Raw genomic sequence first — 144179 nt, 5'->3', positions numbered from 1 at the left:
ACTGCTCACCTCCCCTGGTTCGAGAGACACTGCTCACCTCCCCTGGTTCGGGTGATACTGCTCACCTCCCCTGGTTCGGGTGATACTGCTCACCTCCCCTGCTTCGGGTGACACTGCTCACTTTCTCTGGTTCGGGTGACACTGCTCACCTCCCCTGGTTTGGGTGACACTGCTCACCTCCCCTGGTTCGGTTGATACAGCTCACCTCCCCTGGTTCGGGTGACACTGCTCACCTCCCCTGGTTCGGGAGACACTGCTCACCTCCCCTGGTTCAGGTGATACTGCTCACCTCCCCTGGTTCGGGTGACACTGCTCACCTCCCCTGGTTTGGGTGACACTGCTCACCTCCCCTGGTTCGGGTGATACTGCTCACCTTCCCTGGTTCGGGTGACACTGCTCACCTCCCCTGGTTCGGGTGACACTGCTCACCTCCCCTGGTTCGGGTGACACTGCTCACCTCCCCTGGTTCCGGTGACACTGCTCACTTTCCCTGGTTCGGGTGATACTGCTCACATCCCCTGGTTCGGGTGACACTGCTCACCTCCCCTGGTTCGGGTGACACTGCTCACTTTCCCTGGTTCGGGTGACACTGCTCACCTCCCCTGGTTCGGGTGATACTGCTCATCTCCCCTGGTTCGGATGACACTGCTCACTTTCCCTGGTTCGGGTGACACTGCTCACCTCCCCTGGTTTGGGTGACACTGCTCACCTCCCCTGGTTCGGGTGACACTGCTCACCTCCCCTGGTTCGGGTGATACTGCTCACTTTCCCTGTTTCGGGTGATACTGCTCACTTTCCCTGGTTCGGGTGACACTGCTCACCTCCCCTGGTTCGGGTGACACTGCTCACATCCCCTGGTTTGGGTGACACTGCTCACCTCCCCTGGTTCGGGTGACACTGCTCACCTCCCCTGGTTCGGGTGATACTGCTCACTTTCCCTGGTTCGGGTGATAATGCTCACTTTCCCTGGTTCGGGTGACACTGCTCACTTTCCCTGGTTCGGGTGACACTGCTCACCTCCCCTGGTTCAGGTGATACTGCTCACTTTCCCTAGTTCGGGTGACACTGCTCACCTCCCCTGCTTCGGGTGATACTGCTCACCTCCCCTGGTTCGGGTCACACTGCTCAACTCCCCTGGTTCGGGTGATACTGCTCACCTCCCCTGCTTCGGGTGACACTGCTCACCTCCCCTGGTTCGGGTGATACTGCTCACCTCCCCTGGTTCGGGTGATACTGCTCACCTCCCCTGGTTTGGGTGACACTGCTCACCTCCCCTGCTTCGGGTGATACTGCTCACCTCCCCTGGTTCGGGTGACACTGCTCACTTCCCCTGGATCGGGTGATACTGCTCACCTCCCCTGGTTCGGGTGATACTGCACACTTCCCCTGGTTCGGGTCACACTGCTCACCTCCCCTGGTTCGGGTGATACTGCTCACTTTCCCTGGTTCGGGTGATACTGCTCACCTCCCCTGGTTCGAGTGACACTGCTCACTTCCCCTGGTTCGGGTGATACTGCTCACCTCCCCTGGTTCGGGTGATACTGCTCACCTCCCTGGTTCGGGTCACACTGCTCACCTCCCCTGGTTCGGGTGATACTGCTATCTTCCCCTGGTTCGGGTGATACTGCTCACATCCCCTGGTTCGGGTGATACTGCTCACATCCCCTGGTTCGGGTGACACTGCTCACCTCCCCTGGTTCGGGTGATACTGCTCACCTCCCCTGGTTCGGGTGATACTGCTCACATCCCCTGGTTCGGGTGACACTGCACACCTCCCCTGGTTCGGGTGATACTGCTCACCTCCCCTGGTTCGGGTGATACTGCTCACATCCCCTGGTTCGGGTGACGGTGCTCACCTCCCCTGGTTCGGGTGATACTGCACACCTCCCCTGGTTCGGGTGACGGTGCTCACCTCCCCTGGTTCGGGTGACGGTGCTCACCTCCCCTGGTTCAGGTGATACTGCTCACATCCCCTGTTTCAGGTCACACTGCTCACCTCCCCTGGTTCGGGTGACACTGCTCACCTCCCCTGGTTCAGGTGATACTGCTCACCTCCCCTGGTTCGGGTGACACTGCTCACCTCCCCTGGTTCAGGTGATACTGCTCAGATCCCCTGGTTCAGGTGACACTGCTCACCTCCCCTGGTTCAGGTGATACTGCTCACCTCCCATGGTTCAGGTCACACTGCTCACCTCCCCTGGTTCGGGTGACACTGCTCACCTCCCCTGGTTCAGGTGATACTGCTCACCTCCCCTGGTTCAGGTCACACTGCTCACCACCCCTGGTTCGGGTGACACTGCTCACATCTCCTGGTTCGTGTGACACTGCTCACCTCCCCTGGTTCGGGTGACACTGCTCACCTCCCCTGGTTCAGGTGATACTGCTCACCTCCCCTGGTTCGGGTGACACTGCTCACCTCCCCTGGTTCAGGTCACACTGCTCACCTCCCCTGGTTCGGGTGATACTGCTCACCTCCCCTGGTTCGGGTGACGGTGCTCAACTCCCCTGGTTCGGGTGACACTGCTCACCTCCCCTGGTTCCGGTGACACTGCTCACTTTCCCTGGTTCGGGTGATACTGCTCACCTCCCCTGGTTTGGGTGACACTGCTCAACTCCCCTGGTTTGGGTGACACTGCTCACTTCCCCTGGTTTGGGTGACACTGCTCATCTCCCCTGGTTTGGGTGACACTGCTCACTTCCCCTGGTTTGGGTGACACTGCTCACCTCCCCTGGTTCGGGTGACACTGCTCACCTCCCCTGGTTCGGGTGACACTGCTCACCTCCCCTGGTTCGGGTGACGGAACTCACTTCCCCTGGTTTGGGTGACACTGCTCATCTCCCCTGGTTTGGGTGACACTGCTCACATCCCCTGGTCGGGTGACACTGCTCACTTTCCCTGGTTCGGGTGACACTGCTCACCTCCCCTGGTTTGGGTGACACTGCTCACCTCCCCTGGTTCAGGTGATACTGCTCACTTCCCCTGGTTCGGGTGATACTGCTCACCTCCCCTGGTTCGGGTGACACTGCTCACCTCCCCTGGTTTGGGTGACACTGCTCACCTCCCCTGGTTTGGGTGACACTGCTCACCTCCCCTGGTTCGGGTGATACTGCTCACCTCCCCTGGTTCAGGTGATACTGCTCACCTCCCCTGGTTTGGGTGACACTGCTCACTTCCCCTGGTTCGGGTGACACTGCTCACCTCCCCTGGTTTGGGTGACACTGCTCACCTCCCCTGGTTCGGGTGACACTGCTCACTTCCCCTGGTTCGGGTGACACTGCTCACCTCCCCTGGTTTGGGTGACACTGCTCACTTCCCCTGGTTTGGGTGACACTGCTCATCTCCCCTGGTTCGGGTGACACTGCTCACTTCCCCTGGTTCGGGTGATACTGCTCACTTCCCCTGGTTTGGGTGACACTGCTCATCTCCCCTGGTTCGGGTGACACTGCTCACTTACCCTGGTTCGGGTGACGGTGCTCACCTCCCCTGGTTTGGGTGACACTGCTCACTTCCACTGGTTTGGGTGACACTGCTCACCTCCCCTGGTTCGGGTGATACTGCTCACTTCCCCTGGTTCAGGTGACACTGCTCACCTCCACTGGTTTGGGTGACACTGCTCACCTCCCCTGGTTCGGGTGACACTGCTCACCTCCCCTGGTTTGGGTGACACTGCTCACTTCCCCTGGTTTGGGTGACACTGCTCACCTCCCCTGGTTCGGGTGACACTGCTCACCTCCCCTGGTTCGGGTGACACTGCTCACTTCCCCTGGTTTGGGTGACACTGCTCACCTCCCCTGCTTCGGGTGATACTGCTCACCTCCGCTGGTTCGGGTGACACTGCTCACCTCCCCTGGTTCGGGTGATACTGCTCACCTCCCCTGGTTCGGGTGACACTGCTCACCTCCCCTGCTTTGGGTGATACTGCTCACTTCCCCTGGTTCGGGTGACACTGCTCACCTCCCCTGGTTCGGGTGATACTGCTCACCTCCCCTGGTTCGGGTGACACTGCTCACCTCCCCTGGTTCGGGTGATACTGCTCACCTCCCCTGGTTCGGGTGATACTGCTCACTTCCCCTGGTTCGGGTGACGGTGCTCACCTCCCCTGGTTCAGGTGATACTGCTCACCTCCCCTGGTTCGGGTGACACTGCTCACCTCCCCTGGTTCGGGTGATACTGCTCACCTCCCCTGGTTCGGGTGACACTGCTCACCTCCCCTGGTTCGGGTGATACTGCTCACCTCCCCTGGTTCGGGTGACGGTGCTCACCTCCCCTGGTTCGGGTGATACTGCTCACCTCCCCTGGTTCGGGTGAACTGCTCACCTCCACTGGTTTGGGTGACACTGCTCACCTCCCCTGGTTCGGGTGATACTGCTCACTTTCCCTGGTTCGGGTGACGGTGCTCACCTCCCCTGGTTCGGGTGACACTGCTCATCTCCCCTGGTTCGGGTGACACTGCTCAACTCCCCTGGTTTGGGTGACGGTGCTCACCTCCCCTGGTTTGGGTGACGGTGCTGACCTCCCCAGGTTCGGGTGACACTGCTCATCTCCCCTGGTTCGGGTGACACTGCTCAACTCCCCTGGTTCGGGTGACGGTGCTCACCTCCCCTGGTTCGGGTGATACTGCTCACCTCCCCTGGTTCGGGTGACAATGCTCACCTCCCCTGGTTCAGGTGATACTGCTCACCTCCCCTGGTTCGGGTGACAATGCTCACCTCCCCTGGTTCGGGTGACACTGCTCACCTCCCCTGGTTCGGGTGATACTGCTCACCTCCCCTGGTTCGGGTGACACTGCTCAACTCCCCTGGTTTGGGTGACGGTGCTCACTTCCCCTGGTTTGGGTGACACTGCTCATCTCCCCTGGTTCGGGTGACACTGCTCACCTCCCCTGGTTTGGGTGACGGTGCTCACCTCCCCTGGTTCGGGTGACGGTGCTCACATCCCCTGGTTCGGGTGACAATGCTCACCTCCCCTGGTTCGGGTGACACTGCTCACCTCCCCTGGTTCGGGTGATACTGCTCACCTCCCCTGGTTCGGGTGACACTGCTCACCTCCCCTGGTTTGGGTGACACTGCTCACCTCCCCTGGTTTGGGTAACGGTTCTCACTTCCCCTGGTTTGGGTGACACTGCTCACCACCCCTGGTTTGGGTAACGGTTCTCACTTCCCCTGGTTTGGGTGACACTGCTCTCCTCCCCTGGTTTGGGTGACAGTGCTCAACTCCCCTGGTTTGGGTGACGGTGCTCAACTCCCCTGGTTTGGGTGACGGTGCTCACCTCCCCTGGTTTGGGTGACACTGCTCAACTCCCCAGGTTCGGGTGACAGTGCTCAACTCCCCTGGTTTGGGTGACGGTGCTCACCTCCCCTGGTTTGGGTGACGGTGCTCACCTCCCCTGGTTCGGGTGACACTGCTCACCTCCCCTGGTTCGGGTGACACTGCTCATCTCCCCTGGTTTGGGTGAAACTGCTCACCTCCCCTGGTTCGGGTGACACTGCTCACCTCCCCTGGTTCAGGTGATACTGCTCACTTTCCCTGGATCGGGTGACACTGCTCACCTCCCCTGGTTCGGGTGACACTGCTCACCACCACTGGTTCGGGTGATACTGCTCACCTCCCCTGGTTTGGGTGACGGTGCTCACCTCCCCTGGTTCGGGTGACACTGCTCACATCCCCTGGTTCGGGTGATACTGCTCACTTTCCCTGGTTCGGGTGACGGTGCTCACCTCCCCTGGTTCGGTTGACACTGCTCACTTCCCCTGGTTTGGGTGACACTGCTCACCTCCCCTGCTTCGGGTGATACTGCTCACCTCCGCTGGTTCGGGTGACACTGCTCACCTCCCCTGGTTCGGGTGATACTGCTCACCTCCCCTGGTTCGGGTGACACTGCTCACCTCCCCTGGTTTGGGTGATACTGCTCACTTCCCCTGGTTCGGGTGACACTGCTCACCTCCCCTGGTTCGGGTGATACTGCTCACCTCCCCTGGTTCGGGTGACACTGCTCACCTCCCCTGGTTCGGGTGATACTGCTCACCTCCCCTGGTTCGGGTGATACTGCTCACTTCCCCTGGTTCGGGTGACGGTGCTCACCTCCCCTGGTTCGGGTGATACTGCTCAACTCCCCTGGTTCGGGTGACACTGCTCACCTCCCCTGGTTCGGGTGATACTGCTCACCTCCCCTGGTTCGGGTGACACTGCTCACCTCCCCTGGTTCGGGTGATACTGCTCACCTCCCCTGGTTCGGGTGACGGTGCTCACCTCCCCTGGTTCGGGTGATACTGCTCACCTCCCCTGGTTCGGGTGAACTGCTCACCTCCCCTGGTTTGGGTGACACTGCTCACCTCCCCTGGTTCGGGTGATACTGCTCACTTTCCCTGGTTCGGGTGACGGTGCTCAACTCCCCTGGTTCGCGTGACACTGCTCATCTCCCCTGGTTCGGGTGACACTGCTCAACTCCCCTGGTTTGGGTGACGGTGCTCACCTCCCCTGGTTTGGGTGACGGTGCTCACCTCCCCAGATTCGGGTGACACTGCTCATCTCCCCTGGTTCGGGTGACACTGCTCAACTCCCCTGGTTCGGGTGACGGTGCTCACCTCCCCTGGTTCGGGTGATACTGCTCACCTCCCCTGGTTCGGGTGACAATGCTCACCTCCCCTGGTTCAGGTGATACTGCTCACCTCCCCTGGTTCGGGTGACAATGCTCACCTCCCCTGGTTCGGGTGACACTGCTCACCTCCCCTGGTTCGGGTGACAATGCTCACCTCCCCTGGTTCGGGTGACACTGCTCACCTCCCCTGGTTCGGGTGATACTGCTCACCTCCCCTGGTTCGGGTGACACTGCTCACCTCCCCTGGTTTGGGTGACACTGCTCACCTCCCCTGGTTTGGGTAACGGTTCTCACTTCCCCTGGTTTGGGTGACACTGCTCACCACCCCTGGTTTGGGTAACGGTTCTCACTTCCCCTGGTTTGGGTGACACTGCTCTCCTCCCCTGGTTTGGGTGACAGTGCTCAACTCCCCTGGTTTGGGTGACGGTGCTCAACTCCCCTGGTTTGGGTGACGGTGCTCACCTCCCCTGGTTTGGGTGACACTGCTCAACTCCCCAGGTTCGGGTGACAGTGCTCAACTCCCCTGGTTTGGGTGACGGTGCTCACCTCCCCTGGTTTGGGTGACGGTGCTCACCTCCCCTGGTTCGGGTGACACTGCTCACCTCCCCTGGTTCGGGTGACACTGCTCATCTCCCCTGGTTTGGGTGAAACTGCTCACCTCCCCTGGTTCGGGTGACACTGCTCACCTCCCCTGGTTCAGGTGATACTGCTCACTTTCCCTGGATCGGGTGACACTGCTCACCTCCCCTGGTTCGGGTGACACTGCTCACCACCACTGGTTCGGGTGATACTGCTCACCTCCCCTGGTTTGGGTGACGGTGCTCACCTCCCCTGGTTCGGGTGACACTGCTCACATCCCCTGGTTCGGGTGATACTGCTCACTTTCCCTGGTTCGGGTGACGGTGTTCACCTCCCCTGGTTCGGTTGACACTGCTCACTTCCCCTGGTTTGGGTGACACTGCTCACCTCCCCTGCTTCGGGTGATACTGCTCACCTCCGCTGGTTCGGGTGACACTGCTCACCTCCCCTGGTTCGGGTGATACTGCTCACCTCCCCTGGTTCGGGTGACACTGCTCACCTCCCCTGGTTCGGGTGATACTGCTCACTTCCCCTGGTTCGGGTGACACTGCTCACCTCCCCTGGTTCGGGTGATACTGCTCACCTCCCCTGGTTCGGGTGACACTGCTCACCTCCCCTGGTTCGGGTGATACTGCTCACCTCCCCTGGTTCGGGTGATACTGCTCACCTCCCCTGGTTCGGGTGATACTGCTCACTTCCCCTGGTTCGGGTGACGGTGCTCACCTCCCCTGGTTCGGGTGATACTGCTCACCTCCCCTGGTTCGGGTGACACTGCTCACCTCCCCTGGTTCGGGTGATACTGCTCACCTCCCCTGGTTCGGGTGACACTGCTCACCTCCCCTGGTTCGGGTGATACTGCTCACCTCCCCTGGTTCGGGTGACGGTGCTCACCTCCCCTGGTTCGGGTGATACTGCTCACCTCCCCTGGTTCGGGTGAACTGCTCACCTCCCCTGGTTTGGGTGACACTGCTCACCTCCCCTGGTTCGGGTGATACTGCTCACTTTCCCTGGTTCGGGTGACGGTGCTCACCTCCCCTGGTTCGGGTGACACTGCTCATCTCCCCTGGTTCGGGTGACACTGCTCAACTCCCCTGGTTTGGGTGACGGTGCTCACCTCCCCTGGTTTGGGTGACGGTGCTCACCTCCCCAGATTCGGGTGACACTGCTCAACTCCCCTGGTTCGGGTGACACTGCTCAACTCCCCTGGTTCGGGTGACGGTGCTCACCTCCCCTGGTTCGGGTGATACTGCTCACCTCCCCTGGTTCGGGTGACAATGCTCACCTCCCCTGGTTCAGGTGATACTGCTCACCTCCCCTGGTTCGGGTGACAATGCTCACCTCCCCTGGTTCGGGTGACACTGCTCACCTCCCCTGGTTCGGGTGATACTGCTCACCTCCCCTGGTTCGGGTGACACTGCTCAACTCCCCTGGTTTGGGTGACGGTGCTCACTTCCCCTGGTTTGGGTGACACTGCTCATCTCCCCTGGTTCGGGTGACACTGCTCACCTCCCCTGGTTTGGGTGACGGTGCTCACCTCCCCTGGTTCGGGTGACGGTGCTCACCTCCCCTGGTTCGGGTGATACTGCTCACCTCCCCTGGTTCGGGTGACACTGCTCACCTCCCCTGGTTCGGGTGATACTGCTCACCTCCCCTGGTTCGGGTGACACTGCTCACCTCCCCTGGTTCGGGTGATACTGCTCACCTCCCCTGGTTCGGGTGACGGTGCTCACCTCCCCTGGTTCGGGTGATACTGCTCACCTCCCCTGGTTCGGGTGAACTGCTCACCTCCCCTGGTTTGGGTGACACTGCTCACCTCCCCTGGTTCGGGTGATACTGCTCACTTTCCCTGGTTCGGGTGACGGTGCTCACCTCCCCTGGTTCGGGTGACACTGCTCATCTCCCCTGGTTCGGGTGACACTGCTCAACTCCCCTGGTTTGGGTGACGGTGCTCACCTCCCCTGGTTTGGGTGACGGTGCTCACCTCCCCAGGTTCGGGTGACACTGCTCATCTCCCCTGGTTCGGGTGACACTGCTCAACTCCCCTGGTTCGGGTGACGGTGCTCACCTCCCCTGGTTCGGGTGATACTGCTCACCTCCCCTGGTTCGGGTGACAATGCTCACCTCCCCTGGTTCAGGTGATACTGCTCACCTCCCCTGGTTCGGGTGACAATGCTCACCTCCCCTGGTTCGGGTGATACTGCTCACCTCCCCTGGTTCGGGTGACACTGCTCAACTCCCCTGGTTTGGGTGACGGTGCTCACTTGCCCTGGTTTGGGTGACACTGCTCATCTCCCCTGGTTCGGGTGACACTGCTCACCTCCCCTGGTTTGGGTGACGGTGCTCACCTCCCCTGGTTCGGGTGACGGTGCTCACATCCCCTGGTTCGGGTGACGGTGCTCACCTCCCCTGGTTCGGGTGATACTGCTCACCTCCCCTGGTTCGGGTGACACTGCTCACCTCCCCTGGTTCGGGTGACGGTGCTCACCTCCCCTGGTTCGGGTGATACTGCTCACCTCCCCTGGTTCGGGTGACACTGCTCACCTCCCCTGGTTCGGGTGATACTGCTCAGCTCCCCTGGTTCGGGTGACACTGCTCACCTCCCCTGGTTCGGGTGATACTGCTCACCTCCCCTGGTTCGGGTGACGGTGCTCACCTCCCCTGGTTCGGGTGATACTGCTCACCTCCCCTGGTTCGGGTGAACTGCTCACCTCCCCTGGTTTGGGTGACACTGCTCACCTCCCCTGGTTCGGGTGATACTGCTCACTTTCCCTGGTTCGGGTGACGGTGCTCACCTCCCCTGGTTCGGGTGACACTGCTCATCTCCCCTGGTTCGGGTGACACTGCTCAACTCCCCTGGTTTGGGTGACGGTGCTCACCTCCCCTGGTTTGGGTGACGGTGCTCACCTCCCCAGGTTCGGGTGACACTGCTCATCTCCCCTGGTTCGGGTGACACTGCTCAACTCCCCTGGTTCGGGTGACGGTGCTCACCTCCCCTGGTTCGGGTGATACTGCTCACCTCCCCTGGTTCGGGTGACAATGCTCACCTCCCCTGGTTCAGGTGATACTGCTCACCTCCCCTGGTTCGGGTGACAATGCTCACCTCCCCTGGTTTGGGTGACGGTGCTCACTTGCCCTGGTTTGGGTGACACTGCTCATCTCCCCTGGTTCGGGTGACACTGCTCACCTCCCCTGGTTTGGGTGACGGTGCTCACCTCCCCTGGTTCGGGTGACGGTGCTCACATCCCCTGGTTCGGGTGACAATGCTCACCTCCCCTGGTTCGGGTGACACTGCTCACCTCCCCTGGTTCGGGTGATACTGCTCACCTCCCCTGGTTCGGGTGACACTGCTCACCTCCCCTGGTTTGGGTGACACTGCTCACCTCCCCTGGTTTGGGTAACGGTTCTCACTTCCCCTGGTTTGGGTGACACTGCTCACCACCCCTGGTTTGGGTAACGGTTCTCACTTCCCCTGGTTTGGGTGACACTGCTCTCCTCCCCTGGTTTGGGTGACAGTGCTCAACTCCGCTGGTTTGGGTGACGGTGCTCAACTCCCCTGGTTTGGGTGACGGTGCTCACCTCCCCTGGTTTGGGTGACACTGCTCAACTCCCCAGGTTCGGGTGACAGTGCTCAACTCCCCTGGTTTGGGTGACGGTGCTCACCTCCCCTGGTTTGGGTGACGGTGCTCACCTCCCCTGGTTCGGGTGACACTGCTCACCTCCCCTGGTTCGGGTGACACTGCTCATCTCCCCTGGTTTGGGTGAAACTGCTCACCTCCCCTGGTTCGGGTGACACTGCTCACCTCCCCTGGTTCAGGTGATACTGCTCACTTTCCCTGGATCGGGTGACACTGCTCACCTCCCCTGGTTCGGGTGACACTGCTCACCACCACTGGTTCGGGTGATACTGCTCACCTCCCCTGGTTTGGGTGACGGTGCTCACCTCCCCTGGTTCGGGTGACACTGCTCACATCCCCTGGTTCGGGTGATACTGCTCACCACCCCTGGTTCGGGTGACACTGCTCACCTCCCCTGGTTCGGGTGATACTGCTCACCTCCCCTGGTTTGGGTAATGGTTCTCACTTCCCCTGGTTAGGGTGACACTGCTCACCTCCCCTGGTTTGGGTGACACTGCTCAACTCCCCTGGTTTGGGTGACGGTGCTCACTTCCCCTGGTTTGGGTAACGGTTCTCACTTCCCCTGGTTCGGGTGACACTGCTCACCTCCCCTGGTTTGGGTGACACTGCTCACCTCCCCTGGTTTGGGTGACGGTGCTCACCTCCCCTGGTTCAGGTGATACTGCTCACTTTCCCTGGATCGGGTGACACTGCTCACCTCCCCTGGTTCGGGTGACACTGCTCACCACCACTGGTTCGGGTGATACTGCTCACCTCCCCTGGTTTGGGTAACGGTTCTCACTTCCCCTGGTTAGGGTGACACTGCTCACCTCCCCTGGTTTGGGTGACACTGCTCAACTCCCCTGGTTTGGGTGACGGTGCTCACTTCCCCTGGTTTGGGTAACGGTTCTCACTTCCCCTGGTTCGGGTGACACTGCTCACCTCCCCTGGTTTGGGTGACACTGCTCACCTCCCCTGGTTTGGGTGACACTGCTCACCTCCCCTGGTTTGGGTGACGGTGCTCACCTCCCCTGGTTTGGGTGAAACTGCTCACCTCCCCTGGTTTGGGTGACACTGCTCACTTCCCCTGGTTCGGGTGATACTGCTCACCTCCCCTGGTTCGGGTGACACTGCTCAACTCCCCTGGTTTGGGTGACGGTGCTCACTTCCCCTGGTTTGGGTGACACTGCTCATCTCCCCTGGTTCGGGTGACACTGCTCACCTCCCCTGGTTCGGGTGACAATGCTCACCTCCCCTGGTTCGGGTGACACTGCTCACCTCCCCTGGTTCGGGTGATACTGCTCACCTCCCCTGGTTCGGGTGACACTGCTCACCTCCCCTGGTTTGGGTGACACTGCTCACCTCCCCTGGTTTGGGTAACGGTTCTCACTTCCCCTGGTTTGGGTGACACTGCTCACCACCCCTGGTTTGGGTAACGGTTCTCACTTCCCCTGGTTTGGGTGACACTGCTCTCCTCCCCTGGTTTGGGTGACAGTGCTCAACTCCCCTGGTTTGGGTGACGGTGCTCAACTCCCCTGGTTTGGGTGACGGTGCTCACCTCCCCTGGTTTGGGTGACACTGCTCAACTCCCCAGGTTCGGGTGACAGTGCTCAACTCCCCTGGTTTGGGTGACGGTGCTCACCTCCCCTGGTTTGGGTGACGGTGCTCACCTCCCCTGGTTCGGGTGACACTGCTCACCGCCCCTGGTTCGGGTGACACTGCTCATCTCCCCTGGTTTGGGTGAAACTGCTCATCTCCCCTGGTTCGGGTGACACTGCTCACCTCCCCTGGTTCAGGTGATACTGCTCACTTTCCCTGGATCGGGTGACACTGCTCACCTCCCCTGGTTCGGGTGACACTGCTCACCACCACTGGTTCGGGTGATACTGCTCACCTCCCCTGGTTTGGGTGACGGTGCTCACCTCCCCTGGTTCGGGTGACACTGCTCACATCCCCTGGTTCGGGTGATACTGCTCACCACCCCTGGTTCGGGTGACACTGCTCACCTCCCCTGGTTCGGGTGATACTGCTCACCTCCCCTGGTTTGGGTAACGGTTCTCACTTCCCCTGGTTTGGGTGATACTGCTCACCTCCCCTGGTTTGGGTGACACTGCTCAACTCCCCTGGTTTGGGTGACGGTGCTCACTTCCCCTGGTTTGGGTAACGGTTCTCACTTCCCCTGGTTCGGGTGACACTGCTCAGCTCCCCTGGTTTGGGTGACACTGCTCACCTCCCCTGGTTTGGGTGACACTGCTCACCTCCCCTGGTTTGGGTGACGGTGCTCACCTCCCCTGGTTTTGGTGAAACTGCTCACCTCCCTTGGTTTGGGTGACACTGCTCACTTCCCCTGGTTTGGGTGACACTGCTCACTTCCCCTGGTTCGGGTGAAACTGCTCACTTCCCCTGGTTCGGGTAATACTGCTCACTTCCCCTGGTTCGGGTGACACTGCTCACCTCCCCTGGTTCGGGTGATACTGCTCACATCCCCTGGTTCGGGTGACAATGCTCACTTCCCCTGCTTCGGGTGATACTGCTCACATCACCTGGTTCGGGTGACACTGCTCACATCCCCTGGTTCGGGTGATACTGCTCACCTCCCCTGGTTCGGGTGACACTGCTCAGTTCCCCTGGTTCGGGTGACACTGCTCACCTCCCCTGGTTCGGGTGATACTGCTCACCTCCCCTGGTTCGGGTGACACTGCTCACCTCCCCTGGTTCGGGTGATACTGCTCACTTCCCCTGGTTCGGGTGACACTGCTCAACTCCCCTGGTGTGGGTGACACTGCTCACCTCCCCTGGTTCGGGTGACACTGCTCACCTCCCCTGGTTCAAGTGATACTGCTCAACTACCCTGGTTCGGGTGACACTGCTCACTTTCCCTGGTTCGAGTGACGGTGCTCACCTCCCCTGGTTCGGGTGATACTGCTCACTTTCCCTGGTTCGAGTGACACTGCTCAACTCCCCTGGTGTGGGTGACACTGCTCACCTCCCCTGGTTCGGGTGATACTGCTCACTTCCCCTGGTTCGGGTGACACTGCTCAACTCCCCTGGTGTGGGTGACACTGCTCACCTCCCCTGGTTCGGGTGATACTGCTCACTTCCGCTGGTTCGGGTGACACTGCTCAACTCCCCTGGTGTGGGTGACACTGCTCACCTCCCCTGGTTCGGGTGACACTGCTCACCTCCCCTGGTTCAAGTGATACTGCTCAACTCCCCTGGTTCGGGTGACACTGCTCACTTTCTCTGGTTCGAGTGACAGTGCTCACCTCCCCTGGTTCGGGTGACACTGCTCACCTCCCCTGGTTTGGGTAACGGTTCTCACCTCCCCTGGTTCGGGTGACGGTGCTCACCTCCCCTGGTTCGGGTGATACTGCTCACTTCCCCTGGTTCGGGTGACACTGCTCACATCCCCTGGTTCGGGTGACAATGCTCACTTCCCCTGCTTCGGGTGATACTGCTCACATCACCTGGTTCGGGTGACACTGCTCACATCCCCTGGTTCGGGTGACACTGCTCAGTTCCCCTGGTTCGGGTGACACTGCTCACCTCCCCTGGTTCGGGTGATACTGCTCATCTCCCCTGGTTCGGGTGACACTGCTCACCTCCCCTGGTTCGGGTGATACTGCTCACTTCCCCTGGTTCGGGTGACACTGCTCAACTCCCCTGGTGTGGGTGACACTGCTCACCTCCCCTGGTTCGGGTGACACTGCTCACCTCCCCTGGTTCAAGTGATACTGCTCAACTCCCCTGGTTCGGGTGACACTGCTCACTTTCCCTGGTTCGAGTGACACTGCTCACCTCCCCAGGTTCGGGTGATACTGCTCACCTTCCCTGGTTCGGGTGACACTGCTCACTTTCCCTGGTTCGAGTGACACTGCTCACTTCCCCTGGTTCGGGTGATACTGCTCACCTCCCCTGGTTCGGGTGATACTGCTCACTTTCCCTGGTTCGAGTGACACTGCTCACTTCCCCTGGTTCGGGTGATACTGCTCACCTCCCCTGGTTCGGGTGATACTGCTCACCTCCCCTGGTTCGGGTGATACTGCTCACCACCCCTGGTTCGGGTGATACTGCTCACTTCCCCTGGTTCGGGTGACACTGCTCAAGTCCCCTGGTTCAGGTGATACTGCTCAGCTCCCCTGGTTCGGGTGACACTGCTCACCTCCCCTGGTTCAGGTGATACTGCTCACCTTCCCTGGTTCGGGTGACACTGCTCACTTTCCCTGGATCGGGTGACAATGCTCACCTCCCCTGGTTTGGGTGACGGTGCTTACCTCCCCTGGTTCAGGTGACACTGCTCACCTCCCCTGGTTCGGGTGACACTGCTCACCTCCCCTGGTTCAGGTGACACTGCTCACCTCCCCTGGTTCAGGTGACACTGCTCACCTCTGCTGATTCGTGTGATGGTGCTCAGCTCCCCTGGTTCAGGTGACGGTGCTCACCTCCCCAGGATCGGGTGACGGTGCTCACCTCCCCTGGTTCGGGTGACACTGCTCACCTCCCCTGGTTCAGGTGACGGTGCTCACCTCCCCTGGTTCGGGTGACACTGCTCACCTCCCCTGGTTCGGGTGATACTGCTCACTTACCCTGGTTCGGCTGACGGTGCTCACCTCCCCTGGTTTGAGTGACACTGCTCACCTCCCCTGGTTCGGGTGACACTGCTCACTTCCCCTGGTTTGGGTGACACTGCTCACCTCCCCTGGTTCGGGTGATACTGCTCACTTCCCCTGGTTCGGGTGACACTGCTCACCTCCCCTGGTTTGGGTGACACTGCTCACCTCCCCTGGTTCGGGTGACACTGCTCACCTCCCCTGGTTTGGGTGACACTGCTCACTTCCCCTGGTTTGGGTGACACTGCTCACCTCCCCTGGTTCGGGTGATACTGCTCACCTCCCCTGGTTCGGGTGACACTGCTCACCTCCCCTGGTTTGGGTGACACTGCTCACCGCCCCTGGTTCGGGTGACACTGCTCACCTCCCCTGGTTTGGGTGACACTGCTCACTTCCCCTGGTTCGGGTGACACTGCTCACCTCCCCTGGTTCGGGTGACACTGCTCACTTCCCCTGGTTTGGGTGACACTGCTCACCTCCCCTGCTTCGGGTGATACTGCTCATCTCCGCTGGTTCGGGTGACGGTGCTCACCACCCCTGGTTCGGGTGATACTGCTCACCTCCCCTGGTTCGGGTGATACTGCTCACCTCCCCTGGTTCGGGTGACACTGCTCACCTCCCCTGGTTCGGGTGATACTGCTCACCTCCCCTGGTTCGGGTGACACTGCTCACCTCCCCTGGTTCGGGTGATACTGCTCACTTCCCCTGGTTCGGGTGACACTGCTCAACTCCCCTGGTGTGGGTGACACTGCTCACCTCCCCTGGTTCGGGTGACACTGCTCACCTCCCCTGGTTCAAGTGATACTGCTCAACTACCCTGGTTCGGGTGACACTGCTCACTTTCCCTGGTTCGAGTGACGGTGCTCACCTCCCCTGGTTCGGGTGATACTGCTCACTTTCCCTGGTTCGAGTGACACTGCTCAACTCCCCTGGTGTGGGTGACACTGCTCACCTCCCCTGGTTCGGGTGATACTGCTCACTTCCCCTGGTTCGGGTGACACTGCTCAACTCCCCTGGTGTGGGTGACACTGCTCACCTCCCCTGGTTCGGGTGATACTGCTCACTTCCGCTGGTTCGGGTGACACTGCTCAACTCCCCTGGTGTGGGTGACACTGCTCACCTCCCCTGGTTCGGGTGACACTGCTCACCTCCCCTGGTTCAAGTGATACTGCTCAACTCCCCTGGTTCGGGTGACACTGCTCACTTTCTCTGGTTCGAGTGACGGTGCTCACCTCCCCTGGTTCGGGTGACACTGCTCACCTCCCCTGGTTTGGGTAACGGTTCTCACCTCCCCTGGTTCGGGTGACGGTGCTCACCTCCCCTGGTTCGGGTGATACTGCTCACTTCCCCTGGTTCGGGTGACACTGCTCACATCCCCTGGTTCGGGTGACAATGCTCACTTCCCCTGCTTCGGGTGATACTGCTCACATCACCTGGTTCGGGTGACACTGCTCACATCCCCTGGTTCGGGTGACACTGCTCAGTTCCCCTGGTTCGGGTGACACTGCTCACCTCCCCTGGTTCGGGTGATACTGCTCATCTCCCCTGGTTCGGGTGACACTGCTCACCTCCCCTGGTTCGGGTGATACTGCTCACTTCCCCTGGTTCGGGTGACACTGCTCAACTCCCCTGGTGTGGGTGACACTGCTCACCTCCCCTGGTTCGGGTGACACTGCTCACCTCCCCTGGTTCAAGTGATACTGCTCAACTCCCCTGGTTCGGGTGACACTGCTCACTTTCCCTGGTTCGAGTGACACTGCTCACCTCCCCAGGTTCGGGTGATACTGCTCACCTTCCCTGGTTCGGGTGACACTGCTCACTTTCCCTGGTTCGAGTGACACTGCTCACTTCCCCTGGTTCGGGTGATACTGCTCACCTCCCCTGGTTCGGGTGATACTGCTCACTTTCCCTGGTTCGAGTGACACTGCTCACTTCCCCTGGTTCGGGTGATACTGCTCACCTCCCCTGGTTCGGGTGATACTGCTCACCTCCCCTGGTTCGGGTGATACTGCTCACCACCCCTGGTTCGGGTGATACTGCTCACTTCCCCTGGTTCGGGTGACACTGCTCAAGTCCCCTGGTTCAGGTGATACTGCTCAGCTCCCCTGGTTCGGGTGACACTGCTCACCTCCCCTGGTTCAGGTGATACTGCTCACCTTCCCTGGTTCGGGTGACACTGCTCACTTTCCCTGGATCGGGTGACACTGCTCACCTCCCCTGGTTTGGGTGACGGTGCTTACCTCCCCTGGTTCAGGTGACACTGCTCACCTCCCCTGGTTCGGCTGACACTGCTCACCTCCCCTGGTTCAGGTGACACTGCTCACCTCTGCTGATTCGTGTGATGGTGCTCAGCTCCCCTGGTTCAGGTGACGGTGCTCACCTCCCCAGGATCGGGTGACGGTGCTCACCTCCCCTGGTTCGGGTGACACTGCTCACCTCCCCTGGTTCAGGTGACGGTGCTCACCTCCCCTGGTTCGGGTGACACTGCTCACCTCCCCTGGTTCGGGTGATACTGCTCACTTACCCTGGTTCGGCTGACGGTGCTCACCTCCCCTGGTTTGAGTGACACTGCTCACCTCCCCTGGTTCGGGTGACACTGCTCACTTCCCCTGGTTTGGGTGACACTGCTCACCTCCCCTGGTTCGGGTGATACTGCTCACTTCCCCTGGTTCGGGTGACACTGCTCACCTCCCCTGGTTTGGGTGACACTGCTCACCTCCCCTGGTTCGGGTGACACTGCTCACCTCCCCTGGTTTGGGTGACACTGCTCACTTCCCCTGGTTTGGGTGACACTGCTCACCTCCCCTGGTTCGGGTGATACTGCTCACCTCCCCTGGTTCGGGTGACACTGCTCACCTCCCCTGGTTTGGGTGACACTGCTCACCGCCCCTGGTTCGGGTGACACTGCTCACCTCCCCTGGTTTGGGTGACACTGCTCACTTCCCCTGGTTTGGGTGACACTGCTCACCTCCCCTGGTTCGGGTGACACTGCTCACTTCCCCTGGTTCGGGTGACACTGCTCACCTCCCCTGGTTCGGGTGACACTGCTCACTTCCCCTGGTTTGGGTGACACTGCTCACCTCCCCTGCTTCGGGTGATACTGCTCATCTCCGCTGGTTCGGGTGACGGTGCTCACCACCCCTGGTTCGGGTGATACTGCTCACCTCCCCTGGTTCGGGTGATACTGCTCACCTCCCCTGGTTTGGGTGACACTGCTCAACTCCCCTGGTTTGGGTGACGGTGCTCACCTCTCCTGGTTCAGGTGATACTGCTCACCTCCCCTGGTTCGGGTGATGGTGCTCACCTGCCCTGGTTCGGGTGACACTGCTCATCTCCCCTGGTTCGGGTGACACTGCTCAACTCCCCTGGTTTGGGTGACGGTGCTCACCTCCCCTGGTTCGGGTGACGGTGCTCACATCCCCTGGTTCGGGTGACAATGCTCACCTCCCCTGGTTCGGGTGACACTGCTCACCTCCCCTGGTTCGGGTGATACTGCTCACCTCCCCTGGTTCGGGTTACACTGCTCACCTCCCCTGGTTTGGGTGACACTGCTCACCTCCCCTGGTTTGGGTAACGGTTCTCACTTCCCCTGGTTTGGGTGACACTGCTCACCACCCCTGGTTTGGGTAACGGTTCTCACTTCCCCTGGTTTGGGTGACACTGCTCTCCTCCCCTGGTTTGGGTGACAGTGCTCAACTCCCCTGGTTTGGGTGACGGTGCTCAACTCCCCTGGTTTGGGTGACGGTGCTCACCTCCCCTGGTTTGGGTGACACTGCTCAACTCCCCAGGTTCGGGTGACAGTGCTCAACTCCCCTGGTTTGGGTGACGGTGCTCACCTCCCCTGGTTTGGGTGACGGTGCTCACCTCCCCTGGTTCGGGTGACACTGCTCACCTCCCCTGGTTCGGGTGACACTGCTCATCTCCCCTGGTTTGGGTGAAACTGCTCACCTCCCCTGGGTCGGGTGACACTGCTCACCTCCCCTGGTTCAGGTGATACTGCTCACTTTCCCTGGATCGGGTGACACTGCTCACCTCCCCTGGTTCGGGTGACACTGCTCACCACCACTGGTTCGGGTGATACTGCTCACCTCCCCTGGTTTGGGTGACGGTGCTCACCTCCCCTGGTTCGGGTGACACTGCTCACATCCCCTGGTTCGGGTGATACTGCTCACCACCCCTGGTTCGGGTGACACTGCTCACCTCCCCTGGTTCGGGTGATACTGCTCACCTCCCCTGGTTTGGGTAACGGTTCTCACTTCCCCTGGTTTGGGTGACACTGCTCACCTCCCCTGGTTTGGGTGACACTGCTCAACTCCCCTGGTTTGGGTGACGGTGCTCACTTCCCCTGGTTTGGGTAACGGTTCTCACTTCCCCTGGTTCGGGTGACACTGCTCACCTCCCCTGGTTTGGGTGACGGTGCTCACCTCCCCTGGTTTGGGTGAAACTGCTCACCTCCCCTGGTTTGGGTGACACTGCTCACTTCCCCTGGTTTGGGTGACACTGCTCACTTCCCCTGGTTCGGGTGAAACTGCTCACCTCCCCTGGTTCGGGTGATACTGCTCACTTCCCCTGCTTCGGGTGATACTGCTCACATCACCTGGTTCGGGTGACACTGCTCACATCCCCTGGTTCGGGTGATACTGCTCACCTCCCCTGGTTCGGGTGACACTGCTCAGTTCCCCTGGTTCGGGTGACACTGCTCACTTTCCCTGGTTCGAGTGACACTGCTCACCTCCCCTGGTTCGGGTGATACTGCTCACCTCCCCTGGTTCGGGTGACACTGCTCACCTCCCCTGGTTCAAGTGATACTGCTCAACTCCCCTGGTTCGGGTGACACTGCTCACTTTCCCTGGTTCGAGTGACACTGCTCACCTCCCCAGGTTCGGGTGATACTGCTCACCTTCCCTGGTTCGGGTGACACTGCTCACTTTCCCTGGTTCGAGTGACACTGCTCACTTCCCCTGGTTCGGGTGATACTGCTCACCTCCCCTGGTTCGGGTGATACTGCTCACTTTCCCTGGTTCGAGTGACACTGCTCACTTCCGCTGGTTCGGGTGATACTGCTCACCTCCCCTGGTTCGGGTGATACTGCTCACCTCCCCTGGTTCGGGTGATACTGCTCACCACCCCTGGTTCGGGTGATACTGCTCACTTCCCCTGGTTCGGGTGACACTGCTCAAGTCCCCTGGTTCAGGTGATAGTGCTCACCTCCCCTGGTTCGGGTGACACTGCTCACCTCCCCTGGTTCAGGTGATACTGCTCACCTTCCCTGGTTCGGGTGACACTGCTCACTTTCCCTGGATCGGGTGACACTGCTCACCTCCCCTGGTTTGGGTGACGGTGCTTACCTCCCCTGGTTCAGGTGACACTGCTCACCTCCCCTGGTTCGGGTGACACTGCTCACCTCCCCTGGTTCAGGTGACACTGCTCACCTCCGCTGATTCGTGTGATGGTGCTCAGCTCCCCTGGTTCAGGTGACGGTGCTCACCTCCCCAGGATCGGGTGACGGTGCTCACCTCCCCTGGTTCGGGTGACACTGCTCACCTCCCCTGGTTCAGGTGACGGTGCTCACCTCCCCTGGTTCGGGTGACACTGCTCACCTCCCCTGGTTCGGGTGATACTGCTCACTTACCCTGGTTCGGGTGACGGTGCTCACCTCTCCTGGTTTGAGTGACACTGCTCACCTCCCCTGGTTCGGGTGACACTGCTCACTTCCCCTGGTTTGGGTGACACTGCTCACCTCCCCTGGTTCGGGTGATACTGCTCACTTCCCCTGGTTCGGGTGACACTGCTCACCTCCCCTGGTTTGGGTGACACTGCTCACCTCCCCTGGTTCGGGTGACACTGCTCACCTCCCCTGGTTTGGGTGACACTGCTCACTTCCCCTGGTTTGAGTGACACTGCTCACCTCCCCTGGTTCGGGTGATACTGCTCACCTCCCCTGGTTCGGGTGACACTGCTCACCTCCCCTGGTTTGGGTGACACTGCTCACCTCCCCTGGTTCAGGTGACACTGCTCACCTCCCCTGGTTTGGGTGACACTGCTCACTTCCCCTTGTTTGAGTGACACTGCTCACGTCCCCTGGTTCGGGTGACACTGCTCACTTCCCCTGGTTCGGGTGACACTGCTCACCTCCCCTGGTTTGGGTGACACTGCTCACTTCCCCTGGTTTGGGTGACACTGCTCATCTCCCCTGGTTCGGGTGACACTGCTCACTTCCCCTGGTTCGGGTGATACTGCTCACTTCCCCTGGTTTGGGTGACACTGCTCATCTCCCCTGGTTCGGGTGACACTGCTCACCTCCCCTGGTTCAGGTGACGGTGCTCACCTCCCCTGGATCGGGTGACGGTGCTCACCTCCCCTGGTTTGGGTGATACTGCTCACCTCCCCTGGTTCGGGTGACACTGCTCACCTCCCCTGGTTCGGGTGATATTGCTCACCTCCCCTGGTTCGGGTGACGGTGCTCACCTCCCCTGGTTCGGGTGACACTGCTCACCTCCCCTGGCTCGGGTGATATTGCTCACCTCCCCTGGTTTGGGTGATACTGCTCACCTCCCCTGGTTCGGGTGACACTGCTCACCTCCCCTGGTTCGGGTGACACTGCTCACCTCCCCTGGTTTGGGTGATACTGCTCACCTCCCCTGGTTCGGGTGACACTGCTCACCTCCCCTGGTTCGGGTGACACTGCTCACCTCCCCTGGTTTGGATGACGGTGCTCAACTCCCCTGGTTTGGGTGATACTGCTCACCTCCCGTGGTTCGGGTGACACTGCTCACCTCCCCTGGTTCGGGTGATACTGCTCACCTCCCCTGGTTCGGGTGACGGTGCTCACCTCCCCTGGTTCGGGTGACACTGCTCACCTCCCCTGGTTCGGGTGATACTGCTCACCTCCCCTGGTTTGGGTGACACTGCTCACCTCCCCTGGTTCGGGTGACGGTGCTCACCTCCCCTGGATCGGGTGACACTGCTCACCTCCCCTGGTTCGGGTGACACTGCTCACCTCCCCTGGTTCGGGTGATACTGCTCACCTCCCCTGGTTCGGGTGACACTGCTCACCTCCCCTGGTTTGGGTGACACTGCTCACCTCCCCTGGTTCGGGTGATACTGCTCACCTCCCCTGGTTCGGGTGACACTGCTCACCTCCCCTGGTTTGGGTGACACTGCTCACCTCCCCTGGTTCAGGTGATACTGCTCACCTCCCCTGGTTTGGGTGACACTGATCACCTCCCCTGGTTCGGGTGACAGTGCTCACCTCCCCTGGTTCGGGTGATACTGCTCTCCTCCCCTGGTTCGGGTGACACTGCTCACCTCCCCTGGTTCGGGTGATACTGCTCACCTCCCCTGGTTCGGGTGACAGTGCTCACCTCCGCTGGTTCGTGTGATGGTGCTCACCTCCCCTGGTTTGGGTGACACTGCTCACTTTCCCTGGTTCGGGTGACGGTGCTCACCTCCCCTGGATCGGGTGACACTGCTCACCTCCCCTGGTTCGGGTGACACTGCTCACCTCCCCTGGTTTGGGTGACACTGCTCACCTCCCCTGTTTCGGGTGACACCTCTCACCTCCCCTGGTTCGGGTGATACTGCTCACCTCCCCTGGTTCAGGTGACACTGCTCACCTCTCCTGCTTTGGGTGACACTGCTCACCTCCCATGTTTCGGGTGACACTGCTCTCCTCCCCTGGTTCGGGTGACACTGCTCACCTCCGCTGGTTCGTGTGATGGTGCTCACCTCCCCTGGTTTGGGTGACACTGCTCACTTCCCCTGGTTCGTGTGACACTGCTCACCTCCCCTGGTTTGGGTGACACTGCTCACCTCCCCTGGTTTGGGTGACACTGCTCACCTCCCCTGGATCGGGTGACACTGATCACCTCTCCTGGTTCGTGTGACACTGATCACCTCCCCTGGTTCGGGTGACACTGCACACCTCCCCTGGTTTGGGTGACACTGCTCACCTCCCCTGGTTCGTGTGATACTGCTCACCTCCCCTGGTTTGGGTGACACTGCTCACCTCCCCTGTTTCGGGTGACACTGCTCACCTCCCCTGGTTCGGGTGATACTGCTCACTTTCCCTGGTTCGGGTGATACTGCTCACCTCCCCTGGTTCGGGTGACACTGCTCACTTTCCCTGGTTCGGGTGATACTGCTCACCTCACCTGGTTTGGGTGACACTGCTCACCTCCCCTGGTTCAGGTGATACTGCTCACCTCCCCTAGTTTGGGTGACACTGCTCACCTCCCCTGGTTCGGGTGACAGTGCTCAACTCCCCTGGTTCGGGTGATACTGCTCACCTCCCCTAATTTGGGTGACACTGCTCACTTTCCCTGGTTCGGGTGATACTGCTCACCACCCCTGGTTCGGGTGACGGTGCTCACCTCCCCTGGTTCGGGTGACAGTGCTCACCTCCCCTGGTTTGGGTAACGGTTCTCACCTCCGCTGGTTTGGGTGACACTGCTCACCTCCCCTGGTTCGGGTGACGGTGCTCACCTCCCCTGGTTCGGGTGACAGTGCTCACCTCCCCTGGTTTGGGTGACACTGCACACCTCCGCTGTTTTGGGTGACACTGCTCACCTCCCCTGGTTCAGGTGACACTGCTCACCTCCCCTGGTTTGGGTAACGGTTCTCACTTCCCCTGGTTTGGGTGACACTGCTCACCTCCCCTGGTTCGGGTATCGGTGCTCACATCCCCTGGTTCGGGTGACAGTGCTCACCTCCCCTGGTTTGGGTGACACTGCTCACATCCCCTGGTTCGGGTGACACTGCTCACCTCCCCTGGTTTGGGTGACACTGCTCACCTCCCCTAGTTCGGGTGACGGTGCTCACCTCCCCTGGTTCGGGTGATACTGCTCACCTCCCCTGGATCGGGTGACGGTGCTCACCTCCCCTGGTTCGGCTGATGGTGCTCTCATTCCCTGGTTCGGGTGACACTGCTCACATCCCCTGGTTCGGGTGACAGTGCTCACCTCCCCTGGTTCGGGTGACACTGCTCACTTTCCCTGGTTCGGGTGATACTGCTCACCTCCCATGGTTTGGGTGACACTGCTCACCTCCCCTGGTGCGGGTGACAGTGCTCACCTCCCCTGCTTCGGGTGGTACTGCTCACTTTCCCTGGTTCGGGTCACACTGCTCACCTCCCATGGTTTGGGTGACACTGCTCACCTCCCCTGGTTCGGGTGACACTGCTCACCTCCCCTGGTTCAGGTGATACTGCTCACCTCCCCTGGTTTGGGTGATACTGCTCACCTCCCCTGGTTCGGGTGACACTGCTCACCTCCCCTGGTTCGGGTGACACTGCTCACCTCCCCTGGTTCGGGTGTCGGTGCTCACCTCCCCTGGTTCGTGTGACAGTGCTCACCTCCCCTGGTTCGGGTGATAATGCTCACCTCCCATGGTTTGGGTGACACTGCTCACCTCACCTGGTTCGGGTGACACTGCTCACCTCCCCTGGTTTGGGTGACACTGCTCACCTCCCCTGGTTCGGGTGATACTGCTCACCTCCCCTGGTTCGGGTGACACTGCTCACCTGCCCTGGTTCAGGTGATACTGCTCACCTCCCCTGGTTCGGGTCACACTGCTCACCTCCCCTGGTTCGAGTGACACTGCTCACCTCCCCTGGTTCGGGTGATACTGCTCACCTCCCCTGGTTCGGGTGATACTGCTCACCTCCCCTGGTTCGGGTGACACTGCTCACTTTCTCTGGTTCGGGTGACACTGCTCACCTCCCCTGGTTTGGGTGACACTGCTCACCTCCCCTGGTTCGGTTGATACTGCTCACCTCCCCTGGTTCGGGTGACACTGCTCACCTCCCCTGGTTCGGGAGACACTGCTCACCTCCCCTGGTTCAGGTGATACTGCTCACCTCCCCTGGTTCGGGTGACAGTGCTCACCTCCCCTGGTTTGGGTAACGGTTCTCACCTCCCCTGGTTTGGGTGACACTGCTCACCTCCCCTGGTTCGGGTGACGGTGCTCACCTCCCCTGGTTCGGGTGACAGTGCTCACCTCCCCTGGTTTGGGTGACACTGCACACCTCCGCTGTTTTGGGTGACACTGCTCACCTCCCCTGGTTCAGGTGACACTGCTCACCTCCCCTGGTTTGGGTAACGGTTCTCACTTCCCCTGGTTTGGGTGACACTGCTCACCACCCCTGGTTCGGGTATCGGTGCTCACATCCCCTGGTTCGGGTGACAGTGCTCACCTCCCCTGGTTGGGGTGACACTGCTCACATCCCCTGGTTCGGGTGACACTGCTCACCTCCCCTGGTTTGGGTGACACTGCTCACCTCCCCTAGTTCGGGTGACGGTGCTCACATCCCCTGGTTCGGGTGATACTGCTCACCTCCCCTGGTTCGGGTGATACTGCTCACCTCCCCTGGATCGGGTGACGGTGCTCACCTCCCCTGGTTCGGGTGATGGTGCTCTCATTCCCTGGTTCGGGTGACACTGCTCACATCCCCTGGTTCGGGTGACAGTGCTCACCTCCCCTGGTTCGGGTGATACTGCTCACTTCCCCTGGTTCCGTTGACACTGCTCACTTTCCCTGGTTCGGGTGATACTGCTCACATCCCCTGGTTCGGGTGATACTGCTCACCTCCCATGGTTTGGGTGACACTGCTCACCTCCCCTGGTTCGGGTGACAGTGCTCACCTCCCCTGGTTCGGGTGATACTGCTCACTTTCCCTGGTTAGGGTCACACTGCTCACCTCCCATGGTTTGGGTGACACTGCTCACCTCCCCTGGTTCGGGTGACACTGCTCACCTCCCCTGGTTCAGGTGATACTGCTCACCTCCCCTGGTTTGGGTGATACTGCTCACCTCCCCTGGTTCGGGTGACACTGTTCACCTCCCCTGGTTCGGGTGACACTGCTCACCTCCCCTGGTTCGGGTGTCGGTGCTCACCTCCCCTGGTTCGTGTGACAGTGCTCACCTCCCCTGGTTCGGGTGATAATGCTCACCTCCGATGGTTTGGGTGACACTGCTCACCTCACCTGGTTTGGGTGACACTGCTCACCTCCCCTGGTTCGGGTGACACTGCTCACATCACCTGGTTCGTGTGATACTGCTCACCTCTCCTGGTTCGGGTGATACTGCTCACTTTCCCTGGTTTGGGTGACACTGCTCACCTCCCCTGGTTCGGGTGATACTGCTCACCTCCCCTGGTTCGGGTGACACTGCTCACCTGCCCTGGTTCAGGTGATACTGCTCACCTCCCCTGGTTCGGGTCACACTGCTCACCTCCCCTGGTTCGAGAGACACTGCTCACCTCCCCTGGTTCGGGTGATACTGCTCACCTCCCCTGGTTCGGGTGATACTGCTCACCTCCCCTGCTTCGGGTGACACTGCTCACTTTCTCTGGTTCGGGTGACACTGCTCACCTCCCCTGGTTTGGGTGACACTGCTCACCTCCCCTGGTTCGGTTGATACAGCTCACCTCCCCTGGTTCGGGTGACACTGCTCACCTCCCCTGGTTCGGGAGACACTGCTCACCTCCCCTGGTTCAGGTGATACTGCTCACCTCCCCTGGTTCGGGTGACACTGCTCACCTCCCCTGGTTTGGGTGACACTGCTCACCTCCCCTGGTTCGGGTGATACTGCTCACCTTCCCTGGTTCGGGTGACACTGCTCACCTCCCCTGGTTCGGGTGACACTGCTCACCTCCCCTGGTTCGGGTGACACTGCTCACCTCCCCTGGTTCCGGTGACACTGCTCACTTTCCCTGGTTCGGGTGATACTGCTCACATCCCCTGGTTCGGGTGACACTGCTCACCTCCCCTGGTTCGGGTGACACTGCTCACTTTCCCTGGTTCGGGTGACACTGCTCACCTCCCCTGGTTCGGGTGATACTGCTCATCTCCCCTGGTTCGGATGACACTGCTCACTTTCCCTGGTTCGGGTGACACTGCTCACTTTCCCTGGTTCGGGTGACACTGCTCACCTCCCCTGGTTCGGGTGACACTGCTCACATCCCCTGGTTTGGGTGACACTGCTCACCTCCCCTGGTTCGGGTGACACTGCTCACCTCCCCTGGTTCGGGTGATACTGCTCACTTTCCCTGGTTCGGGTGATAATGCTCACTTTCCCTGGTTCGGGTGACACTGCTCACTTTCCCTGGTTCGGGTGACACTGCTCACCTCCCCTGGTTCAGGTGATACTGCTCACTTTCCCTAGTTCGGGTGACACTGCTCACCTCCCCTGCTTCGGGTGATACTGCTCACCTCCCCTGGTTCGGGTCACACTGCTCAACTCCCCTGGTTCGGGTGATACTGCTCACCTCCCCTGCTTCGGGTGACACTGCTCACCTCCCCTGGTTCGGGTGATACTGCTCACCTCCCCTGGTTCGGGTGATACTGCTCACCTCCCCTGGTTTGGGTGACACTGCTCACCTCCCCTGCTTCGGGTGATACTGCTCACCTCCCCTGGTTCGGGTGACACTGCTCACTTCCCCTGGATCGGGTGATACTGCTCACCTCCCCTGGTTCGGGTGATACTGCACACTTCCCCTGGTTCGGGTCACACTGCTCACCTCCCCTGGTTCGGGTGATACTGCTCACTTTCCCTGGTTCGGGTGATACTGCTCACCTCCCCTGGTTCGAGTGACACTGCTCACTTCCCCTGGTTCGGGTGATACTGCTCACCTCCCCTGGTTCGGGTGATACTGCTCACCTCCCTGGTTCGGGTCACACTGCTCACCTCCCCTGGTTCGGGTGATACTGCTATCTTCCCCTGGTTCGGGTGATACTGCTCACATCCCCTGGTTCGGGTGATACTGCTCACATCCCCTGGTTCGGGTGACACTGCTCACCTCCCCTGGTTCGGGTGATACTGCTCACCTCCCCTGGTTCGGGTGATACTGCTCACATCCCCTGGTTCGGGTGACACTGCACACCTCCCCTGGTTCGGGTGATACTGCTCACCTCCCCTGGTTCGGGTGATACTGCTCACATCCCCTGGTTCGGGTGACGGTGCTCACCTCCCCTGGTTCGGGTGATACTGCACACCTCCCCTGGTTCGGGTGACGGTGCTCACCTCCCCTGGTTCGGGTGACGGTGCTCACCTCCCCTGGTTCAGGTGATACTGCTCACATCCCCTGTTTCAGGTCACACTGCTCACCTCCCCTGGTTCGGGTGACACTGCTCACCTCCCCTGGTTCAGGTGATACTGCTCACCTCCCCTGGTTCGGGTGACACTGCTCACCTCCCCTGGTTCAGGTGATACTGCTCAGATCCCCTGGTTCGGGTGACACTGCTCACCTCCCCTGGTTCAGGTGATACTGCTCACCTCCCATGGTTCAGGTCACACTGCTCACCTCCCCTGGTTCGGGTGACACTGCTCACCTCCCCTGGTTCAGGTGATACTGCTCACCTCCCCTGGTTCAGGTCACACTGCTCACCACCCCTGGTTCGGGTGACACTGCTCACATCTCCTGGTTCGTGTGACACTGCTCACCTCCCCTGGTTCGGGTGACACTGCTCACCTCCCCTGGTTCAGGTGATACTGCTCACCTCCCCTGGTTCGGGTGACACTGCTCACCTCCCCTGGTTCAGGTCACACTGCTCACCTCCCCTGGTTCGGGTGATACTGCTCACCTCCCCTGGTTCGGGTGACGGTGCTCAACTCCCCTGGTTCGGGTGACACTGCTCACCTCCCCTGGTTCCGGTGACACTGCTCACTTTCCCTGGTTCGGGTGATACTGCTCACCTCCCCTGGTTTGGGTGACACTGCTCAACTCCCCTGGTTTGGGTGACACTGCTCACTTCCCCTGGTTTGGGTGACACTGCTCATCTCCCCTGGTTTGGGTGACACTGCTCACTTCCCCTGGTTTGGGTGACACTGCTCACCTCCCCTGGTTCGGGTGACACTGCTCACCTCCCCTGGTTCGGGTGACACTGCTCACCTCCCCTGGTTCGGGTGACGGAACTCACTTCCCCTGGTTTGGGTGACACTGCTCATCTCCCCTGGTTTGGGTGACACTGCTCACATCCCCTGGTCGGGTGACACTGCTCACTTTCCCTGGTTCGGGTGACACTGCTCACCTCCCCTGGTTTGGGTGACACTGCTCACCTCCCCTGGTTCAGGTGATACTGCTCACTTCCCCTGGTTCGGGTGATACTGCTCACCTCCCCTGGTTCGGGTGACACTGCTCACCTCCCCTGGTTTGGGTGACACTGCTCACCTCCCCTGGTTTGGGTGACACTGCTCACCTCCCCTGGTTCGGGTGATACTGCTCACCTCCCCTGGTTCAGGTGATACTGCTCACCTCCCCTGGTTTGGGTGACACTGCTCACTTCCCCTGGTTCGGGTGACACTGCTCACCTCCCCTGGTTTGGGTGACACTGCTCACCTCCCCTGGTTCGGGTGACACTGCTCACTTCCCCTGGTTCGGGTGACACTGCTCACCTCCCCTGGTTTGGGTGACACTGCTCACTTCCCCTGGTTTGGGTGACACTGCTCATCTCCCCTGGTTCGGGTGACACTGCTCACTTCCCCTGGTTCGGGTGATACTGCTCACTTCCCCTGGTTTGGGTGACACTGCTCATCTCCCCTGGTTCGGGTGACACTGCTCACTTACCCTGGTTCGGGTGACGGTGCTCACCTCCCCTGGTTTGGGTGACACTGCTCACTTCCACTGGTTTGGGTGACACTGCTCACCTCCCCTGGTTCGGGTGATACTGCTCACTTCCCCTGGTTCGGGTGACACTGCTCACCTCCACTGGTTTGGGTGACACTGCTCACCTCCCCTGGTTCGGGTGACACTGCTCACCTCCCCTGGTTTGGGTGACACTGCTCACTTCCCCTGGTTTGGGTGACACTGCTCATCTCCCCTGGTTCGGGTGACACTGCTCACCTCCCCTGGTTCGGGTGACACTGCTCACTTCCCCTGGTTTGGGTGACACTGCTCACCTCCCCTGCTTCGGGTGATACTGCTCACCTCCGCTGGTTCGGGTGACACTGCTCACCTCCCCTGGTTCGGGTGATACTGCTCACCTCCCCTGGTTCGGGTGACACTGCTCACCTCCCCTGCTTTGGGTGATACTGCTCACTTCCCCTGGTTCGGGTGACACTGCTCACCTCCCCTGGTTCGGGTGATACTGCTCACCTCCCCTGGTTCGGGTGACACTGCTCACCTCCCCTGGTTCGGGTGATACTGCTCACCTCCCCTGGTTCGGGTGATACTGCTCACTTCCCCTGGTTCGGGTGACGGTGCTCACCTCCCCTGGTTCAGGTGATACTGCTCACCTCCCCTGGTTCGGGTGACACTGCTCACCTCCCCTGGTTCGGGTGATACTGCTCACCTCCCCTGGTTCGGGTGACACTGCTCACCTCCCCTGGTTCGGGTGATACTGCTCACCTCCCCTGATTCGGGTGACGGTGCTCACCTCCCCTGGTTCGGGTGATACTGCTCACCTCCCCTGGTTCGGGTGAACTGCTCACCTCCCCTGGTTTGGGTGACACTGCTCACCTCCCCTGGTTCGGGTGATACTGCTCACTTTCCCTGGTTCGGGTGACGGTGCTCACCTCCCCTGGTTCGGGTGACACTGCTCATCTCCCCTGGTTCGGGTGACACTGCTCAACTCCCCTGGTTTGGGTGACGGTGCTCACCTCCCCTGGTTTGGGTGACGGTGCTCACCTCCCCAGGTTCGGGTGACACTGCTCATCTCCCCTGGTTCGGGTGACACTGCTCAACTCCCCTGGTTCGGGTGACGGTGCTCACCTCCCCTGGTTCGGGTGATACTGCTCACCTCCCCTGGTTCGGGTGACAATGCTCACCTCCCCTGGTTCAGGTGATACTGCTCACCTCCCCTGGTTCGGGTGACAATGCTCACCTCCCCTGGTTCGGGTGACACTGCTCACCTCCCCTGGTTCGGGTGATACTGCTCACCTCCCCTGGTTCGGGTGACACTGCTCAACTCCCCTGGTTTGGGTGACGGTGCTCACTTCCCCTGGTTTGGGTGACACTGCTCATCTCCCCTGGTTCGGGTGACACTGCTCACCTCCCCTGGTTTGGGTGACGGTGCTCACCTCCCCTGGTTCGGGTGACGGTGCTCACATCCCCTGGTTCGGGTGACAATGCTCACCTCCCCTGGTTCGGGTGACACTGCTCACCTCCCCTGGTTCGGGTGATACTGCTCACCTCCCCTGGTTCGGGTGACACTGCTCACCTCCCCTGGTTTGGGTGACACTGCTCACCTCCCCTGGTTTGGGTAACGGTTCTCACTTCCCCTGGTTTGGGTGACACTGCTCACCACCCCTGGTTTGGGTAACGGTTCTCACTTCCCCTGGTTTGGGTGACACTGCTCTCCTCCCCTGGTTTGGGTGACAGTGCTCAACTCCCCTGGTTTGGGTGACGGTGCTCAACTCCCCTGGTTTGGGTGACGGTGCTCACCTCCCCTGGTTTGGGTGACACTGCTCAACTCCCCAGGTTCGGGTGACAGTGCTCAACTCCCCTGGTTTGGGTGACGGTGCTCACCTCCCCTGGTTTGGGTGACGGTGCTCACCTCCCCTGGTTCGGGTGACACTGCTCACCTCCCCTGGTTCGGGTGACACTGCTCATCTCCCCTGGTTCGGGTGACACTGCTCACTTCCCCTGGTTCGGGTGATACTGCTCACTTCCCCTGGTTTGGGTGACACTGCTCATCTCCCCTGGTTCGGGTGACACTGCTCACTTACCCTGGTTCGGGTGACGGTGCTCACCTCCCCTGGTTCGGGTGATACTGCTCACCTTCCCTGGTTCGGGTGACACTGCTCACCTCCCCTGGTTCGGGTGACACTGCTCACCTCCCCTGGTTCGGGTGACACTGCTCACCTCCCCTGGTTCCGGTGACACTGCTCACTTTCCCTGGTTCGGGTGATACTGCTCACATCCCCTGGTTCGGGTGACACTGCTCACCTCCCCTGGTTCGGGTGACACTGCTCACTTTCCCTGGTTCGGGTGACACTGCTCACCTCCCCTGGTTCGGGTGATACTGCTCATCTCCCCTGGTTCGGATGACACTGCTCACTTTCCCTGGTTCGGGTGACACTGCTCACCTCCCCTGGTTTGGGTGACACTGCTCACCTCCCCTGGTTCGGGTGACACTGCTCACCTCCCCTGGTTCGGGTGATACTGCTCACTTTCCCTGTTTCGGGTGATACTGCTCACTTTCCCTGGTTCGGGTGACACTGCTCACCTCCCCTGGTTCGGGTGACACTGCTCACATCCCCTGGTTTGGGTGACACTGCTCACCTCCCCTGGTTCGGGTGACACTGCTCACCTCCCCTGGTTCGGGTGATACTGCTCACTTTCCCTGGTTCGGGTGATAATGCTCACTTTCCCTGGTTCGGGTGACACTGCTCACTTTCCCTGGTTCGGGTGACACTGCTCACCTCCCCTGGTTCAGGTGATACTGCTCACTTTCCCTAGTTCGGGTGACACTGCTCACCTCCCCTGCTTCGGGTGATACTGCTCACCTCCCCTGGTTCGGGTCACACTGCTCAACTCCCCTGGTTCGGGTGATACTGCTCACCTCCCCTGCTTCGGGTGACACTGCTCACCTCCCCTGGTTCGGGTGATACTGCTCACCTCCCCTGGTTCGGGTGATACTGCTCACCTCCCCTGGTTTGGGTGACACTGCTCACCTCCCCTGCTTCGGGTGATACTGCTCACCTCCCCTGGTTCGGGTGACACTGCTCACTTCCCCTGGATCGGGTGATACTGCTCACCTCCCCTGGTTCGGGTGATACTGCACACTTCCCCTGGTTCGGGTCACACTGCTCACCTCCCCTGGTTCGGGTGATACTGCTCACTTTCCCTGGTTCGGGTGATACTGCTCACCTCTCCTGGTTCGAGTGACACTGCTCACTTCCCCTGGTTCGGGTGATACTGCTCACCTCCCCTGGTTCGGGTGATACTGCTCACCTCCCTGGTTCGGGTCACACTGCTCACCTCCCCTGGTTCGGGTGATACTGCTATCTTCCCCTGGTTCGGGTCACACTGCTCAACTCCCCTGGTTCGGGTGATACTGCTCACCTCCCCTGCTTCGGGTGACACTGCTCACCTCCCCTGGTTCGGGTGACACTGCTCACTTTCCCTGGTTCGGGTGACACTGCTCACCTCCCCTGGTTCGGGTGATACTGCTCATCTCCCCTGGTTCGGATGACACTGCTCACTTTCCCTGGTTCGGGTGACACTGCTCACCTCCCCTGGTTTGGGTGACACTGCTCACCTCCCCTGGTTCGGGTGACACTGCTCACCTCCCCTGGTTCGGGTGATACTGCTCACTTTCCCTGTTTCGGGTGATACTGCTCACTTTCCCTGGTTCGGGTGACACTGCTCACCTCCCCTGGTTCGGGTGACACTGCTCACATCCCCTGGTTTGGGTGACACTGCTCACCTCCCCTGGTTCGGGTGACACTGCTCACCTCCCCTGGTTCGGGTGATACTGCTCACTTTCCCTGGTTCGGGTGATAATGCTCACTTTCCCTGGTTCGGGTGACACTGCTCACTTTCCCTGGTTCGGGTGACACTGCTCACCTCCCCTGGTTCAGGTGATACTGCTCACTTTCCCTAGTTCGGGTGACACTGCTCACCTCCCCTGCTTCGGGTGATACTGCTCACCTCCCCTGGTTCGGGTCACACTGCTCAACTCCCCTGGTTCGGGTGATACTGCTCACCTCCCCTGCTTCGGGTGACACTGCTCACCTCCCCTGGTTCGGGTGATACTGCTCACCTCCCCTGGTTCGGGTGATACTGCTCACCTCCCCTGGTTTGGGTGACACTGCTCACCTCCCCTGCTTCGGGTGATACTGCTCACCTCCCCTGGTTCGGGTGACACTGCTCACTTCCCCTGGATCGGGTGATACTGCTCACCTCCCCTGGTTCGGGTGATACTGCACACTTCCCCTGGTTCGGGTCACACTGCTCACCTCCCCTGGTTCGGGTGATACTGCTCACTTTCCCTGGTTCGGGTGATACTGCTCACCTCTCCTGGTTCGAGTGACACTGCTCACTTCCCCTGGTTCGGGTGATACTGCTCACCTCCCCTGGTTCGGGTGATACTGCTCACCTCCCTGGTTCGGGTCACACTGCTCACCTCCCCTGGTTCGGGTGATACTGCTATCTTCCCCTGGTTCGGGTGATACTGCTCACATCCCCTGGTTCGGGTGATACTGCTCACATCCCCTGGTTCGGGTGACACTGCTCACCTCCCCTGGTTCGGGTGATACTGCTCACCTCCCCTGGTTCGGGTGATACTGCTCACATCCCCTGGTTCGGGTGACACTGCACACCTCCCCTGGTTCGGGTGATACTGCTCACCTCCCCTGGTTCGGGTGATACTGCTCACATCCCCTGGTTCGGGTGACGGTGCTCACCTCCCCTGGTTCGGGTGATACTGCACACCTCCCCTGGTTCGGGTGACGGTGCTCACCTCCCCTGGTTCGGGTGACGGTGCTCACCTCCCCTGGTTCAGGTGATACTGCTCACATCCCCTGTTTCAGGTCACACTGCTCACCTCCCCTGGTTCGGGTGACACTGCTCACCTCCCCTGGTTCAGGTGATACTGCTCACCTCCCCTGGTTCGGGTGACACTGCTCACCTCCCCTGGTTCAGGTGATACTGCTCAGATCCCCTGGTTCGGGTGACACTGCTCACCTCCCCTGGTTCAGGTGATACTGCTCACCTCCCATGGTTCAGGTCACACTGCTCACCTCCCCTGGTTCGGGTGACACTGCTCACCTCCCCTGGTTCAGGTGATACTGCTCACCTCCCCTGGTTCAGGTCACACTGCTCACCACCCCTGGTTCGGGTGACACTGCTCACATCTCCTGGTTCGTGTGACACTGCTCACCTCCCCTGGTTCGGGTGACACTGCTCACCTCCCCTGGTTCAGGTGATACTGCTCACCTCCCCTGGTTCGGGTGACACTGCTCACCTCCCCTGGTTCAGGTCACACTGCTCACCTCCCCTGGTTCGGGTGATACTGCTCACTTCCCCTGGTTTGGGTGACACTGCTCACCTCCCCTGGTTCGGGTGACACTGCTCACCTCCCCTGGTTCGGGTGACACTGCTCACCTCCCCTGGTTCGGGTGACGGAACTCACTTCCCCTGGTTTGGGTGACACTGCTCATCTCCCCTGGTTTGGGTGACACTGCTCACATCCCCTGGTCGGGTGACACTGCTCACTTTCCCTGGTTCGGGTGACACTGCTCACCTCCCCTGGTTTGGGTGACACTGCTCACCTCCCCTGGTTCAGGTGATACTGCTCACTTCCCCTGGTTCGGGTGATACTGCTCACCTCCCCTGGTTCGGGTGACACTGCTCACCTCCCCTGGTTTGGGTGACACTGCTCACCTCCCCTGGTTTGGGTGACACTGCTCACCTCCCCTGGTTCGGGTGATACTGCTCACCTCCCCTGGTTCAGGTGATACTGCTCACCTCCCCTGGTTTGGGTGACACTGCTCACTTCCCCTGGTTCGGGTGACACTGCTCACCTCCCCTGGTTTGGGTGACACTGCTCACCTCCCCTGGTTCGGGTGACACTGCTCACTTCCCCTGGTTCGGGTGACACTGCTCACCTCCCCTGGTTTGGGTGACACTGCTCACTTCCCCTGGTTTGGGTGACACTGCTCATCTCCCCTGGTTCGGGTGACACTGCTCACTTCCCCTGGTTCGGGTGATACTGCTCACTTCCCCTGGTTTGGGTGACACTGCTCATCTCCCCTGGTTCGGGTGACACTGCTCACTTACCCTGGTTCGGGTGACGGTGCTCACCTCCCCTGGTTTGGGTGACACTGCTCACTTCCACTTGTTTGGGTGACACTGCTCACCTCCCCTGGTTCGGGTGATACTGCTCACTTCCCCTGGTTCGGGTGACACTGCTCACCTCCACTGGTTTGGGTGACACTGCTCACCTCCCCTGGTTCGGGTGACACTGCTCACCTCCCCTGGTTTGGGTGACACTGCTCACTTCCCCTGGTTTGGGTGACACTGCTCACCTCCCCTGGTTCGGGTGACACTGCTCACCTCCCCTGGTTCGGGTGACACTGCTCACTTCCCCTGGTTTGGGTGACACTGCTCACCTCCCCTGCTTCGGGTGATACTGCTCACCTCCGCTGGTTCGGGTGACACTGCTCACCTCCCCTGGTTCGGGTGATACTGCTCACCTCCCCTGGTTCGGGTGACACTGCTCACCTCCCCTGCTTTGGGTGATACTGCTCACTTCCCCTGGTTCGGGTGACACTGCTCACCTCCCCTGGTTCGGGTGATACTGCTCACCTCCCCTGGTTCGGGTGACACTGCTCACCTCCCCTGGTTCGGGTGATACTGCTCACCTCCCCTGGTTCGGGTGATACTGCTCACTTCCCCTGGTTCGGGTGACGGTGCTCACCTCCCCTGGTTCAGGTGATACTGCTCACCTCCCCTGGTTCGGGTGACACTGCTCACCTCCCCTGGTTCGGGTGATACTGCTCACCTCCCCTGGTTCGGGTGACACTGCTCACCTCCCCTGGTTCGGGTGATACTGCTCACCTCCCCTGGTTCGGGTGACGGTGCTCACCTCCCCTGGTTCGGGTGATACTGCTCACCTCCCCTGGTTCGGGTGAACTGCTCACCTCCCCTGGTTTGGGTGACACTGCTCACCTCCCCTGGTTCGGGTGATACTGCTCACTTTCCCTGGTTCGGGTGACGGTGCTCACCTCCCCTGGTTCGGGTGACACTGCTCATCTCCCCTGGTTCGGGTGACACTGCTCAACTCCCCTGGTTTGGGTGACGGTGCTCACCTCCCCTGGTTTGGGTGACGGTGCTCACCTCCCCAGGTTCGGGTGACACTGCTCATCTCCCCTGGTTCGGGTGACACTGCTCAACTCCCCTGGTTCGGGTGACGGTGCTCACCTCCCCTGGTTCGGGTGATACTGCTCACCTCCCCTGGTTCGGGTGACAATGCTCACCTCCCCTGGTTCAGGTGATACTGCTCACCTCCCCTGGTTCGGGTGACAATGCTCACCTCCCCTGGTTCGGGTGACACTGCTCACCTCCCCTGGTTCGGGTGATACTGCTCACCTCCCCTGGTTCGGGTGACACTGCTCAACTCCCCTGGTTTGGGTGACGGTGCTCACTTCCCCTGGTTTGGGTGACACTGCTCATCTCCCCTGGTTCGGGTGACACTGCTCACCTCCCCTGGTTTGGGTGACGGTGCTCACCTCCCCTGGTTCGGGTGACGGTGCTCACATCCCCTGGTTCGGGTGACAATGCTCACCTCCCCTGGTTCGGGTGACACTGCTCACCTCCCCTGGTTCGGGTGATACTGCTCACCTCCCCTGGTTCGGGTGACACTGCTCACCTCCCCTGGTTTGGGTGACACTGCTCACCTCCCCTGGTTTGGGTAACGGTTCTCACTTCCCCTGGTTTGGGTGACACTGCTCACCACCCCTGGTTTGGGTAACGGTTCTCACTTCCCCTGGTTTGGGTGACACTGCTCTCCTCCCCTGGTTTGGGTGACAGTGCTCAACTCCCCTGGTTTGGGTGACGGTGCTCAACTCCCCTGGTTTGGGTGACGGTGCTCACCTCCCCTGGTTTGGGTGACACTGCTCAACTCCCCAGGTTCGGGTGACAGTGCTCAACTCCCCTGGTTTGGGTGACGGTGCTCACCTCCCCTGGTTTGGGTGACGGTGCTCACCTCCCCTGGTTCGGGTGACACTGCTCATCTCCCCTGGTTCGGGTGACACTGCTCACTTCCCCTGGTTCGGGTGATACTGCTCACTTCCCCTGGTTCGGGTGACACTGCTCATCTCCCCTGGTTCGGGTGACACTGCTCACTTACCCTGGTTCGGGTGACGGTGCTCACCTCCCCTGGTTCGGGTGATACTGCTCACCTTCCCTGGTTCGGGTGACACTGCTCACCTCCCCTGGTTCGGGTGACACTGCTCACCTCCCCTGGTTCGGGTGACACTGCTCACCTCCCCTGGTTCCGGTGACACTGCTCACTTTCCCTGGTTCGGGTGATACTGCTCACATCCCCTGGTTCGGGTGACACTGCTCACCTCCCCTGGTTCGGGTGACACTGCTCACTTTCCCTGGTTCGGGTGACACTGCTCACCTCCCCTGGTTCGGGTGATACTGCTCATCTCCCCTGGTTCGGATGACACTGCTCACTTTCCCTGGTTCGGGTGACACTGCTCACCTCCCCTGGTTTGGGTGACACTGCTCACCTCCCCTGGTTCGGGTGACACTGCTCACCTCCCCTGGTTCGGGTGATACTGCTCACTTTCCCTGTTTCGGGTGATACTGCTCACTTTCCCTGGTTCGGGTGACACTGCTCACCTCCCCTGGTTCGGGTGACACTGCTCACATCCCCTGGTTTGGGTGACACTGCTCACCTCCCCTGGTTCGGGTGACACTGCTCACCTCCCCTGGTTCGGGTGATACTGCTCACTTTCCCTGGTTCGGGTGATAATGCTCACTTTCCCTGGTTCGGGTGACACTGCTCACTTTCCCTGGTTCGGGTGACACTGCTCACCTCCCCTGGTTCAGGTGATACTGCTCACTTTCCCTAGTTCGGGTGACACTGCTCACCTCCCCTGCTTCGGGTGATACTGCTCACCTCCCCTGGTTCGGGTCACACTGCTCAACTCCCCTGGTTCGGGTGATACTGCTCACCTCCCCTGCTTCGGGTGACACTGCTCACCTCCCCTGGTTCGGGTGATACTGCTCACCTCCCCTGGTTCGGGTGATACTGCTCACCTCCCCTGGTTTGGGTGACACTGCTCACCTCCCCTGCTTCGGGTGATACTGCTCACCTCCCCTGGTTCGGGTGACACTGCTCACTTCCCCTGGATCGGGTGATACTGCTCACCTCCCCTGGTTCGGGTGATACTGCACACTTCCCCTGGTTCGGGTCACACTGCTCACCTCCCCTGGTTCGGGTGATACTGCTCACTTTCCCTGGTTCGGGTGATACTGCTCACCTCCCCTGGTTCGAGTGACACTGCTCACTTCCCCTGGTTCGGGTGATACTGCTCACCTCCCCTGGTTCGGGTGATACTGCTCACCTCCCTGGTTCGGGTCACACTGCTCACCTCCCCTGGTTCGGGTGATACTGCTATCTTCCCCTGGTTCGGGTGATACTGCTCACATCCCCTGGTTCGGGTGATACTGCTCACATCCCCTGGTTCGGGTGACACTGCTCACCTCCCCTGGTTCGGGTGATACTGCTCACCTCCCCTGGTTCGGGTGATACTGCTCACATCCCCTGGTTCGGGTGACACTGCACACCTCCCCTGGTTCGGGTGATACTGCTCACCTCCCCTGGTTCGGGTGATACTGCTCACATCCCCTGGTTCGGGTGACGGTGCTCACCTCCCCTGGTTCGGGTGATACTGCACACCTCCCCTGGTTCGGGTGACGGTGCTCACCTCCCCTGGTTCGGGTGACGGTGCTCACCTCCCCTGGTTCAGGTGATACTGCTCACATCCCCTGTTTCAGGTCACACTGCTCACCTCCCCTGGTTCGGGTGACACTGCTCACCTCCCCTGGTTCAGGTGATACTGCTCACCTCCCCTGGTTCGGGTGACACTGCTCACCTCCCCTGGTTCAGGTGATACTGCTCAGATCCCCTGGTTCGGGTGACACTGCTCACCTCCCCTGGTTCAGGTGATACTGCTCACCTCCCATGGTTCAGGTCACACTGCTCACCTCCCCTGGTTCGGGTGACACTGCTCACCTCCCCTGGTTCAGGTGATACTGCTCACCTCCCCTGGTTCAGGTCACACTGCTCACCACCCCTGGTTCGGGTGACACTGCTCACATCTCCTGGTTCGTGTGACACTGCTCACCTCCCCTGGTTCGGGTGACACTGCTCACCTCCCCTGGTTCAGGTGATACTGCTCACCTCCCCTGGTTCGGGTGACACTGCTCACCTCCCCTGGTTCAGGTCACACTGCTCACCTCCCCTGGTTCGGGTGATACTGCTCACCTCCCCTGGTTCGGGTGACGGTGCTCAACTCCCCTGGTTCGGGTGACACTGCTCACCTCCCCTGGTTCCGGTGACACTGCTCACTTTCCCTGGTTCGGGTGATACTGCTCACATCCCCTGGTTCGGGTGACACTGCTCACCTCCCCTGGTTCGGGTGACACTGCTCACATCCCCTGGTTCGGGTGACGGTGCTCACCTCCCCTGATTCGGGTGACACTGCTCACTTTCCCTGGTTCAGGTGATACTGCTCACTTTCCCTGGTTCGGGTGATACTGCTCATCTCCCCTGGTTCGGATGACACTGCTCACCTCCCCTGGTTCGGGTGACACTGCTCACCTCCCCTGGTTCGGGTGATACTGCTCACTTTCCCTGGTTCGGGTGATACTGCTCACTTTCCCTGGTTCGGGTGACACTGCTCACTTTCCCTGGTTCGGGTGACACTGCTCACCTCCCCTGGTTCAGGTGATACTGCTCACTTTCCCTGGTTCGGGTGACACTGCTCACCTCCCCTGCTTCGGGTGATACTGCTCACCTCCCCTGGTTCGGGTCACACTGCTCAACTCCCCTGGTTCGGGTGATACTGCTCACCTCCCCTGCTTCGGGTGACACTGCTCACCTCCCCTGGTTCGGGTGATACTGCTCACCTCCCCTGGTTCGGGTGATACTGCTCACCTCCCCTGGTTTGGGTGACACTGCTCACCTCCCCTGCTTCGGGTGATACTGCTCACCTCCCCTGGTTCGGGTGACACTGCTCACTTCCCCTGGTTCGGGTGATACTGCTCACCTCCCCTGGTTCGGGTGATACTGCACACTTCCCCTGGTTCGGGTCACACTGCTCACCTCCCCTGGTTCGGGTGATACTGCTCACCTCCCCTGGTTCGGGTGATACTGCTCACCTCCCTGGTTCGGGTCACACTGCTCACCTCCACTGGTTCGGGTGACGGTGCTCACCTCCCCTGGTTCGAGTGACACTGCTCACTTCCCCTGGTTCGGGTGATACTGCTCACCTCCCCTGGTTCGGGTGAAACTGCTCACCTCCCCTGGTTCGGGTGATACTGCTCACTTCCCCTGGTTCGGGTGATACTGCTCACATCCCCTGGTTCGGGTGATACTGCTCACATCCCCTGGTTCGGGTGACACTGCTCACCTCCCCTGGTTCGGGTGATACTGCTCACCTCCCCTGGTTCGGGTGATACTGCTCACATCCCCTGGTTCGGGTGACACTGCACACCTCCCCTGGTTCGGGTGATACTGCTCACCTCCCCTGGTTCGGGTGATACTGCTCACATCCCCTGGTTCGGGTGACGGTGCTCACCTCCCCTGGTTCGGGTGATACTGCACACCTTCCCTGGTTCGGGTGACGGTGCTCACCTCCCCTGGTTCGGGTGACGGTGCTCACCTCCCCTGGTTCAGGTGATACTGCTCACATCCCCTGTTTCAGGTCACACTGCTCACCTCCCCTGGTTCGGGTGACACTGCTCACCTCCCCTGGTTCAGGTGATACTGCTCACCTCCCCTGGTTCGGGTGACACTGCTCACCTCCCCTGGTTCAGGTGATACTGCTCAGATCCCCTGGTTCGGGTGACACTGCTCACCTCCCCTGGTTCAGGTGATACTGCTCACCTCCCATGGTTCAGGTCACACTGCTCACCTCCCCTGGTTCGGGTGACACTGCTCACCTCCCCTGGTTCAGGTGATACTGCTCACCTCCCCTGGTTCAGGTCACACTGCTCACCACCCCTGGTTCGGGTGACACTGCTCACATCTCCTGGTTCGTGTGACACTGCTCACCTCCCCTGGTTCGGGTGACACTGCTCACCTCCCCTGGTTCAGGTGATACTGCTCACCTCCCCTGGTTCGGGTGACACTGCTCACCTCCCCTGGTTCAGGTCACACTGCTCACCTCCCCTGGTTCGGGTGATACTGCTCAACTCCCCTGGTTCGGGTGACGGTGCTCAACTCCCCTGGTTCGGGTGACACTGCTCACCTCCCCTGGTTCGGGTGACACTGCTCACCTGCCATGGTTCAGGTGATACTGCTCACCTCCCCTGGTTCGGGTCACACTGCTCACCTCCCCCGGTTCGAGTGACACTGCTCACCTCCCCTGGTTCGGGTGATACTGCTCACCTCCCCTGGTTCGGGTGACACTGCTCACCTCCCCTGGTTCGGGTGATACTGCTCACCTCCCCTGGTTCGGGTGACACTGCTCACCTCCCCTGGTTCGGGTGACACTGCTCACCTGCCCTGGTTCAGGTGATACTGCTCACCTCCCCTGGTTCGGGTCACACTGCTCAACTCCCCTGGTTCGAGTGACACTGCTCACCTCCCCTGGTTCGGGTGATACTGCTCACCTCCCCTGCTTCGGGTGACACTGCTCACCTCCCCTGGTTCGGGTGACACTGCTCACCTCCCCTGGTTTGGGTGACACTGCTCACCTCCCCTGGTTCGGGTGATACTGCTCACTTTCCCTGGTTCGGGTGACACTGCTCACCTCCCCTGGTTCGGGTGACACTGCTCACCTCCCCTGGTTCGGGTGACACTGCTCACTTTCCCTGGTTCGGGTGACACTGCTCACCTCCCCTGGTTCGGGTGACACTGCTCACCTCCCCTGGTTCCGGTGATACTGCTCACTTTCCCTGGTTCGGGTGATACTGCTCACTTTCCCTGGTTCGGGTGACACTGCTCACCTCCTCTGGTTTGGGTGACACTGCTCACCTCCCCTGGTTCGGGTGACACTGCTCACCTCCCCTGGTTCGGGTGATACTGCTCACTTTCCCTGGTTCGGGTGATACTGCTCACTTTCCCTGGTTCGGGTGACACTGCTCACCTCCCCTGGTTCGGGTGACACTGCTCACATCCCCTGGTTTGGGTGACACTGCTCACCTCCCCTGGTTCGGGTGACACTGCTCACCTCCCCTGGTTCGGGTGATACTGCTCACTTTCCCTGGTTCGGGTGACACTGCTCACCTCCCCTGCTTCGGGTGATACTGCTCACCTCCCCTGGTTCGGGTGACACTGCTAACATACCCTGGTTCGGGTGACAGTGCTCACCTCCCCTGGTTCGGGTGATACTGCTCACCTCCCATGGTTTGGGTGACACTGCTCACCTCCCCTGGTTCGGGTGACAGTGCTCACCTCCCCTGGTTCGGGTGATACTGCTCACTTTCCCTGGTTCGGGTCACACTGCTCACCTCCCATGGTTTGGGTGACACTGCTCACCTCCCCTGGTTCGGGTGACACTGCTCACCTCCCCTGGTTCGGGTGATACTGCTCACCTCCCCTGGTTCGGGTGACACTGCTCACCTCCCCAGGTTCGGGTGACACTGCTCACCTCCCCTGGTTCGGGTGTCGGTGCTCACCTCCCCTGGTTCGTGTGACAGTGCTCACCTCCCCTGGTTCGGGTGATAATGCTCACCTCCCATGGTTTGGGTGACACTGCTCACCTCACCTGGTTCGGGTGACACTGCTCACCTCCCCTGGTACGGGTGACACTGCTCACATCACCTGGTTCGTGTGATACTGCTCACCTCCCCTGGTTCGGGTGATACTGCTCACTTTCCCTGGTTTGGGTGACACTGCTCACCTCCCCTGGTTCGGGTGATACTGCTCACCTCCCCTGGTTCGGGTGACACTGCTCACCTGCCCTGGTTCAGTTGATACTGCTCACCTCCCCTGGTTCGGGTCACACTGCTCACCTCCCCTGGTTCGAGTGAAACTGCTCACCTCCCCTGGTTCGGGTGATACTGCTCACCTCCCCTGGTTCGGGTGACACTGCTCACCTCCCCTGGTTCGGGTGATACTGCTCACCTCCCCTGGTTCGGGTGACACTGCTCACCTCCCCTGGTTCAGGTCACACTGCTCACCTCCCCTGGTTCGGGTGATACTGCTCACTTTCTCTGGTTCGGGTGACACTGCTCACCTCCCCTGGTTTGGGTGACACTGCTCACCTCCCCTGGTTCGGGTGATACTGCTCACCTCCCCTGGTTCGGGTGACACTGCTCACCTCCCCTGGTTCAGGTGATACTGCTCACCTCCCCTGGTTCGGGTGACACTGCTCACCTCCCCTGGTTTGGGTGACACTGCTCACCTCCCCTGGTTCGGGTGATACTGCTCACTTTCCCTGGTTCGGGTGACACTGCTCACCTCCCCTGGTTCGGGTGACACTGCTCACCTCCCCTGGTTTGGGTGACACTGCTCACCTCCCCTGGTTCGGGTGATACTGCTCACCTCCCCTGGTTCGGGTGACACTGCTCACCTCCCCTGGTTCAGGTGATACTGCTCACCTCCCCTGGTTCGGGTGACACTGCTCACCTCCCCTGGTTTGGGTGACACTGCTCACCTCCCCTGGTTCGGGTGATACTGCTCACTTTCCCTGGTTCGGGTGACACTGCTCACCTCCCCTGGTTCGGGTGACACTGCTCACCTCCCCTGGTTCGGGTGACACTGCTCACTTTCCCTGGTTCGGGTGACACTGCTCACCTCCCGTGGTTCGGGTGACACTTCTCACCTCCCCTGGTTCGGGTGACACTGCTCACCTCCCCTGGTACCGGTGATACTGCTCACTTTCCCTGGTTCGGGTGACACTGCTCACCTCCCCTGGTTTGGGTGACACTGCTCACCTCCCCTGGTTCGGGTGACACTGCTCACCTCCCCTGGTTCGGGTGATACTGCTCACTTTCCCTGGTTCGGGTGATACTGCTCACTTTCCCTGGTTCGGGTGACACTGCTCACCTCCCCTGGTTCGGGTGACACTGCTCACATCCCCTGGTTTGGGTGACACTGCTCACCTCCCCTGGTTCGGGTGACACTGCTCACCTCCCCTGGTTCGGGTGATACTGCTCACTTTCCCTGGTTCGGGTGACACTGCTCACCTCCCCTGCTTCGGGTGATACATCTCACCTCCCCTGGTTCGGGTCACACTGCTCACCTCCCCTGGTTCGGGTGATACTGCTCACTTCCCCTGGTTTGGGTGACACTTCTCACCTCCCCTGCTTCGGGTGATACTGCTCACTTACCCTGGTTCGGGTCACACTGCTCACCTCCCCTGGTTCGGGTGATACTGCTCACCTCCCCTGGTTCGGGTCACACTGCTCACCTCCCCTGGTTCGGGTGATACTGCTCACTTCCCCTGGTTCGGGTGATACTGCTCACATCCCCTGGTTCGGGTGACACTGCTCACCTGCCCTGGTTCGGGTGATACTGCTCACATCCCCTGGTTCGGGTGACACTGCTCACCTCCCCTGGTTCGGGTGATACTGCTCACCTCCCCTGGTTCGGGTGATACTGCTCACATCCCCTGGTTCGGGTGACGGTGCTCACCTCCCCTGGTTCGGGTGATACTGCTCACCTCCCCTGGTTCGGGTGATACTGCTCACCTCCCCTGGTTCAGGTCACACTGCTCACCTCCCCTGGTTCGGGTGATACTGCTCACCTCCCCTGGTTCGGGTGACGGTGCTCACCTCCCCTGGTTCGGGTGACACTGCTCACCTCCCCTGGTTCGGGTGACGGTGCTCACCTCCCCTGGTTCGGGTGATACTGCTCACCTCCCCTGGTTCGGGTGATACTGCTCACCTCCCCTGGTTCGGGTGATACTGCTCACCTCCCCTGGTTCAGGTCACACTGCTCACCTCCCCTGGTTCGGGTGACACTGCTCACATCTCCTGGTTCGTGTGACACTGCTGACCTCCCCTGGTTCGGGTGACACTGCTCACCTCCCCTGGTTCAGGTGATACTGCTCACCTCCCATGGTTCAGGTCACACTGCTCACCTCCCCTGGTTCGGGTGAGACTGCTCACCTCCCCTGGTTCAGGTGATACTGCTCACCTCCCCTGGTTCAGGTCACACTGCTCACCACCCCTGGTTCGGGTGACACTGCTCACATCTCCTGGTTCGTGTGACACTGCTCACCTCCCCTGGTTCGGGTGACACTGCTCACCTCCCCTGGTTCAGGTGATACTGCTCACCTCCCCTGGTTCGGGTGACACTGCTCACCTCCCCTGGTTCAGGTCACACTGCTCACCTCCCCTGGTTCGGGTGATACTGCTCACCTCCCCTGGTTCGGGTGACGGTGCTCACCTCCCCTGGTTCGGGTGATACTGCTCACCTCCCCTGGTTCGGGTGACACTGCTCACCACCCCTGGTTCGGGTGACACTGCTCACATCTCCTAGTTCGTGTGACACTGCTCACCTCCCCTGGTTCGGGTGACACTGCTCACCTCCCCTGGTTCAGGTGATACTGCTCACCTCCCCTGGTTCGGGTGACACTGCTCACCTCCCCTGGTTCAGGTCACACTGCTCACCTCCCCTGGTTCGGGTGATACTGCTCACCTCCCCTGGTTCGGGTGACGGTGCTCACCTCCCCTGGTTCGGGTGATACTGCTCACCTCCCCTGGTTCGGGTGACACTGCTCACCTCCCCTGGTTCGGGTCACACTGCTCACCTCCCCTGGTTCGGGTGATACTGCTCACTTTCCCTGGTTCGGGTGATACTGCTCACCTCCCCTGGTTCGGGTGACGGTGCTCACCTCCCCTGGTTCGAGTGACACTGCTCACCTCCCCTGGTTCGGGTGACACTGCTCACTTTCCCTGGTTCGGGTGACACTGCTCAACTCCCCTGGTTCAGGTGACACTGCTCACCTCCCCTGGTTCGGGTGACGGTGCTCACCTCCCCTGGTCCGGGTGATACTGCTCACCTCCCCTGGTTCGGGTGACACTGCTCACTTTCCCTGGTTCGGGTGACACTGCTCAACTCCCCTGGTTCGGGTGACACTGCTCACCTCCCCTGGTTCGGGTGACGGTGCTCACCTCCCCTGGTCCGGGTGATACTGCTCACCTCCCCTGGTTCGGGTGACACTGCTCACCTCCCCTGGTTCGGGTGACGGTGCTCACCTCCCCTGGTTCGGGTGATACTGCTCACCTCCCCTGGTTTGGGTGACACTGCTCACCTCCCCTGGTTCGGGTGACGGTGCTCACCTCCCCTGGATCGGGTGACACTGATCACCTCCCCTGGTTCGGGTGACACTGCTCACCTCCCCTGGTTCGGGTGATACTGCTCACCTCCCCTGGTTCGGGTCACACTGCTCACCTCCCCTGTTTCAGGTGATACTGCTCACCTCCCCTGGTTCGGGTGACAGTGCTCACCTCACCTGGTTTGGGTGACACTGCTCTCCTCCCCTGGTTCGGGTGACACTGCTCACCTCCCCTGGTTCAGGTGACAGTGCTCACCTCCACTGGTTCGGGTGACACTGCTCACCTCCGCTGGTTCGTGTGATGGTGCCCACCTCCCCTGGTTCGGGTGATACTGCTCACCTCCCCTGGTTCGGGTGACACTGCTCACCTCCCCTGGTTCGGGTGACACTGCTCACCTCCCCTGGTTCAGGTGATACTGCTCACCTCCCCTGGTTTGGGTGACACTGCTCACCTCCCCTGGTTCGGGTGTCGGTGCTCACCTCCCCTGGTTCGTGTGACAGTGCTCACCTCCCCTGGTTCGGGTGATACTGCTCACCTCCCACGGTTTGGGTGACACTGCTCACCTCACCTGGTTCGGGTGACACTGCTCACCTCCCCTGGTTCGGGTGACACTGCTCACATCCCCTGGTTCCTGTGATACTGCTCACCTCCCCTGGTTCGGGTGATACTGCTCACTTTCCCTGGTTAGGGTGACACTGCTCACCTCCCCTGGTTAGGGTGATACTGCTCACCTCCCCTGGTTCGGGTGATACTGCTCACCTCCCCTGGTTCGGGTGACACTGCTCACCTCCCCTGGTTCAGGTGATACTGCTCACCTCCCCTGGTTCGGGTCACACTGCTCACCTCCCCTGGTTCGAGTGACACTGCTCACCTCCCCTGGTTCGGGTGATACTGCTCACCTCCCCTGGTTCGGGTGACACTGCTCACCTCCCCTGGTTCGGGTGATACTGCTCACCTCCCCTGGTTCGGGTGACACTGCTCACTTTCTCTGGTTCGGGTGACACTGCTCACCTCCCCTGGTTTGGGTGACACTGCTCACCTCCCCTGGTTCGGGTGACACTGCTCACCTCCCCTGGTTCGGGTGACACTGCTCACCTCCCCTGGTTCAGGTGATACTGCTCACCTCCCCTGGTTCGGGTGACACTGCTCACCTCCCCTGGTTCGGGTGATACTGCTCACTTTCCCTGGTTCGGGTGACACTGCTCACCTCCACTGGCTCGGGTGACACTGCTCACTTTCCCTGGTTCGGGTGATACTGCTCACTTTCCCTGGTTCGGGTGACACTGCTCACCTCCCCTGGTTCGGGTGACACTGCTCACATCCCCTGGTTCGGGTGATACTGCTCACTTTCCATGGTTCGGGTGATACTGCTCACTTTCCCTGGTTCGGGTGACACTGCTCACCTCCCCTGGTTCGGGTGACACTGCTCACCTCCCCTGGTTCGGGTGATACTGCTCACTTTCCCTGGTTCGGGTGATACTGCTCACTTTCCCTGGTTCGGGTGACACTGCTCACCTCCCCTGGTTCGGGTGACACTGCTCACCTCCCCTGGTTCGGGTGACACTGCTCACCTCCCCTGGTTTTGGTGACACTGCTCACCTCCCCTGGTTCGGGTGATACTGCTAACCTCCCCTGGTTCGGGTGATACTGCTCACTTCCCCTGGTTTGGGTGACACTGCTCACCTCCCCTGCTTCGGGTGATACTGCTCACCTCCCCTGGTTCGGGTGATACTGCTCACCTCCCCTGGTTCGGGTGACACTGCTCACCTCCCCTGGTTCGGGTGACACTGCTCACTTAGCCTGGTTCGGGTGATACTGCTCACCTCCCCTGGTTCGGGTGATACTGCTCACTTAGCCTGGTTCGGGTGATACTGCTCACCTCCCCTGGTTAGTGTGATACTGCTCACCTCCCCTGGTTCGGGTGATACTGCTCACATCCCCTGGTTCAGGTGACGGTGCTCACCTCCCCTGGTTCGGGTGATACTGCTCACCTCCCCTGGTTCGGGTGATACTGCTCACCTCCCCTGGTTCGGGTGACGGTGCTCACCTCCCCTGGATCGGGTGACGGTGCTCACCTCCCCTGGTTCAGGTGATACTGCTCACCTCCCCTGGTTCAGGTCACACTGCTCACCACCCCTGGTTCGGGTGACACTGCTCACATCTCCTGGTTCGTGTGACACTGCTCACCTCCCCTGGTTCGGGTGACACTGCTCACCTCCCCTGGTTCAGGTGATACTGCTCACCTCCCCTGGTTCGGGTGACACTGCTCACCTCCCCTGGTTCAGGTCACACTGCTCACCTCCCCTGGTTCGGGTGATACTGCTCAACTCCCCTGGTTCGGGTGACGGTGCTCAACTCCCCTGGTTCGGGTGACACTGCTCACCTCCCCTGGTTCGGGTGACACTGCTCACCTGCCATGGTTCAGGTGATACTGCTCACCTCCCCTGGTTCGGGTCACACTGCTCACCTCCCCCGGTTCGAGTGACACTGCTCACCTCCCCTGGTTCGGGTGATACTGCTCACCTCCCCTGGTTCGGGTGACACTGCTCACCTCCCCTGGTTCGGGTGATACTGCTCACCTCCCCTGGTTCGGGTGACACTGCTCACCTCCCCTGGTTCGGGTGACACTGCTCACCTGCCCTGGTTCAGGTGATACTGCTCACCTCCCCTGGTTCGGGTCACACTGCTCAACTCCCCTGGTTCGAGTGACACTGCTCACCTCCCCTGGTTCGGGTGATACTGCTCACCTCCCCTGCTTCGGGTGACACTGCTCACCTCCCCTGGTTCGGGTGACACTGCTCACCTCCCCTGGTTTGGGTGACACTGCTCACCTCCCCTGGTTCGGGTGATACTGCTCACTTTCCCTGGTTCGGGTGACACTGCTCACCTCCCCTGGTTCGGGTGACACTGCTCACCTCCCCTGGTTCGGGTGACACTGCTCACTTTCCCTGGTTCGGGTGACACTGCTCACCTCCCCTGGTTCGGGTGACACTGCTCACCTCCCCTGGTTCCGGTGATACTGCTCACTTTCCCTGGTTCGGGTGATACTGCTCACTTTCCCTGGTTCGGGTGACACTGCTCACCTCCTCTGGTTTGGGTGACACTGCTCACCTCCCCTGGTTCGGGTGACACTGCTCACCTCCCCTGGTTCGGGTGATACTGCTCACTTTCCCTGGTTCGGGTGATACTGCTCACTTTCCCTGGTTCGGGTGACACTGCTCACCTCCCCTGGTTCGGGTGACACTGCTCACATCCCCTGGTTTGGGTGACACTGCTCACCTCCCCTGGTTCGGGTGACACTGCTCACCTCCCCTGGTTCGGGTGATACTGCTCACTTTCCCTGGTTCGGGTGACACTGCTCACCTCCCCTGCTTCGGGTGATACTGCTCACCTCCCCTGGTTCGGGTGACACTGCTAACATACCCTGGTTCGGGTGACAGTGCTCACCTCCCCTGGTTCGGGTGATACTGCTCACCTCCCATGGTTTGGGTGACACTGCTCACCTCCCCTGGTTCGGGTGACAGTGCTCACCTCCCCTGGTTCGGGTGATACTGCTCACCTCCCCTGGTTCGGGTGACACTGCTCACCTCCCCAGGTTCGGGTGACACTGCTCACCTCCCCTGGTTCGGGTGTCGGTGCTCACCTCCCCTGGTTCGTGTGACAGTGCTCACCTCCCCTGGTTCGGGTGATAATGCTCACCTCCCATGGTTTGGGTGACACTGCTCACCTCACCTGGTTCGGGTGACACTGCTCACCTCCCCTGGTACGGGTGACACTGCTCACATCACCTGGTTCGTGTGATACTGCTCACCTCCCCTGGTTCGGGTGATACTGCTCACTTTCCCTGGTTTGGGTGACACTGCTCACCTCCCCTGGTTCGGGTGATACTGCTCACCTCCCCTGGTTCGGGTGACACTGCTCACCTGCCCTGGTTCAGTTGATACTGCTCACCTCCCCTGGTTCGGGTCACACTGCTCACCTCCCCTGGTTCGAGTGAAACTGCTCACCTCCCCTGGTTCGGGTGATACTGCTCACCTCCCCTGGTTCGGGTGACACTGCTCACCTCCCCTGGTTCGGGTGATACTGCTCACCTCCCCTGGTTCGGGTGACACTGCTCACCTCCCCTGGTTCAGGTCACACTGCTCACCTCCCCTGGTTCGGGTGATACTGCTCACTTTCTCTGGTTCGGGTGACACTGCTCACCTCCCCTGGTTTGGGTGACACTGCTCACCTCCCCTGGTTCGGGTGATACTGCTCACCTCCCCTGGTTCGGGTGACACTGCTCACCTCCCCTGGTTCAGGTGATACTGCTCACCTCCCCTGGTTCGGGTGACACTGCTCACCTCCCCTGGTTTGGGTGACACTGCTCACCTCCCCTGGTTCGGGTGATACTGCTCACTTTCCCTGGTTCGGGTGACACTGCTCACCTCCCCTGGTTCGGGTGACACTGCTCACCTCCCCTGGTTTGGGTGACACTGCTCACCTCCCCTGGTTCGGGTGATACTGCTCACCTCCCCTGGTTCGGGTGACACTGCTCACCTCCCCTGGTTCAGGTGATACTGCTCACCTCCCCTGGTTCGGGTGACACTGCTCACCTCCCCTGGTTTGGGTGACACTGCTCACCTCCCCTGGTTCGGGTGATACTGCTCACTTTCCCTGGTTCGGGTGACACTGCTCACCTCCCCTGGTTCGGGTGACACTGCTCACCTCCCCTGGTTCGGGTGACACTGCTCACTTTCCCTGGTTCGGGTGACACTGCTCACCTCCCGTGGTTCGGGTGACACTTCTCACCTCCCCTGGTTCGGGTGACACTGCTCACCTCCCCTGGTACCGGTGATACTGCTCACTTTCCCTGGTTCGGGTGACACTGCTCACCTCCCCTGGTTTGGGTGACACTGCTCACCTCCCCTGGTTCGGGTGACACTGCTCACCTCCCCTGGTTCGGGTGATACTGCTCACTTTCCCTGGTTCGGGTGATACTGCTCACTTTCCCTGGTTCGGGTGACACTGCTCACCTCCCCTGGTTCGGGTGACACTGCTCACATCCCCTGGTTTGGGTGACACTGCTCACCTCCCCTGGTTCGGGTGACACTGCTCACCTCCCCTGGTTCGGGTGATACTGCTCACTTTCCCTGGTTCGGGTGACACTGCTCACCTCCCCTGCTTCGGGTGATACATCTCACCTCCCCTGGTTCGGGTCACACTGCTCACCTCCCCTGGTTCGGGTGATACTGCTCACTTCCCCTGGTTTGGGTGACACTTCTCACCTCCCCTGCTTCGGGTGATACTGCTCACTTACCCTGGTTCGGGTCACACTGCTCACCTCCCCTGGTTCGGGTGATACTGCTCACCTCCCCTGGTTCGGGTCACACTGCTCACCTCCCCTGGTTCGGGTGATACTGCTCACTTCCCCTGGTTCGGGTGATACTGCTCACATCCCCTGGTTCGGGTGACACTGCTCACCTGCCCTGGTTCGGGTGATACTGCTCACATCCCCTGGTTCGGGTGACACTGCTCACCTCCCCTGGTTCGGGTGATACTGCTCACCTCCCCTGGTTCGGGTGATACTGCTCACATCCCCTGGTTCGGGTGACGGTGCTCACCTCCCCTGGTTCGGGTGATACTGCTCACCTCCCCTGGTTCGGGTGATACTGCTCACCTCCCCTGGTTCAGGTCACACTGCTCACCTCCCCTGGTTCGGGTGATACTGCTCACCTCCCCTGGTTCGGGTGACGGTGCTCACCTCCCCTGGTTCGGGTGACACTGCTCACCTCCCCTGGTTCGGGTGACGGTGCTCACCTCCCCTGGTTCGGGTGATACTGCTCACCTCCCCTGGTTCGGGTGATACTGCTCACCTCCCCTGGTTCGGGTGATACTGCTCACCTCCCCTGGTTCAGGTCACACTGCTCACCTCCCCTGGTTCGGGTGACACTGCTCACATCTCCTGGTTCGTGTGACACTGCTGACCTCCCCTGGTTCGGGTGACACTGCTCACCTCCCCTGGTTCAGGTGATACTGCTCACCTCCCATGGTTCAGGTCACACTGCTCACCTCCCCTGGTTCGGGTGAGACTGCTCACCTCCCCTGGTTCAGGTGATACTGCTCACCTCCCCTGGTTCAGGTCACACTGCTCACCACCCCTGGTTCGGGTGACACTGCTCACATCTCCTGGTTCGTGTGACACTGCTCACCTCCCCTGGTTCGGGTGACACTGCTCACCTCCCCTGGTTCAGGTGATACTGCTCACCTCCCCTGGTTCGGGTGACACTGCTCACCTCCCCTGGTTCAGGTCACACTGCTCACCTCCCCTGGTTCGGGTGATACTGCTCACCTCCCCTGGTTCGGGTGACGGTGCTCACCTCCCCTGGTTCGGGTGATACTGCTCACCTCCCCTGGTTCGGGTGACACTGCTCACCACCCCTGGTTCGGGTGACACTGCTCACATCTCCTAGTTCGTGTGACACTGCTCACCTCCCCTGGTTCGGGTGACACTGCTCACCTCCCCTGGTTCAGGTGATACTGCTCACCTCCCCTGGTTCGGGTGACACTGCTCACCTCCCCTGGTTCAGGTCACACTGCTCACCTCCCCTGGTTCGGGTGATACTGCTCACCTCCCCTGGTTCGGGTGACGGTGCTCACCTCCCCTGGTTCGGGTGATACTGCTCACCTCCCCTGGTTCGGGTGACACTGCTCACCTCCCCTGGTTCGGGTCACACTGCTCACCTCCCCTGGTTCGGGTGATACTGCTCACTTTCCCTGGTTCGGGTGATACTGCTCACCTCCCCTGGTTCGGGTGACGGTGCTCACCTCCCCTGGTTCGAGTGACACTGCTCACCTCCCCTGGTTCGGGTGACACTGCTCACTTTCCCTGGTTCGGGTGACACTGCTCAACTCCCCTGGTTCAGGTGACACTGCTCACCTCCCCTGGTTCGGGTGACGGTGCTCACCTCCCCTGGTCCGGGTGATACTGCTCACCTCCCCTGGTTCGGGTGACACTGCTCACTTTCCCTGGTTCGGGTGACACTGCTCAACTCCCCTGGTTCGGGTGACACTGCTCACCTCCCCTGGTTCGGGTGACGGTGCTCACCTCCCCTGGTCCGGGTGATACTGCTCACCTCCCCTGGTTCGGGTGACACTGCTCACCTCCCCTGGTTCGGGTGACGGTGCTCACCTCCCCTGGTTCGGGTGATACTGCTCACCTCCCCTGGTTTGGGTGACACTGCTCACCTCCCCTGGTTCGGGTGACGGTGCTCACCTCCCCTGGATCGGGTGACACTGATCACCTCCCCTGGTTCGGGTGACACTGCTCACCTCCCCTGGTTCGGGTGATACTGCTCACCTCCCCTGGTTCGGGTCACACTGCTCACCTCCCCTGTTTCAGGTGATACTGCTCACCTCCCCTGGTTCGGGTGACAGTGCTCACCTCACCTGGTTTGGGTGACACTGCTCTCCTCCCCTGGTTCGGGTGACACTGCTCACCTCCCCTGGTTCAGGTGACAGTGCTCACCTCCACTGGTTCGGGTGACACTGCTCACCTCCGCTGGTTCGTGTGATGGTGCCCACCTCCCCTGGTTCGGGTGATACTGCTCACCTCCCCTGGTTCGGGTGACACTGCTCACCTCCCCTGGTTCGGGTGACACTGCTCACCTCCCCTGGTTCAGGTGATACTGCTCACCTCCCCTGGTTTGGGTGACACTGCTCACCTCCCCTGGTTCGGGTGTCGGTGCTCACCTCCCCTGGTTCGTGTGACAGTGCTCACCTCCCCTGGTTCGGGTGATACTGCTCACCTCCCACGGTTTGGGTGACACTGCTCACCTCACCTGGTTCGGGTGACACTGCTCACCTCCCCTGGTTCGGGTGACACTGCTCACATCCCCTGGTTCCTGTGATACTGCTCACCTCCCCTGGTTCGGGTGATACTGCTCACTTTCCCTGGTTAGGGTGACACTGCTCACCTCCCCTGGTTAGGGTGATACTGCTCACCTCCCCTGGTTCGGGTGATACTGCTCACCTCCCCTGGTTCGGGTGACACTGCTCACCTCCCCTGGTTCAGGTGATACTGCTCACCTCCCCTGGTTCGGGTCACACTGCTCACCTCCCCTGGTTCGAGTGACACTGCTCACCTCCCCTGGTTCGGGTGATACTGCTCACCTCCCCTGGTTCGGGTGACACTGCTCACCTCCCCTGGTTCGGGTGATACTGCTCACCTCCCCTGGTTCGGGTGACACTGCTCACTTTCTCTGGTTCGGGTGACACTGCTCACCTCCCCTGGTTTGGGTGACACTGCTCACCTCCCCTGGTTCGGGTGACACTGCTCACCTCCCCTGGTTCGGGTGACACTGCTCACCTCCCCTGGTTCAGGTGATACTGCTCACCTCCCCTGGTTCGGGTGACACTGCTCACCTCCCCTGGTTCGGGTGATACTGCTCACTTTCCCTGGTTCGGGTGACACTGCTCACCTCCACTGGCTCGGGTGACACTGCTCACTTTCCCTGGTTCGGGTGATACTGCTCACTTTCCCTGGTTCGGGTGACACTGCTCACCTCCCCTGGTTCGGGTGACACTGCTCACATCCCCTGGTTCGGGTGATACTGCTCACTTTCCATGGTTCGGGTGATACTGCTCACTTTCCCTGGTTCGGGTGACACTGCTCACCTCCCCTGGTTCGGGTGACACTGCTCACCTCCCCTGGTTCGGGTGATACTGCTCACTTTCCCTGGTTCGGGTGATACTGCTCACTTTCCCTGGTTCGGGTGACACTGCTCACCTCCCCTGGTTCGGGTGACACTGCTCACCTCCCCTGGTTCGGGTGACACTGCTCACCTCCCCTGGTTTTGGTGACACTGCTCACCTCCCCTGGTTCGGGTGATACTGCTAACCTCCCCTGGTTCGGGTGATACTGCTCACTTCCCCTGGTTTGGGTGACACTGCTCACCTCCCCTGCTTCGGGTGATACTGCTCACCTCCCCTGGTTCGGGTGATACTGCTCACCTCCCCTGGTTCGGGTGACACTGCTCACCTCCCCTGGTTCGGGTGACACTGCTCACTTAGCCTGGTTCGGGTGATACTGCTCACCTCCCCTGGTTCGGGTGATACTGCTCACTTAGCCTGGTTCGGGTGATACTGCTCACCTCCCCTGGTTAGTGTGATACTGCTCACCTCCCCTGGTTCGGGTGATACTGCTCACATCCCCTGGTTCAGGTGACGGTGCTCACCTCCCCTGGTTCGGGTGATACTGCTCACCTCCCCTGGTTCGGGTGATACTGCTCACCTCCCCTGGTTCGGGTGACGGTGCTCACCTCCCCTGGATCGGGTGACGGTGCTCACCTCCCCTGGTTCGGGTGACACTGCTCACTTTCCCTGGTTCGGGTGACACTGCTCACATCTCCTGGTTCGGGTGACACTGCTCACCTCCCCTGGTTCGGGTGACACTGCTCAACTCCCCTGGTTCGGGTGACACTGCTCACTTTCCCTGGTTCGGGTGACACTGCTCACCTCCCCTGGTTCGGGTGATACTGCTCAACTCCCCTGGTTCGGGTGATACTGCTCACCTCCCCTGGTTCGGGTGATTCTGCTCACCTCCCCTGGTTCAGGTCACACTGCTCACCTCCCCTGGTTCGGGTGACACTGCTCACATCTCCTGGTTCGTGTGACACTGCTCACCTCCCCTGGTTTGAGTGATACTGCTCACTTCCCCTGGTTCGGGTGATACTGCTCACATCCCCTGGTTCAGGTCACACTGCTCACCTCCCCTGGTTCGGGTGACACTGCTCACATCTCCTGGTTCGTGTGACACTGCTCACCTCCCCTGGTTTGAGTGATACTGCTCACTTCCCCTGGTTCGGGTGATACTGCTCACATCCCCTGGTTCAGGTCACACTGCTCACCTCCCCTGGTTCGGGTGACACTGCTCACATCTCCTGGTTCGTGTGACACTGCTCACCTCCCCTGGTTCGGGTGACACTGCTCACCTCCCCTGGTTCGGGTGACACTGCTCACCTCCCCTGGTTCAGGTGATACTGCTCACCTCCCCTGGTTCAGGTCACACTGCTCACCTCCCCTGGTTCGGGTGACACTGCTCACCTCCCCTGGTTCAGGTGATACTGCTCACCTCCCCTGGTTCAGGTCACACTGCTCACCACACCTGGTTTGGGTGACACTGCTCACATCTCCTGGTTCGTGTGACACTGCTCACCTCCCCTGGTTTGGGTGACACTGCTCACCTCCCCTGGTTCGGGTGACACTGCTCACCTCCCCTGGTTCAGGTCACAATGCTCACCTCCCCTGGTTCGGGTGATACTGCTCACTTCCCCTGGTTCGGGTGACGGTGCTCACCTCCCCTGGTTCGTGTCACACTGCTCACCTCCCCTGGTTCGGGTCACACTGCTCACCTCCCCTGGTTCAGGTGATACTGCTCACCTCCCCTGGTTCGGGTGACGGTGCTCACCTCCCCTGGTTCGAGTGACACTGCTCACCTCCCCTGGTTCGGGTGACACTGCTCACTTTCCCTGGTTCGGGTGACACTGCTCAACTCCCCTGGTTCGGGTGACACTGCTCACCTCCCCTGGTTCGGGTGACACTGCACACATCCCCTGGTTCGGGTGACACTGCTCACCTCCTCTGGTTCGGGTGACGGTGCTCACCTCCCCTGGTCCGGGTGATACTGCTCACCTCCCCTGGTCCGGGTGACACTGCTCACATCCCCTTGTTCGGGTGACGGTGCTCACCTCCCCTGGTTCGGGTGATACTGCTCAGCTCCCCTGGTTTGGGTGACACTGCTCACCTCCCCTGGTTCAGGTGATACTGCTCACCTCCCCTGGTTTGGGTGACAGTGCTCACCTCCCCTGGTTCGGATGATACTGCTCACTTCCCCTGGTTCGGGTGACAGTGCTCACCTCCCCTGGTTCGGGTGACACTGCTCACCTCACCTGGTTTGGGTGATACTGCTCTCCTCCCCTGGTTCGGGTGACACTGCTCACTTCCCCTGGTTCGGGTGACAGTGCTCACCTCCCCTGGTTCGGGTGACACTGCTCACCTCACCTGGTTTGGGTGATACTGCTCACCTCCACTGGTTCGGATCACACTGCTCACCTCCGCTGGTTCGTGTGATGGTGCTCACCTCCCCTGGTTCGGGTGATACTGCTCACCTCCCCTGGTTCGGGTGACACTGCTCACCTCCCCTGGTTCGGGTGATACTGCTCACCTCCCCTGGTTCGGGTGACAGTGCTCATCTACCCTGGTTCGGGTGACACTGCTCATCTCCCCTGGTTCGGGTGACACTGCTCACTTTCCCTGGTTCGGGTGATACTGCTCACCTCACCTGGTTCGGGTGACACTGCTCACCTCCCCTGGTTCAGGTGATACTGCTCACCTCCCCTGGTTTGGGTGACACTGCTCACCTCCCCTGGTTCGGGTGACACTGCTCACTTTCCCTGGTTCGGGTGACACTGCTCAACTCCCCTGGTTCGGGTGACACTGCTCACCTCCCCTGGTTCGGGTGACACTGCTCACATCCCCTGGTTCGGGTGACACTGCTCACCTCCTCTGGTTCGGGTGACGGTGCTCACCTCCCCTGGTCCGGGTGATACTGCTCACCTCCCCTGGTCCGGGTGACACTGCTCACATCCCCTTGTTCGGGTGACGGTGCTCACCTCCCCTGGTTCGGGTGATACTGCTCAGCTCCCCTGGTTTGGGTGACACTGCTCACCTCCCCTGGTTCGGGTGACGGTGCTCACCTCCCCTGGATCGGGTGACACTGATCACCTCCCCTGGTTCGGGTGACACTGCTCACCTCCCCTGGTTCGGGTGATACTGCTCACCTCCCCTGGTTCGGATGACACTGCTCACCTCCCCTGGTTCGGGTGACACTGCTCACCTCTCCTGGTTCGGGTGATACTGCTCACTTTCCCTGGTTCGGGTGACGCTGCTCACCTCCCCTGGTTCGGGTGATACTGCTCACCTCCCCTGGTTCGGGTGATACTGCTCACCTCCCCTGGTTCGGGTGACACTGCTCACCTCCCCTGGTTCGGGTGATACTGCTCACATCCCCTGGTTCGGGTGATACTGCTCACATCCCCTGGTTCGGGTGACGGTGCTCACCTCCCCTGGTTCGGGTTATACTGCTCACTTCCCCTGGTTCGGGTGACAATGCTCACATCCCCTGCTTCGGGTGATACTGCTCACATCCCCTGGTTCAGGTGACAGTGCTCACCTCCCCTGGTTCGGGTGATACTGCTCACTTCCCCTGGTTCGGGTGACAAAGCTCACATCCCCTGGTTCGGGTGATACTGCTCACCTCCCCTGGTTCGGGTGACGGTGCTCACCTCCCCTGGTTCGGGTGACAATGCTCACATCCCCTGGTTCGGGTGACGGTGCTCACCTCCGCTGGTTCGGGTGACGGTGCTCACCTCCCCTGGTTCGGGTCACACTGCTCACCTCCCCTGGTTCGGGTGACACTGCTCACCTCTCCTGGTTCGGGTGATACTGCTCACCTCCCCTGGTTCGGGTGACGGTGCTCACCTCCCCTGGTTTGGGTGATACTGCTCACCTCCCCTGGTTCGGGTGACGGTGCTCACCTCCCCTGGTTCGGGTCACACTGCTCACCTCCCCTGGTTCGGGTGACACTGCTCACCTCCCCTGGTTTGGGTGATACTGCTCACCTCCCCTGGTTCGGGTGACGGTGCTCACCTCCCCTGGTTCGGGTGATACTGCTCACATCCCCTGGTTCAGGTGACGGTGCTCACCTCCCCTGGTTTGGGTGATACTGCTCACCTCCCCTGGTTCGGGTGATACTGCTCACCTCCCCTGGTTCGGGTGACGGTGCTCACCTCCCCTGGATCGGGTGACGGTGCTCACCTCCCCTGGTTCGGGTGACACTGCTCACTTTCCCTGGTTCGGGTGACACTGCTCACATCTCCTGGTTCGGGTGACACTACTCACCTCCCCTGGTTCGGGTGACACTGCTCAACTCCCCTGGTTCGGGTGACACTGCTCACTTTCCCTGGTTCTGGTGACACTGCTCACCTCCCCTGGTTCGGGTGATACTGCTCAACTCCCCTGGTTCGGGTGATACTGCTCACCTCCCCTGGTTCGGGTGATTCTGCTCACCTACCCTGGTTCAGGTCACACTGCTCACCTCCCCTGGTTCGGGTGACACTGCTCACATCTCCTGGTTCGTGTGACACTGCTCACCTCCCCTGGTTTGGGTGATACTGCTCACTTCCCCTGGTTCGGGTGATACTGCTCACATCCCCTGGTTCAGGTCACACTGCTCACCTCCCCTGGTTCGGGTGACACTGCTCACATCTCCTGGTTCGTGTGACACTGCTCACCTCCCCTGGTTCGGGTGACACTGCTCACCTCCCCTGGTTCAGGTGATACTGCTCACCTCCCCTGGTTCGGGTGACACTGCTCACATCCCCTGGTTCAGGTGATACTGCTCACCTCCCCTGGTTCAGGTCACACTGCTCACCAGACCTGGTTCGGGTGACACTGCTCACATCTCCTGGTTCGTGTGACACTGCTCACCTCCCCTGGTTTGGGTGATACTGCTCACCTCCCCTGGTTCGGGTGACGGTGCTCACCTCCCCTGGTTCGGGTGACACTGCTCACCTCCCCTGGTTCGGGTGATACTGCTCACCTCCCCTGGTTCGGGTGATACTGCTCACTTAGCCTGGTTCGGGTGATACTGCTCACCTCCCCTGGTTAGTGTGATACTGCTCACCTCCCCTGGTTCGGGTGATACTGCTCACATCCCCTGGTTCAGGTGACGGTGCTCACCTCCCCTGGTTCGGGTGATACTGCTCACCTCCCCTGGTTCGGGTGATACTGCTCACCTCCCCTGGTTCGGGTGACGGTGCTCACCTCCCCTGGATCGGGTGACGGTGCTCACCTCCCCTGGTTCGGGTGACACTGCTCACTTTCCCTGGTTCGGGTGACACTGCTCACATCTCCTGGTTCGGGTGACACTGCTCACCTCCCCTGGTTCGGGTGACACTGCTCAACTCCCCTGGTTCGGGTGACACTGCTCACTTTCCCTGGTTCGGGTGACACTGCTCACCTCACCTGGTTCGGGTGATTCTGCTCAACTCCCCTGGTTCGGGTGATACTGCTCACCTCCCCTGGTTCGGGTGATTCTGCTCACCTCCCCTGGTTCAGGTCACACTGCTCACCTCCCCTGGTTCGGGTGACACTGCTCACATCTCCTGGTTCGTGTGACACTGCTCACCTCCCCTGGTTCGGGTGACACTGCTCACCTCCCCTGGTTCAGGTGATACTGCTCACCTCCCCTGGTTCAGGTGATACTGCTCACCTCCCCTGGTTCGGGTGATACTGCTCACCTCCCCTGGTTCGGGTGACACTGCTCACCTCCCCTGGTTCAGGTGATACTGCTCACCTCCCCTGGTTCAGGTCACACTGCTCACCACACCTGGTTCGGGTGACACTGCTCACATCTCCTGGTTCGTGTGACACTGCTCACCTCCCCTGGTTTGGGTGACACTGCTCACCTCCCCTGGTTTGGGTGACGGTGCTCACCTCCCCTGGTTCGGGTGACACTGCTCACCTCCCCTGGTTCAGGTCACACTGCTCACCTCCCCTGGTTCGGGTGATACTGCTCACCTCCCCTGGTTCGGGTGACGGTGCTCACCTCCCCTGGTTCGGGTCACACTGCTCACCTCCCCTGGTTCGGGTCACACTGCTCACCTCCCCTGGTTCGGGTGATACTGCTCACATCCCCTGGTTCGGGTGATACTGCTCACATCCCCTGGTTCGGGTGACGGTGCTCACCTCCCCTGGTTCGGGTGATACTGCTCACTTCCCCTGGTTCGGGTGACAATGCTCACATCCCCTGGTTCGGGTGATACTGCTCACATCCCCTGGTTCAGGTGACAGTGCTCACCTCCCCTGGTTCGGGTGATACTGCTCACTTCCCCTGGTTCGGGTGACAATGCTCACATCCCCTGGTTCGGGTGATACTGCTCACCTCCCCTGGTTCGGGTGACGGTGCTCACCTCCCCTGGTTCGGGTGACAATGCTCACATCCCCTGGTTCGGGTGACGGTGCTCACCTCCGCTGGTTCGGGTGACGGTGCTCACCTCCCCTGGTTCGGGTCACACTGCTCACCTCCCCTGGTTCGGGTGACACTGCTCACCTCCCCTGGTTCGGGTGATACTGCTCACCTCCCCTGGTTCGGGTGACACTGCTCACCTCCCCTGGTTCGGGTGATACTGCTCACCTCCGCTGGTTCGGGTGACGGTGCTCACCTCCCCTGGTTCGGGTCACACTGCTCACTTTCCATGGTTCGGGTGATACTGCTCACTTTCCCTGGTTCGGGTGACACTGCTCACCTCCCCTGGTTCGGGTGACACTGCTCACCTCCCCTGGTTCGGGTGATACTGCTCACTTTCCCTGGTTCGGGTGATACTGCTCACTTTCCCTGGTTCGGGTGACACTGCTCACCTCCCCTGGTTCGGGTGACACTGCTCACCTCCCCTGGTTCGGGTGACACTGCTCACCTCCCCTGGTTTTGGTGACACTGCTCACCTCCCCTGGTTCGGGTGATACTGCTAACCTCCCCTGGTTCGGGTGATACTGCTCACTTCCCCTGGTTTGGGTGACACTGCTCACCTCCCCTGCTTCGGGTGATACTGCTCACCTCCCCTGGTTCGGGTGATACTGCTCACCTCCCCTGGTTCGGGTGACACTGCTCACCTCCCCTGGTTCGGGTGACACTGCTCACTTAGCCTGGTTCGGGTGATACTGCTCACCTCCCCTGGTTCGGGTGATACTGCTCACTTAGCCTGGTTCGGGTGATACTGCTCACCTCCCCTGGTTAGTGTGATACTGCTCACCTCCCCTGGTTCGGGTGATACTGCTCACATCCCCTGGTTCAGGTGACGGTGCTCACCTCCCCTGGTTCGGGTGATACTGCTCACCTCCCCTGGTTCGGGTGATACTGCTCACCTCCCCTGGTTCGGGTGACGGTGCTCACCTCCCCTGGATCGGGTGACGGTGCTCACCTCCCCTGGTTCGGGTGACACTGCTCACTTTCCCTGGTTCGGGTGACACTGCTCACATCTCCTGGTTCGGGTGACACTGCTCACCTCCCCTGGTTCGGGTGACACTGCTCAACTCCCCTGGTTCGGGTGACACTGCTCACTTTCCCTGGTTCGGGTGACACTGCTCACCTCCCCTGGTTCGGGTGATACTGCTCAACTCCCCTGGTTCGGGTGATACTGCTCACCTCCCCTGGTTCGGGTGATTCTGCTCACCTCCCCTGGTTCAGGTCACACTGCTCACCTCCCCTGGTTCGGGTGACACTGCTCACATCTCCTGGTTCGTGTGACACTGCTCACCTCCCCTGGTTTGAGTGATACTGCTCACTTCCCCTGGTTCGGGTTATACTGCTCACATCCCCTGGTTCAGGTCACACTGCTCACCTCCCCTGGTTCGGGTGACACTGCTCACATCTCCTGGTTCGTGTGACACTGCTCACCTCCCCTGGTTTGAGTGATACTGCTCACTTCCCCTGGTTCGGGTGATACTGCTCACATCCCCTGGTTCAGGTCACACTGCTCACCTCCCCTGGTTCGGGTGACACTGCTCACATCTCCTGGTTCGTGTGACACTGCTCACCTCCCCTGGTTCGGGTGACACTGCTCACCTCCCCTGGTTCGGGTGACACTGCTCACCTCCCCTGGTTCAGGTGATACTGCTCACCTCCCCTGGTTCAGGTCACACTGCTCACCTCCCCTGGTTCGGGTGACACTGCTCACCTCCCCTGGTTCAGGTGATACTGCTCACCTCCCCTGGTTCAGGTCACACTGCTCACCACACCTGGTTTGGGTGACACTGCTCACATCTCCTGGTTCGTGTGACACTGCTCACCTCCCCTGGTTTGGGTGACACTGCTCACCTCCCCTGGTTCGGGTGACACTGCTCACCTCCCCTGGTTCAGGTCACAATGCTCACCTCCCCTGGTTCGGGTGATACTGCTCACTTCCCCTGGTTCGGGTGACGGTGCTCACCTCCCCTGGTTCGTGTCACACTGCTCACCTCCCCTGGTTCGGGTCACACTGCTCACCTCCCCTGGTTCAGGTGATACTGCTCACCTCCCCTGGTTCGGGTGACGGTGCTCACCTCCCCTGGTTCGAGTGACACTGCTCACCTCCCCTGGTTCGGGTGACACTGCTCACTTTCCCTGGTTCGGGTGACACTGCTCAACTCCCCTGGTTCGGGTGACACTGCTCACCTCCCCTGGTTCGGGTGACACTGCACACATCCCCTGGTTCGGGTGACACTGCTCACCTCCTCTGGTTCGGGTGACGGTGCTCACCTCCCCTGGTCCGGGTGATACTGCTCACCTCCCCTGGTCCGGGTGACACTGCTCACATCCCCTTGTTCGGGTGACGGTGCTCACCTCCCCTGGTTCGGGTGATACTGCTCAGCTCCCCTGGTTTGGGTGACACTGCTCACCTCCCCTGGTTCAGGTGATACTGCTCACCTCCCCTGGTTTGGGTGACAGTGCTCACCTCCCCTGGTTCGGATGATACTGCTCACTTCCCCTGGTTCGGGTGACAGTGCTCACCTCCCCTGGTTCGGGTGACACTGCTCACCTCACCTGGTTTGGGTGATACTGCTCTCCTCCCCTGGTTCGGGTGACACTGCTCACTTCCCCTGGTTCGGGTGACAGTGCTCACCTCCCCTGGTTCGGGTGACACTGCTCACCTCACCTGGTTTGGGTGATACTGCTCACCTCCACTGGTTCGGATCACACTGCTCACCTCCGCTGGTTCGTGTGATGGTGCTCACCTCCCCTGGTTCGGGTGATACTGCTCACCTCCCCTGGTTCGGGTGACACTGCTCACCTCCCCTGGTTCGGGTGATACTGCTCACCTCCCCTGGTTCGGGTGACAGTGCTCATCTACCCTGGTTCGGGTGACACTGCTCATCTCCCCTGGTTCGGGTGACACTGCTCACTTTCCCTGGTTCGGGTGATACTGCTCACCTCACCTGGTTCGGGTGACACTGCTCACCTCCCCTGGTTCAGGTGATACTGCTCACCTCCCCTGGTTTGGGTGACACTGCTCACCTCCCCTGGTTCGGGTGACACTGCTCACTTTCCCTGGTTCGGGTGACACTGCTCAACTCCCCTGGTTCGGGTGACACTGCTCACCTCCCCTGGTTCGGGTGACACTGCTCACATCCCCTGGTTCGGGTGACACTGCTCACCTCCTCTGGTTCGGGTGACGGTGCTCACCTCCCCTGGTCCGGGTGATACTGCTCACCTCCCCTGGTCCGGGTGACACTGCTCACATCCCCTTGTTCGGGTGACGGTGCTCACCTCCCCTGGTTCGGGTGATACTGCTCAGCTCCCCTGGTTTGGGTGACACTGCTCACCTCCCCTGGTTCGGGTGACGGTGCTCACCTCCCCTGGATCGGGTGACACTGATCACCTCCCCTGGTTCGGGTGACACTGCTCACCTCCCCTGGTTCGGGTGATACTGCTCACCTCCCCTGGTTCGGATGACACTGCTCACCTCCCCTGGTTCGGGTGACACTGCTCACCTCTCCTGGTTCGGGTGATACTGCTCACTTTCCCTGGTTCGGGTGACGCTGCTCACCTCCCCTGGTTCGGGTGATACTGCTCACCTCCCCTGGTTCGGGTGATACTGCTCACCTCCCCTGGTTCGGGTGACACTGCTCACCTCCCCTGGTTCGGGTGATACTGCTCACATCCCCTGGTTCGGGTGATACTGCTCACATCCCCTGGTTCGGGTGACGGTGCTCACCTCCCCTGGTTCGGGTTATACTGCTCACTTCCCCTGGTTCGGGTGACAATGCTCACATCCCCTGCTTCGGGTGATACTGCTCACATCCCCTGGTTCAGGTGACAGTGCTCACCTCCCCTGGTTCGGGTGATACTGCTCACTTCCCCTGGTTCGGGTGACAAAGCTCACATCCCCTGGTTCGGGTGATACTGCTCACCTCCCCTGGTTCGGGTGACGGTGCTCACCTCCCCTGGTTCGGGTGACAATGCTCACATCCCCTGGTTCGGGTGACGGTGCTCACCTCCGCTGGTTCGGGTGACGGTGCTCACCTCCCCTGGTTCGGGTCACACTGCTCACCTCCCCTGGTTCGGGTGACACTGCTCACCTCTCCTGGTTCGGGTGATACTGCTCACCTCCCCTGGTTCGGGTGACGGTGCTCACCTCCCCTGGTTTGGGTGATACTGCTCACCTCCCCTGGTTCGGGTGACGGTGCTCACCTCCCCTGGTTCGGGTCACACTGCTCACCTCCCCTGGTTCGGGTGACACTGCTCACCTCCCCTGGTTTGGGTGATACTGCTCACCTCCCCTGGTTCGGGTGACGGTGCTCACCTCCCCTGGTTCGGGTGATACTGCTCACATCCCCTGGTTCAGGTGACGGTGCTCACCTCCCCTGGTTTGGGTGATACTGCTCACCTCCCCTGGTTCGGGTGATACTGCTCACCTCCCCTGGTTCGGGTGACGGTGCTCACCTCCCCTGGATCGGGTGACGGTGCTCACCTCCCCTGGTTCGGGTGACACTGCTCACTTTCCCTGGTTCGGGTGACACTGCTCACATCTCCTGGTTCGGGTGACACTACTCACCTCCCCTGGTTCGGGTGACACTGCTCAACTCCCCTGGTTCGGGTGACACTGCTCACTTTCCCTGGTTCTGGTGACACTGCTCACCTCCCCTGGTTCGGGTGATACTGCTCAACTCCCCTGGTTCGGGTGATACTGCTCACCTCCCCTGGTTCGGGTGATTCTGCTCACCTACCCTGGTTCAGGTCACACTGCTCACCTCCCCTGGTTCGGGTGACACTGCTCACATCTCCTGGTTCGTGTGACACTGCTCACCTCCCCTGGTTTGGGTGATACTGCTCACTTCCCCTGGTTCGGGTGATACTGCTCACATCCCCTGGTTCAGGTCACACTGCTCACCTCCCCTGGTTCGGGTGACACTGCTCACATCTCCTGGTTCGTGTGACACTGCTCACCTCCCCTGGTTCGGGTGACACTGCTCACCTCCCCTGGTTCAGGTGATACTGCTCACCTCCCCTGGTTCGGGTGACACTGCTCACATCCCCTGGTTCAGGTGATACTGCTCACCTCCCCTGGTTCAGGTCACACTGCTCACCAGACCTGGTTCGGGTGACACTGCTCACATCTCCTGGTTCGTGTGACACTGCTCACCTCCCCTGGTTTGGGTGATACTGCTCACCTCCCCTGGTTCGGGTGACGGTGCTCACCTCCCCTGGTTCGGGTGACACTGCTCACCTCCCCTGGTTCGGGTGATACTGCTCACCTCCCCTGGTTCGGGTGATACTGCTCACTTAGCCTGGTTCGGGTGATACTGCTCACCTCCCCTGGTTAGTGTGATACTGCTCACCTCCCCTGGTTCGGGTGATACTGCTCACATCCCCTGGTTCAGGTGACGGTGCTCACCTCCCCTGGTTCGGGTGATACTGCTCACCTCCCCTGGTTCGGGTGATACTGCTCACCTCCCCTGGTTCGGGTGACGGTGCTCACCTCCCCTGGATCGGGTGACGGTGCTCACCTCCCCTGGTTCGGGTGACACTGCTCACTTTCCCTGGTTCGGGTGACACTGCTCACATCTCCTGGTTCGGGTGACACTGCTCACCTCCCCTGGTTCGGGTGACACTGCTCAACTCCCCTGGTTCGGGTGACACTGCTCACTTTCCCTGGTTCGGGTGACACTGCTCACCTCACCTGGTTCGGGTGATTCTGCTCAACTCCCCTGGTTCGGGTGATACTGCTCACCTCCCCTGGTTCGGGTGATTCTGCTCACCTCCCCTGGTTCAGGTCACACTGCTCACCTCCCCTGGTTCGGGTGACACTGCTCACATCTCCTGGTTCGTGTGACACTGCTCACCTCCCCTGGTTCGGGTGACACTGCTCACCTCCCCTGGTTCAGGTGATACTGCTCACCTCCCCTGGTTCAGGTGATACTGCTCACCTCCCCTGGTTCGGGTGATACTGCTCACCTCCCCTGGTTCGGGTGACACTGCTCACCTCCCCTGGTTCAGGTGATACTGCTCACCTCCCCTGGTTCAGGTCACACTGCTCACCACACCTGGTTCGGGTGACACTGCTCACATCTCCTGGTTCGTGTGACACTGCTCACCTCCCCTGGTTTGGGTGACACTGCTCACCTCCCCTGGTTTGGGTGACGGTGCTCACCTCCCCTGGTTCGGGTGACACTGCTCACCTCCCCTGGTTCAGGTCACACTGCTCACCTCCCCTGGTTCGGGTGATACTGCTCACCTCCCCTGGTTCGGGTGACGGTGCTCACCTCCCCTGGTTCGGGTCACACTGCTCACCTCCCCTGGTTCGGGTCACACTGCTCACCTCCCCTGGTTCGGGTGATACTGCTCACATCCCCTGGTTCGGGTGATACTGCTCACATCCCCTGGTTCGGGTGACGGTGCTCACCTCCCCTGGTTCGGGTGATACTGCTCACTTCCCCTGGTTCGGGTGACAATGCTCACATCCCCTGGTTCGGGTGATACTGCTCACATCCCCTGGTTCAGGTGACAGTGCTCACCTCCCCTGGTTCGGGTGATACTGCTCACTTCCCCTGGTTCGGGTGACAATGCTCACATCCCCTGGTTCGGGTGATACTGCTCACCTCCCCTGGTTCGGGTGACGGTGCTCACCTCCCCTGGTTCGGGTGACAATGCTCACATCCCCTGGTTCGGGTGACGGTGCTCACCTCCGCTGGTTCGGGTGACGGTGCTCACCTCCCCTGGTTCGGGTCACACTGCTCACCTCCCCTGGTTCGGGTGACACTGCTCACCTCCCCTGGTTCGGGTGATACTGCTCACCTCCCCTGGTTCGGGTGACGGTGCTCACCTCCCCTGGTTTGGGTGATACTGCTCACCTCCCCTGGTTCGGGTGACGGTGCTCACCTCCCCTGGTTCGGGTCACACTGCTCACCTCCCCTGGTTCGGGTGACACTGCTCACCTCCCCTGGTTTGGGTGATACTGCTCACCTCCCCTGGTTCGGGTGACGGTGCTCACCTCCCCTGGTTCGGGTGACACTGCTCACCTCCCCTGGTTCGGGTGATACTGCTCACCTCCGCTGGTTCGGGTGACGGTGCTCACCTCCCCTGGTTCGGGTCACACTGCTCACCTCCCCTGGTTCGGGTGACACTGCTCACCACCCCTGGTTCGGGTGACAGTGCTCACCTCCCCTGGTTCGGGTGATACTGCTCACCTCCCCTGGTTTGGGTGATACTGCTCACCTCCCCTGGTTCGGGTGACAGTGCTCACTTCCCCTGGTTCGGGTGACAATGCTCACCTCCCCTGGTTCGGGTGACAGTGCTCACCTCCCCTGGTTCGGGTGATACTGCTCACCTCCCCTGGTTTGGGTGACACTGCTCACCTCCCCTGGTTCGGGTGATGGTGCTCACCTCCCCTGGTTTGGGTGACGGTGCTCACCTCCCCTGGTTCGGGTGACAGTGCTCACCTCCCCTGGTTTGGGTGACACTGCTCACTTCCCCTGGTTCGGGTGACACTGCTCACCTTCCCTGGTATGGGTAACGGTTCTCACCTCCCCTGGTTTGGGTGACACTGCTCACCTCCCCTGCTTTGAGTAACGGTTCTCACTTCCCCTGGTTTGGGTTACACTGCTCACCTCCCCTGGTTCGGGTATCGGTGCTCACATCCCCTGGTTCGGGTGACAGTGCTCACATCCCCTGGTTCGGGTGACAGTGCTCACCTCCCCTGGTTCGGGTGACAGTGCTCATCTCCCCTGGTTCGGGTGACACTGCTCATCTCCCCTGGTTCGGGTGACACTGCTCACTTTCCCTGGTTCGGGTGATACTGCTCACCTCACCTGGTTCGGGTGACACTGCTCACCTCCCCTGGTTCAGGTGATACTGCTCACCTCCCCTGGTTTGGGTGACACTGCTCACCTCCCCTGGTTCGGGTGACAGTGCTCACCTCCCCTGGTTCGGGTGATACTGCTCACCTCCCCTGGTTTGGGTGACACTGCTCACCTCCCCTGGTTTGGGTAACGGTTCTCACCTCCCCTGGTTTGGGTGACGGTGCTCACCTCCGCTGGTTCGGGTCACACTGCTCACCTACCCTGGTTCGGGTCACACTGCTCACCTCCCCTGGTTCGGGTGATACTGCTCACCTCCCCTGGTTTTGGTGATACTGCTCACCTCCCCTGGTTCGGGTGACACTGCTCTCTTTCCCTGGTTCGGGTGATACTGCTCACTTTCCCTGGTTCGGATGACACTGGTCACTTCCCCTGGTTCGGGTGATACTGCTCACCTCCCCTGGTTCGGGTGACGGTGCTCACCTCCGCTGGTTCGGGTGACACTGCTCACCTCCCCTGGTTCGGGTGATACTGCTCACTTTCCCTGGTTCGGGTGACGCTGCTCACCTCCCCTGGTTCGGGTGATACTGCTCACCTCCCCTGGTTCGGGTGATACTGCTCACCTCCCCTGGTTTGGGTGACACTGCTCACCTCCCCTGGTTCGGGTGATACTGCTCACATCCCCTGGTTCGGGTGATACTGCTCACATCCCCTGGTTCGGGTGACGGTGCTCACCTCCCCTGGTTCGGGTGACACTGCTCACCTCCCCTGGTTCGGGTGATACTGCTCACCTCCCCTGGTTCGGGTGATACTGCTCACATCCCCTGGTTCGGGTGATACTGCTCACATCCCCTGGTTCGGGTGACGGTGCTCACCTCCCCTGGTTCGGGTGACACTGCTCACCTCCCCTGGTTCGGGTGATACTGCTCACTTCCCCTGGTTCGGGTGACAATGCTCACATCCCCTGGTTCGGGTGATACTGCTCACATCCCCTGGTTCAGGTGACAGTGCTCACCTCCCCTGGTTCGGGTGATACTTCTCACTTCCCCTGGTTCGGGTGACAATGCTCACATCCCCTGGTTCGGGTGATACTGCTCACCTCCGCTGGTTCGGGTGACGGTGCTCACCTCCCCTGGTTCGGGTCACACTGCTCACCTCCCCTGGTTCGGGTGATACTGCTCACCTCCCCTGGTTTGGGTGACACTGCTCACCTCCCCTGGTTCGGGTGATGGTGCTCACCTCCCCTGGTTCGGGTGACGGTGCTCACCTCCCCTGGTTCGGGTCACACTGCTCACCTCCCCTGGTTCGGGTGACACTGCTCACCTCCCCTGGTTCGGGTGACAGTGCTCACCTCCCCTGGTTCGGGTGATACTGCTCACCTCCCCTGGTTTGGGTGATACTGCTCACCTCCCCTGGTTCGGGTGACAGTGCTCACTTCCCCTGGTTCGGGTGACAATGCTCACATCCCCTGGTTCGGGTGATACTGCTCACATCCCCTGGTTCAGGTGACAGTGCTCACCTCCCCTGGTTCGGGTGACACCGCTCACCTCCCCTGGTTCGGGTGATACTGCTCACCTCCGCTGGTTCGGGTGACGGTGCTCACCTCCCCTGGTTCGGGTCACACTGCTCACCTCCCCTGGTTCGGGTGACACTGCTCACCTCCCCTGGTTCGGGTGACAGTGCTCACCTCCCCTGGTTCGGGTGATACTGCTCACCTCCCCTGGTTTGGGTGATACTGCTCACCTCCCCTGGTTCGGGTGACAGTGCTCACTTTCCCTGGTTCGGGTGACGCTGCTCACCTCCCCTGGTTTGGGTGATACTGCTCACCTCCCCTGGTTCGGGTGATACTGCTCACCTCCCCTGGTTCGGGTGATACTGCTCACATCCCCTGGTTCGGGTGATACTGCTCACATCCCCTGGTTCGGGTGACGGTGCTCACCTCCCCTGGTTCGGGTGACACTGCTCACCTCCCCTGGTTCGGGTGATACTGCTCACCTCCCCTGGTTCGGGTGACACTGCTCACCTCCCCTGGTTCGGGTGATACTGCTCACATCCCCTGGTTCGGGTGATACTGCTCACATCCCCTGGTTCGGGTGACGGTGCTCACCTCCCCTGGTTCGGGTGACACTGCTCACCTCCCCTGGTTCGGGTGATACTGCTCACTTCCCCTGGTTCGGGTGACAATGCTCACATCCCCTGGTTCGGGTGATACTGCTCACATCCCCTGGTTCAGGTGACAGTGCTCACCTCCCCTGGTTCGGGTGATACTTCTCACTTCCCCTGGTTCGGGTGACAATGCTCACATCCCCTGGTTCGGGTGACACTGCTCACCTCCCCTGGTTCGGGTGATGGTGCTCACCTCCCCTGGTTCGGGTGACGGTGCTCACCTCCCCTGGTTCGGGTGACACTGCTCACCACCCCTGGTTCGGGTGACAGTGCTCACCTCCCCTGGTTCGGGTGATACTGCTCACCTCCCCTGGTTTGGGTGATACTGCTCACCTCCCCTGGTTCGGGTGACAGTGCTCACTTCCCCTGGTTCGGGTGACAATGCTCACCTCCCCTGGTTCGGGTGACAGTGCTCACCTCCCCTGGTTCGGGTGATACTGCTCACCTCCCCTGGTTTGGGTGACACTGCTCACCTCCCCTGGTTCGGGTGATGGTGCTCACCTCCCCTGGTTTGGGTGACGGTGCTCACCTCCCCTGGTTCGGGTGACAGTGCTCACCTCCCCTGGTTTGGGTGACACTGCTCACTTCCCCTGGTTCGGGTGACACTGCTCACCTTCCCTGGTATGGGTAACGGTTCTCACCTCCCCTGGTTTGGGTGACACTGCTCACCTCCCCTGCTTTGAGTAACGGTTCTCACTTCCCCTGGTTTGGGTGACACTGCTCACCTCCCCTGGTTCGGGTATCGGTGCTCACATCCCCTGGTTCGGGTGACAGTGCTCACATCCCCTGGTTCGGGTGACAGTGCTCACCTCCCCTGGTTCGGGTGACAGTGCTCATCTCCCCTGGTTCGGGTGACACTGCTCATCTCCCCTGGTTCGGGTGACACTGCTCACTTTCCCTGGTTCGGGTGATACTGCTCACCTCACCTGGTTCGGGTGACACTGCTCACCTCCCCTGGTTCAGGTGATACTGCTCACCTCCCCTGGTTTGGGTGACACTGCTCACCTCCCCTGGTTCGGGTGACAGAGCTCACCTCCCCTGGTTCGGGTGATACTGCTCACCTCCCCTGGTTTGGGTGACACTGCTCACCTCCCCTGGTTTGGGTAACGGTTCTCACCTCCCCTGGTTTGGGTGACGGTGCTCACCTCCGCTGGTTCGGGTGACACTGCTCACCTCCCCTGGTTCGGGTGATACTGCTCACCTCCCCTGGTTTTGGTGATACTGCTCACCTCCCCTGGTTCGGGTGACACTGCTCTCTTTCCCTGGTTCGGGTGATACTGCTCACTTTCCCTGGTTCGGATGACACTGGTCACTTCCCCTGGTTCGGGTGATACTGCTCACCTCCCCTGGTTCGGGTGACGGTGCTCACCTCCGCTGGTTCGGGTGACACTGCTCACCTCCCCTGGTTCGGGTGATACTGCTCACTTTCCCTGGTTCGGGTGACGCTGCTCACCTCCCCTGGTTCGGGTGATACTGCTCACCTCCCCTGGTTCGGGTGATACTGCTCACCTCCCCTGGTTTGGGTGACACTGCTCACCTCCCCTGGTTCGGGTGATACTGCTCACATCCCCTGGTTCGGGTGATACTGCTCACATCCCCTGGTTCGGGTGACGGTGCTCACCTCCCCTGGTTCGGGTGACACTGCTCACCTCCCCTGGTTCGGGTGATACTGCTCACCTCCCCTGGTTCGGGTGATACTGCTCACATCCTCTGGTTCGGGTGATACTGCTCACATCCCCTGGTTCGGGTGACGGTGCTCACCTCCCCTGGTTCGGGTGACACTGCTCACCTCCCCTGGTTCGGGTGATACTGCTCACTTCCCCTGGTTCGGGTGACAATGCTCACATCCCCTGGTTCGGGTGATACTGCTCACATCCCCTGGTTCAGGTGACAGTGCTCACCTCCCCTGGTTCGGGTGATACTTCTCACTTCCCCTGGTTCGGGTGACAATGCTCACATCCCCTGGTTCGGGTGATACTGCTCACCTCCGCTGGTTCGGGTGACGGTGCTCACCTCCCCTGGTTCGGGTCACACTGCTCACCTCCCCTGGTTCGGGTGATACTGCTCACCTCCCCTGGTTTGGGTGACACTGCTCACCTCCCCTGGTTCGGGTGATGGTGCTCACCTCCCCTGGTTCGGGTGACGGTGCTCACCTCCCCTGGTTCGGGTCACACTGCTCACCTCCCCTGGTTCGGGTGACACTGCTCACCTCCCCTGGTTCGGGTGACAGTGCTCACCTCCCCTGGTTCGGGTGATACTGCTCACCTCCCCTGGTTTGGGTGATACTGCTCACCTCCCCTGGTTCGGGTGACAGTGCTCACTTCCCCTGGTTCGGGTGACAATGCTCACATCCCCTGGTTCGGGTGATACTGCTCACATCCCCTGGTTCAGGTGACAGTGCTCACCTCCCCTGGTTCGGGTGACACTGCTCACCTCCCCTGGTTCGGGTGATACTGCTCACCTCCGCTGGTTCGGGTGACGGTGCTCACCTCCCCTGGTTCGGGTCACACTGCTCACCTCCCCTGGTTCGGGTGACACTGCTCACCTCCCCTGGTTCGGGTGACAGTGCTCACCTCCCCTGGTTCGGGTGATACTGCTCACCTCCCCTGGTTTGGGTGATACTGCTCACCTCCCCTGGTTCGGGTGACAGTGCTCACTTTCCCTGGTTCGGGTGACGCTGCTCACCTCCCCTGGTTTGGGTGATACTGCTCACCTCCCCTGGTTCGGGTGATACTGCTCACCTCCCCTGGTTCGGGTGATACTGCTCACATCCCCTGGTTCGGGTGATACTGCTCACATCCCCTGGTTCGGGTGACGGTGCTCACCTCCCCTGGTTCGGGTGACACTGCTCACCTCCCCTGGTTCGGGTGATACTGCTCACCTCCCCTGGTTCGGGTGACACTGCTCACCTCCCCTGGTTCGGGTGATACTGCTCACATCCCCTGGTTCGGGTGATACTGCTCACATCCCCTGGTTCGGGTGACGGTGCTCACCTCCCCTGGTTCGGGTGACACTGCTCACCTCCCCTGGTTCGGGTGATACTGCTCACTTCCCCTGGTTCGGGTGACAATGCTCACATCCCCTGGTTCGGGTGATACTGCTCACATCCCCTGGTTCAGGTGACAGTGCTCACCTCCCCTGGTTCGGGTGATACTTCTCACTTCCCCTGGTTCGGGTGACAATGCTCACATCCCCTGGTTCGGGTGACACTGCTCACCTCCCCTGGTTCGGGTGATGGTGCTCACCTCCCCTGGTTCGGGTGACGGTGCTCACCTCCCCTGGTTCGGGTCACACTGCTCACCTCCCCTGGTTCGGGTGACACTGCTCACCTCCCCTGGTTCGGGTGACAGTGCTCACCTCCCCTGGTTCGGGTGATACTGCTCACCTCCCCTGGTTTGGGTGATACTGCTCACCTCCCCTGGTTCGGGTGACAGTGCTCACTTCCCCTGGTTCGGGTGACAATGCTCACATCCCCTGGTTCGGGTGATACTGCTCACATCCCCTGGTTCAGGTGACAGTGCTCACCTCCCCTGGTTCGGGTGACACTGCTCACCTCCCCTGGTTCGGGTGATGCTGCTCACCTCCGCTGGTTCGGGTGACGGTGCTCACCTCCCCTGGTTCGGGTCACACTGCTCACCTCCCCTGGTTCGGGTGACATTGCTCACCTCCCCTGGTTCGGGTGACAGTGCTCACCTCCCCTGGTTCGGGTGATACTGCTCACCTCCCCTGGTTTGGGTGATACTGCTCACCTCCCCTGGTTCGGGTGACAGTGCTCACTTTCCCTGGTTCGGGTGACGCTGCTCACCTCCCCTGGTTTGGGTGATACTGCTCACCTCCCCTGGTTCGGGTGATACTGCTCACCTCCCCTGGTTCGGGTGATACTGCTCACATCCCCTGGTTCGGGTGATACTGCTCACATCCCCTGGTTCGGGTGACGGTGCTCACCTCCCCTGGTTCGGGTGATACTGCTCACCTCCCCTGGTTCGGGTGATACTGCTCACCTCCCCTGGTTCGGGTGACACTGCTCACCTCCCCTGGTTCGGGTGATACTGCTCACATCCCCTGGTTCGGGTGATACTGCTCACATCCCCTGGTTCGGGTGACGGTGCTCACCTCCCCTGGTTCGGGTGACACTGCTCACCTCCCCTGGTTCGGGTGATACTGCTCACTTCCCCTGGTTTGGGTGACAATGCTCACATCCCCTGGTTCGGGTGATACTGCTCACATCCCCTGGTTCAGGTGACAGTGCTCACCTCCCCTGGTTCGGGTGATACTTCTCACTTCCCCTGGTTCGGGTGACAATGCTCACATCCCCTGGTTCGGGTGATACTGCTCAACTCCCCTGGTTCAGGTGACAGTGCTCACCTCCCCTGGTTCGGGTGATACTGCTCACTTCCCCTGGTTCGGGTGACAATGCTCACATCCCCTGGTTCGGGTGATACTGCTCACATCCCCTGGTTCAGGTGACAGTGCTCACCTCCCCTGGTTCGGGTGATACTTCTCACTTCCCCTGGTTCGGGTGACAATGCTCACATCCCCTGGTTCGGGTGATACTGCTCAACTCCCCTGGTTCGGGTGACAATGCTCACATCCCCTGGTTCGGGTGATACTGCTCAACTCCCCTGGTTTGGGTGACGGTGCTCACCTCCGCTGGTTCGGGTGACGGTGCTCACCTCCCCTGGTTCGGGACACACTGCTCACCTCCCCTGGTTCGGGTGACACTGCTCACCTCCCCTGGTTCGGGTGATACTGCTCACCTCCCCTGGTTCGGGTGACGGTGCTCACCTCCCCTGGTTTGGGTGATACTGCTCACCTCCCCTGGTTCGGGTGACGGTGCTCACCTCCCCTGGTTCGGGTCACACTGCTCACCTCCCCTGGTTCGGGTGACACTGCTCACCTCCCCTGGTTTGGGTGATACTGCTCACCTCCCCTGGTTCGGGTGACGGTGCTCACCTCCCCTGGTTCGTGTGACACTGCTCACCTCCCCTGGTTCGGGTGATACTGCTCACCTCCGCTGGTTCGGGTGACGATGCTCACCTCCCCTGGTTCGGGTCACACTGCTCACCTCCCCTGGTTCGGGTGACACTGCTCACCTCCCCTGGTTCGGGTGACAGTGCTCACCTCCCCTGGTTCGGGTGATACTGCTCACCTCCCCTGGTTTGGGTGATACTGCTCACCTCCCCTGGTTCGTGTGACAGTGCTCACTTCCCCTGGTTAGGGTGACAATGCACACCTCCCCTGGTTCGGGTGACAGTGCTCACCTCCCCTGGTTCGGGTGATACTGCTCACCTCCCCTGGTTTGGGTGACACTGCTCACCTCCCCTGGTTCGGGTGATGGTGCTCACCTCCCCTGGTTTGGGTGACGGTGCTCACCTCCCCTGGTTCGGGTGACAGTGCTCACCTCCCCTGGTTTGGGTGACACTGCTCACTTCCCCTGGTTCGGGTGACACTGCTCACCTCCCCTGGTATGGGTAACGGTTCTCACCTCCCCTGGTTTGGGTGACACTGCTCACCTCCCCTGGTTTGGGTAACGGTTCTCACTTCCCCTGGTTTGGGTGACACTGCTCACCTCCCCTGGTTCGGGTATCGGTGCTCACATCCCCTGGTTCGGGTGACAGTGCTCACATCCCCTGGTGCGGGTGACAGTGCTCACTTCCCCTGGTTTGGGTAATGGTTCTCACCTCCCCTGGTTTGGGTGACACTGCTCACCTCCCCTGGTTTGGGTGACACTGCTCACCTCCCCTGGTTCGGGTGACATTGCTCACATCCCCTGGTTCGGGTGACAGTGCTCACCTCCCCTGGTTTGGGTGACACTGCTCACATCCCCTGGTTCGGGTGACAGTGCTCACCTCCCCTGGATCGGGTGACGGTGCTCACCTCCCCTGGTTCGGGTGTTGGTGCTCTCATCCCCTGGTTCGGGAGACACTGCTCACATCCCCTGGTTCGGGTGACAGTGCTCACCTCCCCTGGTTCGGGTGACAGTGCTCACCTCCCCTGGTTTGGGTGTTGGTGCTCTCATCCCCTGGTTCGGGAGACACTGCTCACATCCCCTGGTTCGGGTGACAGTGCTCACCTCCCCTGGTTCGGGTGATACTGCTCACCTCCCCTGGTTCGGGTGTCGGTGCTCACCTCCCCTGGTTCGGGTGACACTGCTCACATCCCCTGGTTCGTGTGATACTGCTCACCTCCCCTGTTTCGGGTGATACTGCTCACTTTCCCTGGTTTGGGTGACACTGCTCACCTCCCCTGGTTCGGGTGATACTGCTCACCTCCCCTGGTTCGGGTGATACTGCTCACCTCCCCTGGTTCGGGTGACACTGCTCACCTCCCCTGGTTCAGGTGATACTGCTCACCTCCCCTGGTTCGGGTCACACTGCTCACCTCCCCTGGTTCGAGTGACACTGCTCACCTCCCCTGGTTCGGGTGACACTGCTCACCTCCCCTGGTTCGGGTGATACTGCTCACCTCCCCTGGTTCGGGTGACACTGCTCACTTTCCCTGGTTCGGGTGACACTGCTCACCTCCCCTGGTTAGGGTGACACTGCTCACCTCCCCTGGTTCGGGTGATACTGCTCACCTCCACTGGTTCGGGTGACACTGCTCACCTCCCCTGGTTCGGGTGACACTGCTCACCTCCCCTGGTTCGGGTGATACTGCTCACATCCCCTGGTTCGGGTGACGGTGCTCACCTCCCCTGGTTCGGGTGACACTGCTCACCTCCCCTGGTTCGGGTGACGGTGCTCACCTCCCCTGGTTCGGGTGACAATGCTCACATCCCCTGGTTCGGGTGACGGTGCTCACCTCCGCTGGTTCGGGTCACACTGCTCACCTCCCCTGGTTCGGGTGACACTGCTCACCTCCCCTGGTTCGGGTGACACTGCTCACCTCCCCTGGTTCGGGTGATACTGCTCACCTCCCCTGGTTCGGGTGACACTGCTCACCTCCCCTGGTTCGGGTGATACTGCTCACATCCCCTGGTTCGGGTGATACTGCTCACATCCCCTGGTTCGGGTGACGGTGCTCACCTCCCCTGGTTCGGGTGATACTGCTCACCTCCGCTGGTTCGGGTCACACTGCTCACCTCCCCTGGTTTGGGTCACACTGCTCACCTCCCCTGGTTCGGGTGACACTGCTCACCTCCCCTGGTTCGGGTGATACTGCTCACCTCCCCTGGTTCGGGTGATACTGCTCACCTCCCCTGGTTCGGGTGACACTGCTCACTTTCCCTGGTTCGGGTGATACTGCTCACCTCCCCTGGTTCGGGTGACACTGCTCACTTTCCCTGGTTCGGGTGATACTGCTCACCTCCCCTGGTTCCGGTGACACTGCTCACCTCCCCTGTTTCGGGTGACGGTGCTCACCTCCCCTGGTTCGGGTGATACTGCTCACCTCCCCTGGTTCGGGTGACACTGCTCACATCCCCTGGTTCGGGTGACGGTGCTCACCTCTCCTGGTTCGGGTGACACTGCTCACCTCCCCTGGTTCGGGTGAGACTGCTCACCTCCCCTGGTTCGGGTGATACTGCTCACCTCCCCTGGTTTTGGTGATACTGCTCACCTCCCCTAGTTCGGGTGACACTGCTCACCTCCCCTGGTTCGGGTGATACTGCTCACCTCCCCTGGTTCGGGTGACACTGCTCACCTCCCCTGGTTTGGGTGATACTGCTCACCTCCCCTGGTTCGGGTGACACTGCTCACCTCCCCTGGCTCGGGTGACACTGCTCACCTCCCCTGGTTCGGGTGACACTGCTCACCTCCCCTGGTTCGGGTGACGGTGCTCACCTCCCCTGGTTCGGGTGACACTGCTCACCTCCCCTGGTTCGGGTGACACTGCTCACCTCCCCTGGTTCGGGTGACGGTGCTCACCTCCCCTGGTTCGGGTGACACTGCTCACCTCCCCTGGTTCGGGTGACGGTGCTCACCTCCCCTGGTTCCGGTGATACTGCTCACCTCCCCTGGTTCGGGTGACACTGCTCACCTCCCCTGGTTCGGGTGATGGTGCTCACCTCCCCTGGTTCGGGTGACACTGCTCAACTCCCCTGGTGTGGGTGACACTGCTGACCTCCCCTGGTTCGAGTGACACTGCTCACCTCCCCTGGTTCGGGTGACACTGCTCACCTCCCCTGGTTCGGGTGACAGTGCTCACCTCCCCTGGTTCGGGTGATACTGCTCACCTCCCCTGGTTTGGGTGATACTGCTCACCTCCCCTGGTTCGGGTGACAGTGCTCACTTCCCCTGGTTCGGGTGACAATGCACACCTCCCCTGGTTCGGGTGACAGTGCTCACCTCCCCTGGTTCGGGTGATACTGCTCACCTCCCCTGGTTTGGGTGACACTGCTCACCTCCCCTGGTTCGGGTGATGGTGCTCACCTCCCCTGGTTTGGGTGACGGTGCTCACCTCCCCTGGTTCGGGTGACAGTGCTCACCTCCCCTGGTTTGGGTGACACTGCTCACTTCCCCTGGTTCGGGTGACACTGCTCACCTCCCCTGGTATGGGTAACGGTTCTCACCTCCCCTGGTTTGGGTGACACTGCTCACCTCCCCTGGTTTGGGTAACGGTTCTCACTTCCCCTGGTTTGGGTGACACTGCTCACCTCCCCTGGTTCGGGTATCGGTGCTCACATCCCCTGGTTCGGGTGACAGTGCTCACATCCCCTGGTTCGGGTGACAGTGCTCACCTCCCCTGGTTTGGGTAATGGTTCTCACCTCCCCTGGTTTGGGTGACACTGCTCACCTCCCCTGGTTTGGGTGACACTGCTCACCTCCCCTGGTTCGGGTGACATTGCTCACATCCCCTGGTTCGGGTGACAGTGCTCACCTCCCCTGGTTTGGGTGACACTGCTCACATCCCCTGGTTCGGGTGACAGTGCTCACCTCCCCTGGATCGGGTGACGGTGCTCACCTCCCCTGGTTCGGGTGTTGGTGCTCTCATCCCCTGGTTCGGGAGACACTGCTCACATCCCCTGGTTCGGGTGACAGTGCTCACCTCCCCTGGTTCGGGTGACAGTGCTCACCTCCCCTGGTTTGGGTGTTGGTGCTCTCATCCCCTGGTTCGGGAGACACTGCTCACATCCCCTGGTTCGGGTGACAGTGCTCACCTCCCCTGGTTCGGGTGATACTGCTCACCTCCCCTGGTTCGGGTGTCGGTGCTCACCTCCCCTGGTTCGGGTGACACTGCTCACATCCCCTGGTTCGTGTGATACTGCTCACCTCCCCTGGTTCGGGTGATACTGCTCACCTCCCCTGGTTCGGGTGATACTGCTCACCTCCCCTGGTTCGGGTGACACTGCTCACCTCCCCTGGTTCAGGTGATACTGCTCACCTCCCCTGGTTCGGGTGACACTGCTCACCTCCCCTGGTTCGGGTGATACTGCTCACCTCCCCTGGTTCGGGTGATACTGCTCACCTCCCCTGGTTCGGGTGACACTGCTCACCTCCCCTGGTTCAGGTGATACTGCTCACCTCCCCTGGTTCGGGTCACACTGCTCACCTCCCCTGGTTCGAGTGACACTGCTCACCTCCCCTGGTTCGGGTGACACTGCTCACCTCCCCTGGTTCGGGTGATACTGCTCACCTCCCCTGGTTCGGGTGACACTGCTCACTTTCCCTGGTTCGGGTGACACTGCTCACCTCCCCTGGTTAGGGTGACACTGCTCACCTCCCCTGGTTCGGGTGATACTGCTCACCTCCACTGGTTCGGGTGACACTGCTCACCTCCCCTGGTTCGGGTGACACTGCTCACCTCCCCTGGTTCGGGTGATACTGCTCACATCCCCTGGTTCGGGTGACGGTGCTCACCTCCCCTGGTTCGGGTGACACTGCTCACCTCCCCTGGTTCGGGTGACGGTGCTCACCTCCCCTGGTTCGGGTGACAATGCTCACATCCCCTGGTTCGGGTGACGGTGCTCACCTCCGCTGGTTCGGGTCACACTGCTCACCTCCCCTGGTTCGGGTGACACTGCTCACCTCCCCTGGTTCGGGTGACACTGCTCACCTCCCCTGGTTCGGGTGACACTGCTCACCTCCCCTGGTTCGGGTGATACTGCTCACATCCCCTGGTTCGGGTGATACTGCTCACATCCCCTGGTTCGGGTGACAGTGCTCACCTCCCCTGGATCGGGTGACGGTGCTCACCTCCCCTGGTTCGGGTGTTGGTGCTCTCATCCCCTGGTTCGGGAGACACTGCTCACATCCCCTGGTTCGGGTGACAGTGCTCACCTCCCCTGGTTCGGGTGACAGTGCTCACCTCCCCTGGTTTGGGTGTTGGTGCTCTCATCCCCTGGTTCGGGAGACACTGCTCACATCCCCTGGTTCGGGTGACAGTGCTCACCTCCCCTGGTTCGGGTGATACTGCTCACCTCCCCTGGTTCGGGTGTCGGTGCTCACCTCCCCTGGTTCGGGTGACACTGCTCACATCCCCTGGTTCGTGTGATACTGCTCACCTCCCCTGGTTCGGGTGATACTGCTCACCTCCCCTGGTTCGGGTGATACTGCTCACCTCCCCTGGTTCGGGTGACACTGCTCACCTCCCCTGGTTCAGGTGATACTGCTCACCTCCCCTGGTTCGGGTGACACTGCTCACCTCCCCTGGTTCGGGTGATACTGCTCACCTCCCCTGGTTCGGGTGATACTGCTCACCTCCCCTGGTTCGGGTGACACTGCTCACCTCCCCTGGTTCAGGTGATACTGCTCACCTCCCCTGGTTCGGGTCACACTGCTCACCTCCCCTGGTTCGAGTGACACTGCTCACCTCCCCTGGTTCGGGTGACACTGCTCACCTCCCCTGGTTCGGGTGATACTGCTCACCTCCCCTGGTTCGGGTGACACTGCTCACTTTCCCTGGTTCGGGTGACACTGCTCACCTCCCCTGGTTAGGGTGACACTGCTCACCTCCCCTGGTTCGGGTGATACTGCTCACCTCCACTGGTTCGGGTGACACTGCTCACCTCCCCTGGTTCGGGTGACACTGCTCACCTCCCCTGGTTCGGGTGATACTGCTCACATCCCCTGGTTCGGGTGACGGTGCTCACCTCCCCTGGTTCGGGTGACACTGCTCACCTCCCCTGGTTCGGGTGACGGTGCTCACCTCCCCTGGTTCGGGTGACAATGCTCACATCCCCTGGTTCGGGTGACGGTGCTCACCTCCGCTGGTTCGGGTCACACTGCTCACCTCCCCTGGTTCGGGTGACACTGCTCACCTCCCCTGGTTCGGGTGACACTGCTCACCTCCCCTGGTTCGGGTGACACTGCTCACCTCCCCTGGTTCGGGTGATACTGCTCACATCCCCTGGTTCGGGTGATACTGCTCACATCCCCTGGTTCGGGTGACGGTGCTCACCTCCCCTGGTTCGGGTGATACTGCTCACCTCCGCTGGTTCGGGTCACACTGCTCACCTCCCCTGGTTTGGGTCACACTGCTCACCTCCCCTGGTTCGGGTGACACTGCTCACCTCCCCTGGTTCGGGTGACACTGCTCACCTCCCCTGGTTCGGGTGATACTGCTCACCTCCCCTGGTTCGGGTGACACTGCTCACCTCCCCTGGTTCGGGTGACACTGCTCACCTCCCCTGGTTCGGGTGACACTGCTCACCTCCCCTGGTTCGGGTGATACTGCTCACCTCCCCTGGTTCGGGTGACACTGCTCACCTCCCCTGGTTCGGGTGACACTGCTCACCTCCCCTGGTTCGGGTGATACTGCTCACCTCCCCTGGTTCGGGTGACACTGCTCACCTCCCCTGGTTCGGGTGATACTGCTCACCTCCCCTGGTTCGGGTGACACTGCTCACCTCCCCTGGTTCGGGTGATACTGCTCACATCCCCTGGTTCGGGTGATACTGCTCACATCCCCTGGTTCGGGTGACGGTGCTCACCTCCCCTGGTTCGGGTGATACTGCTCACCTCCCCTGGTTCGGGTGATACTGCTCACTTTCCCTGGTTCGTGTGACACTGCTCACCTCCCCTGGTTCGGGTCACACTGCTCACCTCCCCTGGTTCGGGTCACACTGCTCACCTCCCCTGGTTTGGGTCACACTGCTCACCTCCCCTGGTTCGGGTGATACTGCTCACCTCCCCTGGTTCGGGTGACACTGCTCACTTTCCCTGGTTCGGGTGATACTGCTCACCTCCCCTGGTTCGGGTGACATTGCTCACCTCCCCTGGTTCGGGTGAAACTGCTCACTTTCCCTGGTTCGGGTGATACTGCTCACCTCCCCTGGTTCGGGTGACACTGCTCACTTTCCCTGGTTCGGGTGATACTGCTCACCTCCCCTGGTTCGGGTGACACTGCTCACATCTCCTGGTTCGTGTGACACTGCTGACCTCCCCTGGTTCGGGTGACACTGCTCACCTCCCCTGGTTCAGGTGATACTGCTCACCTCCCCTGGTTCGGGTGACACTGCTCACCTCCCCTGGTTCGGGTGATACTGCTCACCTCCCCTGGTTCGGGTGACACTGCTCACCTCCCCTGGTTCGGGTGATACTGCTCACATCCCCTGGTTCGGGTGACACTGCTCACATCCCCTGGTTCGGGTGACGGTGCTCACCTCCCCTGGTTCGGGTGATACTGCTCACCTCCGCTGGTTCGGGTCACACTGCTCACCTCCCCTGGTTTGGGTCACACTGCTCACCTCCCCTGGTTCGGGTGACACTGCTCACCTCCCCTGGTTCGGGTGATACTGCTCACCTCCCCTGGTTCGGGTGACACTGCTCACTTTCCCTGGTTCGGGTGATACTGCTCACCTCCCCTGGTTCGGGTGACATTGCTCACCTCCCCTGGTTCGGGTGAAACTGCTCACTTTCCCTGGTTCGGGTGATACTGCTCACCTCCCCTGGTTCGGGTGACACTGCTCACTTTCCCTGGTTCGGGTGATACTGCTCACCTCCCCTGGTTCGGGTGACACTGCTCACCTCCCCTGGTTCGGGTGACACTGCTCACTTTCCCTGGTTCGGGTGATACTGCTCACCTCCCCTGGTTCCGGTGACACTGCTCACTTTCCCTGGTTCGGGTGATACTGCTCACCTCCCCTGGTTCGGGTGACACTGCTCACTTTCCCTGGTTCGGGTGATACTGCTCACCTCCCCTGGTTCGGGTGACACTGCTCACCTCCCCTGTTTCGGGTGACGGTGCTCACCTCCCCTGGTTCGGGTGATACTGCTCACCTCCCCTGGTTCGGGTGACACTGCTCACATCCCCTGGTTCGGGTGACGGTGCTCACCTCTCCTGGTTCGGGTGACACTGCTCACCTCCCCTGGTTCGGGTGAGACTGCTCACCTCCCCTGGTTCGGGTGATACTGCTCACCTCCCCTGGTTTTGGTGATACTGCTCACCTCCCCTGGTTCGGGTGACACTGCTCACCTCCCCTGGTTCGGGTGATACTGCTCACCTCCCCTGGTTCGGGTGACACTGCTCACCTCCCCTGGTTTGGGTGATACTGCTCACCTCCCCTGGTTCGGGTGACACTGCTCACCTCCCCTGGTTCGGGTGATACTGCTCACCTCCCCTGGTTCGGGTCACACTGCTCACCTCCCCTGGTTCGGGTGACACTGCTCACCTCCCCTGGTTCGGGTGATACTGCTCACCTCCCCTGGTTCGGGTGATACTGCTCAACTCCCCTGGTTTGGGTGACGGTGCTCACCTCCCCTGGTTCGTGTGATGGTGCTCACCTCCCCAGGTTCGGGAGACACTGCTCACCTCCCCTGGTTCGGGTGACACTGCTCACCTCCCCTGTTTCGGGTGATACTGCTCACCTCCCCTGGATCGGGTGACACTGATCACCTCCCCTGGTTCGGGTGACACTGCTCACCTCCCCTGGTTCGGGTGACACTGCTCACCTCCCCTGGTTCGGGTGACGGTGCTCACCTCCCCTGGTTTGGGTGATACTGCTCACCTCCCCTGGTTCGGGTGACACTGCTCACCTCCCCTGGTTCGGGTGATGGTGCTCTCATCCCCTGGTTCGGGTGACGGTTCTCACATCCCCTGGTTCGGGTGACGGTGCTCACCTCCCCTGGTTCGGGTGACGGTTCTCACATCCCCTGGTTCGGGTGACGGTTCTCACCTCACCTGGTTTGGGTGACACTGCTCACCTCCTCTGTTTCGTAAGATGGTGCTCACATCCCCTGGTTCGGGTGATACTGCTCACATCCCCTGGTTCGGGTGACGGTGCTCACCTCCCCTGGTTCGGGTGATACTGCTCACCTCCGCTGGTTCGGGTCACACTGCTCACCTCCCCTGGTTTGGGTCACACTGCTCTCCTCCCCTGGTTCGGGTGACACTGCTCACCTCCCCTGGTTCGGGTGATACTGCTCACCTCCCCTGGTTCGGGTGACACTGCTCACTTTCCCTGGTTCGGGTGATACTGCTCACCTCCCCTGGTTCGGGTGACATTGCTCACCTCCCCTGGTTCGGGTGAAACTGCTCACTTTCCCTGGTTCGGGTGATACTGCTCACCTCCCCTGGTTCGGGTGACACTGCTCACTTTCCCTGGTTCGGGTGATACTGCTCACCTCCCCTGGTTCGGGTGACACTGCTCACCTCCCCTGGTTCGGGTGACACTGCTCACTTTCCCTGGTTCGGGTGATACTGCTCACCTCCCCTGGTTCCGGTGACACTGCTCACTTTCCCTGGTTCGGGTGATACTGCTCACCTCCCCTGGTTCGGGTGACACTGCTCACTTTCCCTGGTTCGGGTGATACTGCTCACCTCCCCTGGTTCGGGTGACACTGCTCACCTCCCCTGTTTCGGGTGACGGTGCTCACCTCCCCTGGTTCGGGTGATACTGCTCACCTCCCCTGGTTCGGGTGACACTGCTCACATCCCCTGGTTCGGGTGACGGTGCTCACCTCTCCTGGTTCGGGTGACACTGCTCACCTCCCCTGGTTCGTGTGAGACTGCTCACCTCCCCTGGTTCGGGTGATACTGCTCACCTCCCCTGGTTTTGGTGATACTGCTCACCTCCCCTGGTTCGGGTGACACTGCTCACCTCCCCTGGTTCGGGTGATACTGCTCACCTCCCCTGGTTCGGGTGACACTGCTCACCTCCCCTGGTTTGGGTGATACTGCTCACCTCCCCTGGTTCGGGTGACACTGCTCACCTCCCCTGGTTCGGGTGACACTGCTCACCTCCCCTGGTTCGGGTGACGGTGCTCACCTCCCCTGGTTCGGGTGACACTGCTCACCTCCCCTGGTTCTGGTGACGGTGCTCACCTCCCCTTGTTCGGGTGACACTGCTCACCTCCCCTGGTTCGGGTGATGGTGCTCACCTCCCCTGGTTCGGGTGACACTGCTCAACTCCCCTGGTGTGGGTGACACTGCTGACCTCCCCTGGTTCGAGTGACACTGCTCACCTCCCCTGGTTCGGGTGACACTGCTCACCTCCCCTGGTTCGGGTGATACTGCTCACCTCCCCTGGTTCGGGTCACACTGCTCACCTCCCCTGGTTCGGGTGACACTGCTCACCTCCCCTGGTTCGGGTGATACTGCTCACCTCCCCTGGTTCGGGTGATACTGCTCAACTCCCCTGGTTTGGGTGACGGTGCTCACCTCCCCTGGTTCGTGTGATGGTGCTCACCTCCCCAGGTTCGGGAGACACTGCTCACCTCCCCTGGTTCGGGTGACACTGCTCACCTCCCCTGTTTCGGGTGATACTGCTCACCTCCCCTGGATCGGGTGACACTGATCACCTCCCCTGGTTCGGGTGACACTGCTCACCTCCCCTGGTTCGGGTGACACTGCTCACCTCCCCTGGTTCGGGTGACGGTGCTCACCTCCCCTGGTTTGGGTGATACTGCTCACCTCCCCTGGTTCGGGTGACACTGCTCACCTCCCCTGGTTCGGGTGATGGTGCTCTCATCCCCTGGTTCGGGTGACGGTTCTCACATCCCCTGGTTCGGGTGACGGTGCTCACCTCCCCTGGTTCGGGTGACGGTTCTCACATCCCCTGGTTCGGGTGACGGTTCTCACCTCACCTGGTTTGGGTGACACTGCTCACCTCCTCTGTTTCGTAAGATGGTGCTCACATCCCCTGGATCAGGTGAAACTGCTCACCTCCCCTGGTTCGTGTGACACTGCTCACCTCCCCTGGTTTGGGTGACACTGCTCACATCCCCTGGATCGGGTGACACTGCTCACCTCCCCTGGTGCGGGTGATACTGCTCACCTCCCCTGGTTTGGGTGACACTGCTCACCTCCCCTGCTTCGGGAGATACTGCTCACCTCCCCTGTTTCGGGTGACACTGCTCACCTCCCCTGGTTCGGGTGACACTGCTCACCTCCCCTGGTTCAGGTGATGGTGCTCTCATCCCCTGGTTCGGGTGACAGTTCTCACATCCCCTGGTTCGGGTGACGGTGCTCACCTCCCCTGGTTCGGGTGACGGTTCTGACATCCCCTGGTTCGGGTGACGGTTCTCACCTCACCTGGTTTGGGTGACACTGCTCACCTCCTCTGGTTCGTAAGATGGTGCTCACATCCCCTGGATCGGGTGAAACTGCTCACCTCCCCTAGTTCGTGTGACACTGCTCACCTCCCCTGGTTTGGGTGACACTGCTCACATCCCCTGGATCGGGTGACACTGCTCACCTCCCCTGGTTCGGGTGACACTGCTCTCCTCCCCTGGTGCGGGTGATACTGCTCACATCCCCTGGATCGGGTGACACTGCTCACCTCCCCTGGTTCGGGTGACACTGCTCTCCTCCCCTGCTTCGGGTGATACTGCTCACCTCCCCTGTTTCTGGTGACGGTGCTCACCTCCCCTGGTTCGAGTGACACTGCTCACCTCCCCTGGTTCGGGTGACACTGCTCTCCTCCCCTGCTTCGGGTGATACTGCTCACCTCCCCTGTTTCGGGTGACACTGCTCACCTCCCCTGGTTCGGGTGACACTGCTCACCTCCCCTGGTTTGGGTGATTTGTTGTTACTATTATTATAATTATTATTGTGTTATTATTTTTTTCTCATCTCATTCTGAGATACGAGCATAGTCAAGTACACTTATTTCTCATTTGCTAGGATCTTTCAGACTGTTCTAGTGGTGTTTAGTATTTGCTTTCTGAAGATTAACAGCAATATTGCTTTGCAGGCCTAATTGTTTAACGCTACTGGGTAGTGACTCTGGGATCATCTGTGTATATATTACTATCAGGACCATGCATACCTTATTCATGTTCCAAAAGCTTTCAATTTCCTCTTTCAATTTAATTTTAATATTTCTGGTGTTTTTATTATTTATTTCTGTATGTTATGTTTGTTTCCAATGTTACACACTATTAACACTTAACTATTAAGCAAGTTGTTCTTGTTTGTTTACCACATAATATTATATCTGTATCATTATTATGAATTGTCCCATCTAGAATAATGGATCTGTCATAATATAATTTGTAGGTCTTTGACTCTAAATCTAGATGAGGGTTGTATGTCTAGTAAGTATGGTGTCTTTTATGAGTATGTATGTTTAAGCAAGGTTTTGGTGAATGATCTTTACCACTAGATTGTCCCTGTGGAAGTAAATAGATTGAGACAAACTGCTGCAGGATCCTGTTCTGCATCAGATTGTTTCTGGTTTCCCTTGGCATTTTATGAATTTCTCATCTGGAGTTTGTTGGTCTTTTATGACGTACTTTCAATAATTTTTTTTTGTTTTAACCACCTGTTCCTATATTGCCACACCGAGTTTGAGGCCTGGAGTTTGCGATTTCTTCCAGGGTCTTCACTCGTCAACATCTCCGAGTTTGGGGGCCAATATCGAAGATCAAAGCTGAAGATTAATCAGAAGTCTGGAAGTCAGCGACTGACGTTCTAGCCCTAAGTTAGTGAATTACTGAGGGTCCACTGGAAAAATGAGAGATTCATAGAGAAAGGCCCTTTGGCCCATCTATCCCATGCTAAAACATTGAAAGGCCAATGTCTGTGAGTGCAAGTCCATTGAAGGCTAGAGGCTGAAGATGACGTGTACTGGAGTTGGAGGACTGTGAGTGTAGATCGGTATGGGTGGGGGGGGGAGGGACGGGACTTGCTTTGCATTGTTGTTTTGTAACTTGATGTATTCTGTTTTGTTCTGCCCAGTAAAGTGGGCGTGTTATGTTGGAGCTGGAGTGTGTGTCTGTCCCCAGCACGTCCTCGGGTGTGTTGGTTGTAAATGCAAACTGTATGCTCCAATGTACGTGTGATAAACAAACCTCAATCCGAATCAAATCTTCAGTAAATAAAAGCTGTCACTGCCTGTTCCCGACCCAACCTCCTAACCTCAGCACTGTTATCAAGCACTTACAGGTTATCCAGCACTTGTGGATCATTTTGTAGTTGATGGCATTTGGCGTTTGGTGCAAGTGTCAATTATTGTTTCAGGTGCTGTCAGTCTATGGAGAGCAAAGTGGTAAATACTAAACTACTTACTGAACTTCCTGCACAAATCAGCTGCTGGGCAGGGCGGAAGTATTAATGGGCTCTAACATAATGCAGGGGAGCTGCACAGATCTGCAGTGCTGTAGGAGCAGTGGCAGGGTGGAGAAGGGATACATTAGAGATAGAGGAAAAGGTCATTGATCATAAGAAAGAGAAAGGTGAGGGGGAGGAGAGTGAGACAGCAGCCCAGCAGTCTCTTTCTGCCAGGCCTGGCTGGAAAAGAAGATAACAGTAGCTGTACTGCCCATTCTCTCCACACAGAATGCTACATCTATTACCTTGGCCATACTGCAAAATTACAAACCATCGTTAACTATGTTCATAAGTAAAAAATTAAGCCTGATCCATTTTTCAAACCCATGTAAGTGAATAATAATTGCTTATTACTGGTGCCAGTTTCAGTGTGTATTTGTCTTGATGCTGTGTTTTTTTTTAAAAGCTGCTGAACTCCAAAGGAAATGGAAGAGGGGCCATGAACAGCTCTAAGTCATTTGAGCACCAATATCTATAAACTTGGGCTCAGCTAGATCTTCTGAATGAACAGTAAGCAAGACAAACTTTTCACTGTACCTCTGTATGTGTAACATAATAAAACAATTCCAGTTCCAAAACTGCTTTTTCTAATTTGCATCATTGACACATTGCTGCCTAAATACTACTATGATTCTCAAAGCTGAAGGAGATAGTCTTCGTGAAAAAAAAAAAGAACTGCCTAAGCTGGAAATCTGAAATAAAAACAGAACCGATTGGAAACACTCAGCAGGTCAGACAGCATCTGTGGAAAGAGAAACAGATTTAATATTAGTTGCTTAAGACTTTTTTTGAAGTGAATTTCTTTCTCCTTCCATAGATGCTGTCAGAATTTTTTACTAAAGCATTAAGTAATGTCATTTTGGAAGACTAAAGCACACAGGATCCCCAGTGACTTGGTAGACTGGATTTGAAACTAACTAGGCCATAAAAGAAAATGAGCGGTGATGGAGGGATGTTAATGTTATTTGGATTGGAAATCTGTGACAAGTGACGCTTCACAAAGAGGACTATTATTGTTTGTGATAAATACATAGGTGGGCTGATTAGTAAGTTTGCAAATATTACATAAATGAACAGAGTTATTGATAGTGGGGAAGATTGTTAAGCAATTTGGCAAGATGTAGACTGGTTGACAATATGGGAGGTGAAATAGCAGGTGCTGCTTAATCCAGACAAATGTGAGATGTAACTCTTTGGAATGCCAAATGCAAGGGGAAACTATATAGTAAATGGGGGGACCTTTAGGAGCAATGCTGCACAATGGGATTTTGGGGTGCAAGTCCTTAACTTCCTGAAGGTGGCAACACAAGTGAAAAGGTGTACACACGTTTGTCTCCCTTGGTCGGGCACTGAATATAAATGTATTGCAGCTGTTTGGTAAGGCCACATTTATTGTGTGGGGTTCTGGTCACTGCATCACAGGAAAATGTAAGGGCTTTGGAAAGTGTGCAGAGGCTCACCAGGATATTATCTGGATTTGAGACTCTTAGGACAGGTTGGATGGACAAATTTGGATTGTTTTCTCTGGAGCATCTGAGGCTGAGGGGGTGACTTGATTGAGAGACATCGTTAGGGTAAGTAGTCAGAGTCATTTTCCCAGGGTACAGTGACTAGCATCTGTGGCAGTTAAGAGGTGGAAAATTACAGGAAACATGAAAGGCGAGTATTTTTTTCATATAGAGTTTGGAAAATGGTGGGTTCCTGGAACAGACTGTCCGAGGAAGTGATGGAAGCAGACGATACCAATGTTTAAGAGAGCATTTAGGCAAACACGCGAACAGGCAGGAACTGAAGGGATGTAGTCTATATGCAAGCAGATAGCATTAGTCTAATTTGCCAGCATGGTTGCCACGGATGTCATGAGCTGAAGGGCCTGCTCATGTATTGCACTGTTCTATAAGAGTTTTTAGCTTTAATTGAGATTATTTTTATAACATCCTCAGCTCGTAGGTTCCTTCAAGATGTCAGTGATCCTCTGATTCTGGCATTGTGCACATACTCAGTTCTTAATATATCCTTCAACATCCTGTGCTGAGGCTCTGACATTCCCCTTGCTACCTCTCTCTCTCTCTCTCCCTTCCTCCCTACTTCATAATCTATATTCAACTGTCCCTTCTGTCTGCTTTTGTTTGATAATGGGTACAGTATTTGAAGCAATTTGGAATGCTTTGCTCATTAAATATGCTGATATAAATGAAAGGTGTGGTTTTAATAAAGTTGCCTTTGCCACCAGCAGTTTACAACAAAACCCAGAATGTGCGTGAGTTAATGAGGTGCACAGCAGGAATTCTATTAAATTACAGCACCGTAACCATGCAGAACTATAAAGGAAAGCTTTCACTGTGCCTACACAGCAAAATGATCACAGGCAGGTAGAAAGTGTAACATCCTGAGTAGAAAGCTAGATAATACTTTAAATATTCCACGGATCAGAGGAAGAAAATTCCGTATTAAGTTACCATGTCCTCCAAAACTCTTAAAATTAAAATCAGATTTTGACCAACGCAAAAGGGTGAATTTGTAGGAATTTAGGAAATAATTTCAAATGATGAAGTTGTGTTTAATTTTCAGGGAAGGAGAAGTTATATGATGGAATTGTGAAAAATAGAACAGGGTTTTATGGTATTGACCAACTGTCTTGTGATTTAATTGTGTTACATCGGTCCATCAGTGTAGCATGCACAAGTTGGTAATAGAAATACTTGACAAAACTGGCAGGCTACACTTAAAGTACTCAGATGTAACTGCTTCCCTTGTCACGCAACTGGAGATAACTGATGGACCATTGACCAGAACTGAATAAACGAGTTCACATTTGTGGTAGTCATCAGCACAAATAAGCACTTAACATATGTAGTTTATGATAATGTTGGTGAGGAAACTCCAAAAATGGTTATTATTTGAAAAGAAGCAGCTGGTATAGGATGAGGGTCCATTATACTGGCTGATTGATTTTCACGGAGATGTGATGGAAACTGGTCCGTTGGTAAGAAATACTGGGCAATTAGCTATCTGAGCAGCGGTGAGCAAAAATTACACTTACATAATAGATTGAGATTTTAAATGGCCTATTTCTCTCCGAGATGTAAAACAAACGTGGCCAAAATGTAAGTCTGGTATTACAAAACAGTAAAATCAGTGTAACAGCAGGCTGGCATTTAGTGGCATTAGCATCAGATTTTGAGGCGAATGGTCCCGAATTTGATTCTAGCCACCTCCTTACGCCCTTTCCATCCATGCTGGGTTAGCAACTGGGGCTCATAAAGAATAGTCAAATGCTACAGAAAAGGCAAAAATGTTGTCCAATGTGTAACAAGGTGCAAGAAGAAGGAGAACACCAACAAACTCAACAAAAAATGATTGGTCTCTTGTGCCCTCTGTTGGGATTGAACGCCAGGAGGAGGATGTAGCAGGCTGGTGACCCATTGCTGTCTATATTGTTCCTTCATTTGATCTCCGTCCCCATGTCTGCCACAAGAATAAATACTCTTGCCTCTAACTGGCTTGGAATAATTTCAATGTGGGCTTCTCCTGATCTTTAAATGTAATTTGGAAAGGATTTTGCAGAAGAAACCTTCATCAATTGACAAATTTCCTTCATGGTGCCATTAATCTCTTACTTATCTGGTGAGGGAGGGTCACCTGTTAGCCATCACTGTGAGTGTTTGGGAAGGATTACACCTTCATCCTGTAGACAGAACAATAAGATATTCACTCGGAACCATACGGGGAGAGGGGCCATGGATAAAGGAGTGGATTATAAACTGAAAGTAACAAAAGGAAGACATTGAATTGTGAATTTATCTGTCGTAAAAAAATACTGCTTATAACGATGATTAGTGAGGTACAGAGATATCTGTATTTACTGACAAGCAGCTTTATTGTTTAAACTAACAAGTATGTGAATTCATACACTAAATACCTTGTGTGCACACCCGCTAAGTATCCATGACTCTCCTGAATAGTCAGAGAATAACAAAGTTATTACTTGGGCAAGGGAGTTTATGCTGGCTTGGCATTCCTCGTTGTCCCGATTCACTCGCCACGTGTTTCACACAGGATTGCTCACACTTGTATCTGTGATGGTTATTCTTCAAAGGTACTGCTACCAGCACACAGAAAGCATCTACTTTTATATCCATTCCTTATCAATTCAAATATCGCATTCCAGTGTCATTGGCCACAGGTCATATGTCTGTCCTTTAACACCTTGTTATTGGCTCTGCTCCAAGCCAGCATCCATTTATTGCCCTCTTCCCATGATGCACCATCAATAACTCACTCTGAGACGTAAAAGCGAGATATCAGCTTTTATTGACTGGAAGAAGGAACGAGCAGTGAGTGACCACCATACTACATCCTGGAGACTGAGAGGCTGGGCTCAGACCTCTATCACCTTTATACAGGGGTCTGTGGGAGAAGCCACAGGAGCAGTCATCAGGGGGCGTGTCCAGACAGGTATATGTAGTTCACCACATCCCATCAAGTGACAGTCGATAATTTATGGTTCTTTGTTCTCAATCAGCAATGAGCTTGAATCACTTCAGGCAGGCATCAACCCCAACATTCACAAACCTTAATGTTATAACCAAACAAAGAACATCTGACAAATGACTTCTTATTTGGAAATGATCTCCAGTCCAGCAGATTACCTGAAGTATCATTGTGTCTTCTTTAAAACATTGATCAAGCCCAGCATGTCAAGTTCACAAAATGGAGTACAGAGTGCCTTCACAAAATGGCAGCCTCCATCCCCAAGCATGTGGCAAGAACAAAGACAATTAGTCAGCCTGCTTCCACTGTCCTTAATTCATTTGAGATAACTGATTTGTAGATTGTCACTCTTTCTGGCCAATAATCATAAGACCAGGAACCACATTTTGTTTTTCTTTAATTTTTTTTTTCCAAAACCAATAGCATGAAAAACAAAAGTATTTCATAAAAAAATTGGAAATGGGCGCATTTTAAAAATGAATCAGTTCATACAAGGGTTAAAATGGCAAATGCAATTGTCAGCTTGATTCACTTCAACTAAATTCAGGAGATACCTAAATAATGAGCAGCCATACTTTTTAATCAAACCATCTCAAATTCTGAACATCTGTAAAATGAGAGGTCAGCAAGAATATAGTTTTTCTAGAAAAATAAGAAATTTTCAGTTATCATTCTACATTATTCAGTGTACTAAAGACACATGTTTCCCTTTTACAAACAGAAATTTGATATTTTTGATTGAAGCAAATTTGACTTTTTCCCTACAGGTTCACAAGTTAACTTCTTCCATTATTTGATATTTGCCATGGATTATTATGAAAGAAGAATCATATTGTAATCCCACAGAAGCTATGAAACACAAGCTATAATGCTGCAAGAATCTTAATCTTACTCAAGAATGTTCCTGTCTACTTATTGACTATGTCAATTCTATTCAGAGTCCTAAATTACACATAGTGCTTAAACACAGGCCTTCAAGTATGAGCATTTATTTTTCTTTCCCAAAGTTTGCAATAGAAAAGTGGGCACCATTTTCTGAAAATCATTTTACAACTTTGACTAACCTGAATACAAGATCAAAATAGAAATGTTACATAGGGCAAGGTTTTGCATACAAATTGGCCTCTATGTGTTGTCCTGTAATAATTTTGATAATATTTCAGAGGCAATTTGGGTAGTAAAGCTTTGTCATCCCAGCGGGATGTTTTAAATAAATACAAATCTTTCCTCATCCTTGTATAAGAACTGAATTCAAATTTCCTACCATTTTAGAGTTAGCATTATGTATTTTTTTTACTTAGGAAGCACTGTGACCAACACCAACTCATCAGATCTGGAAGTTGAAAGGAGAATTCAATCAGCTACAAAAGTCTTTGATGCTTTGCAGAAGCAACTTTGGTCTCGCCACGACATTAAAATGGCAACCAAGGTCAAAGTGTATTACACAGCTGTTTTACCATCTCTGCTTTATTCAACTGAATCGATGACAATGTATCGGAAGCACATCAAGAAATTGACCAAGACACAACACAGGCGTTTACGCCAAATATTACACATCAAGTGGCAAGAGTGGGTACCAGATGTAGAGGTACTCAAATGTGCTGGGACAGTCAGCTCAGAATTGCTCTTCACAGATTCTCAGCTGCATTGGACTGGTCATGTCACAAGAATGAGTGATGATCGTTTACCCAAAGCTGTTTTCTCTGGCGAGCTACATGAAGGAAAGAGGAAGCATGGTGGTCAGAAGCTGCGCTACGAAGATGTGCTCAAGCACCATATAAAGACACGGACATGACTGTCAACACCTGGGAGAAAGATGCTTTGGACACAAGAAGTTGGCGCTGCATTGTCAAGAAGTCAATCCCAGCTATCGAGGAAAAAAGGCAGAAGAAATATGAAGCAGGTCATGAACACAGATGTTCGGTGCTAGACCAGTCAAATCACAAATTCAGCCGATGTGGGAGACAGTGCCGATCCAACGCTGGTCTTGTGGCCCATAAACGTGCCTGCAGAGACTAAACTCTCAGCACAGTCAACATCGAAATTGATGGACAGCCGAAGAAGAATTATTATATATAAAGAAATCCTGCTAGTTAGGAGCATTCATAGTTGCAAAGATGCTTTTCTTCCGATGTTGGCTGCCAGATCAGTGCATGCTGACGGTAGAGAGGAAGGTTGCCAAGGGGAACTGGGAGTGCCACATTTGACAATCCTATAAGTTGTCACTATTCTTGTCATTCTGCATGCAGGTGTTTGAAGCAAGAATTAAGCACCGCCAACTTGCATTACAGTTCAAACAGCTCGTCAAATGGTTTCTGCTAGACTTTTATTGTAGATTGGGATCTGAGACCTAATGTAATAAATTGACATGAAAGTTTTAAAAATTTAAACGATCCTCCTTGCAATCTAAAGCTATCACTTCAGGAGATTCTGCTTTTGGGTGCAACCATACTTGACAGAAATTTATCTTGGCATCAGAGTAATGAATGGGCTTTGTTAATTTTGATAACAAGTTTCACCTGTGCTCAGTTTGGGTTCCACCAACCTGCCTCCAGACCTCATTTTGATTTGCATATAAACATGAACAAGTGAGTGTGAGAGGTTAAATAAGAGTCACTGGTCTTAACATTAGGGTGGCGTTTGATTGCGTGCAGCATGAAGGAGCACTTCTAAAATTGAAGTCAATGGGAATCAAAGAGAAATTTTTGCATTGGCTAAGGTCAAACCAAATGGTAAAATGATTCTGGTAGCTATGGGCTAGTAGTCTCAGCCTTGGATAACACTGCTAGAATTCCTCAGTGCAAAATCTTGACTGATTTATGAATGACCTTCACTGCATCAACGGTTAGTAGTTAAGATGATCACTTATGATTGCAGTGCTTAGTTGCAGGTTCAATTTTAGGATTACTTTGTAGATTTAGAGCAGGGGTCACCAACCTTTTTAACGCCGTGGACCAATGCCATTAAGCAAGGGGTCCGTGGACCCAGGTTGGGAACCCCTGACTTAGAGGAATTAGCTGTATGGAGTCTATATAAAAATGAAAGCATGTGAAGTCAAGATGACTATTAGTAAAAGATAACTTTTGACTATACATCAGTTATTAGTCTATTTCAATAAACTTTTATATGGCAATGAGACAGAGTATAAAGTCAGCATTACTTTTTAAAACAGATTCATGACTATAAAAAACTCTGATAATTACCTGCTGGCAATACTTTCATCACCTTTGTATTATAAATACTCATTGGGTTGTCTTTGAAAGTCAGTATTTTGGCCTGAAGGGAATAGTTCTAGAGGCCAATAAATAAGTAGACTTCTTAATCATTGAATAATTGAAGAAGATCAGGTTAGCTTGATATGTGCCTGAGTTGCTTAGCTTTGCAGTAAAGTAGAAAGTACTGAAAAGAAATAGATCAGCCAGTATCTATGGAGAGAGAAACAAATCCAACAGAAAAGTTAATGCCTTTGACCCCTTAATGAATTCTGCCTGCCCACACGGTATTTTCAGTATTATTTAGAATCTTCAATTAGCTGCATTTTATTTGACTGTTGGAAGGCTCAGATGACATATGGTATATTCTATATTTGCAATATGTTTTCTGACTAGTTGTGGTTTGATACTTTAAACATTGACAAATGATTAATGAGTATGCAAGATGTATACAAATTCATTGATCATTTTTAATGGAAAGACAATAGATCGATACACAATTGCACAATGCTGTGAATTTCAGTATTATGCAATAGAGAACTGATTTTCCCTCAGTTCCCCTGCTGCTCTGTAGTAAATGGGAATAAAATGTCATCAGTTCTCTTTGAAAAGAAAAGTTGAATGATCTCCCTGATACAGAGTGTGCAATATATCAAAGGGAAGAACATTGACATATAAAAGGGCATTGCCTTGGGCTCTCTGGTAAGTACTGATGAAGCATTCCTCACTTTGATCTCAGGCTGCAGTGGTGAACGAACAGTGAAGTAGCTCACCCTGCCGCATAATAATTTTCCATGCTTCTCCTTGTTGTAATTCAGTTAGGACCTATTTAAGTAGCCTTTTATGACCTCCTTTAGTGATAGATATTCATTTCTGTCTCATGTTTGCTCAGCTTGCTTTCTAAGCATAGCATCTGACACATGTAAGATCAAAAATAATTATAAGTAAACTTCCAACTAACAGTTCTTTTTAACTTCTAGTCATAAAAGGGAATCAGTCCCCAGTTCTTAAAATGTGAATGGAAAGCAGAAATCAGCTTGAAGTTAGAAAGCACTCTCTATACAACAGCTTTACAAACAAGTTCTGTAGTTTCTGAATGCCCTGTCTGTTGAATCAGATACTTGGGCACTACACCTGCTTTATTAATGTCCAAGAGGTCAGAATAAGACATTTGGTTATTTAATTTTTGTTTCAAACAATCAAGCTGACTCTTAAGTGGCTTAATTCAAGGAAGCTTGCTGAACAGATGGATAAGATCATTTAGCATATCACCAACTGATGTGTTTATTGTAGGAAAGGTTTTATGTGCACAGAGAAGTTAGCTTCACAGCATTTACAGAATTAATTAAGGCCATCACCTCCAAAAGAGCTTTTAAACCATTTGTGTTAAAAGGATATCTGAGGAAATATCACAAGTGTGTAAAGTCTGGTCAAGATGGCCACTAGTGTACAATGTTCCCTCAGTCATCACCTTCCAGATAGCTCACAAAGATTTCCTTTTTACTTCTTCTATGTCTGTTTTTCACCTTAAATGTGTTTCTGGGACTGTTAGAGTTAGAGCTTGTGATTTGCAGTTTGGAGATCGTTCGAGTGATCCAGCACTTCAAGAAGATTCCTCAAGACAAAAATGGGAATCTGATCTGAATGTTAAAATTGATGGAAAAAATTGGTCAAGATTATGTTCTGATAGTATGAGAAATACAATAAATGTTCGACTTAGATTAATACAATATAACTTTTTACATCAATTATATATAACACCACAGAAAATAAATAGATTAAATTTAAATATGTCTGACCAATGTTTTCGATGTAATCAAGAAATTGGTACTTTTTTACATTCTACTTGGTCTTGTTTTAAAATTCAACCATTTTGGATAAATTTAAGACTTTTATTGGAACAAATTACTGGAGTACAACTCCTACATAGTCCACTATTATTTTTATTAGGAGACATTGAAGGGACAATAATGAAACTTAAATTGAATAAGTATCAGAAAAAATTTATAAAAATTGCATTGGCAGTAGCCAAAAAAGTTATCGCGGTTACTTGGAAATCTGATTTATATTTAACTATGGATCGTTGGAATAATGAAATACATAGTTGTATTCCACTTGAAAAAATTACGTATAATCTAAGAAATGAATATGCTATATTTTTGAAAATTTAGTTCCCATACTTACAAAAGATAGGATTAAATACATAGGTCCTTTGAAGATAAAATTATAGTAATTGGGGAAAGTAAAAATAAATATCAAAATTATTTTGAGCTCCATGGAGCATGTGGGGATCCTCCGATATCCAGGCAATCTTTCTCTTCTTTCCTTTTTTTCTTTCTTTAGATAAGGGTTAAGGGGGGGAGGGTTAAGGGGAGGAGGGAGGGTTAATATTATTTTTCTTACTATTTTATCACCACATTTATTCTTTGTAATTTCTAAAATTTAATAAATAAATAATATTTAAAAAAAGAAGATTCTGCAACTCAGACAATGTGAAGAAACTTTGAGATAGGACACGTGCCAAGGTTTGACTCCACTTTGCCATTTAAAGCATCCACTAATTGCCATTAAAGTGTTGAGGGAGACTGAGACATCAAGGCGAATGCGGAAGCCAGTGAGAGTTTCAGTGCCGACTGCCTGCCTTTTGATCGCTGCCAGAGAAGGATTCTGTGAGCGGCCTTTCACTGTGTGGCTCACTGTGGCAGGTGGGTAGGCCTCTCTGCCTCATGTGGTGCCCCTCTCTTCTCGTTCGATGAATGCCGGTGATATCGTATTGTGGTTCTGCATTTATGGATTGGACTATTTCATTTATGGACTGTGGACATTTTTAGACAAAGTTTTTATATTCTGTGTTTTTTTTATCACCCATTCCTTTTCCATTTTGTTGTGTTTGGGGATTGGTGCTCTGTTGTGTTCTGTGAGTTTTTTGTGGGGAAGGGGTTTTGGGGGTCAATGTTCCTGTTCCGTTTTGTGTGAGGGGAGTGGGGTTTTGGGCAGTTGATAATTGGGATGCCATTCATTTTTGTACGGAGGGGGAGGTTTGCTGTTTCTCTTTGAATGATGTTCATATTCTTTCTTGTTTATGTGGCTATCTGAAGAAATACAAATTTCAAGTTTTATATGGACACATGCTTTGATAATAAATGAACCTTTGAAGTCAGACAAGTGGGAGAAAAAGTGTATAAGTGTAGAGAGCAGTTGAGGCTTTTAGGAACAGGGTAAAGAACTTCAATAAATATGAAATAAACACTGGATGAACGAGAATCCATTTCTCCAGCTTTGGTTTCTGCGATGGACAATTTGTTCACCTGCTACTTAATGGTATGCCGTTTTAGTTTATAGAAATTGCACCTATACTTTGTAAATCATTTATGGTTTATGTTTTAGAAATCCTTTCTGCTTAAGAAATGCTTTATGCTTAGAAAATGCTTTAGGAATATGGAGTTTTGCAGTGCTGTGATGGTTGTGGCCTCACTACAAGAAGCCGTGGAGACTAACCACATATATCCTATATGAAGAATTATCACAAGAATATCCTTTTTAGATTTCTGATGAGATGAGTTGCCTTGGGATGCTAGAAGTAGGCCAACATAATCAGGTTTCAATGTCAGCATTAGTGTAATTGGCTTTACTTGTCTTATAGACGATGGTCTTGTGACTGCTCCATATTATAGGCCAGACTTTCTTTACAGTTGCAAATTGCTTATGATCATATAACATGCAAGGCCAGAAGGCCAGCAGGATAACATGGCTAATTTAATGAGTGGATTGTCCGCCACCGTGATTGTGCTTGGAATCTGTGTGGGTTTCTTGAATCAATGCTTCCCACTTGTGGGAAGGAGATATTTGCTTCTTATCATTTTTAGGGCAGCTTCATGTTTGTACCCTATTGGAAATACTTTGGAATTAGGTTTAGTAGTATCTCGGAGAATTCTGAAAACATCATCCTGCTTATTTTATTATTTGTTACTTAATTACTACCAAAACACTGGCCTCCCTTACCATAGTAAAGTCCCCCCCCGACAGTGCTTGTTCATTACTTGTTTATCACTTAGTTTATTATCGTAGCTATGTAAGAGGCCGGCAGTACATCCTGGGATGCATAACACCTGCACTAATAGTCTACTCAATAATAATTCATAAATACTATTCCACGTGGACAGATGTGGAAGTAGTTTAACTCCATGTGTTCCCTATCCAGTGGTTGATCAAATGGGAAGATCTCTTTCTACTTCATTATCAACATAATTAGAGTCAGTACATATGAAGACTAGTTCTGTTGTCTTTACTTGTTTTGGACATAATTCTAGGGACTTAGCCTCTGCAAATTGAGCTGTATGATTCCTTAAAGGATGTACCTGTGGTTAAAATTCAGCTTCCGATAAAAAATTTTCTTTTATAATCAAGAGCAGGGATTATAACTGAGTGGATCCATCTTTCTGGATTTGAATTGCTGATCCATTACAGTACCATATTTGAGAATAGTGCTCTAAATGATGCAGTGCTATGTTAAGTCATAGAGAAGATGGTTCAGCATCTTCCACAACAGGTAAAGATTGTAAGTTCTTGCTCTCAGGTATATATTCCCTCTTTAAGGTGTTGTCTTGTAAAGGAATTTGCCATTGCCCACTGTAGTGTTCTCGCACAGGTGTAAAAACTCTGAACTAAACATCAAGTATAAACCGTAGTCAATGAGGCATGATCCCAATAAGATTAACCATTTACTGTTCACTCTTCCACTTTAACGTATGGTGAAAACTGTTGATAAAACAATACAAGATATATACAGTATTTGTTTCCTTCTTGGCATCACATTTACATCATAAATACTTGCAAAACTACAAACTATATTACATTAAAGTACGACATACAGTCAGAATCTACCTACGCCATCAACTGTTTTAAATACTTCAACACAAACTATTCGGTAACATTTTCAAAAGGACAAGAAAATAACTTTATCAACCTTCATTACTTTTAACAGAATCAGCGTTAACATTTTAAATTCAACATATCGATTATCTTATGAACTTACGGTGTTGCTTCTATGATGTTTCTTAGTGTGTAGAAAGAAACTTTTCTCACGCTGATCCTGCACACACAAACCCCTCCTTCCCATTTCTCCAAACCGGTATTTTCCCACAAGACGCAGCGAAACCGGGTGTGACGTCATCGCATGCCGCAATACATCACAGACAACGGATTTACTTTCAACAACCTTAACTTTAACTAGAAAATAATTACAAACGAATTACTAAAGCGAAAATGTAATAAAGCTAAACAAATGTCTTAAGGGCAACACACCCACATTTAGTTCCAGTAGCTCCCCATTCATTTGTTGGTAATTTGATATCATTTTCAAAGCTACAAAATCTGTTTGAATAATAAATTGGGTTGTCCCCTTGTCTTACTGCAATAAATGTATGGAATACCACAGTAAGACATTGTTCCAAGGCAGTAAGTTTGTGTTCTATAGGAATGAAACTATATGATGCATAATGTATGGGGTCTAGTGTTTCTTCTCCCTCATTATAGCAGATGGCAACAGTGGTTTTTGGAGCGAAACAAATTTGCCAATGAGGGATTTTGTTAGGTCTCTTGTCCAAGGGTCTATTGTTTGCTGAACTGCATTCATCAGTTTCTCCAGTGCCTCATTTGTTTAGGTAAAAACAAAGGTTCTTCATTTTTCAGTGTACGTCTGTGGTATAAAGGTTTTGACAATTGAGCATAGTCAGGTATGAAAACTCTGGCATAATTCAAAAGGTCTAAGGCTGATTGTAAGGCTTTTAGTATCTTGGTCTAAGACTTTCTTCCACAAAGAAAGGAGTGGAGATAAAGTTTGGGGCCTATTCTTAGTGTCTAGCTTTATAGGTTGTGGGTGAACATCTCTTCCCCAGGCAGGCTGTCTCCAGGGAACTTGCTTGTTGTTTGCGTCTTCCCTGCTCAGGGGTCGATGTAGAAGAATACTGTGAGTGCCATTGATCTGAGGAATGCGGTTGTTACTGACCCCTGGAGTGAAAAGGGAGAACCCAGTGCTGGAGGCTCATTCCCCCTGTGTGAAGATGTGTGGTAATCCTGCTACCACCACATGGGTGTGTAAGATCTCTTCAACAAAAAGGTGACATCCAACATCAAGGACACTCCCTCCTCTCAGTGCTACAATCAAGGAAGAGGTACAGGAGCCTGAAAACAAGCTCTCAACGATTCAGGAATGGCTTCTTCCCCTCTGCCATCAGATTTCTGAATGGACAATGAACCCCTGAAAACTGCCTTCATATTTTCCCCTTTCTTTTTGCAATATTTATTTAGTTTCTTTTTTATGTGAACTTCTCATTGTTTTTTTTTGTTTATTTATTTAGTGCTACAGTCAGGAACTGGCCCTTCGAGCCACACACCCAGCGATCCCCAGCAACCCCGATTTATCTCTAACCTAAGCACAGCACAATTTAAAATGAATAATTATCCTAGCTGGTACGTCATTGAACAGTGGGAGGAAAGTGGACCCAGAGAAAGCCCACACACGCCACAGGGAGGACATACAGAGACTCCTTACAGAGGATGCCAGGATTTAACTCCAAACCCCAATGCCCTGAGCAGTAATAGAGTAACAATAACGGCTACACTCTTGTAATTCATAGTTTATTATATATTGCAATGTACTGCTGCCACAAAACAATAGATTACACGACATATGTCAGCGATATTAAACCGGATTCTGATGCTGACTGGTCACTCTGGAGGCAAAGTAGGTTACACTTGTCTGTCAGTGCAATACGCCAATTGTGAAAATAAGAGAACACAAGCAAGTTTCACCTTATTTCCTCATGTACAATGTTCATCTAAATATGCCCTGACTCATTAACTCAGGCAAACGAGCACCTACACCCAAGACAACTCTCCTGCCTGAATTGAGAGAGTTTATGGGAATTCAAGAGAAAACAAAATAACCTGACAAGGTAGCTTGGAGACTGCAAAAAGGGGTCTCGGTCCAAGGACAGAAATTCCAGTAAAATAATGCCAACTCTGATTTTCATCCGAGATGGAAATCTCCTGTTCTCATTACCCAGGTTATCAATGAGAGGTCTGTAGTAATCGAGACTGGGAGGAGAATCAAGACTGTAAGTAAAACTGTCTTCATAGATGACATCAGAACTACCCCAGCATGATTTATTCCCCAGGAGTAGAATCCTTATATTAGACCAGTACATGGATCCACCACAGAACCCCTACAACCCGATGGGGAGGGGATGGGGGTGAGATGTATTGAAAAGGTAAAACACATGTTCAGATCTTTAAGGAAATTAAATATTTCTAGTTCACTTGAGGAAGTTATCATTGGTACATTGCAAGGGGATAGTACATCCAAATGCACTGTTGTTCTTAAAATAAGACAGACACAAACTCTAGGAAGAAATGTGGTCTTTCCTGTATTTTACTTCTAAAATTTGTGATTATGGTAATATTGTTAACTTCTGCCTTACCATTTGCTTTTTCACAAAGTTGCTTTTACTATGGAAATTGTCACATCTGGCTCTAGCTCCCCTGAAACTTAATCACTCAGAGAATATTAGATCAAGGGGATCTGCGAGCAATGATAATTCTAACTTAAATATCCTCAAATGGCCCTTACTTCTTGGTCATATGTGATCTAATACACTGGAAACATTAATCATGTTATCCTTGCTCCTTTCCTTTTCCTAATCCTGATCATTAACGTTGTGTGTGGGTATGGATGTTACTCGCCTCATTGGGGGGGAGGGTTGGAATATGTTTGTTGTGTATATTTGATCTAATAACATAATGGAAGGATTAGTCTACAAACATTATTTTTTACTTTCCAATTTGGATGTTACATATTTACTTTCTAATATGGGTGATGTTTTATATACAAGTATATGGTTCTTAAGATTTTATATAATGTACTTCATAAATGTGTTGTTCTTTGCTAACGATGGCATTATACTAACATGGTTTGATGTACAAATCCATCCATTCACTCTATTTTGTGTGTTATGTTACACTGTGGTAAGAGACTTACCAAGAGGAGAATGATAGCTACCCTTGAGGAAAGCTATACTCTTGATAACGTTTTATCTATTCTGTTTTGATTTCTTCAGAAACAGCAATGTAATCCTAGAACTTCCAAGGTCTACAAGTCATTATGTTGTCACAAGGTGGAACTATTTGAAGGTGTTTTACTTAGCATTTTGGTATAAGCATAATGTATATTGCATATGTGGTTGTCCTGCAATGCAACTAGAGCCAGTAAAACTACCAATACTGCTATTTGTGTTAGATTTACTGTTACTAAAATAGCTTGTATAGTTGGTTGATAAATTCCTATGGTTTGATAGAACAGACTGAGTAGTCCTCGATCAAGTTAGTTTTCTGGAAAAACATAAAAGTTGGGAAGATGTGGCAATTCTTCTCAGTTGGGCCTAATCCTTAAGAAAGTAAAAGGGGAAGATGAACAGTGGTGTATCTATGTAACACCCTGGTTAAGATTTTTACTGCTATGCTGTAGGTATCTCATTTTCGCAGTTCTGTAAGTACAGCCTGTTCTGCTTTCAGCATGTTTGGGTTTGAGTTAAGATAAGAAGTTTTGTTGTTCCACTTAGGAATGTTGTGTCAACCAATCAGAATGGTGGAATTGGGAGAAGGTTTTAGAGAATGCTGGGGGGGGGGGTGGGGGAAGAGGTTTTTGGTGACGGACACTGGTGTGGTTCGAGATCTTTTTGGTGGAAGCTGGGAGGAGACAGGAGAGAATATTCTTTTCTTTAATAACTGCCTGGTTAAGTTAACATTCAAAAATATACTTTCTTTATAATTGTATTCAGTGTATGGTCTGGTATTTCTTGCCACTGGGCGATTACATGGGATCAGTAAGTTACACAATATTCACATAAATCGGGGTTTAAGTGGGCGAGACATCCTAACCACACAGGTTTGGTGGGACCCAAGTCATACCGACACTAGACGTGTGGAGTCTGAAAAGGTCACTGCTGAGGCCGGTGGCTAGGGGCTAACGAGTTACGTCTCTAGAGAAGCCCAGTAAAAAGGGGTTTCACTTAATATTTCAGTAAATATTTAACATTTCCCTTGATGTTTGAGTAATATTATAAATATATTGTTTGATTAAGCATTCTTGTTCGTTTGTAGTAAAAATAAACGAGTGGCTTCCTCATCACGTACTACATCATACATGTGCACCTTGCTTAAAGCGAAAAACGAACCAAAGGTAAGATTTCCCGGGCCCGTCTTTTTGCTTTCAATTACGTTTAAGTTTTGGAATTACAAAACATAACAGTGGCAATGAGGAAGTTTTAAAACAGACCCGAGATGACTACCTTCGTGTTGAAGCACAGTGAGATATTCAAGTTAAAAAAACATAGCGAGAAACTGTTGAGTTTAAAAAAAAAGGACAGAAAATGAACAACTTCACAGGTTCACGAACTGTGAGCATCAGGTGATAATAATCATAAATTAAAAAAAACAGAAATTGCTGACTATAATGGAAAAATTGGCATATTCGATTGCACAAGAGGTAAGCAGACTTTGTAAGCAGAACAAATTGAGCAGAATTTTAAGCAAATGAAACAGCCAATGCGAAACAAATACCAGTTTCACTGAGTGCATTGGGGATAAAGGTATACAGTTTTGCTTAGAAGATTAACTGCTCCAACCAGACAAGCTGTTGTTGTGAAAGTAATGCAGGAACATTTAGAACCAAGGCCTTTGCTGATTACAAAATCAAAAGGAAGGAGAATCCATTTTAGCAAACATGGCTGAATTGAGAAGAATCCGAGCATTGTCAGTTCAATGATGGGTTTAATGATGCAGTAAGAGATGGTTCAGTTTCTGGAATCTTACAATAAATTATTTAAAAGTGACTCCTAATTGAAGAACAACTCACATTCAAAAGAGCAGTTGAAATTGCTGTATCAATGAAAACAGCAGACAGAGACACGATTGAGTTGCAGTCAGGAAAGAAAATGAGTGTGAAGAAACTTGAAACGTCTGAACAGAAACCGGCCTGGCTGAACAGACCGTATTACCAGAGTGCCAGAGGCTCACATTCACCTGACCAATGCAGATTTGAAGGCAAAATTTGCAGAAAATGCAACAATGTAGGACACATACAAAGAGCATGTCAGGCAGACAAAACTAAAGTGAAAAGATAAAGATAAAAAGTCAAGTTGTAGTTTCAAAATGGCAAAATGAAGCCTGCAGAAGCCTGCGGATAAGTATACTGGAGGAGAAGGTAACTCCTGTGGGAACGACTATCATAACAGTGAAATACAGCAACCAACAAGCCACTTGGGCTTCTACAGTACTGTGCAAAAGTCTTAGGCTCGTACATATAGTTAGGGCGCCTTAGACTTTTGCACAGTACTGTAATTGTCAACATGGAGCAGAGAGCAAGTTGGTAAATCGGGTGGGAGCAAAGGAAGTTGGGAATGGTGAAGGTGAAGGAGGGGTGTGAGACAGCTGGCAGAGGAATGCCAGGTGCAGAGGGTGGTGTGGTGCAGACACACCCACCTCCAAGACACCAAGCAAGGTCATTTGATTCCAAACTTATTGGCTTATTGATCATTATAGAATGTCTCTCTGGCAGTTCCAACTCTCTCCCTTCTCCCTTCCCCTTTTTCCAACCATCATTTCCCCTCTCCCTGCCAGTCCACAATAGAAACCCATATCAGAATCAGGTTTATCATCACTCACATATGTCATGATATGTTTCTTGTGACAACAGTATTGTGCATAAAATTACATAAAATTACTACAGTACTGTGCAAAAATCTTAGGCGCGCCGGCTATATATATGCAAATACAGAGGGGCCAGCACTGTGAGGTTGGGAGCGGCTGAGACAACTACAACTTCATTGGAGATCCATTCCACCATTTGCATGCCACACCCCCTGCAACAGAGTCAACTGAAAGCAAATTCAGAAAGGTTCTGGATGATACCACAGCAGTGTTCATGGACAGCATTAGAAAAGTCAGTCATATCAAGGATAAAAATAGTGTTAAATGAAAAGGCCTCACCCTAGTTTTGCAAAGCCCATCTGGTTCCTTATAACATCCATGATAAGGTAGCCAGTGAGCTAGATCGCATGGAGGCTGACGGAATTCTTTCCAAGGTTGAGTGGAGCCCATGGGCAACACCAGTGCTCACAGTAGCCAAGAAGAATGGGTCTGTGGTGATTTTAACATAACCATCAACCCAGTGCTAAAAGTAGATCAACGTCCTCTGCCCAGGAAAGAGGATATCTTTGCAAATCTTTCTGGAGGGGAACACTTCAGCAAAGTGGACTTAGCTGAGGCCTCTCTGCAGATGGAAATGGAAGAAGAGTCGAAGTGTTTCTCACCATAAATACTCACACTTGGCTTTATCACTATAATAGACTAATACTCAGAGCAGCATCTTCACCTGCACTCTGGTAGAAAGCTATGGACCGGGAGCTGCAAGGCTGCCCAGGCACTCAATGTTACCTGGATGATAGCATTGTTACTAGTAAGGATGGCAGGGACCATCTCCAAAATCTTGACAGTGTTAAAAAAAAATAGAAGATTATGGGTTCAGCATGATGCAACATGAGTGATTTCTTTAAACCAAGTACAACTTACTGTGGTCACACCATTGACGCACAAGGATTACATGTGCTGAGAAATTTCAAGCCATGATGGATTCCCCAAGGCCAAAAGATGGATCACAGATGTGGTCCTTTTTAGGATGTGTCAATTACTATAACAAATTCTTGCCAAACCTGGCTACTGTGCTACATCTCTTGAACTCATTACTACAGATTGGGAAGAAACGGTAATGGCCAAAGCAGTGTGATGCGGCTTGCCAAGAAGTAAAGGAAATGGTGACGTCACTCATTGTGATCCATACCGTCCAGTAAAGCTTACTATGCACAGTTCAGCATGCCAGCACATCCAGAAGAAAGGTGTCTAGAGCTGTCAGAATCACTTCCTGCAGTCCCAGAGTCAACTCCTACAACCACCATGACGAACTCCAGGCATGAGATTAGTTCACAGCCTCAAGTCTCTCCTGCCAGGAAAGACTTTATCCCACAAGAGTAAGAAATCATCCACAGCAATTAAATCTTTTGGCCTGAATGGGACAATTTTAGATTTCCTATGTTGTTCATGTTTATATGGTATTTGTATTATACAGTATACTGTATACATGTACTGCATTAAGTTGAGATGTATTCTATATTGAGTTGGAATATATAGCTAGGCAGGGAGGAGCATTAAATACACAATGTATTTAATATTTCAGTAACATGAGTAATATTGTAAATATATTGATTGATTAAGCATTCTTGTTCATTAAACAATTCATTACAGTTTATATGTAAAATTATATGAAAGGCATACATCAAGCCCTCATGTCAAATGTGCATGCATCGCATAAAGCAAAAGCAAAACTAAGACAAGTTTTCCTGTTTTCAATGATTGTAGTTTTATGTTTTGGAGTTACATTATGTACAATGTGCATAATCACTAAAATGGGAAGAAACTTAAGCAGATGGTATGACTGGGATCAGAACATTAAGTTACTGCATACCGAAGTGTGTTCCTTAGCATAGGACATAACAAACCCCTGTGCAGTGACATCTTTATCTGGGAGCTTAGAATTAAAGCTAAGCAAGGGCATGCTCTTTTCCTCACTGTTACCATCAGGAGGTACAGAAGCTGGAAGGCACACACTCAGCGATTCAGGAACAGCTTCTTCCCCTCTGACATCCAATTCCTAAATGTACATTGAAGCTTTGGACACTACCTCACTTGTAATATACAGTATTTCTGTTTTTGCAGATTCTAAAATCTATTCAATTTATGTAATTGACTTAATTATTGTTTGATTTATTATTATTTTTTTCCTCTTTGCTAGATTATGTATTGCATTGAACTGCTGCTACTAAGTTAACAAATTTCACATCACGTGCCAGTGATAATAAAACTGATTCTGATTCCTCAACAGAACTGTACTCTTCCTTACTTTTGTAAATGTTTCCATAAGACCATAGCACATAGGTGCAGAATTAGGCCATACCGCTCCGCCATTTCATCATGGCCGATCCCAGATCCCATTTAACCCCATACACCTGCCCTCTTACCATATCCCTTGAAGCCTCAAACAATCAGGAATCTATCAACTTCTGCTTTAAATATCCACGGACTTGGCCTCAACCTCAGTCTGCGGCAGAGCATTCCACAGATTCAACGTTATTTGGCTAAACAATTCCTCCTTACTTCTATTCCAAAAGGTCACCCCTCGATTCTGAGGCTGTACTCTCTAGTTCTGGATACCCCCACCACAGGAAACATCCTCTCCACATCCACCCTATCTAGTCCTTTCAACATTCTGTAGGTTTCAATGAGATCCTCACGCATTCTTTTAAATTCCAGTGAGTACAGGTCCAAAGCTGCCAAACACTCCTCATGTTAACCCCGTCATTCCCAGAATCATTATTGTGAACCTCCTCTGGACTCTTTGCAACGACAATACATCCTTTCTGAGACAGGCGGTCCAAAGTTGTTGACAATACTCCAAGTGTGGCCTGACTAGTGTTGTATAAAGCTTCAGTATTATCTCCTAGTTTTTATATTCTATTCTCCTTGAAATAAATGCCAACATTGAATTTGCCTTCTTTACCACAGACTCAACTTGTGAATTAACCTTCTGGGAATCTTGGATGAGAAATGCTAAGTCCCTCTGTACCTTTGATGTTTGAATTCTCCCCACTTTAATAATAGTCTGCACTTCTGTTCCTTTTATCAAAATGCATTATCATACATTTCCCAGCACTGTATTCCATCTGCCACTTTTTTGTCCATTCTTCCAATTTGTCCACTGCAATCACATTACCTCTTCAGCACTACCTACCCCTCCACCTATCATCTGCAATCTTTGCCACAAAGCTATCACTTCCACTACCAAAACCATTGATGAAAAATGTCAAAAGTAGCAGTCTCAATACTGACCCGAGGAAAACCACTAATCACTGGCAGCCAACCAGAAAAGCCCCTTTTATTCCCACTCGCTGCCTCCTGCCTGTCAGCCATTCCTCTATCCATGCCAGTATAATTCCTGTAACACCATAGGATTTTATTTTGTAAGCAGCTTCATGTGAGGCATCTTATCAAATGCTTTCTGAAAATCTTAGTAAATAACATTCACTGCCTCTTTTGTCAACACTGCTTGTTACTTCTTTGAAGAATTCTTTCAAATTTGTCAGGCAAGATTGCCCTTCACAAAAACCATGCTGACTTCAACTTATTTTATCATTGGTCTCCAAGCAGCCCAAAATCTCATCCTTAATAATGGACTCCAACATTTTCCCAACCACTAAGGTTAGGCTAACTGGCCTATAATACTCTTTGTGCTTCCACACTTCCTAAAGAATGGAGTGAAATTTGCAAAATTTCCAGTCCTCCGGGACTGTGCCAGAATAAAAGTGATTCTTGATAGATCACAACCAATGCATCTGGTATCTCTTCAGTAACCTCTTTCAGGACTCTGGGATGTAGTCCATCTGGTCCAGGTAACTTATCCACCTTTAGACCTTTGAGTTTACCCAGCATTTTTTCCTTTGTAATAGCAATGGCACGCACTCCGGCTCCCTGACACTCATGGACTACTGGCATACATCAGGAGTGTGGCATCCGTTAGTCTCATGAGACCATGGATCTGCGCCTGGAAAGGGTGCAGGCCTGGGCAAGGTTATAGGGAAGACCGGCAGTTGCCCAAGCAACAAGTCTCCCCTCTCCATGCCACCAATGTTGTCCAAGGGAAGGGCAAGTGCCGATACAGCTTGGCACCAGTGTTGTCGCAGGAGTTGCCGGAATGAGTTTGAAGGCAACATCAGACTGACTTGGGTACTCCAGCTCCGGATTTGTCCTCAGGGTTTACTCCCGAAGCCTTTCCCATGAGTGGGTATGGCTGCAAGGCAGCGGAGGTTTGAAATCAGAGTTTTCCCTCTCATAGATTGACTGCCTTCCTAGGTTGACGAGCTCCATCTACCATCAGGTGTCTTCCACAAGAAAGAAGAATGTGAAGAATTTATTAAGTTCATCTGCCATTTCTTTGTCCCCCATTACTACCTCAACAATGTCATTTTTCCAGTGGTCCAATATGAACTCTCACCTCCCTTTTATTCTTTATACAACTGAAAAAACTTTTGGTATCCTAGAACCATAGAACATTATGGCACAGAAACAGGCCTTTTGGCCCTTCTTGGCTGTGCTGAACCATTTTTCCACCTAGTCCCACTGACCTGCACCTGGACCATATCCCTCCATACACCTCTCATCCATGTACCTGTCCAAGCTTTTCTTAAATTTCAAGTGAGCTCGCATTTACCACTTCATCTGGCAGCTCATTCCACACTCCCACCACTCTCCGTGTGAAGAAGCCCCCCCCCTTGATGTTTCCTTTAAACTTTTCCCCCTTCACCCATGACCTCTGGTTTTCTTCTCCCCTGGCCTCAGTGGAAAAAGCCTGCTTGCATTCACTCTATCTATACCCATCATAATTTTATACACCTCTATCAAATCACCCCTCATTCTCCTATGCTCCAGGGAATAAACTCTTAACCTATTCAACCTTTCTCTGTAACTCAGTTTCTCAAGTCCCGGCAACATCCTTGTAAACCTTCTCTGCACTCTTTTAACCTTATTAATATCCTTCCTGTAATTAGGTGACCAAAACTGTACACAATACTCCAAATTCAGTCTCACCAATGTTTTATACAACCTCACCATTACATTCCAACTCTTATACTCAATACTTTGATTTATAAAGGCCAATGTACCAAAAGCTCTCTTTATGAACCTATCCACTTGTGACGCCACTTTTAGGGAATTATGTATCTGTACTCCCAGATCCCTCTGCTCTACTGCACACTTCAGTGTCCTACCATTTACCTTGTATGTTCTACCTTGGTTTGACCTTCCGAAGTGTAATACACATTTGTCCACATTAAACTCCATCTACCATTTTTCAGCCCATTCCTCCAACTTGTCCAAATCCCTCTGCAAGCTTTGAAAACCTTCCTCACTGTCCACTACATCTCCAGTCTTTGTATCATCAGCAAATTTGCTGATCCAATTTGCCACATTATCATCCAGATCCTGCTTTATATTATCAGCTAGTTTGCCCTCATGTTGCATTTTTCCCTTCTTATAGCTTTTTTCATTGCCTTTTGTTGGTTTTTAACAACTCCTCAATCATCCAACTTCCCACTCACTTTTGCTACCTTATATGCCCTTTCCTTGGCTTTAATGTAGTCCTTAACTTCCCTTGTCAGCCATGGTTGTCTAGACCTACCATTTGAGAACAACTTCCTGTATAGGATATATTTGTCCTGTTGTCAGGACAGTGGAGCAGGGATCCAGTCACAGACCCAGTACTGCACACAGTGATATTAATTGAGTAACAAATCCCGAGGTGCAAACAAAGTCGGCGTCAAAGTTCAGGCAGAGATCAAAACATCCAGAGAAATCCAAAACCCAGAATCAGGAAACAGGCAGAATCAATATTCAGACGGACAGAGTAGAGATACAAATGCTGGAAAGGCTCAGGAAAATTCACTGGCACAATCTGACAACAAACATCAAAAACACAGGACTGAAATACACTGAGCAATAAACAGAGAGGCAGATGATAGGTGGAGCACAATGAGACACAGGTGGCAGCAATACAGGTAATAATGGGAAACAGGTGAGAGGCAGAGTAATCAGTGACACAGGGGCCAGAGTAGAGCAGGAGAGGGGACAGGAGCACATGGCAATACAAAACCACTGACTGACAGCTAGGAGAAACACACAAAAAGACAGAGCTCAGCTGGAGATTCTAACACAGGCACCTTGTGAACTATTCCCAGAAACTTCAGCCACCTCTGTTCTGCTGTCTTCCATGCCAGTATCCTCCTCCAATCCACATGGGCAAGCTCCTCTCTCAAGCCTCTGTAATTCCCTTTATTCCATTGCAATGCTGATACATGTGAGTTATGCTTCTGCCTCTCAAATTGCAGTATGAATTCAATGCTATTATGATCACTGCCTCCTAAGGGTTCCTTTACATTAAGTTCCCTAATAAGATCTGGGTTATGACACAACACCCAGTCTAAGACAGCCTTTCCCCAAGTAGGCTTGAGCACAAGCTGCTCTAAAAAGCCATTTTGTAGGGATTCAACAAATTCCCTCTCTTGCAATCCAACACTAACCTGATTTTCCCAATCCCCTTGTATGTTGAATTTTTATGTTTCATTTTTATGTACATTATTGTATTATGCAATCAGTAATATTGATGGATATCATTAACTAAAACATGAGATTACTAATCCATAGGCAAAGGAAGATTGAAATACATCATCACTTGTTTTCAGAAGACCTGAGTGAGGTCATGCAATGCATTGAGAACAATGTGAACAGCCCTGTAAATGAGAGGAACTTCCTCCAGCCTGGTGAGAGACATTTCCAGATGACCTGAGGGGCTAAAGGCAACAAAGACAGTGACTGGAACTTGACTGAAGGAAAGGTTAAGAACCATGACTGGTATGGACTTATAATATGGACATTGATGCATCATTGTCACGTGTTTATGGAAAAGTATAATGGTGACACACCTTTGAGGTTTGGGAAAACATCTACAGCTGAAATTAAGGGAATGAATACTCTATAGAAAAATACAATCACACAGAAACCCCTGCATTGAACTCGCTGAGTTCTTTGAGCATCAGGGTGAAGAGAGTCTTTTCCGTAACTTATTGGAACAGATGGAGGAGAGATTGGCTGTTTCCAAGAGGAGCATTGGCGGGAGTCTTTATCTTTGAGAACTGTTTTGTCTTTAGGAAATGCTTTATGATTTGGAAATGGGTTGTAATTTGGAATTGTTTAAGGTAGAAATCCTCTGTGAGATTTAAATGTTTTTTAAGAGTGTTGTGTGGATTTAAACCTGTGTCACTGAAAATAAATGGACTGTGTTTTAAATTACTTTGTTAGCTAGAAGTACCTTTTCCTTGGTATGGAGAGGGGACGGACCATTCAAATAATGGGTATTGGTAGATAAACTCACTTTGTAGCTGGAAGGGCTTAAAGTCTTTATTTGAGTTTAGAACTTCACAGTCATCAAACCCAATACCATCACACTTTCAAGCGTTCTCTTCCTTCTTGCTACATATTCTGGTTTACAGATAAAGTGCTCATGCTCAAGGAGAATTCTAATGCATCCATGTCTGATTGCAACTGGATTGTAAAATTATCTTGAAGCCAGAACAAGATCATTCTAACCCAGCCACAGCACTCCTTATGTAACTCTATAAGACTGCAAACATACACTGTAATGATAGCAAGACCTAACTGAAATCAATTAGCAGCTAAACTGAAAGAGTAAGTGGTGCAGACAGTGATTCCATCACATGTTGATGTGTGTATGAAGAAGCATTGGAATGCAAAATGGCAGTACTGGTATCATACACTGACTGGTCCCACAAACTGCTTACTTCCAGCTGCTCATATCTGGTACAACTCACATCATCCTGATAGAGTCTTTTCCCTTTGCCATGTCCAATTAATGGTGACCACTCATGCAATGATCATTTGATGTTCTCTGTATCAAAATAATTATTTTGAAGGTCCCACCTACCTTCTCAGTCTTGGCATTTCCTTTTAGTACCATTGTTTCCCATTGAGTTCTGCAGGTGCTGTGGTTTTATAGTTGTAATATACAATAATTATATAATTGGAGCACCCAGCCACGACCAGTTTTTATGATTTTACCAATGCTGCCCACTTCCTGAGCAAATCTAAACAAAAGTCAAGATTCAATATGGATAATTCTGGAATAATTTCTAATTTCACATTTAATTACAAAAATACAGAAAGAATGAATTGTAATCTTCTCCTGGAGTTTAATGAATCCCATTTTACAGTGCTCTTACTTTTAGTATCCATTGACTAAGATCTATTTACACCATCTCACATTATCTGAATGACACCTTGTTGCATGTCTTTTGAGTTTATCAATATTAATAGTCCAAAATCATTTTCTGAATTTCAACCAGTGCAGTCTTTGTTCATTTGACAGGGGAACTAGGCACAGCAGCTAACCGTAAAAAGATATACAATGATGACAGCAGGATTTAAAGTTATACCTATTTGGAAATAGCAAACAAGTGGAATTTCAGCAGAACTAAATAGGAGATTTGAGCAGCTTTGGTAGCATAGAGAAATTATGTTTTCAGTTTTACTGGAGACAAACTGTTTGAGATAATCAAGAAATGAATCAACAAATTCAGAAGAGTGCTGATAATGACATTGTTAGGGAAGGCATGGAAACATTTAAGTGAAGGCTAGATATGGCGAGAGAGAAGGGGAAAATGCCATGCTAATGCAATTAGTTGAGGAAAGGTAGGAAGAGGCTGAAATGGAAACAACATGGTTGTAATAGGGAAACAGTTAAATTATATAATCAGTCCAGCAATTTAGAACATTAGCAATGTGAATTCAATGTGTACTATTTTAGGAAAGGCAATCAGTGATCAGTAGAACTGATGAAGGGTCTTGGTCCAAAACATTAACTGTTTATACCCCTCCGCAGATGCTGCCTGGCTTGCTGAGTTCCTTCAGCATTTTGTATGTGTGGCTCAGTGTTCCTTATCTGCTCTAGGCTTAATCTGCCTTACAAATTTGCTTGATTCCTAGTTGACTAATGCTTAGCAAGTCATGCAGTTCAAGGGCAATTAAAATAGACATCAGATGCTTAACTTGTCAGCAGAACTCACATCCTGCAGAGGAGTAATAGAAAAATGTGAACATGGACACGTTGAGCTGGTTGTGCACCTTCTGTGCTGTGTATTCAACTTCAGACTGTGCAATTCTTCTTTCTGGAAGAGTCCATATTCTAGGCAGGCATTCTTGATAGGGTAAGAACTCCTGAATGCCTGACCACATCAAGACACTTTAATGGGTTCTCAGGCAAAAATAACAGCATCGGCTCACATTATGTCACAGGCATCAGTCTGGGTCTTCCAGCAACAATATTGCATTAAGTATGGTGATTGACAATCAACTTGTATTTATATAATGACTTTAACTTGGATAAATATCCAAACATATTTCACAGAGCTGAAATCAGAACACAATGAACACTGTGCCAAAGAGGGAGAAAGGATGGAGCTAGGTTTTAAGGATCTTTAAAAAGGGAAGAATGAAGGAAGAGTTTAGGAGGGAATTCAAGAGCTTAGGTTGAAGTAATTGGAGGCCAACGGCATGTGAAGAGCAAGAGCCTTATTCTCTCCCGTGGTTAGAAGTCCTAAGCAGACTGTAAGGCGGGAAGCTTACAGAAATGGGAAGGGACAAGTGTATAAAGAGATTTAAATACAAATCTGAACATTTTGAATATAGGCTCCAGATGCCAATGTAAGTAAGCAAGAAGCGAATTAATGTGTGGATGAGAAGCAAGGTATGGAATGTTACAAGCTAGTTAATACAATGGCTCCAGAGACAAGAATTATAAATTTAGGATTACCAAGATAATTGCAATTTCCTCATTCTTTATTTTATGCTGCCATCCATTTTGTTTTATCCTTCGTATTCAGTCTTTGAATGATCAGTTTCTTAAAAAAGCAGCTGCTGTGATGTAAAGCATCCTATTAAATCCATAACATGGATAAATAACAGAATTACTGTAAAAAAATTAACATTTCAAAGGTTAAATTATAGTTTCCACTTAAAGCATATTCATTAAATCAGCTATTTCATGACAAATTAAAACTTCATGTGTTCACTATCCTTTTAAAGATTTTGACCAAATCTAAACAAATCAATGAGTTCAAAATGGTTGTATACTTCATTCACATGGGATCACTTTGTGAGACTGTCATTTAAGATATGGCACAATCGAACTTTAACAAATGTCAATACCCCCATCTGACATTTATATAACATATTTATTGATTTGTTCAAAACAAGATTTAAAAAAATTCTCGGATGGAGAAAATATGATTCACTAAAGCTTGACATACTCTATTATAGTTTGACATACTCTATTAGAATTTTGACATACTCCATTATATCTTTGATTTACTCCATTTGAAGTTTGAGTTACTCTAATTAAATTACACAGAATTACCAGAAGTGTAGACACAAGCCTTTTCATCTCAACAAATTCATGCCTAATACAAACCTCCCCTTAGCTTGTTCATGTAACTGTGTCTGTGACGAGAGTCCTTGACAAGGATGCTTTGGACCCAAGTGCTGGAGTATCCAAGGCTGGAATCAAGTCATGAGATAAAGCTGGAAAGAGAGCTGAGCAAAAACAAAATGCTAGTCAATACCTCTAGTTAGGCTTACAATTGAACAGCAAAACTCAGTTCTTGGTGCCCAAAACATGATTGCTCATGATCAGGATGGTTCTGAACCCTTAAAAGGGCTGCACTAGCTATCCATATTCCAGAGAGGTAGAGCGTCTAAATGCCGGAACTTTGCACAGTTGGGTGTGTGTCATAACTAAGTATCGCTTCCTACTCTTTACTGAAGTGTCTCTTTAATTATCCCCTAAATTAATCTTCACTCAATCAGCAGTAAAATGATGGAAGGTTTTGGCAATGGCACTTACTCAGTAATGTCTATTTCACAGATCTCAGAGTGTGGATTTTGTCATGATTGATCTGTTCCTGACTTCATCACAGCCTTGATCAAAATGTCAACCAAAGTCCCAAATTCTGCTGAGGTAAGGGATACATGACTGTCCTTGGCGTCAAAGTGCATTTGAATGAAAGGCAAAAGGAACCTTGGTAAGACTAGTCAATGGGCGGCCCAGCAGATTGTCAGGATGGATCTCCCAGGACTGGACACCATCTACTCCAGCAGACTCAGGAGGAAAGCAATCAGCATAACCAGAGACACCACACACCCCGGCCACTCCCTGTTTGACCCGCTGCCATCCAGCAAAAGGTTCAGGACACTAAAAGCCAGAACAAATAGACTGAGGAACAGCTTCTACCCCAGAGCTGTGGCCTCCATCACACCACTCCCACAGAACAATGAGTGAAACTGTGAGCACACACAAGGACTCAAATACTTGCACTAACGGCACTTTGTGCATTACTGTGATATTCTGGTGCTGCTGCAACTTATTTTCTGCTACTTATCCATTTAATACTGTTTTTCTATTACTGTCTTGCTTTATTTAATTACCTGAGAGGAAGCCAAACAGAGTTTCTTTGTATCTATATATAATGACAATAAAAATCATTCATTCATTCATTTATTTATTCATTAGGGGAAATCTCACCATTGTTTGAAGTCAGTGGCAAATGGTTGCAGTTGTTAGAAGCAGACATGGCTAAGGAGTTGGTGTAGGAGGGAGGGCATAAGATTTTTGGATCATTGGGCTCTCTTACAGGGAAGTTGGGACCTGTACAGAAGGTTTGGCTTACACCTGAACTGGAGAGGGACTAATATCCTACGGGAAGGTATGTTAATGCTGCACAGTGGGTTTAAACTAGAATTGCAGGGGAATGGGAACCAGAGTGCCAGAACAGTTATTGGAGAGGTTGTAGAAGCAGATGTTGGTAAGACCGCAGACAAAGTTAGGAATCAAAAGGCTGAGCATGACCAACTACTGTCCTGAGCTGCAGTATCCAAATAATGAACTGCTGGGATTTCTTAATCATTGAAGAATGGATTATGTAAGGCTATTGAGTGCCGGTGATCTGAATTTCATGCATTTTTATATCAAACATTTCCACTAGTGACAAACATGGATGTAGAGTATAATCTGAATCAGCTACAGAAGTAGACCACTTGTTTCCTGAAGTGCAATCCACCATTTAGCAAAATTGTGTCTGATCTGATTGTAACTTTAACTCTGCAATCCCATCTATAAATGTCCATGTAAAGCCATAAAGTAAACAGACTTATGGAATAGCATTACAAGCCAGGGAGATTCTGTTAAACGTATACTGTAGATTTGTGGGATATTTTGCACAGTCCTGGTAAAATATTATAAGTTATAGGGCAAAGTATAATAAAGATTAAGCAGGATGATACTACAATGGAGAGGTTTTGAGCTGAACTTGAGGCAGAACTTTAAAAAACAGGCATTACTGACCAGGGCAGTTAGACTGTATATTGCCCATTTCTCATTGGTTTTGAGGAGGTGGTAGGGAGCCAGTTCCTGAACCATTACAGTCCATTTAGATATGTACTCCCAGTGCCATTGAGTAATTTAGACCTAGTAACGGTGAAATAATGATGACATATATCCAAGTCAGAATGGTCACAGGAACTGGAGAGAAACTTGCAAGTAGTGGTGTTTTCAAGTACACGAGGTCCTGTCCTTCCTGATGGTTGAGGTTACAGATCTGGGAGGCAATGACAGAGCAATGTACAGTGAGCTAGTAGTGAAGCAAGTGAATGTTTGAAGTTGTGGGTAGGGTACCAGTCACGTGGTCTGCTTTGTCCTGGATAGTGCCAAGACTTCTGAGAGTTTCGGAGCTGCACCAATCCAGGTAAGTTCATCATAACCTTGCAGATGGAGAAAAGATCCTGTAGTGCCATGAGGTGGGTCACATGGCAATATACTCTGGTGATATCACATGCAATGTTGTGCCAGTACATGTTTGGACAGAGCACTGAGCATGCGCAGGATTGCTAGAATGTTCCAGCACGTAGCTGGGTTAAGACATGTTTGTTTATTACTGTAAATAAAAGTTCTCTAATTCTTCCAGAATAAGATTCTTTACTGTTAACCCTTGGTACGTTTAAACAGAAGTAACATAAAATGGTGTCAGAAGTGGTCCTGGAAGAATAATATGGGAGAATTGAGAATCGAGAATTGAAGATACCCGAAATAAAAAGTGAAGAAGAAAAAAGAAGAACTGTAATCGGTAAAATGGAAGGTTTACAACGCCCACCAAAACTGCAGCTGAATGGCAATGTAGCTGAGAATTGGAGAATATTCAAGCAACAGTTTGAAATATCGGCGATCGGAACTGATAGAAAAGCAGACAAAACTAAAGCTGCTCCATGTAATCGGGAATGATGCAGTAGAGGTATATAATAATTTTGTCTTTGAAGATGGAGATAATTTCAATTTAAAGTTGATAATGGACAGATTTGAAGTTTTTTGTATACCTAGGCGTAATTTAACATATGAGCGATTTAAATTCTTCACATGTGCTCAGAGAGCTACTGAAACAATTGATCAGAATGTGACTGAGTTAAGAAAACGTAGTAGAGCATGCGAGTTTGGACTGCTCACAGACTCTCTTATTAAAGATAGACTTGATTGTGGTATTCGAGATAATGCACTGAGAGAGAGGCTGTTGGGAGAGCAAGATTTAAATTTTGAAAAAGCTTTCGTGCTCTGCAAAGCTTCTGAGACTGTAATATCACAGGCTGAAGAGCTTTTTGTTGAAAACTCCAATGTAAACGCTGTAAAAAAGCACAAATATATCAAGAAATATAATAATACGTTGACAAAACCGACAGAGAGCAAGACAGCATTTGAAAGAAAAAAGTCATGTGATCACCGTGAGTGGGAACATCATCCAAATCAGTGTTTCGCATATGGCAAAATTAGCTACAGCTGCAGTAAGATTAATAATTTTTTGCGCTGTTGTAGAAGTAGAAAGAAGAAAAATGAAATGAAACAAGTAAATGCAGTGATTGAAGATAAACGTGAGGAATTTTATATAGATGCACTTTATGAAAATGCCTGACATGGAGAATATAAAAGCAGTAGCTGTAGTGTCTGAGATGACCAAACAGGAGGGAATTGATGATGTGAAAAAGCAATGGCAGGAAGATGTTGCTTCAATGCAAGTGATAATGAAAGAGACACTGAGAGAATTTGAGATTCAGTCTAATCACCGTCTAGAGCAAGAACGCTCACTGAGGGCACAGTATAAGCAAGAAGTGAAAGCACAGGTAACAGAATTGAGAAGTTTTATTGAAATGATGAAGTCTCAGCATAAAAAAGAGATTACACAGTTAATGAATGAACTAGATGAAGAAAAGAAGATTCACATTTCATTACAAATGGAAGTATAAGGAATTAGGAAAGATACAGTCCAAACAGAAGCAGGGAAGCAGATTGCTGAGGAGGATAGTGGGAACTGCTTATTTGAAATTCCAGATTCTAACCATAGGCATGTGAGAGTATATCAAAAAGTTTAGTTGAGATACATAAAGAAAAGCATAAAGCAGAAAAGAAGAAGCACAAGAAGAGTCATGGCTCAGATAGCAAAGAGCCAACTTCAGAGTTTCCGTTAGTTGATTTGTTTATTAGTTAATGCTGTTAATTATCTTTTCTTTTTAAGGAAAGGAAGGTGTGATGATTTCATGTGCAATGATGTGTCAGTACATGACTAGACAGAGCACTAAGCGTGCGCAGGATTGCTAGAATGTTCCAGCACATGGCTGGGTTAAAATGTGTTTGTTTATTACTGTAAATAAAAGTCCTCTAATTCTTCCAGAATATGATTCTTTACTGTTAACCCATGGTACGTTTAAACAGATGTAACAGAACACATACCTCTGACCTTCCTTTTGTTGCCTGGTTTAGTTGAGTTTCAGGTCAATGGTGACCCATGGGATGTTGGCAGTGGTAATACCATTGATTGGCAAGGGCAGGTGGCTAGATTCTTGTTGAAGATGGTTATTGCCTGTCAATTTTGTGGCATGAATGTTGCCTGCCATTCATCAGCTCACGCTAGAGTGTTGTCTGGCCTTGCTGCTAGCTGGCATTAATTGGTTCGCTTTCTCCAGAGGAGCAAATGGATTTAAACACTGTGCAATCTATTGATGAACATCTCCAGCCCTGACCATAGGATAAATGGAGGCTCGTTGGTGATGCAACGGAAAATTCCCACAGCAGAAATATCTGAAAGTAGGTGTAGTGTAGAGTATGGCATAAGAAGTTAAGGGGGTATCGGAGTAGGAAAGATTTTCCCCTGAACATGCTTGGAATTTTAGATATGCTACCTGAGTGATATTGGAAATAGGTATTTATGAAGTATCCAGACAAGTACTTTAATAACTAAGGCACTGAAAGCCACAAGCCAAGTACCGGAAAAGATGGGTAACTGATGGTCAGCATGAGCTAGGCATGCTGAAAGGCCTGTTTCTATGTGGGGGGACAATATGGCTGGGTCTAGGATAATTTACTTAGACTATAAGACCATAAGATATAGGAGCAGAATTAAGCTATTTGGCCCATCGAGTCTGCTCCACCATTTCATCATGGCTGATCCAAATTTCTTCTCAGCCCCAATTTCCTGCCTTCTCCCCATATCTCTTCATGCCTTGACCAATCATTAATCCATCAACCTCTGCCTTAAATATACATAAAGACTTGGTTTCCACAGCTGCCTGTGATAAAGAATTCCACAGATTCACCACTCTCTGGCTAAAGAAATTCCTCCTCATCTCCATTCTAAAAGGACTCCCCTCTATATGAAGGCTGTGTCCTCTGGTCTTATACTCTCCCACCATAGGAAACATCCTCTCCACATTCACTCGATTAAGGCCTTTCAACATTCAACAGGTTTCAGTCATTATAATCCTAATTCTTCTGAATTCTTGTGAATACATGCCCAGAGCCATTAAACTCTATTCATATGACAAGCCGTTTAATCCTGGAATCATTTTTGTGAACATCCTTCAAACTCTCGTCAGTTTCAACACATCCTTTCTAAGATAAGGTCCCCAAAAATGCTCACAATACTCCAAGTGAGGCCTCACCAGTGCTTTATAAAGTCTCAACATTACATACTTGCTTTTATATTCTAGTCCTCTTGAAATGAATACTAACATTGCATTTACTATCCTCACCACAGACTCAACCTGCAAATTAACCTTTAGGAAATTCTGCACAAGGACTCCCAAGTCTCTTTCCACCTCAGTTTTCCCTTTTAGAAAATAGTCAACCCTTTCTTTTCTACCAAAGTACCCATTCTCTTAATCTAAGTCCTTCTGTAGCCTCTCTACTTCCTCAAAACTACCCACCCTTCCACCTATCTTCATATTGCCTGCAAACTTTGCAACATCGCCATCAATTTCTTCATCCAAATCATTGACATACAACGTAAAAAGAATTGGTCCGAACACAGACTCCTGTGGAACATTCTAGCCATGCTAGAATCTTTCCTGTAATACCACGGGTTTGTAGCTTGTTAAACAGCCTCATATGGCATCTTATCAAAGGCCTTCTGAAAATCCATGTACACGTTAACCAATTCTCCTTTGTCTATCCTGCTTGTTATTTCTTCAATGAATTCCAACAGATTTGTCAGGCAAGATTTCCCTTGAGCAAACAATGGTGACAATGGCCTATTTTACAATGTGCCTCCAAGTACCCTGAGACATCATCCTTAATAATTGACTCCAACATCTTCCCAGCCACTGAGGTCAGACTAAATGGCCTATAGTTTCCTTTCTTCTGCCTCTCTCCCTTCTTGAAGGGCAGAGTGACATTTGCAATTTACCAGTCTTCCAGAACCATTCCAGATTCTAGTGATTCTTGAAAGATCTTTTCGAATGCCTCCACAATCTCTTCAGCCACCTCTCTCAGAACCCTGGAGTGTGCACCATCTGCTCCGCATGACTTATCTAACTTCAGACCTTACAGTTTCCCAAGAATGTTCTCTCTAGTTATGGTAACTTCACACACTTCATAACCACTCACACCTGGAACTTCCACCATACTACAGGGCAGACTGATGGAAGATACCTATTCAGTTTATTCACCATTTCCTTTTCTCCCATTACTACTTCTCCAGCATCATTTTATACCATTCCGATATCCATTCCTACCTCTCTTTAACATTTTATGTGTCTGAAGAAACTTTTTGTGCCCTATTTAATATTATTGGCTAGCTTACTTTCATATTTCATCTTTATCTTCTGAATCACTTTTTAGTTGCCTTCTGTTGGTTTTTATAAAATTTCCAATCCTCTAACTTTCTACTAATTTTTGCTCGATTATATGCCCTCTCTTCGGATTTTCTGTCGGCTTTGACTTCTCTTGTTAGCCATGGTTGTGTCATCTTTCCTTTAGAATATTTCTTCCTCTTTGGAATGTATATACCCTGTGCCTTCTGAATTGCTTCCAGAAATCCCAGCCATTGCTGCTGTGCTGTCATCTCTGCCAGTGTTCTTTTCCAGTCGATTCTGGCCAACACCTCTCTCATGCCTCTGTAATTCCCTTCACTCCACTGTAATACTGATACATCTGAGTTAGGCTTCTCCTTCTCAAATTCCAGGGTGAATTCAATCATATTGTGATCACCTTCCGCTAAGGGCACTTTTACCTTAGTCTCTCTAATTAGTTCCGGTTCATTACAAAACACCCAATCCAGAATAGTCGATCCACTAGTGGACCCAACCACAAGCTGCTCTAAACAGCCACCTCGTAGGCACTCTAAAAAATCCCCCTCCTGTAATACAGCACCAACCTGATTTTCTCAATCTTTCTGCATATTGAAGTCCCCCATGAGTATTGTAATATTGCTGTTTTGGTACGCAGTTTCTGTTTCGCTTTGTAATTTATAGGGCACATCCTTACTACTGTGTACAACTCCATCAGGATCTGCATACAGGGAGTCTGTGTACAACTCCAGCAGGGACTACATACAGGGGGACTGTGTACAACTCCATCAGGGACTGCATACAGGGGGTCTGTGTACAACTCCATCAGGATCTGCATACAGGGGGTCAGTGTACAACTCCATCAGGATCTGCATACAGGGGGTCAGTGTACAACTCCATCAGGATCTGCACACAGGGGGTCAGTGTACCACTCCAGCAGGGACTGCATACAGGGGGTCTGTGTACAACTCCATCAGGATCTGCATACAGGGGGTCTGTGTACAACTCCATCAGGATCTGCATACAGGGGGTCAGTGTACAACTCCATCAGGATCGGCATACAGAGGGACTGTGTACAACTCCATCAGGATCTGCATACAGGGGGTCTGTGTACAACTCCATCAGGATCTGCATACAGGGGTTCTGTGTACAACTCCATCAGGATCTGCATACAGGGGGTCTGTGTACAACTCCATCAGGATCTGCATACAGGGGGTCAGTGTACAACTCCATCAGGATCGGCATACAGAGGGACTGTGTACAACTCCATCAGTATCTGCATACAGGGGGTCTGTGTACAACTCCATCAGGATCTGCATACAGGGGGTCAGTGTACAACTCCATCAGTATCTGCATATAGGGGGACTGTGTACAACTCCATCAGGATCTGCATACAGGGGGTCAGTGTACAACTCCATCAGGATCTGCACACAGGGGGTCAGTGTACAACTCCATCAGGATCTGCATACAGGGGGTCAGTGTACAACTCCATCAGGATCTGCATACAGGGGGTCAGTGTACAACTCCATCAGTATCTGCATATAGGGGGACTGTGTACAACTCCATCAGGATCTGCATACAGGGGGTCAGTGTACAACTCCATCAGGATCTGCATACAGGGGGTCAGTGTACAACTCCATCAGGATCTGCATACAGGGGGTCAGTGTACAACTCCATCAGTATCTGCATACAGGGGGTCAGTGTACAACTCCATCAGGATCTGCATACAGGGGGTCAGTGTACAACTCCATTAGAATGTTTTTTCTCTTGCAGTTCCTTACCTCCATCCACAATGATTCAACACCTTCCAAGCTTGTGTCTGCTCTTTCTAATGATTTGACTTTATCTTTTACCAACAGAGCAGCAGTGCCCCCTCTGCCTTCTTGCCCATCTTTTCAATATAATGTGTAACATTAGATATTAGGCTCCCATCTATAATCTTCTTTCAGCCATGATTCAGTGATGCCCACAACATCATATCTGCCAATCTGCATCTACCTTATTGTGTATACTACACACATTCAAATACTACACCTTCAGTCCTGTATTCACCCTTTTCAATTTTGTCCTCCTTTCACATTGTAACTCATTCTGTTGTCTGCAATTTTGCTCTATTAACAGCTTCTCCTCACTACACATTGCCTCTCTTTGTAAACCATCATCTTCAGCACTATTATCCACCTTTCCTATAATCACTGGGACTCTGGTTCCTGTACTCCTTTCCCACTCACCAGGCCCCCAGTTCCTGCTGTCATTCCCACTCTTTGGGGCCCTGGTTCCTGTTCTCCATCCCAATCAATGGGGCCCTGGTTCCTGTTCTCCATCCCAATCAATGGGGCCCTGGTTCCTGTTCTCCATCCTAATCAATGGGGTCCGGGGTCCTGGTTCCTGCTCTCCATCCTAATCAATGGGGCCCTGGTTCCTGCTCTCCATCCCACTCAATGGGGCCCTGGTTCCTGTTCTCCATCCCAATCAATGGGGCCCTGGTTCCTGTTCTCCATCCCAATCAATGGGGCCCTGGTTCCTGTTCTCCATCCTAATCAATGGGGTCCTGGTTCCTTCTCTCCATCCCAATCAATGGGGCCCTGGTTCCTGTTCTCCATCCTAATCAATGGGGCCCTGGGTCCTGTTCTCCATCCTAATCAATGGGATCCTGGTTCCTTCTCTCCATCCTAATTAATGGGGCCCTGGTTCCTGTTCTCCATCCCAATCAATGGGGTCCTGGTTCCTGCTCTCCATCCTAATCAATGGGGCCCTGGTTCCTGTTCTCCATCCCAATCAATGGGGTCCTGGTTCCTGCTCTCCATCCCAATGAATGGGGTCCTGGTTCCTGTTCTCCATCCTAATCAATGGGGTCCTGGTTCCTGCTCTCCATCCCAATCAATGGGGCCCTGGTTCCTGTTCTCCATCCTAATCAATGGGGTCCTGATTCCTGCTCTCCATCCCAATCAATGGGGTCCTGGTTCCTGCTCTCCATCCCAATCAATGGGGCCCTGGTTCCTGTTCTCCATCCTAATCAATGGGGTCCTGGTTCCTGCTCTCCATCCTAATCAATGGGGTCCTGGTTCCTGTTCTCCATCCTAATCAATGGGGTCCTGGTTCCTGCTCTCCATCCTAATCAATGGGGTCCTGGTTCCTTCTCTCCATCCCAATCAATGGGGCCCTGGTTCCTGTTCTCCATCCTAATCAATGGGGTCCGGAGTCCTGGTTCCTGCTCTCCATCCTAATCAATGGGGCCCTGGGTCCTGTTCTCCATCCTAATCAATGGGATCCTGGTTCCTTCTCTCCATCCTAATCAATGGGGCCCTGGTTCCTGTTCTCCATCCCAATCAATGGGGTCCTGGTTCCTGCTCTCCATCCTAATCAATGGGGCCCTGGTTCCTGTTCTCCATCCTAATCAATGTGGCCCTGGTTCCTGTTCTCCATCCTAATCAATGGGGTCCTGGTTCCTGCTCTCCATCCCAATCAATGGGGTCCTGGTTCCTGTTCTCCATCCTAATCAATGGGGTCCTGGTTCCTGCTCTCCATCCCAATCAATGGGGCCCTGGTTCCTGTTCTCCATCCTAATCAATGGGGTCCTGATTCCTGCTCTCCATCCCAATCAATGGGGTCCTGGTTCCTGCTCTCCATCCCAATCAATGGGGCCCTGGTTCCTGTTCTCCATCCTAATCAATGGGGTCCTGGTTCCTGCTCTCCATCCCAATCAATGGGGTCCTGGTTCCTGCTCTCCATCCTAATCAATGGGATCCTGGTTCCCTCTCTCCATCCCATTCCATGAGGCCCTGGTTCCTGCTGTCATTCCCACTCAATGGGGCCCTGATTCCTGCTCTCCATCCCACTCCATCCCTAGTTTCCATGCTCTGGTTCCACTCACCAGGGCACCAGTTTTTGTGTTCCCTTTAAATTCTCAGCCTTCACTGAAACATTATTATAAAACTCTGTTAGATCAAAAGTAAAAGTGAATTAGAAGTATGTTGGGTTATAGTCCCAAGACTTATAGTTCACTTCTTTTTGAATTATGTTCAATATTAACTATAATGCCTTTACCAACCATGTCCTGCATCACATGTAAGTACATGCAAGTTGCAACTTTATCTACTGTTTCTAGCACTGAAGTGGATGAATGTAGTAATCCATGCTGTGGTACGTATTTGAATTCAAAGCCACTTGACAAGGTTCCACTTAAACACAACTTTGGTTAATCAGACAGCAATTTCTAAATTTCTGCATAATAGACTTCCGGATTTCAAAATGCAGCCCAATTGACACCACAGTAAAAGTTAGAATGATAGCTTCACTGATATTATTATCACAAATCAAGGCCACCTTCACTTTATTGCAGTCTTGTTCGACATTAACAGTATTGCAAATGTAATGGCATCTGCTGAATTTGAAGTTCTTCCCAGATTCTGGTGTCCAGATCTTTGATTGGGTTGATCTTTAAATGGTTGACATTAGCGGTACCAAAACCATTACTCTCAGTTTTTCCCAGTCTGAGTAATCCCTTCAACCAGACTCTGAACTCAGTGACAGCCCTTGCCTCCATTGACCCTGATCTTATTAAACACCTTCTGAAAATCAATGTACCTTATAGAGTATGTACTGCATTAACCTTTTAATCTTCCTGCTACTCTTCACAGCATCCAATAATGTTGTTTAAATACAGAAACCTAGAAAATAGGACCATGAGTAAACCCCTCAGCCTTCCAGCCTGCTTCTCCAGTCAGTCTGGCCATGGCTCATTTTCTATGTCAATGCCATAAACCTGCTGTCTTCCTTTACCTCTCAATGTCTTTTCTGTCTGGAATTCTGTCTATCTCCTTCTTAAAGAAATTCAGTGACTTGGCCTCTGTGTCACTGAATTCCATCTGTGAAGTGTTACAAATCAGCAACAATGAATATATAATTGAGACAGGTTTTTTTTAATAACAAATAAAACATTTATTAAACACTGCTAAAAAGAAACCCAAAAAGTAAACAAACGACTAACTTAACCGGAAGTCGGCTGCGATACGGCAGCTTGAACAGTTCTTAAAGCGATAATACGAAAACTGTTCTTGGAAGCAGTAATGCGAAAGTCCAAATGCTTACACAGTCCGTTAAAGGAGCGACTTCTTGAAAATGATTTAAATCCTCTTTTGTGGAGTTACTGCTGATCTCAGCCGAAGTATGTTATTCCCCGGAGGATTTACGATCGAAGGAAATAAAACGGCTTAAAGGCACTGACCTTTCTTTGACGAAACTTTGCATCCAACCCTTTCTGCTCTTCTTTTGACAAAGCAGGAGTTATCATGGATACTCGTCACTAATTCCTCGTGCAAAGGTTAAACAAAGGTCGAAGCTGTTTCACATTAACTTTCCCAATCCTTCGAGATTTCCGAACTTCATTAAAACCTTCAATCTCCACTAACTAAACTGGCAGTATTATAGCGAAACTGCCGGCAATAACCTTTGAGACTTAAAACAGAAAGTAAAACTCCACTTTTAAATGAAACTACGTCATAATGTCAGAATACGCAGCAGCATGGAGTCAGTGGCGAATTCAGCCACGAACTGCCTACGTCACAAGGTGGGGTTCTCCTTTTATACCCTGTTAAAAAAAACTATCACATGACCTCTCACTGGCGGGAAAATGACGTCACTCCCCCATCACAAGACCATTACCTCATGTCCAGCATAGCTTCAAATACATCACGGTCACGTGACAGGTACAAGATATCCACAGGTACATAACAGAAGAGAGAGAAGAAATTTCACCTGCATCCTAAGTCCCTTGCCCTATAACATGCAAATGTGACTTTTGGTTCTGAGTCCCATACAGGGAAACCATGTGCCAACATCAAGACTGCCACGCCTTGTCATAATTTTGTAAATTTCAGTTAGTTACCTTCTCATTCTCTAATTAATACAAGCCTAATTGACCTAATCTTTCCTCAGAAGACTGTCCTTCTAGCTGAGGAATCATTCTGATAAATCTTTGCTCAGTTCCCTTTTTTAATAAGAAAACCAAAGCTATGCACACGATGTATCTCCAAACTTATTTTCATTAAGGTAATGTATAACTTCCTCCTGTACTTAACTCCTCTCACTTTGAAGGCTAGCCTTATGAACTGATTTCTGCGCTTACATCTTTTCTTTTGTTACGCCTGTGCCCAACTCTGAGGGGTCGAAGGGTCCCAAAGCAGCCCCCTCCTTTTTGAGAATCGCAAGATCGCTATTAATTCAGGTCAGGAGACCCAGGAAATGAGAGAGAGACGTTTGGAATGTCTTGGCCCCTCGGCAATACAAAGCTACGGGAAACGGCCATTGTCTCTTGGAGACGGAATTGTGTATTGAGTACTGTGCTTCGTGGACGCCCTCAGGCAACGTGGGCTGGTTGGGGGATGGCATCATTCCACCCTGATTGACATCTGAGACCCTGTGAGTGGGGATAAAAGAGGGTCTGTAGGAACAGCCCCTCAGACGCACCAGAAGAAATGCTAGAAACCTTGTAACAGCGTAATAGCGAAAGCCGGTGGAAAGTCCACGTGCGTCCTTTTCCATTTGCCTCAGAATTGGTGGGCCTTGCCACGGAAGAACAGCTTTAGCTAACACAAAAGTAGAATTCAGCCCCAACGACTCTCGAAGGATTGACATCATAAAAGGAACGGGCAAGTTTTAATCCGTCTCTCTCTCCAACCAAAAGCTGCAGCTTGAATGAACTTGAGTGACTTTTATATTTCCATCGGACAATACCTTATCCCCTAGACAACGATAGAGTTATTTCTTATTGATTATTATTATACCCGCGCTTTTAGATTTAGTATTGACGACGTATATTATCTGTATGGTTGCATTGATATTATTTTTGTGTATTTTTATCAATAAATACTGTTAAAAATAGTACCATCAGACTTCAACGGACCTCTCTATCTTTGCTGGTAAGTGACCCAGTTACAGGGTACGTAACACTTTCACATCATAACTTAGATGTCTGTGTTGTGTTACACAGGGGTTTGTGTTGTGACTGATTCTTTTTACTTTATATGTCAATGATTTAGAGAATGGAATTGATGGCTTTGTTACTGATGTGAAAATAGGTGAAGGGGTGGGTACTTTTGAGGAAGTAGAGAGGCTACAGATGGAATACTGTGTTGAAAATTGTACAGTCATGCACTTTGGTAGAAGAAATGAAAGGGTTGACTGTTTTCTAAATGGAGAGAAAATACAAAACTATGAGGCACAAAGGGATTTGGGAGTCCTTGTGCAGGATTTCCTAAAGGTTAATTTGCAGGTTCAGTCTGTAGTGAGGAAGGTAAAATACAACGTTAGCATTCATTTCAAGAGGACTAGAATATAAAAAAACAAGGATGTAATGTTGAGACTTTATAAGGCACTGATGAGGCCTCACTTGGAGTATTGTGAGCAGTTTTGGGCCCCTTATCTTAGAAAGGATGTGCTGAATCTGGGGAGGGTTCAAAGGAGGTTTCAGGCTTGTCATATGAAGAGCATTTGATGGCTCTGGGCCCGTATTCACTGGAATTCAGAAGAATAAGGGGAGACCTAATTGAAACCTTTTGAATGGTGAAAGGCCTTGATAGAGTGGATGTGGAGAAGGTGTTCCCTATGGTGGGAATGTCTAAGACCAGAGGATACAGCCTCAAAATAGAAGTGCGTCCTTTTAGAATGGAGATGAGGAGGAATTTCTTTAGCCAAAGAGTGGAGAATCTGTGGAATTCTTTGCCACAGGCAGCTGTGAAGGCCAAATCTTTATGCATATTTAAGGCAGAGTTGATAGATTCTTGATTGGTCGGGGCATGAACGGATATGGGGAGAAGGCAGGAGATTGGGGCTGAGAGGAAAAATGGATCAGCCATGATGAAATGGTGGAGAAGACTCAATGGGCCAAATGGCCTAATTCTGCTCCAATATCTGATGATCTTAAACAAAGACTCTCAAGTCTCTTTGATAACATTGGACAACAAAGATTTTGCTTCCTGAATATCTTTAGGTGTACTGTATCTTATGAATTTTGGGCTACTGATCATGAAAATCACCATGAAACTTCCCAATCACACACCATTTTAATAAACTTATGTTTATTATTTCAATTCATAATTCAAGTCAATTAAAATGTTGCCTACAATGTAAGCTGGAAGGTTTCCTATCTTGTCCAGGCATGTTTGGGCATGCTTAGGCAGGACAGGTTTTAGTAATAATTATTGGGTTTAGGACTGCAAGGATGGAATTTGTTATCACCAGGCACAAAAAATTCTATGAAGGATTTTGATATTTGGGACAGATGCTTCCCAGAATAACTGATGCCAAGATTAAGGAAAGCATTTTTGTTGGTCCACAAATCAAACAGGTCATCAATGACAGGCAATTTGAAGAATTTCTAGTGGGACCAGAGAAAATCACATGGAAGGCATTCAAGGAAGTTGTTGAAATTTTTCTCGGCATCTCTAGAGCACCAAACTACATGCAGCTGGTTGAAAGCGTGCTTCAAGCATATAAAACCATGAAATGCAACATGTCACTAAAGATTCATTTTCTGCATTCCCATTTAGACTTCTTCCCTGAAAATTTTGGTGCTGTTAGTGACGTGCATGGTGAAAGGTTTCACCAGGACATTGCGGTCATGGAGAAAAGATACCAGGACAACTGGAATCCATCAATGCTGGCCAATTATTGTTGGTCACTTAAGCAATAAGCCTCAGACACTGAGTACGAATGAAAATCATTAACAAAATATTTTTAACTTAGTTGAACTATTGCAAAGCATCAGCACCATTATGCAATTAAACACATTATATTCAATAAATAATTTGTTATTTTTCCAAATTCCTACGTGATACAAGTATTCTGAAATTATATTTGTGTTCATCTTCAAGCAGTCTATCATAAACAAAAAAAAATCTGAGGAAGCAACACTTTTGAAAAAAATTGTTGTTCAGTGTAACAGTATTTCCCAATCAACATAACAAATACTTTGCTGCTTTCAATTTTCCCTGTAAAAGTGGATAACTTCTCAGTTATCCATGTTGTGCCCCATTTACCCTTAAACCTGACCTTGCCTTTGAAATCAGTGCTGACTACATTTCATTATATTTTTCGTTCTTAAATATTTTTCCATTACATCTCTGAATAAAAATACCATTATTACCCTATCAGTCACTACCACTCCACAATTCTAAGGATTTGTTTTATGGCTCTTTTTACTTGTAAAAATCCTCTTAATTGATCTCCAGTCCTCTGGCAATATTCGCTTTGTCAATGACCTTTCATTTTTTTGTACATGTGCAGTGTGGTTCTGCTATCTCTTGCTTACGTTGATTCATTCCATTAGCAGTTTAATGTATTCCATTACAAATTATAAATTATAATCAACAGACTGCATTGTAATTCCAAATGTAACTCTTGATATATTCCTCTAAGTGCATTATAACCATGATAAAGCTCTAATTACAAAGGCTCTTTACTCTGGTAAGATATTATATTTGAACAGGCATATATGATTTTTTTGAGGAAATTACAGACAGCTTAGTGTTAGACCCGTCTTTGTGAAAGATTTTGTCAAAATAATTATTTTATCAAGAGGAGGTTTGGATAGAACCAGAATGTTAAGAAAGAATATAGTGGTAAGAAGTTTACTGCATGAAGCTGGGCACATAGCACGTAAAATATTTTATTCATAATCTAGATCCAGAAATGTTTGAGGTATGATCTGTGTACTTACCCTGAGAATGTATCATTGTCATCTTCAAGTTCATGGTCTAAACCCCTTTTACAGCAACATTTAAAAAAACTTCATCAAAGAATGAATGCAGTTCTTATCGCCCAGCTATAGGAAGGAGGTCATTAAGATGGAAATGGTATGGAAAAAATTAACTAGTACCTGAGCAGGACTGAGGGTAGTATAGATTGGGACTTATTTTCCTGGAGCATAAGAGGCTGAGGGTGACCTTATCAAATATATACAATTATGAGGGACATAAGTAATGTGAATGGTCACTGTCTTTTTTTCCCATGGTGCAGGAGTCAGAAACTAGAGGGGCAGAGGTTTAAGATGAGAGGGGAAGGGAGCTGAGGGCCACAGGATGATATGAAATGAGCTGCCTGAGGAAGCTGCAAAGGCGAGAGCAATTACCGTAGATTCCGGATTTTAAGCCGCTACTTTTTTCCCACATTTTGAACAGCTTTGAACTCTGCGGCCTTTAATCCAGAGCGGCTAATACATGGTTTTTTTTCATGCCGCCTCGTAAACATTTTGCCTCATAACAGTAGACCAATAAAATTGATGAGTAGTTCACAGAGGTCCAATGAAATTGTACGATAAATCAAGCGCACTTTCACAATTAAATTATTGTAAATCAGTCATTTGTACTCACCCTCATCAACATGGAAAACACTCGAAGCATTGTGCTGCCTTATGGCAGTTACTTAGTTTATAATATTTTCGCTTAGTAATTCATTTTCTAGTTAAAGTTAGAAGAGTTTTAACTATATTTGTTTTCTGTACTACATCGCGGGATGCTATGACGTCACACCCGGTTTCGCGGTGTCTTGTGGGAAAATGCCGGTTTGCGATGAAACGGGACGGAGGGAGGGAGCGCATTACGCGAGCGGCTTTGGATCTGAGCGAACGCTGCTTTTAAGTTAAAGGTGATCAATAACTTTTCCTGGTAGGCTGTAGTATATATATTTTTTACCAGTCGTTAGGAGATATTGGAATGTTGTTCAGTAAAGAAGTATACGCAACGTATATTTAAAAGTAGCCGCGTTACGGGCACGGTTCGAAAAAAAGCATTTGCAATATGTATTTGTTTTTGTTACCATATGGATTTAATTAAAAGTTAAAAAAATCCTCACGTGTAATATCTTTCTGTGTAAATATCTCATATTACAACGTGGGACACCTGCTGCCGAAAATCCGGTGCGGCCTAAAATCCGGTGCGGCCTTTACAATTAAAAAATTGAATTTATTTCTAAAATTAGAGCCAGCGGCTTTTAATCAGGTGCGCTCTGTAGTCCGGAATCTACGGTACTAAAAAATGTTTAGCGTCGTACATGAATAGAAAAGGTTTAAAGCATGGTTTTATGGCTGGTTTAGAGGGATATGGGACAAATACAGGAAAATGGGATAAGCTAAGGAAGAAAAATTGGTCAGCATATACAAGTTAAGCCAAAGGGCCTATTTTTGTGCTGTGTAACTATGACTCTGTGACTCTAATGGCACAGAGATCAGCTGTGGCCTTATCTAAGGGAAGCTGGAAAGCAAAAATGTAAGGCATGCTGATTGTTTGGGATAGAAATTTGAGAGAGCAGAATACCTGAGATGCAAGAACTGAAGGAAGATGTTATTTAAGAAAAAGTACAGGTAGAGCGATGATAAAGAGAAACATTGAAAAACAGGCAGATACAATGAAAACAGAAATGCTAGACTGAGATATAAAATTGCAGTCAAAGGAATCTATTGGATACATGGAAAACTTAAATTACATAGGCAGTCTAATGTAGAAATTATTTGGATAATTATTATTTGGATAAGAAATGAACAGGGAACAGGAAGGAAAAAATAGATAGGGTGCAGATATACAAGGAGAACTACAGCATGGATTGAAAATGATTTTGAAGCAAATGTGTTCTATATGATTGCAGCTGCAACATGAAAATTAATGACTACCATTCACATGACCTGATGCTTAATAACCTATTTGTTAAATTGATTTAGTGCAATTGATTTCAATTTGTTATGATTTTCCACATGACTGACAGAGGTAGGTGATAAAGTGATGAGGTACATGCTTTGAGCAGAAAGATAATAATGGTGATAATACTGGAGCATATTGGAAAATCCCTTAAAGGCAGCAGATCTGTCAGAAGTGCTTTGGCTCTTACTGTGATTAATAATCATGGATAACTGGGTTTTCTCACCATCTGCATGGGTCTTACTTTGTTTACATTTTTAAATCTTGTCTGAAAAACTAGTAGGATTTCTAATGGTAATTATGCATGTACCCATGATATATTGTTTGATAGCTGTCCTGTCAAATAAGGGTTTTTTTCCGCCAGTGATGTTGGAAAGCCAGCATTCAGTTTCAAGATATAGCCACTGAGTGGCACTGTGGAATCACTTTCGATTTTACTGCGAAAGGACAAGAAGGTGAAATTAGGCACCTCAGAAAGATGTCGCTCGGCTCATTGTGCTGCCGTTTATTACAGCTATCCAATTAACCCCGCTTATTTCTTCCCCTGAGTTCCTACAAACCCTTTTTTTTTTACTTCCTTTTGAATAGTTAGCACTGACTGCCTCTACTGATTGTTCAGGCTTTGTATTCTTGGTCACAACACTTGGTGGTGTATAAATCTGTGTTCTCTGGTCGTTAGCCTTCACCTTCCCTTCCAAAATTTTTGGTGATATTTTAAACAACTATATTGAATCTCTTTCTAACCTTTACTCCCACAGACCAGTATTTCCAATATTCCTGCAGCCCATTTTTTTTAAAGGTAATCTTTTACAGTGGGATAAGATCATTTAAAATTTAAGACAATATATTTTATTTTTATTTCTTAAAATAACTTCCTCCTTTCAGATTGAAGATTTCTTTCCATTAGCGCAATAAGCCTTCTGCTTGGTGCTGCCTCCAGCAATTCAAACCAGCTACTGAGTTCAGGGTTTGTTTTACAAGTTTTCTTGGTTGCTTCCTTTTAAAGAATCATAAACTAGTACAGTGCAAATGGAGATTATTTGGCCCATGTTCCAGCATAAACTCCACCAGTTTCATTTTCTTACTCTTTTCCCATATTTATTGAGATACAGTGTGGAATAGACCCTTTGGCTTCTTCACACTGCCCAGCAGTCCCCCAATTTAATCCTCGCCTCATCACAGGACAATTTACAATGCCCAATTAATCTACAAACCAGTACCTCTTTGGACTGTGGGAGTAGACCGAAACACCCAGAGGAAACTCATGGTCATAGGGAGAATGTACAAACTCCTTACGGGCAGCAGCGGGAAATGAACCCAGGTCACCTGTATTGTAAAGCGTTCTGCTAGCCACTACACGACTGTACTGTTTCTATCCAATTCTCTTTCAGAGGTACATGCTCCACCCATTTGAGGCAGTAAGTAAAAAGACCAAGTGCTTGTGTTTGTTTGGCAGCATTATAGAAACATAGAAACATAGAAAATAGATGCAGGAATAGGCCATTCAGCCTTTCAAGCCTGCACCACCATTCAGTATGATCATGGCTGATCATCCAACTCAGAACCCTGTACCTGCTTTCTCTCCATACCCCCTGATCCCTTTAGCCACAAGAGCCATATCTAACTCCCTCTTAAATATAGCCAATGAACTGGCCTCAACTGTTTCCTGTGGCAGAGAATTCCACAGATTCACCACTCTCTGTGTGAAGAAGTTTCTCCTCATCTCGGTCCTAAAAGGCTTCCCCTTTATCCTTAAACTGTGACCCCTTGTTCTGGACTTCCCCAACATCGGGAACAATCTTCCTGCATCTAGCCTGTCCAATCCCTTTAGAATTTTATTCGTTTCAATAAGATCCCCCCTCAATCTTCTAAATTCCAGCAAGTATAAGCCTAATTGATCCAGTCTTTCTTCATATGAAAGTCCTGCCATCCCAGGAATCAATCTTGTGAACCTTCTTTGTACTCCCTCTATGGCAAGAATGTCTTTCCTCAGATTAGGGGACCAAAACTGCACACAGTACTCCAGGTGTGGTCTCACCAAGGCCTTGTACAACTGCAGTAGAACCTCCCTGCTCCTGTACTCAAATCCTTTTGCTATGAATGCCAACATACCATTTGCCTTTTTCACCGCCTGCTATACCTGCATGCCCACTTTCAATGACAGGTGTACAATGACACCCAGGTCTCGTTGCATCTCCCCTTTTCCTAATTGGCCACTGTTCAGATAATAATCTGTTTTCCTGTTCTTGCAACCAAAGTGGATAACCTCACATTAAATTGCATCTGCCATGAATTTTCTCACTCACCTAACCTATCCAAGTCACCCCGCATCCTCTTAGCATCCTCCTCACAGCTAACACTGCCACCCAGCTTTGCATCATCCACAAACTTGGAGATGCTGCATTTAATTCCCTTGTCTAAATCATTAATATATATTGTAAACAACTGGGGTCCCAGCACTGAGCCTTGCGGTACCCCACTAGTCACTGCCTACCATTCTGAAAAGGTCCCGTTTATTCCCACTCTTTGCTTCCTGTCTGCCAACCAATTCTCTATCTACATCAATACCATACCCCCAATACCATGTGTTTTAAGTTTGCACACTAATCTCCTGTGTGGGACCTTGTCAAAAGCATTTTGAAAATCTAAATATACCACATCCACTCTCCCCTATCCACTCTACTAGCTACATCCTCAAAAAATTCTATAAGATTTGTTAGACATGATTTTCCTTTCACAAATCTATGCTGACTTTGTCCAATGATTTCACCGCTTTCCAAATGTGCTGTTATCACATCTTTGATAACCGACTCTAGCATTTTCCCCACCACCGATGTCAGACTGCTCCTTAACCTCAGGGTTCTTACTCAACTGACCTGTGTCCATTTAATATCACTCTGGCTTCACGTCAGAGATCTGAGAAAGATAAATCGGGGTAATACTGAAACCAATTGTTACATACCCTGTAATGGGTTAAAAAGAACCAGCAGAAATGGACACACCTGGAGTCTGAGTCTTCCGTTATAAACTCTATTTTATTAGTAACTTCGTGAATAAAGTAATATAAAACAAGATAAGGTAACCAGGTTAGCAAAGTATATGTATATGTGTGTATATATAGGTGAGTAAATAAGGTTCTCAAGCTTCCCAGCTCAGGTGGTTAGGTGAGACAGTCTTACGGTGGTATAGTAAGTAATCAGTTCAGTTCTGGAATTTGATTTGAGTAGAGTTGAAGAGAGAGAGAGAGATAGAGAGTTGGTTTGTCTTCCCAATGCTGATCCTCCACGTTGTCCTCCTGCTCCAGAAACTTATTTAAAGACATCACTTGTGAGCACAGAAAGAGGAATGCTGGTTTTCCACAGTGAGCTATCAACCCAGGCCGGGGTTTAACACACTGATAGCTCCCCACCGGTCACTCCTTTGTCCACACTGTGAGCAAAAGCCCCACCCTTGTCGTGGGCACACCAAGCTCACCAGTGTCGTCCTTGCCTCTGGCGTCGTGTGTCTCTTGTGTGTCTGATTAAATAATCAACTGACCTTGTATATATCTCACAAGTGCGGGACATGAACTGTCCATCATATAGCTCCGCCTTTCAGTTTCCAAAGCAACTCACAGACTTTCTCTTTCTGTCTGCTGCTGAACTAGCACACAAGCTGTTCACTCCCTCTCTCTCTTGTTAAAGGAACAGTCCACTTTAGAATAATCCTTCAGATCTTGTCACACCTCTTTCGTTTTAAGAAAAATTCTGATGAAACAGCAAAATTTTTGTCTTAACTATCGATTATACAGCTTAAAGCAATACATGTGTAATTATCAGGCAACATAGCAAAGCATTACAAGCTTAAACTTAACATCTAGACAAACAGTCTGCTATAACATTGTCAGTACCTTTCTCGTGGTTTATTTCCATGTCATACTCTTGCAAGATCAGACTCCAGTTAAGTAACCTTCTATTCTTATCCTCTACTCAGAAACACTAATGGATTATGTTCCGTGTAAACCACAAGTGGTTTCTGTGCAGGACGTATGTAGACATCAAAATGTTGCAATGCTAAAATGAGTGCTAGCAGCTCCCTTTCAACAGTGGAGTAATTTTCCTGATGCACATTAAATTTCTTTGAGAAATAAGCTCCTGGATGTTCAATTTCATCATCATCCTTTTGCAACAATACTGCCCCGGCAGCTTCAACACTAGCGTCTACTGCGATGGAAAATGGTGCTTTGAACACAGGGTGATAACACAGGATGGTTTTCAGACGGTCAAATGCCACTTGGCAAAGGTCGTTCCACACAAATCTTTCACTCTTCCCTAGGAGTTCTTACAAAACTTACGGTAATACCCAACCATTCCCAAAAACCTCCGTAACACTTTCTTGCCCGTCGGAAAGGGAATCTCAGCAATAGCCTGAACCTTGGCCTGCACAGGTGCCAGTTGGCCCTGGCCTACTACATAGCCAAGATACGTGACAGTGGCATGGCCAAATTCACTTTTAGCAAGGTTTACAGTGAGATTTGCCTTGGACAGCCTTTCAAACAGTTTCTCTACTGCTGAGATATGCTCCTCCCAGGTGTCATTCCATAAAACCAAATCATCAATATAAGCCCCTGTATTTTCTAAACCTTGAATCACAGAATTCATCATCCTTTGGAACGTCCCTGGAGCTTTTTCCATCCCAAAGGGTAAAACATTGTACTTATACAATCCAGATGGTGTCACAAATGCAGATATTTCTTTAGCCCTGTCTGTTAAAGGAACACACCAGTAACCTTTCAACAGGTCAATCTTTGTAAGGTATTTAGCCTTCCCCACTCTGTCAATACAGTCATTCACTCTTGGGATGGGATAAGCATCTGTCTTGGTTATTGCATGAACTTACCTGTAATCAGTACAGAATCTCGTACTCCCATCCGACTTAGGGACAATCACACAAGATGACGCCCAGTCAGAAGTAGATAGCCTAATTATGCCAGCTGTTAGCATGTATTCAATTTCTTGTTCAACCATTTTATTTTTGTCTTGGTTCATTCTGTAAGGGTTCTGCTTAATGGGATCAACTTCATCTACAATTACGTCATGCACCGCAGCCGTGCACGGTCTTGGAATGTCAGGGAATAAATCTTTATACTTGTTAATTAAACTCTTCAGTTGTTTTTCAGGTATCCCAGTACCAGACACCACAATCTCCTCCGTTGTCATAACAGTACTCACAGGTGCAGGTTCGGGGTTATGATAACACTTGATCATATTTACATGGACGAGCTGTGTAGCCTTTCTCCGATCAGGAGTTCTAACAACATAATTCAAAGAATTCGCTCCCTCTCACTCTTGTTAAAGGAACAGTCCACTTTAGACTAATCCTTCAGATCTCGTCACACCAATATTCTTACAAGAACATAAACTTTAAACGTGCTTCACTGTTTAATGACCATGGCTGTTCTGATCTTGGCCTCAGAATTTTTCTGCTCTCCCCCCCCCTCACAATACTGGTTCTCCCCACCCTTCTCTCTTCTAAAAGACAAAAGATTTAGTTATCTCTGTTCTGGTACATTCAGTCATCCTCTGCTCTCAGAAGTAGAGACGGCCAAAGATTCTGGAATTATGACATATTTCTTCACCTCCACTTTATAAGGGCAACCCCATTTTCTGAAAATGCTCTCTAGCTCCAGATTCCCTCAGATGGGGGCACAGCCCATCTCCATTTATGCTGTTATGACCCCTCTGTCTTTACAGGTTTAAAAAGATGATGTGACTTTCTATGGTAGAGTCACAGCACAGAAAAAGGTTCTGCAGTCCATGCAGTCCATGTGACGGATGTGAGGAGTAAAGTCAATTCAGTTCAATTCAAACCATTAATCAGCCAAGTCCCATCGACCTGCTCCCAGACCAGAGCCCTCCATACCCCTCCCGTCTGTGTATCCATATGAATTTTTTGCAAATGTGGAAATTGAACCCTCATCCATCACTTGCACTGGCAGCTTGTTCCACACTCTTACCACACTCTGAGTGAAGACATCCTCCCTTAAATTTCCCTTAAATATTTCACCTTTCACTCTTAATCTGTGATCTCTAGTTGTAGTCTCATCCAACCCCAGTTGCTTGCATTTACCTTATTT

Source organism: Hemitrygon akajei, chromosome 8 (genome assembly GCF_048418815.1).
Source record: "Hemitrygon akajei chromosome 8, sHemAka1.3, whole genome shotgun sequence".
In the NCBI taxonomy this organism is placed as follows: Eukaryota; Metazoa; Chordata; class Chondrichthyes; order Myliobatiformes; family Dasyatidae; genus Hemitrygon; species Hemitrygon akajei.
This window is presented reverse-complemented; position numbering follows the sequence as displayed.